The sequence below is a fragment of the Amblyomma mixtum genome, chromosome 9, assembly GCF_055824585.1.
Source record: "Amblyomma mixtum isolate Tamu chromosome 9, ASM5582458v1, whole genome shotgun sequence".
Classification (NCBI taxonomy): Eukaryota; Metazoa; Arthropoda; class Arachnida; order Ixodida; family Ixodidae; genus Amblyomma; species Amblyomma mixtum.
Window position 1 is genome coordinate 18,370,541 of NC_143020.1, and position 144,179 is coordinate 18,514,719.

Sequence of the window (144,179 nt, forward strand, 5' to 3'; positions counted from 1 at the left end):
TGTGGCTGTGTATGGCTGAAGTCTACAAACAAACCAGTTTAGGATATAATAAACCACAGGAGGGAAGTGCTACAGGTAACACACAAACTTAAGCACAAAAAATTCCGAGCCGTCATAGACACCATACCATGCGCCAAATGTGCAGCTCTGCTTATAGGTCAGTGAGGCGACATCAAAATAACATTTTGAGAACACCACAATGATGCGAGGAATCGACAAGTGACTTTGAACGCGCTTGCCCAACATTTGGTATGTGTCAGCCTCAATATCGACAGGGCAGAGGCACGTGTGCTTGGTAAAGAGAACAGAGCATCACAGCTCTTTGCCGAGTCTTTCATTATTTAACTGACGGCGCTTGCGCTCCATTGCAGCGATGCAAACCTGTCACTAGTGTGCCTATGATTTGTAGGTTTTCACATGAGCCGTATTCACGTTGATGGAAAAACACCAGCCAAAAACAGACGAACACAGAAAATGTAATGCACCAATGTTATGCAATGTTATCAATGTTATGCACCAACTAGCCCAACAACGTGTTTTACGAGCTGTATTTAAAGCGAGAATACTATTTTTGGACTTCATTTCGAAAAAGGCGCCGGTGTAAGAGCGGAAACATCGTGTAATCATCAACGCCGCTTATTTTCTTTTCAAAAGTAATTAGCCTTTAAAACCGTATTAATTCCGAGTAAAAGTGAGATAATTAACTAAAGTCGGTGCAATAAATAATTGCTAGAAAAGCAGTGCCAATGTGCACAAAGTGCACTAAACATTCTCAGCAGCATACCCCTTATGGCAGAAATTGTCCTTAATGAACCCTCTTACAACGAAGAGCCAAGTCTTATATGCATGAAGTAGCAACCTCAAAATGAGTAAACACATCGAGACAGGCTGACCCAACGGACAAGAGCAATACGCACTGGGGCAAGGCACGAAGTTGCGTTCTACTCTGTACCCTAGTGAGACTGAAAAGCTGTTGCTCTGGGTTCGCGTGAGTGCCTGTGTGGATTGCTTTCGACGGCTTTTGAAGGGAAAAGCTTCACTACGCGGGTCAGAGCCGATCTTCACGGGAGCCGAACTGGGGAGTTATGCGCGTGCGCGAAACCGAGTCACGTCACGCGCCGCGCAGGTTGTCGCAACCGGCTCCGTAACCTGACCTTTCGGCGCAGCCGTGCGCTACTGCGCATGTGCGTCGCCTCCTCGCTGTCGCTACAACTGCGCGCTTCGAATCCTCGCCCACCGTTTGACCTTTCGTTGCAGCCGCGTGTTGCCCGCTTCGCAGCCCGCAAACCTCCTCTCCGCATTCCTACGGGCAGTTTTAACCACGCCTATTTCTGTCTCCTCCTCCGTCTCCTCCTCCGCCTCCGTAGAGGCAGTGTGTGGACGGCCGAACGCCTCCAGCGTTTTCGTGGTGCTCCTAGTGCATTGTGCGCGAACTGCGAAAGCAATGACGTCAAACCAAGCATAACTGAAGCTCTTCGCCTGTACATCCAGGCTTAACGAGAGCTGAGCCACTGCCTAATTTTCTTTTACTCTACGCACTGACACCACCTGCGCAGGAAACTCCTCAGAGATTTTTTAGATTTTTTCAGACGGCGGCTACAGTTTGCAGTGAAAGAAAAAAAAGGTTATTCCCGTCAAAGAATTCGCAGGAAGCAGGTGTACGTGGCTTCATACTCTACCGCAACAACATTTTAGCGCCAAGGGCAGGCATTGCTCCATTCAAGTGCAATAAGCTACGATTTCGTCTATTCGTCTATTTGTTTCGTCTATTATTTCACCTTCTCCCATATGCACAGTTTATCTTTACAAACTTCAGAACATAGGCGCACACGTGAACGCATCATTATGCTGCACAAGATCGTTCACACGTCATCTGGCATTCGGCACTCTTCACATTTCTGTCCTCAAGCGCACATGCAACCCGACGAAACCACTCATTAAACATTGTTCCTTTCAAACCACATATAGATAGCTTTAAATTTTTTTTCAATCTAACTGTTGAAATTTGGAATGGATTATACGGCTGACTTCGCTTATTGCCAATTCAAGTGTTCGTTGTTCAGTTGCCTAACAATCTGACCTGTTGATCTGTTTTTAATACTTCTATGTTATATATTTCTATGCTACCCATGTTATTTGTTTTTACTAATCTGTGTACCCACTCCTGCTATGTCTCTCCTCCGAGACAGCAGTATTTCTAAATAAATTCTAAATAAAGTAAACTTGCTGAGCGCTGGAAGTAACGAAAATCCAAAGGTGGGATTAATGCTACGATAACACAGTGGATATGAAACTGCAATGCCTGCATGTGGCACATAAAGCTACACAAGATGTATACCTTAAAAGTAACCTATATTTTACCGAAAAATATTGTAAAACATTATTTGTAAACGATTCTAAAACTATTTTTATCGTTCTAAACGAAAGCGAAAAGGAAGAGGAATACAAGAACTTCCAAAAATTAAGCTTTATTCTATCATTGCGGTTTGATTGTGTGTGCTATAAAACCTGATCACATAATATAACTCCGGACTTCCATCAAAATTTAGAACCCAACAGGTCAATCGCTTTGACAGCCTGAAGGTTTTGTGCGTACCATCGTGGCAGCGTGAATTTTAGATGCTGTTTATTTAAACTTCATTTCCGCAACGGTAGTGACAGCAATTAACTATAGCTGACGCTTAAAGATATATGGGTGCCGACACCGAACGCCGTGCAATAGGAAATTAAATCACAACCACCTGGATCAGACGCGCTTGAGGCGACATGAAAACGTCATCTATTTCTCTACCCACCATGAAGTAACTCCTAACTCAGCGCCCCATTTTGGCGCGTTATATGAACCTTTTACACGGTTCAGAACCGGCGCCTTAATGACGAAAGAGTAATTCCGTCGTGGTGTTGTATTGTATTGGCGTCCAGTGCTTTTAGCGTGTTGTGTACTCCCCTACATCTTACAGCGGGCTACGGCAACCTGCGTTGAAGTCCTTATTGATGGCAAGACTAACAAATAACCTATCGAGAGGAGCTCTGGCTACCCCCGTTTTTTCCACATTAAAAGTATTGAAGAAAGGTGTATAGCGCACAGGGGTGTCACTTCCTCTTACTTTTGAAGTGAAAAGCTTCACTAGGCTATTCAACACCGCACTTCGCGTGAGCCACACTACAGATTGGACACTTCTGCGCACGTGCGAAACCGAGTGCCGTCACGCACAGCGCAGACACTCGCCATGCAAAGAAGTCCCGTCCTGTCCTCATCTTTCTGTATCCTGTTTCAAAGCTACGTTTGTTCGTTCAGATTATAGAAGACGATACAACGGTCGGACGGCACAGAGACAGGCAGAAGTGCCAGTGCGACCAAAGACTTCACGGCAGACTTTGTGAACACTCCGTTCGGCTACGTGTTTGACGTTTGTGAAAGAATAAGGCATTTGCAGGATTTTAAGCCGGTAAGTGATGCCATGCTGTAGGCATTCAGCTTAGCATCTGTTCAGTTGAGTGAAACCGTGGGTACAGCGTGTGCCTCATGTAGGGCATTTTTATTCAAAGATAAAGACCCTCTGTTCGGCGTTTTACCTTTCGCCGCAGCCGTGCGCAGTGTGCATTTGAACGGAGAGGTATAAAAGGGGCGCTTGCCCATATAACATGCGCAGACGCTCACCATGGAAGGAAAAGAAGAAGCAACAGTCGGACGGCGCAGAAACACTCATCGAGAAGTGGTAGCTTGGGTGTTGGCTGAAAAGCAGCGAGAGCTTTTCGCTTCGAGATATCCAGGCTTAACCTTAGCTAAGCCAAAGCCAAATTTTGTTTTCTATTTCGGCTGGTGGGGAAACTCCTAAAGCCAGCCTGCCGCCTTCAAGGCTCTTCTCTGGCAGTGCTTCGCGAGCCGCTGTTGCCGAGTCTGAGCGTAGCCGTCGCTCGCACGCGCGCGCACACAGACATATGCCACGCACATCGCTCAGCACTGCCTCGTCTGGTCACGAGCTTCTGCTGACTCAGTACAGCATCCATAGAGTCCCTCGAAATTACCCCAGAGGGGAAAAGAGGCAAGATTTTTTCGCACCCACAGAGCTTTTTCACACCACAGGAATCCGTTTAAAGAATAAGCTTCGGCGCTTTATGGAAGCCATGGATACGTTAGTTCGGCGACGCCGAGTGGAATTAGGCAAGACTTCTTACCAGCTATACACGAACTTTCAATGCTTTAAAGTGTAGTCCTGCGTTTGTGGAGGCCAAAGCGGCTATCTTATTCAGTCTTCAGGTGCGCAGTCGAACAGAAAGCGCTGTAGATTGACGGTTGGCAGGGCTCACTAATCATCCCAAATTGCATTTTTACTTTTGCCGCTTTGCGTAGGTTACCAGACAGTGACCCAGCTAGAGACCTGGGCTATCAGCTATCTTTAACCCCATGCAGCTTTCATTTCTCTACTATTTTCGTGTTTCGAGCATTGCTGAACAGTGCATCTGAATTGCGGCAAATATTTTAGTTTCGGCCTAATGAGTGCCCGCTGGCAGGAACGCGATCCTGCATGCCCAGCCTGAGATGCGAATCTCTTTGCAATCTGCAACAAGAGTGGACTCTCCTGCGGGCATAGTGCGCATGCATGAGCCCGTAAGACTGAACAACAGTCTACACTTGTCGAAGGTCGTGTGTATTTTTGCTACGTAGGCTCGGAATCTGGGAATCTGGGAGGCTGGGAATCTGGGCTGGGGCTAGGAATGCATCGGAAGCCAGTCGCAAGCGCGATCGGCGTTTGCGCTGTCCAATAGTTGACCGCAATATGATATGAGCACCTGATCACACTGCCGTGCTTTTTGAACAACTGAAAACTAAATATTTTGACAGGATTAAATTCTTGGTTGGAAATAACTTCAAATGTGAGGCATAATTAGCACCCATGCTTGGCTCCGCTGTGTTTCACCCTACCTCCCAGACTTCAAAGCGAGGAAGGCGTACTGCATCTGCACAGCACTGGCTGGAATCCAGATTGGAACACAGAGCAGAAGCATGTAGAGCGAAGTTTGCATGAGGCATAGAGGATAAGGTGGTTCGGGCGTCATGCTGAGCAAGGTTCCTTCCGAATCGATGACTACATGTTTACATGGACTCCATGTTAGCGAATCACGACCACCTCATGTGTATCGACACGCGAGTCGCGCAGCGCTTTGCGAGCATGCACAGCTAGTTTCGTGGGACGCGGCGCGCCACCGCGGTCTCGGAGTCGTGTAGGCGCAAGCGACACTCAGGTTCCCGTTATTTCTCTTGTAAGGGATCGGTAGTGGACGCGGGGTCATCGGAACGCGGCTGGGTGCGCTCAAAGCGAAGCGTCTCCTTTCTTGGAACGCCGTCGCTCGCGAACGCGCCGGGAAGTACGGGCGTCCCCCGCCCCGCGGTACCGATTCGCGCACGTGCTGGCACGAATGTGTATTTGTGTTTGTTTTTACTTTTAGTTTGCAATGGAAACGGCGTTTTGCCCTACGGAAGCTGGAGGGCTGGCCATGCTCTCGGTAAACCAATCATGTGAGCAGTATAACGTGATTGGAAGCTACCAAATGTGGGCCGGGCCTTTAGGGTTTTAAAACCGGGCCCCGGAGCCGGAAGCGAGGTTCTGCGCTAAGGTCAGGTGCTGTGCATCTTCGGCTATGCCGAGTAGGGGCCTCCTTTAGTATTAGCCAGTTCCACCTTTTGGAGTTGTGCATCTCTTTGCCGTCTCGAGTGCCTAAACTTGTATATGCAATGTAAATAGCTGTATATAAATCGTCAAGTATTCGCCTTACCCCTGCATCTCAACTCATCACAAGACCGTCTCTGACGGGGCACCCCTGGTGCGAAAAACAGCTGCAGTCTTCAAGTTAATCAAACCGTCTCTGGCGGGGCACCTCTGGTGTGAGGAAGGTAGAGAACCTGAACGAACCTGAAATTTTCTGGCGCAGTCGACAGGATCTTCCGGCCATCGGTAGACGGCGCAGGAAGAAGATTGAAGGCAGGGAGAAAGGCGACGGTCAGGCAACAGCAGCGTTCGAGAAAGGACCTGCGGAGAGACGGCGGCAAGGACGCAAGGACCACGGCAGTAGTCCAGCGACGCGGGACTGCGTCCGGTCAAGGAAGGCAGCGCGTCGAGAACTCGACAGTCACCGGCGGGTCGCAGCAAGTGACGACAACGGGCACAGCACCAGCGGCGTGCGACACCTCATCGCAGCGTCCGGTGAAAGTAACGGTGGACTGCGACGCCAAGGAGCTGGCAATGCGGATCGACGCATCGAAACTGTGAGTTTCCTTCGTTGCATTGTTCACGTCCCTGTTCATGTGTTCGAGCCGGTAGGACAGTTGAGGGGTACAGACGGCGGTATGGAAGGTTATCCATAAAGGCCCTCACTTGATGTGAAGTACCGAGTAGAATTGGCGAGGGCGCGCTTAGCTTATTATCAGGCAGAGCTTGCAAAAGTGAATGGAGGAATGGCGCCGCTATGCGAGGAAAAACCTCCGGATTTGCAGGCGTTAGAAGCAAGGCGCCAGCAGCTAGAGCTCGAGCTGGCTAAGCTCAAAGAGTCTAGGAGAGCTAGTCAACTAGCCAGGGAGAACTGCTCCGAGTCCCGAGTGGAGAGGACGCCAGTGCTGGGAGGCAAAGGCATATGCCTGTCAAGCATAGGTCAAGAAAACAGCCAGGCAGAAGTAAAAAGTGAGCCAGATTTCTGCGAAGCTGGAGTACCAGTTGAAGAAAGTATCGTGATGGAGCGCAGCATCGCGGTATTAGAGGCGGTGAACGCGCACTCCGACGATCCAGTTACACAGGTTAGCTCTACCCCAAATGACACTAGGGACGCGGACGCGAGTTCAGGATTGTTGGAAGTCACTCTGACAACTCCAGAAACGCGGTCTCAAGCAACCTGCGAAAAAGAGCATTTCGTTGAGCAGGAAACGGTCAGTGAAGACAGACGCCAGATCGGCGAGCGAGTGAAAGAAGGAAGTCTAGCGTTGCCGCAGCGGCACACTGTGTCGGCCATAGGGCATGAAGTGCCCCGTAGCGTTACTGGTGGCAAGAGCCCTTCATCCGAGGCAGAGAGCGGAGGTGGGCCTGCTGGGCCGACCGGGCAGAGCGCCGCGCAGTTGTCGAACGCACCCGGTGTGTGTCCGGCCAGGTCATTTGAGGACCCGGAAATGAGTGGCGACTTGCCGCAAGGCAAGCTCGGGTCAAGTGACTGCGAGGGAGCTCATGGAGCCTCAGAGTTAGACGATGCCACGAAGCCGGCAAATGTCTATCAAGCAGGGAACGGCAACGCCAATGTTTGCCCGAGCAGGAACGGGGCAAATGGCTCTAAGCGAGGCAAAGTGCCAGGAGGCAGGTGCGCGGTTTTCATGTTGAAAGTCAGTGCGTGGAACATTACGTTCCCTACTGCAGGTCGCCAAAAGAAGCGTAGCGAGACCGGCCGCATTGGTATGGTTAGACGGGCCAGAGCCTATGCTCCTTACGCAGCACGCGTCTCGTTTTGGCGCGCCGAAGAGAGCGTGCCCTCAAGGGCGTCGCGTGGTCAGGGATTTAGACCCATCGAGTACCACAACGTTTTCGATCCTGGAGGGCCGCAACTTTTTAGTTATCGCCCTGTTTTGGCACCAGCCTAATGAGTGAGTGACCGTCAGCAGTTAATCGGTTTGATTAACACGTAGTGGCTCGAACGCACACAGGGACGCGCGGTGCGACTAAGGAGGCTCACGTGGCCGTTTACGGACCTTATATGAGTGCCAATGAACGCTCCGGTTGCAAGTGTCTGTGTGCATGTGTGCCCATTCGCGAGGACGAGTGTGTACTTGGAGGTGGTGAATTGGGTGCAACCCACCAACTTGGACGCCGTGTTACGCGCATGGCGCACATGCCACTGTGTGTATTTTAGTGTGCAATTTACTTATGTTTTCTTGGTGCCCGTAAGCATTTTGCGTAATGTTGTGTTGGTGCCCGTGTGCATTATTTTGCTTTTGGTTTTGTAGGTGCCAGTGCCAGTGTAGCTGCGGTATATCACCCACAGGGTGGTTTTGTGACCCGTACCGATCCCTTTGTTATAATTCTAAACGTGGCATTTGAGCCCTTTGTAGAATCTTGGGAAGGGCGTGTAAGGGATCGGTAGTGGACGCGGGGTCATCGGAACGCGGCTGGGTGCGCTCAAAGCGAAGCGTCTCCTTTCTTGGAACGCAGTCGCTCGCGAACGCGCCAGGAAGTACGGGTGTCCCCCGCCCCGCGGTACCGATTCGCGCACGTGCTGGCACGAATGTGTATTTGTGTTTGTTTTTACTTTTAGTTTTCACTGCAAACGGCGTTTTGCCCTACGGAAGCTGGAGGGCTGGCCATGCTCTCGGTAAACCAATCATGTGAGCAGTATAACATGATTGGAAGCTACCAAATGTGGGCCGGGCCTTTAGGGTTTTAAAACCGGGCCCCGGAGCCGGAAGCGAGGTTCTGCGCTAAGGTGAGGTGCTATGCATCTTCGGCTATGCCGAGTAGGGGCCTCCTGTAGTCTTAGCCAGTTCCACCTTTTTGTTGTTGTGTATCTCTTTGCCGTCTCGAGTGCCTAAACTTGTATATGCAATGTAAATAGCTGTATATAAATCGTCAAGTATTCGCCTTATCCCTGCATCTCAACTCATCACAAGACCGTCTCTGACGGGGCACCCCTGGTGCGAAAAACAGCTTCAGTCTTCAAGTTAATCAAACCGTCTCTGGCGGGGCACCTCTGGTGTGAGGAAGGTAGAGAACCAGAACGAACCTGAAATTTACTTCTCTCATTCAATTTACCAAGCTTTTTAAATCGACAGTTTTATGAGCACCTCGCCTATCGCGTCGGTCTCAGTCAACCTACCCCCCGCAGTCGGGCTGACCCAAGCCGGCTCGATGGGCGCTTAGCCCTACCCCTAAGGTATAAATGAGTCCAACAGGCGTTTTTAAGCCCGACTCCACTCAACTTTATCGGGCTCATCAAAAAGTCAAATGCTAAAGGCGCACGGCATTTTTCCGAATATATATGCCGAAATGGTGACTTCTAGAGTTGTTCAAAGGGTTGACTACAGGAACTGACTGCTGCTGATAAAAGCCTGGCATATTCGAAACTCTCCGAACAATCCAGACCGTGCCCGGGGCAATCTCCCCCCATGTATGAGAAAGGACCCATCTACGCAGTTGGCGGAATCGAAGATCACCATCATGCTGTAGCCATTCCCGCGCGCCCCTCAGAAACTTGCACAGACACGCTGCCGTTGAACACAAGTCTACACCATCTCCCTACTGCTCACAACACCACTTTCCGTCCCCTACCATCCTCCTACTCCCCAATGGGCTACTAAACGTTAAACTACAAGCAAAACTAACCTTTGCCAGCCCTGAATTAGGAGATCAGGCGGTTCCGAAATTTTTAAATTTTGATGAGCAGCATGCACGACCTTTAGAGCATATACTCGCAACCGCCTGCAAAGCGACTCAACGGTCGGCTCTGAGTGAAGATAAAACATCACTTTGGTTCTTATTCTAAGTGAAAAGAGTCGGTTCTTATTAAGGTAGTTCACTTCAGCTATCACTAGGAAAAAAACTTGAAGTAGCTTGGCAAAGCGTTGCCAAAACGCTAAATCCGCAATGGTTGACCAGAACGATAACTTAAGTTAAAAAACCAAAAAGAAAATTACAATCCCAAATTGGAGCTGAAGGTGGCCCTTCAGCGCATACGCCAGCATGAGAAGCATACCAGTAAATTATTTTCTCACTCCGTCCCTCTGTAGCAGCATATCTGTGGCGTTAGCGATCGATACAGCTGATTTTTTACACCTCGAAAGGCTTAGCTGTTTGGGCGGATGATGTCAAGGAGCACAGCGCCACACATCTAAACAAGACAGCAGAGGGAAGAGTCGAAACAGACGCAACACCGCGCGTAACTAACAACTGGCATTTATTTGGCGTGGTCGGAGTGACCGTTGTTTTTTCGGCTCCGGAGAAGAGAGCGGGATTGTGTGCGCTCAGGAACAATTAATCCAGGGCAAGTAATCCCTTAGTGCACGGAAAGAAATGGACAGGAGTTTGTGAAGTGTGAAAAAATTATATGTATTCGCTTTTTCGCCCAGGTAACAGTTTTTTGTTTTGGCCAGAAGGGCAGTCTCTTAGTGTCATGCTAAGACAGCATCGCAACAATGTTGATAGTGCAGCTTCTCTAAACCTTAGTATAGTCGTGACTGCAAGAGCAACCTGCAGCTCATAAGGTGCCCAGTTGTGAAAGAAAGATCAGCTGTGTATAGAAAAAATTGATGCCACAGATAAAGAACCAGGATGATTGCGTTACAAGTGCTCCGTCGTACCTCTATCGGCAAATGAAATGACTTAGCAGTTGATGTCTTGCGGAGTTCCCGATGAATGCGTGTGCTCCTTGCGGAGGTTGTCATTCATTTTTGTAGTTGTCTCAAGTGTGTTTATATGCGCATCACGCCAAATAAATGACAGTGTCTGGTTCAGCGTTGTGCTGTGTCCGTTTCTACTTTCGCCTCTGCTCTCTTCTCTGGCCGTGTGCCCTTGTGTTGCTTCACGTCCATCATGAAAAACCAACTCGCCCAGAGCTTGTGCTTTCGAAGTTCTTTTGTGACGATGCTTGTGATTTTGCAGATAAGCTATGGCATGCTACACCTGCATTCAGAACAAACTACCGCTCTGGTGCGCAGCTTTCAACTCGTTCGCTCAGCAGGTTGGCTTCTCTCGACGGTGCAATGATCACGCAGCTTGAAACAGACAGATTCACGCTGGCTCGCTAAGCGAACATGAGCAGTTGTCCTCCATTCGGATGCACCCGACTGAAAAATATTCCACTTGCATTAGTCGAGATCAACGTATGCGAACACCTGAACTGGGCGCTCGGCTCTAATTGATTAGACTCGTGGGGCCTGGTTGTACATCCGGCCGTAATAATAATAATAAAAAAAGAACGATGGCAACAAAGTTCAGCTGGAGCATGACCTGCTGCTCGCAGCCCACGCGCCGCTTCAACAGTTCTGGTGCTGACTATCGGTTTGAACTTGGGGGCTAGGATGCTCCACCGCTTCCGAACCACAAATGTCGCTGTTGCTTCTGCCTCAACGCGTCCAGAGGATTTGTGACGTGCAAAAGAGGCGTTCGCTGTGCAACAAATGCTCGGAGACCATACTGAGACGAACCGAGCACAAAACAGCCATGCTGGATGGCGGGTCTTGGGATCCGATTGAGACCGCTCGAAGCAGCCATGGTTGGAATCTTATATAAGTGTACACTTTCTGTCTTGCTTCAGTCTAGATTCTATCGTGCAAGCGAGGTATTTTCTAGGGGAGGCTTACACCCCAATAAAATTCAGAATTCAAACCATCTCCTGTTGGTCCTGTTCTCAGTAAACCTCACTGACATGAAATGTTTGGCATGTGGTTCCTCATAGTTTCAAAGATGCATTTGCACAATATTACAGTTCTATGGGTTAAACGTTTCTTTTAGAATAAAGCGTTTCTAAAGTTACTTGCCTCACTATCTAACGTGTCTCGGTGGACGCCCGAGCTGCGTGGTAAGGAAGGAGTAAAGGAGAAAGTGAAAGAAGGAAGAAAGAAAAAAGAGCCGGAGTAGAGGTCTCCGGAATAATTTCGACCACTGGGGATCTTTAACGTGCACGGCCATCACAGAGCAAACGTGCGCCTATTTGCGTTTCGCCTCCGTTGAAACGCGGACGCCGCAGTCGTCTTCGAACGCGCGTACTCCCGTTCAATAGCTGCGCGCCCTATCAACTGTAGCGGGTTAACATACAAAAGGCACATTTGTATTTACATGGGTAACGGCTTGTGTACTACCATCCGTGGATTTATTTCGCCTCTCTTTGCTTCGTGCATTCGGCAGCTGTCTGCGCCGCCAACAATTACAACCAGACTGAATCGTGCACAGTGTACAAATTACATTCTCAAGTTAAAGAATGAACAAAAAAGACGGGGCTAGAATCTTTCATTCAGCAACAGCGCTGGAGAATATCATGGCTTGTAACGATATCCGCTGCATTGAGCGGATAACTACCAAATATTTTATATGCATACAGAAGAAAACGTGCATGTTTCTGTCGCCTGCCTCGTGAATTTTAGCAAACTCACCAAAAACACCCTATAGATCCATTTTTAAACAATGTCACATGGACTGAAGTAATTGAGCGACGCCATGGCCACCATGGTCAGTGTGACACCACCGAGTAGCGTTAACTGCAAAAACGGCCGTAGCAATTAATCAGGACACAGGTACGTAAAGTTACAATGCACAGGACAGTCACTGTCCTCGAAACAATCTTACTTCATTATTCGTGTGGAAAGGAACAGTAATTTGCACCGCGAAAAAAACACCCTGTTCCATCCAAGTTTCACATGCAACCATGCGTCGGAAGCGAGTACAGGGATTGACTATAGTGAAACGCTTTACAACCCCTCCTGCAGAGCTTTTTTGTAACTAAAGCTCGCTTTTCTTTGCCCGAGTACCCATCGCTAACATTTCCCCAGTAGGACATCTGAACGAAGTGAAAATACTCTGCGCGACTTTGCTTGCAATATTTCTGACATATGCCCTCTCCTAACACAATATGCAGTCCACATACGTTTCCAGAACCCATAATGCGAGCTGCGACGGGTTTCGTAACTCTGGCCTTGAGCGGTATTACGTACGTCATTCGAGTTTCCGGCAGTATAATCAAGGGAAACGCAGCTGGCCAAGTGTCGTCTGTGGTTATGCTTCAGTGAGAGCAGGTGCACACGCGTGTGCGCTGGAAATTTTCCAGGGCCCCTGCATTGGCTTGCCCCAGGCCAACGTTTCAAACACGGATTTACAAGCACAACAGCAGCATGAATAAATGGGTGAATATATCGCTCACGACCTTCGACAAGGTGAATTTCATCCAATTAAAAGCAAGACAAAGGCCATAATGAGCACTGATTGAACAAATACTTATATCTGCGCATTTCGATGGCGATTTCAAACAAAGTGGCTACAAGAAACACATCACTGTGTTCATTTTAACGTTTAAACATAGTTACAATCTTTAAGCGAAGATGAAAGCGCGAGAGGCAAGGTATGGTTAGCACTGATGGCGCTGACCTCAAGGCAAGAAAGAAGCTGCATTGGGTCACGGATAAGAGGACCGAGCAGCGCCACTTCTTTGGTTTCACCTTTAGCATTCTAGTCTCGAGATTCTAAACAGCTTTCAGGATGTCTACAGAATGCACATACAAAATGGCGCGCCAACTCGACAGAACCATTACAGCATCGGTTGGCAGCCGCCGATGCTCTCATGTGTTTGGCAGCCGCGAGAGCTCTGAGAGCCATGGGCCAAATCTTTGATATTTAAAGGATCGTCTTGGATTTGGAATGTACGGTCTTACAGGTATCCTAAGGTACCCTACTGCTATAGATTGGGGGAGATTGCTGGAGGCAAAGGTCAGCACTATCCGTGTTGTCAGCAATTCTATGTCGTCCTTTCCGATTTTTATTCGATGGAAATTGGTGACTTTCTGATCGTTAGACCCTCTAGCACCTCTTCTTCAGAAAGATTCAGGAAATCATGTTGAGATTTTGCGTCTTTCAGTGTGTTTATTGATCGATATGCAGTTACTCATACCGGTATGTCTCCAAAGGGAACTATGGTTGGCGGTATCTAGAATTGCACTTTGTCTCGGATTTGAAGAAGTAGGTCGCCACTGGCTAGCCTCGTCACCTTGTAGCCAAGGCACAGGGTGTCAGTAAGAGTGTTGGGAACTGTGAAAGGAGACATTTTCCGGGCTGGTTGTTCGCCATCTTCACTATGTATGACATGGTACTTACGGAAAAGTTCATTTGTTCTTTGCAGCAACTGCGCAGTGATATCGGTCAGACCTCGTTTCTGACGGCGTTCATTTGTTTCAGAAAAGAAATTAAAAAAAAATGTTATTCCCCTGCGTTGGCCGCCGCCCAGCATGGTGCCGAACAGAGGGACGGGTGAGAAAGTTGCAAGCCACTCTTGCCCACGCCATCTGTACACTACAACTATAACCAAATATGGTCTAACACAGGTTGCTTTGCCGCACGAGGTTAACCCTAGCCGCCTAAGTGAAAAAGCCGGGAAAATAGGAGGAGACTGGAGATTTGAAAGAAAGAGATAGGAAAGGAAAAGATGAGGAAGAATAGGAACAGGCGACGGCCGATTTGCCCCAGTCGGGACTAACCGTAGTTGCCGTCTACGGGAAACTGGGCATAAAGTAGTGCGTTGCCTCCATCGAGGTGCATTAAAGGTCGAGACACTCATCATTGGCTCAACTACCAGGATCCCTTTTTCCCCGGACACAGCGATGCCACGCATGCTTGAGCGCGGCTGCTCGGGTGCGTGGTGGCGTACTGCTCCGCCGTCATCCCCAGTGGGGTGTCCCTGCGGATGCTCAGAAACCCGTGGTGCCGCAACCCACCAATACCTGCATAAAAGATATGCCGCTGCGAGGGCATGAAAAGGAAGCCAGCTGACTACGATAACGATTTATGCTGGGATTTCAGCCAAAATAGTACGCCTGGAATTTTATTCTATAAGACCAGCAGTGCCACAAGGGAACACCTGATTTGAACTCGAACCTACGTCAGGGCATCCTTGACAAATATCATGTGCAGTGCACCGCATCCTGTCAGCCCAAAGCGTCGCCTTTACTTTCTCTATGATTTTTCATTTTGAACACTTTCCAAAAATGCATAATTTTAGTTCTCTATGTACTAAAGGAAATCATACCAGGTATTCTCGTACAGGAACAGAAGAAATCTCCTGTTCTTACTGTTTTAATTAGCCACTTGGAGAAATCCTCTGCCCTTATCGTCGATAGACCACTTCCTGTAAAATTTGAGTTCTTGAATCCCTTGTCGCTGCACAAGTCAGCAGCAAGCGGCGAACATCCAGCTCTGCAGCTGGTGTGGAACACCTCGGGAGGTGGTAGGTCCTGCGTCTTCTTGAGAGCCCCATCGGCACGTGACCGACGGGTTTGGACCGCCCCAGCCCTGCTCCTTCTAAGAGATACCGCTTCCGTTCTCGTAACCTTATGAAGAAGGGGAAAAGTGCACGGGAGAACGAGGGCACGTGCACTATTCCATAAGGAGGATCCTCTTCATATGGCCACACAATGACCTACTCTTTTCGGACTATGTTGTGCAGTGGGGCCGGGTAAGTAAGAATATTGTCAATATGCGTGTGTCCCCACGCTCCGGGAAGCGCCAGCACAGAAAGGCCAAGAGACGCAGCTGAAAGCGCGTCGCTCGATTCGGCGCCGCGCACCTGCTTCACGGTGAAACCTACTTTTCCCCGCATAAGGGACATTGCACACCAACGTCACATACAAGAATGAATCAGTATGCGGCTCCGCTGCTCTAATCCTGGCTGGACGAAACTATGATGAAAAGCAGGGTGTCTGTGAAACAATGACACGAGTTAATGTGTTTTATCCAGTATAAAAAAACTCGAATAATTTGCACATACTTCTCGCGAGTAAATTGTGGTGTCATCCCATCTTTACATGCACAGCGCGATGACTGGCGGTGTTGTGGATGCATTAGTTGACGACAATTCAGAAAACTTGAAGAATCTAGAACTGTTTTGTGATGGGAGCTTTTCCTGGACATACTACAGTCGAACCCGGCAATAACGAAACCGCCGGGGAAGGAAAACCTTTCCGTTGTCGTGAGAATTTCGCTGTCGCGAAAATGGGCAAATAAGCACACCCATTACCTTCCAGAACCAAAATTCAATGAAAAAAGTCGCTTATTTTGCTCTGTTTGACATTGCTGTGCAGGAGCTTGACGACTCTGGCTTCGCAGCTTGATAAGCTATGCATAGCTTCGTCATCGTCGTGGTCGATGAGAAAATCATGATCAGTCATGATTTTGATGATTTTGATCATGATCATGATGAAATCATGATCAGAAAATCAGTCGTGGTCGATGAGAAAAAACCTTACTATTTCGATGAGAAAAGTCCAGATAACATCGAAAGCAACAAGCACATCACGCTAGCTTACTTGCGTAACTTTCCTGCATCCAGGACGATGCTGCTTCAGCGTCGACGCGCGCACACTCCCCTGACAACACTTTGGTGACGATGCACTACCGCGCTTTAAATCGACTTAGCCATCCGGCAGTCGCCTTAAAGTTGTCGCGCCCCAGAATGCACGCGAAGTCAATCGCCTTTTGCTGCAGAAGGCTTCCAGACAAAGGCACCTTATTCGCTCTCTTGTTCAGGAACCACTGAAATACGGCTTTGTCCACGTCTTCGTAGACCGGCGTTGCCAAAGTCTTGTTCAGAGCGCGCGCGCCGCTCTGGAGTGCCGCCATGATGCCATTCTTCGATTTCAGAATCGTAGAAAGTGAGCTGCGCGGGATACTGAACTCCTCCGCAATGTCCGTCTTCTTTCTGCCTTTTTCAACTTCGGCGATGATTGCAGCCTTTTCCTGCAGCGTCAAAAACTTGTGCTTCTTTACAGGAGGCAGCATGTTTCCGACAGTCGAAAAACAACAAAAAACACTGTACACAAGCAAGTCGCGGGAGAAGTCGGCTTGCACAAGGCGGACGGCGAGATCGGCGAGATAGCGTGGTCGGCGCACTAGAGAAAAGAAAAAAAAAGGGTTCTTGCTCTTCCCCGGTTGGCCGGCGGTGTAGTCACGTGAAACGTCACGTGCATGCGTCGTCGCCAACAGACGGGCTAGCAAAAGGCCGCTTTCAGCGGGCAAAAAAAGAAATTGCTTTGCTATCATCATCATTACCGAAACAACCGAAAGTAAACAAAAATGGCTGCGCCGGTGCTTGTTGGCAGGTGAAATGAATGGGCCCGACTTCTCGGATGGGTGTGCTGCTGCAGTTTTGCTCATTCTATGTTCCCGACTGGCTGATGTGCCGAAAAAATGTTGCAGATCACTACCTCAAACTTTCGTTAATGCGGGACTGCTTTTTAAAAACCCTTCGCTGTTGAGAGGGGACAAATGCAATGAACCCGATGGGAGTTCGCGGGGGGCGCCAGAATTTTTCGTTGCCGCGAGAATTTCGTTCTTGAGGGCTTTCGTTATTGAGGGGTTCAACTGTATATCGAATACCTCGTCCAACGATTAAGAACTGGTTCTGCACATGTTCGCAGTTAAAGATCAATCTGCCGTATAGCATTACAGAGAATCATGTTCAAAGCATTTGGTGATGCAGCATCCACATACGGTGCAGGAGTCATTGGATGGGCTGCGCAACGCCAGTTGAATGTCGTAAACAGCGCTGTATTACATAAAATACCAGGACGTAGTGCTCATAAGAAATATAAGAATAACCATAACATTGAAGAACTTATGAAAGAGTATTGAATACTTGCAGTTCAGAAACTAATGTTAAATATTGTACTTAATAAGAACTTCTTTTACAGTAAATCTAAAACAAAAAGCGCAAAACTCGCGGCTTCTGTACTATAGAAACGCTTCTTGTACCTAGAGTCTCCACAAACTGTGGGAGGGAGACTAGATCATTTTCTATTTTATCTTACTTCTGTCTGTTTGCGGTAGATCCGAGACTAAAATTCGTTGCAAAAGTCAAATATATAGTGTATGAATGGTTTAGGACGAATATACAACAAAAAGTGTAGTGTTAGTTTTTAGTTCCTTGCTATATCCTGAAAGCTTTGTGTGTGTTGTCAATTTGCTGACTTTAATTGGACGTACCAATGCGCTGATTGTTATCGCTTTTAGCTTTGGAACTCGACTGTGTGCAGTGTGGATGTCTTGTTTTGTACTCTTTTGTGAAGTGAATTCAGTGTTATTTTCGATAATGTGTTGTGCCGAAGCATGCACTTTAAAGGCAGCGCTTTCATAATTTCGTTGTTTAAATATTAGCTCGACCAAATAAGAGTCTCGATATCTTTAGTCGCAAAGGGAGGTGGATGTCCCATTTTAAGGCGCTAGAACTTATAATGGCAATTCCCCTAATCGGGGCGTTCTGTGTTTAAAGTTTGTCTCAAGGCAGTTTTGTGCTAGGCTGCTCACCCACCCACTGGTTATCAGGCGGCAGCCCATTTATTCCTGAGAGGCTGCTCAGGAAGAGTAACCTGGGTTGCCCTTCGTTCCACTTACATTTCTAGTAAACCACACGCCCTGACAATATATTTAGTTGCCGTTACGTCATATTCCTAATGTGCCGACTCTACTAGGCAGTACTAACGCGCGTCCTTCTCAGCGCGAACACTGAATAAGTACAGTCACCTTAGTAGTGCTCGGCTCACCCGACCGGCGAAAACACGAGATGCTAAGGACGCTGTAAAAGGGATGGAACCGATGGACTGGAACGCTTTCACCTCAGCATTTTGTGCTAACACATAACCACGTTGTAACGAATTTCAAATCGCATTGCATGAAGTCAAAGGGCCTATTTAGCGACTAAAAGTGCTAAAAGTCACTATATCGCTGAAACGAGTGCAGTTAGTGCAGCTCCATCCACCGTCGGTGCTACGTCCTTGTCAGTCATTTATTTGAAGTTCTAACAGCACGCAGAAAAACAAAATCGCGATAAGACGTTCATTGTAACCCACATGATGACAGCTAACTGGTCTTCGGTGTGTTTCATCGGCGAGTTCTACTTATAGAGGCTGTACTTAAATATTTTTACGCCTTTCAAGGGTGGCTTGGAGAACCCAGGCTCGCACATCGGGGTGCGCACGTGCTTCACGTCTCGCCTCGGCGCATTGCTCCTGCCGCAAATGCTTCTGTCAGAGTGACGGCCATCACTCTACTTGAGATTCCTGGCAGCTCATTTATGCGCCGCGTCCTTCACCCAAGGTTCTGCATCCCATTGTTCCTCAATGCGAATGACTCACGCGTGCAACTATGCAAATGGCAAGAAAACGTCAGCTCACACCCGTTGCTTCTGGATGCGTGCGAATGAATCACAGCCGTTGTACGCGAGGCAACCTCTGCACCGTTCCTCCTCTCTCTAGCTCCTGCACACTCCGTCTGGCGGATGAGCGGACGTGGCGCGGCTCCAAGTCGAGGGCGCAGGTTTCATTTTTCATGTCATTTCTGTCCATTTAAAAAGAAATCGAAGTGGCCAAGGTAAAAGCTGCTTGCTGGCAGCTTTAGTGGTCCTTGGCCCCCTTTACGTAGGGGCAGATGGGTGGGAAAGAATACTTTTACAAAAGAACAAAAAAACAAGGTCTGTGACGCCTTTGCGGAGAAGAATGGTTTTTGTTATGTTGTGCTCGGCGGAAAGGTCTTCGGTGTGTGAGGTTAGGGCATGTTTCCAATAGCTCGTAAAATTTTTTATTGCATCAGTAGTACGAGGGGGTACCCAAAAGAAACCGGACTTATTTTTGTTTGAACTTATTTGTTCACATTTTAAGCACAGACCTTCAATCTCCTTCAAAGTATTCCCCACTTGCAATGATACGCTTGTCGAATCTTTCATTCCATTTTTAAAACATTGTTTAAATTCATCTTTTGTGATGCTTGACAGTGCCTCCGTCGTTTTTTTCTTCACCTCTGCAACATCAGCGAAACGCTTTCCATTCCCCTATTTTTTTCATTCTAGGAAACAAAGAAAGTAGCACGGGGCAAGGTCGGGGGAGTATGAGGGTTGAGGAATAGGGGTCATGCCATTTTTGGCCCAAAATTGTCGTAGAGACAGGGTTGTGTGAGCAGGGGCATTGCCATGATGAAAAAACCAGTCACCCGACTGCCCCAAATCTGGCCGTTCCCACCGCACACTGTTGACCAATCTTTTCAAAGCATCCAAGTAGAAAGCCTGGCTAACTGTCCGACTCTGCGGAACAAATTCTCAATGGACGACTCCTCTCACGTCGAAAAAACAAATCAGCATTGTTTTGAGGTTTGGTTTCACCTGACGAGCTTTCTTGAGGCGAGGTGAATTTGAAGTTTTTCAATGGCATGATTGTTGCTTTTATTCAGGATTCGATTCAGGAACACTTGAGTTGTCCCCATAGCATCGTCCTTGTACGTCTTTCTTAATATTTCAAGAGTTTCCATTCAACTTTTTCCGAACAAAAATCAGAATTTCACCGGCCCACGCTGTTCACGAAAATCAGCCATTGCAAAAACGACATTCACACAAAACAGTCGTCACTCTAAAACTCTGCCTAAACTAGTCTGACCTCCTTCAACGACGGCACTCGGCTTACTGACTCTGGAATGTTCGTTCTATACGTTCCTAGTGACAAAACGCGGTACCACAGAAGCATTGCCGACCAAAAAATTTATTCCGGTTTCTTTTGGGTACCCCCTCGTATTTTAGTGGGATTAGAAGCTGATGCTGTACCCAATACAAGGTGGCAATATTTTACATGTGGGGCAACAAGTGCATTGTAAATGAGCAAATTTTATGACATGGGTAGGAGGTAACGAGTTTGATATAGGATATCTGTTATGCGGCTTAATTTCTGCAATATAAAGTGCACGTGAGCGTCCTATTTCAATGCTTAGGTGAAATATACGCCAAGTACTTTTACTAAACTAACGCCCTCTATATTCTCTGCGTTGTATGATACCGTGTTCCTTTGTGGCAGACACGTATGTACTATTCCTCTTAAAGATGTCTGCTTCTGTTTTCTTGGGGTTTACTTTTATAATGTTGTCCTGGCCTCTCTTAGACGAATGGGTTAGGAAATTTTTCGCTGCCTTAATCAGGCCTGTATATGCGTTTGGTGATGAAAAAACACCAGTGCCGTCTGCGTAGTTGATAAAAGTTTACTTCCTTGTGGATGTATGTAAATGTTCAGTAGAAATGAACTAAGGATACCTCCTTGAGCGACACCTACTTGTTTTTGTCGTGAAGATGATGTGGGAGTGTTTATGGTCACATATTGGTGTCGGTTTCTAAGGTATAATGTCAGAACCTGGGGCCTCTGATACCATATCTTTCCAACTTGTTTATTAGGAGGTCACGATTAATACAACCGAACGCTTTTGTAAAGTCTGTGAATAGAACAATAACAAGTAACTTATTTTCCGGCTTTGCAGTATCTATTGTTTCTCTGATACAAGGGCTAGGTTTGTTGACTTACCTTCTTGAAAGACACATTCGACTTATGTGATTAGTTCGTATTTCCTGCTGAAAGATGTTAATTGGTTAGGAATGATATTTTCGAGCCCTTTAGAAAACTGCGGATGAATAGATATCGGTCGACAATTTTTTTAAGTGAGCTTTCCCCCTTTCTTATAAAAGACAGTTACTTTTGCAATTTTCATTTGTTTTCTGGAAAAGTACCACATGTTCTGCATAAGTTGTAGATATGCACTAACACTGGTGCAGTGTCACATATAACATATTTGATAGGCCTTATTTGGAGGCCATGAGCGTTGCAGCTACATAAATCTTTCAGGTTAAGAAAAACTAAAGAAAGTTCAGCAGGTGTTTTTGCTTGAAAAAATATAGTGTCTTTATTTGCAGGGAACTCAAATTACATATAGTAGGATTGGTGATGAACGCGAATCAGTGTCCATAAAGTGTATACTGAATGCATTCACTAAATGGTATCCGCTTAAAAGGCGTCCGTTTACAGAAACTTTCTTGATATGTTCAGTGTTCTGATTTCGTCTCATTAAGTGATTTATCTAGTTGCAGAGCTTCTCCGAATGTCCCTCGCATGAAGAGAATATGCGCATATAATGGCGATTTCTTGCGATTCTTAGCCTTGTGTTTAGTGTATTTCTAAAGGTTTGAAAGCCTTTAAAATCCTCACGGTTTAGAGATTTTTTAAATCTGGAGTAAAGTTTGCCTCGTTTATTAATGTTTTTTTGGAAGCTCTTTAGTGATCCAAGGCTTCTGAAAAGAATTATGCTTTCTTTTCATATGTATAAAATGGTGCACATAAACAGCAGATAATTGTTTTAAGAAATTGTCGTAGGTTACCTGAGCTTCAATTTGCTGAAAAACCTCCTTTCAAGATACTTGTCTCTGGGCATCTTGAAAGGCCGCAAAGTCATGCTCGTTCATTATTTGTAGTTTTTTCCTAGTGTTTTCTTTCTCCGTTTAGGTTGCTCTTTCTTGGATAAACATAACTATTGTCAACTGATCCCTTAGAGTACAGGTTAATTCGATTAGTTACCAATGGTGGAATATAGTTCGCTATAAAATGATCAAGAGTGGTTTTTGTAGTGTGTGTTATTATCGTGAAAGTTTCCACTGTGTTTATACACCCCCTAGACGTAAAAAGCCTTTGAAATTCTGGTTTCCTAGCGCCATCGGAGCTCATGTCAATGTTATAGTCTCCTCTTAAGACCACTTCATATTTGTTTCGTAACGCAAAAACTAGCATGCGCTACAAAAAACCAAAAAACGTTCGAATAAACAATCTGGCGGTCGGTACCGCACAGCAAAGATTGCACCCGGTATTTGAACAAACAGCATTTCACAGCTTTCTGTTACGCAAGAGTACTCTGCTCACAGTTCACATGATACATGATCGTCTTTCAAAACGGTAGCACCGCCACCCCGACGTGTAGTTAAGTTTTTATAAAATACTTTTTTTCGAGGCAGGCGAAATACATCATCAGAGCAATACCGTGTTTCTCTTGGCATGATTACATTGCACATACTGTGTATATAAAAAAAAACTTCTAATTCAGGTAGCTTGCCAGAGACAGATTGGACATTCATCTGCATGAAAGACACTCCTTTGCTTTGAAGGAAGGCAACTAATGCTGCTTCCTAAGATACCCAAATGATTCATTTCGCTGAGGAGTTAAGTAATACTATTAAAAAGTAGGCGTTCATTCTGAGAGAGAACGAAGGTCATTTTGATTCTTAACGACACGTGCCGGTTCATCGTTTGCCCTGCGCAGGAGAACTTTTCAATTTGAGTGCCACACGTACTTGTTGCCAGCCTCTTTTGCCCTCTTTTTGGTAGTGGCAAGGAGCGTCGTCTAGCGAGAGGTAATGTTTTCATTTACGAAGATGTTGTCCTGGCTGTCTTTTAAAGGGACACTGAGGAGAAAGTGAAGTTGGCTTGTATCGACAGAATACCAGCTCTTGATTACAAAAACTATACTCATACTGACAACAAAGCTCTTGTAACGTCGAAAAGAGCAAGAACCAAAATACAGGTATCGCCGCCACAGGCCAAACTCGCAAGTACAAGCGTGATGACGTTATAGGAGAAAACAGTGTTGCAATGGTTCTAGCAACACTAGGACACGAGACACACGAATCACTGAGGCGCAGCAATGCATGCGCAAATCTTCTTGACGTCACCAGATGGCGCCACGTACCCGGCAGCTAAGCGCGCGCCTGCAGCGTGGGGACCAATCAGCGCCTGATCACCGACCGGCGGTAGGCGGGCTCCCGGTATTCCGCTAACGGTAACCAGGTACACGGTACGCTAAAGGTGTCTATTTGCGAGAACTTCGTTGACGACTTCGAGAACGGGATCCTTCGCAACGCTGGCAAAACGCCGGTGCAAACGTAAACGAAGCGACGGTAGCGACGGCCGCAATAGCCGATAGATGCCTTCAACGTGTGGCCGGCGGTAGCTACCTTTTCGGCTGCTGCTACGCCGCACTGCTGACCGCCAGAAAGCACGGAGTCTGCGTTTCGCCATGTGCACGTCATGTTTCACGTCACTTAGTTCTATGTCGTCATAAGAGAATCCCAAGTTTGAATCAGAGCGGCGGGAAAAACTTTTTCAACTTCGAATACAAATTTCTTAGAAATAAATGCATCTTTCGCTGCCGGCCAAGTGGCAACAAAGCCATGAAATGCCAAACTATCGGATTTGCTTTTAATAAAATATTAATTGAGCTCTCCTCACTGTCCCTTTAAGTCCCGCGTTTTGGCAATCCGCGCAAGGCGGACGATTATTCCACGCCTGTTTTCTTGCTTTCCCGAAGGCCTATGAACGGCCAGAACACCATCCTCAAGTATGGGTTCATGTTCAAGCTTCTGTGCGATTTCATGCACCTTTTCATGCAGGTTTTCACCGTCAACCTCAGGTAATCCGTGAATTTTCATGTTCAGACGGCTGCTTTGCCACTCAAGTGCGTCTCTGTCGGCGTGAGCCTCACTGAAATCCTTTGGTGAAGCGTATTTTTTCTATTTTTCCCACGTTGCATTTGGCATTGTTTATATCCTTTTCGTGGTTCTCGAGCCTTTCAATTTCATCAAAATGATCGGACAGTGTTTACATGGACTGCATGATAGCGACTACCTTGTTTGGTAAGCTAACTAGCAAGTTCAGTTTTGATCCACTTCAGCAAGTTTTCAAATATTTCATTTTTCTTCTTGGAAGCTTGAGCAGAGGTTTAACCCAGGATACGGCAACCACGTCTGAATAGATGCTAAACGCAGAGAGGCCAGTGTGCTGTACGGTCTCAAGGCAAGTTGAAAGGATACAGACGCGAGGTTTTCCCTTCTCCGTTTGTTTTAGTGTGTTGCCATTGCCACTTAGCCGTTGTCCGTGAGGTCCCTTCGTGTGCCCACCGGTTTGTGGGCCACCTGCCTTAGGTGGCCTCCATAGGTGGCAGGTTGGCCACCTAGTTCACGTGACCTTGTGAGGACAATACAGCCTGTCCACCGGATTGTTAGCAAACTGCCCGTTGTGGCAGGTGTCAGTTCAATAACTGATTGGTCGCGAAAGGTTGGCTGGGTCTCACAAGCCTCATCTGTGGCAGCACATGTCATCGCAGGACAGTGACGCGTCGCTTAACTGCTGCGCCACTGCACTTGGTATGAGGACTCCTAGCGATCTATGAATGTGAAGTAGAGAATGGCTAATTCAGCATGCACCCTTGCCCTCCCTACCATAAGCCACTTGAGGCGAAGCTGAAGTGCGATTTCGACCATCTTTGTCTGAAGCCTGCTTGACGTTTAAAACCGAGCCTTGAACCTAAACCGACGAGCCTGCACACCTTATTCTCAGTTTGACTAGCTAGGCTAAGTCGTCCCTTATCTGTGCTTTTAAAGAGGGCTGCGGGCGAAGTAATTTTTATAAACGACCCTTAAACAGCTATTCGGAGATTGAAGAGTTACAAATGATTTGATTCCAGCAGTTTCGGTCTAGGTCGGCACCAGCGCTGAAGTGTACTAACGTCCATGTCAACCGGCCAGCTTGGACTCTTATAACGTGGATGGCGTCGGTGGCAAGCACTGGTAGTTCATGTGGGCAGTCATATTATGGGAAGGTGCACCATCACATCAATCGATGCGGGTGTAAATGCCGAACCGCTCCCTTGAAAAGATTCCAAATCGTATCAAATAAGGTTCCACACAACACCGTCGACTGACATTTTCTAGACGTCATCTTCCTGCGCCCCTGAATCATATCTTATGAATAGTTTAGGTTCCAAATTTTGCCTCTGTATCTCTTTCAATAACACCAGGTAGTCAAAATTAAGGCAAGATTAAGGCATCTCGGCGCCTCAATCTGACCTCCTTCTTTCGCTCTTTCCTTTAACCCTTCCTCCACCCCGCGTTTCGGATATCAACCGAAAAGTGAGACAACGCCTCATGCATTATTTTTCATTAACTACTTATGTCGTGCGAAGGATTATTGTTGACAGTCTCGACTACTACACGCAGGCCGGGCACCATTGACTTAATAGCTACGTCTCCAAAAAGAATGCACGCATGTGCACATGCTGCTTGCTCGAGTGCCGCGACTGGTGCCGAGCTGGCTTATGCAGAAGTGCTGGTTAAGAAAAAGTGCGGAATGAGAGCTCCACATAGAACTTCAATTTTCCTGATTCCAGACGACATTCCCTTTAATCTTTTGTATTAACAAGAGAAAAGGCTCCACAACAAAACACTGCAAAGTAAAATAACGCTTGCTTGCACATTTAGAAGACATTGCACGACGAATTCGACATAATGAGATACCTAACGTGTAACTGTAAAAGCGTAACCTGTTAGGAACCTGTTGCTGGTAATGCTTGCCGATATTTTTGGTGACAGCGCAGAGTGGTCTTGCGTGACGTGTTTGATATTTCCATCGTTAGGGGAAAGCATTTCCTTCCTTAGTGCTCGCTCTGGAGTCTCCTTTTCCGGCCACGGGTGTCTCGAAAACCCACGATGGATGCCAGCCTTAAAATTCTGGTGAATACAAATAAACCACCATTTCGGTTACCTTACTGCATTGAAATTACGCCGTTAGAAATGTGAACTAAATGAGGAGTATTGCCACAGTAAGTTTTTTTTAAAAACGGAAGGCATTAGCGGCCACCGCACACTACCGGGTGTTTCACCTTATACTCCGTTTCATACATCAGGTGCGACGCTGCCAAAGCTAGCGCTCTTTTTTGCGCAGCCTGCATCCGTGACAGAAAATTGTGCGTTGCTTGTGGTTAGCGAAAAATAACAAATGCTTTGCCGGCAGGCTTCGTGGATAATACAATTGTCATTAGCGTGACAAAAAAACGCTGTTGTTGCGAGTGAATCGATCCAGATCTGTGATTTTGTATTTTGCGTTTGTAGTTTTTTCCATTTCACGTTGTCGCTGCCCCGTTGGTCGCCGTGTTTGCTCTTTCCGTCCGGCTCCCTTTTTCTTTTGACAAAATGGCGTCCAGCTCAGCGGCCACGGTCAGCTGTCCTGTACGCATTTTTCTGAAGGTTCGTGCATTCATGCACTCAAGACAAGCCAAGCAAGAAATTTCAAATGTATTCTGCCGTAACAGGATCCGTTTTCCGGTGAAGTCTGTTCGGGAAGTACTGAGTGCTGTGAGCGAGGACACCGGCATATCTCCCCGTACCGTTGCCAAAATCAAGGCGGAGCGTCTGTGCGGGCCTGTGGCGTCTCCGAAGAAAAGACCTCGCGACGTGAACATTTCAAGCTAGCGAGCAGTCAAGAATGACAGCTTCACAGTCCACGCCATCCGTCTGAAAGTGCACAGCATGTACGCGAAGAGGGACGTCCCAACACTGCGCAGTGTGCTAGAGGCTGTCAATGAGGACGACGACCTCCCGAACTTCAAGAAAACCACATTGTGGAGGTTGATGAAGGACATCGTATTCACATTTGAAAAAAAGTAAACGGAACCTTGCGCTGATCGAGTGAAGTGACATCACTGCCTGGCGTCCCAGGTACATACCTGCGGGCCATCAAGGAATTCCGAGGACAGGGCAGGTACGGGTCGTTCCATGCTTATTTTCTTACGCAGCACGTTTAGACTGGCTTCACATAGAGCTTGATCTTAGCGTTGCAACCTCGTAGTCGTAACAGTGAGTGTTGCTTCAGAATAACACATTTAGAAGAAATCGTCTTAGCCACATTGCTGTTGCCGACCTTTTGCGTAGAGGTGACGTTTCACGACCAGTTTTGCGCTACGTTTGGGTGGGGTACGTGTCTGTATGGGCCAGATTTAATCGCTAAATCCCAATTGGTGCGGCAAGCAAAAAAAGCAAAACAGCCAAAAATGTAGCACTCTAATGGGTAGTGCCATATCGTCGTCACCGTAGGAACGAATGGACACTCACTGTACACTGCCCGTTGCTCCGGTGGTGCTAGTTACTGGCGCTACTGCTGCGAACGTTGGCAATTTTTGTTCGCAGTCGCCGCGAGTGAAGATAAATCCAAGAGAGGAATAAGCCGGGCTAGTTGGTACATCATTTGAGTAGAAGCAGCGCATTAGACGGGACCAAGAAGAAAGAACACTGTGTGTTCAAGCGAGTGAAGAAATTTCAAACGTTGCCGAATTAGTCAAGTGCCCCATGCAAACATACAGTGAATATAAAGTGGCTACCAAATGCCGCCTGGGTGTGAAATATAAGCCTGAACAAGGGAGCAATTAAGCCGAGATAATTCTTTTTCTCGAGTGCCTTTGAGCGGCTATTTGTCAGACAGTGGTCAGTAGTGTGTTTGTTGCAGTGCATTGCCTACTTATATGCTGCAGTGTGTTTGTTTACTTACAAGCATTAATTCGTGCAGTTTTGCATTTACAGGTGCATCATGTACCTAGATGAGACCCTGGTCAACACAGGGCACACAAAAGAATACGTATGGCAGGACAAGACTGCGAAGTCATCTCAGGATGCCTTCCTGAAAGGTTTAACAACGGGATTGGCTGCGCCTTCGGGCAGAGGGGCCCGTTTGATCCTTGTACGTGCTGGGAGCAGTGCAGCAGGATTCGTGGAAAACGCTGCTGATTTCATCCGAGCAAGAATAGGAAACCACGCTGACTACCACTCTGAGATGGATGGCAACTACTTGGAGAAGTGGTTCCCTGACAAGTTTTTGCCACACATCCCGGCCACTAGCATTGTCCTCATGGGCAATGCCCCATATCATAGCGTGGCTCTTGAAAAAGCATCTACCAAGTCTACGCGCAAAGCTGACATTCAGCTTTGGCTCACAAAGAAAGGTGTTCCTTCCTTGGTCACAGGACTTGGTGAGGGCAGAACTGCTGGAGCTTTCTCAAAAGGTAAACACACCCAGTGTTGTGTACCGCATCGGCACCCTGGCGGCTACCCATGGCCACAAGGTTCTTCGTTTACCACCATACCACTGCGAGTTCAATCCCATAGAACTTGTTTGGAGCCAGGTGAAGGGATATATCGCAAGTCACAACAAATGTTTCACTTTGGCAGAAGTGGAAAAGCTCCTACCGGAAGCACTGGCGTCTGTAAGCCATGAAAACTTTCAAAACTGTTGTGTTCATGTGGAGCAAGTTGAGGCTGGCGCATGGCAACGCGATATGATTGCTGACGCTTTAATTGAACTGGTTGTCTTCAGCATTTCTGACTCGTGCAACTCCTCCTCTGATGACTCGAGCACTGGTTTCAGTGATGAAGATTTAAGGGGCATCGAGGAACTTGGCTGACTTCGAATTGATGTGTAATACACATGCTACCGAGGAAAGAGAGAGGACTCATTGACATGCTGTGATCACCTTTGTGCGTGTGTGGGTGGAAATGTGAAATATGTTAGTGTGTGTGTTGATCAGTCTTCCGAGGAAATTGTAACATTTCCACCAAACATTGTAACATTTCGATCAAATCATTGCATCATTGCAATTCATTGCATCAAATTGTATCGGGCAGTAACTTGTAGTGTAGGTGGTGAGGTGGTCGTGTTAATAGCGTCTGCATAGAAGTAGAATTTATAAGGGAGTGGAAATAGTACTTTTTCCAATTAGAATATGAATACTGGTACACGTCGTCAATGTGTGCAGTTTTTGGAAGATTCATTGCAGAAAAATACGGTGGAGCTTAATCAAGCGTTGTGTCAATTATTCAAAAAGTATCTGAAAATTTGAGAGCAAATTAGATTCATCTAAAATAATTTTGAACATGTACTCTTTGATTCGTTCCGCTAACTGAACAGAAATTTATTGAATGTGCTGTCCAAAAAGTTCGAACATTCACAAACCCCTATTAATAGGCCTCATTTTGTGTGTGAGGGTTTGGAATGGTATGTATGGGTGTCTGATCTTCATGTCCTGAAAAGGGATTCCTGGTCAGGTGTTGTCTTGCATTACTGTCAATCTCTGGTCGTTTTGACATGTTATGCAGTGCCAGTGTTGAGGTAGCCAGTTCCTATGTTTTGTCCTTAATTTTTGGGAGGTGTGAATGGTTTCAAGCTGGCTCTTGCTCAGTTGATTGAAAATTTGTTTGTTTCGAGTCATGTCTTTGTTAGTACATTGGTCAGGTTTTTGTTTTATCAAATAGTGTTGTTCGATGGCTGCACATTTTTTTTTTTCCAATTTTGGAGCACTTGACTGAGTGTGTGTTGGTGTACATCCACTGCACGTGTCCTTTAATTTGTATGCACTGTGATCCATGCCACTGGCTGTTTCCAGAATAAACCATTTCTCGCAAAGACTGTTGGGTCCGCATTCTTTATTGTCCTGTCTCATTTATTGTTTGCTCTATCGAAATATTTTTTCCTAGCGTTGTGGAACTTTTTCTGCATTCTTACTTGACGCTCCCACAGCTTGGAACTCTTTTTACCTGGCTGCATGAAAATCCTGCCTGATCAGCTTCTTCTCTTCTAGGAGAGCAGGGAAATCGAGACAAGCTGACTTGCCTCTGTATTGCCTTCATATACATTTGTGCACGACAACAAATCTGTAACTCTTGAGGCAGTACTATTTTCTGTCTCTGTGTGAATCAACACTATGTTCTAAATTTAACACTTAACACGGGAAAACAGGCCATATCGAGGTGGTGTGTGTAAGAATAATTTGACCCATCAGTTTAAATATGCTGTTCTTTTGCCGCATATAACAGCCAAGTTACAGAGCTCTCTTCAATAACAAAGGAAAACGCACAAAAACAAAAGAATTGCAGATATGCACAAGAATGTGACACATATACAGTCAGAAAATAGGCGATTAAGAAGTCTACAATACGTTTTCTGCGCTCCTGCATGATAAACCAGCATTCTACATTAACAGACATCTTGCTTCTGAACTTCGCAATCAGTAAAAAATAATTCCTCTCGCTAAGTCCTTGAGCTACTCAGCAGCACAGTGACAAAGTCGGTCCCAGGCTCTTTTGGCGAAGACTGGATCAGCCGCTAATCGGTTGCACAGAACAATTCTTACCATGCCAGGTACCTTAAGAGAGGCCTACAAAAAAGGGCTCCTCCGCAACGGCGAAATCGAAAGTTGCAGACGGCCACTTGGTACTAATCGGGCCACTGCGAACCACTCACCACTGTGCTAAATAATTAAACCCGACGAATGAACGTAATCTTTCGCACAAGTCTCTCGCTTGCATCTAAAAGGTATAGTCACAATGGTGCAGAATCGGGAAAGAAACCGCCACTGGTGACCAAAAGCTGGTGCGAGCTCACTGACAACGAATTTCGGACAGCTCACATTAATTCTTTCATAATTAAAACTGCGCGAACAAAACAAGGACATGAGCAAGAAACCATGCAACACACACAAGCGCAGACTTCCAACTTTTATTCGAAAAGATTGCCGCAGTCTTTTATACCCTCTGTGGATACAATCAACACACCCTCAAACCCATCCGTGACATTTAAAACACGTGCACTTATCTCCTATGATTGTTCGAAACAATCCACGTTAATGACCAGGCGCCTAGCGGCACAAAAGTGACTCATAACCACGCGCAAACTTTACCCCCAAAAAGACAAAGTCATGAGCCACATGCCTTGTCAACGACATGTCTAACACGCCAAGAATCACAGAAAAGCAACGAAAAGAAGACAATCTCATCCTACATGAACAAAAGCCATCTGAAACATGAAACAATTGAAAATTGACAACAAACCCATAGAAGCTAAAAGGGTGACATGAAACAAGTGTAAAGTGAGAACCTAACTAAAGAAAGCTAAAAGGGTGACGCATGAACCCTACAGTACTAAGAGGAAGGTGAACAACTAACCATGACGGTATGCATTCCTCCCTTCTAGAAACTCGATTTCTTTATCAGACAGGTGAATTGACGGCGTGCTCACACATCGATCTGCGCTCTTGGCAATAAGAAAGGCCTCAATAATTTCCCTTTCTGTCTTTCCTCTCGCTTTCGCGAGGAATTCAGCATCTTCTAAAAACGCTCCGCTGTCGCGTTTTTCACACTTCGCGCAGTGAATGGCCATATTGCTTCCTGATTTCCTTGACAAATTGCGCTCATGCTCACTCGCCCTTTCATTAAAGCAACGCCCTGTTTGGCCGATGTACGTCTGGCTACACGATAAGGGAACCTGATAAACGACTCCAGAGGCGCATTGAGTGTACATGGTGCTGTGGCTTACTCTGCACTCTTGTCGCCTACCATCACTATTCATCATGGCGCACACCCTAGACAACTTAACCGGTGCCGAAAACACAAGCCGGACACCATACCTGCCTGCAATTTTCTTTAGATTATGCGCCACGCGATGAATGTATGGTATGACGCATACTGGTTTATGTTCCTCTTCTCTGCGTCTATGGGCCCTTGTTTAATCCTTTGTAGCAGGTCTTCGCAAACACTAGAAACTAATCGCCGCGGATAACCTGCGGCATACAGTCTGTCTATCTGCAAATTAAGTATATTAAGTTGTGTAGTATATTCCTTTCTTGCTTTGACCGACGCATGGAACATCGCCTTGGTGACTTTCATTTTGTGCGCGTGTTTAGATATGTCGATGATTTCCTAGTAGTCCATAACCTCCCTTCCACGCCTGGCCTCTCTGAAACTGTTAGCAACGTCCTCAATGTTTTTAAAGTAGAAGGAACAGGACTTAACTTCACTTGTGAATTGCCTAAGGACAGTCGGATTCAGTTTCTAGATGTTAGCTTGCACTTCACAAGCTCACATATCTGTGGGTCCTACAATCCGCGAATGAAAAAGCAGTTCCTTCCCTATGACAGTGATCATTCAAAGTTAGTGAAGAGGGCAATTGTTCATCTAGCCTGCCGTTCTGCGCTTTAAAAGTCATGCTTGCATAATCAGGAATCGAGCCTTAATATGCAGATAGACAGACTGTATGCCGCAGGTTATCCGCGGCGATTAGTTTCTAGTGTTTGCGAAGACCTGCTACAAAGGATTAAACAAGGGAACCATAGACGCAGAGAAGAGGAACATAAACCAGTATGCGTTATACCATACATTAATCGCGTGGCGCATAATCTAAAGAAAATTGCAGGCAGGTATGGTGTCCGGCTTGTGTTTTCGGCACCGGTTAAGTTATCTAGGGTGTGCGCCATGATGAATAGTGATGGTAGGCGACAAGAGTGCAGAGTAAGCCACAGCACCATGTACACTCAATGCGCCTCTGGAGTCGTTTATCAGGTTCCCTTATCGTGTGGCCAGACGTACTATGAGCAACGAATGAAACGCGAACAAGAAAACTGAGGTGGCAACACAAAAACACCAAGGTATTAGCTCCTGTATTGGAAATACAAGCGCGGTTAAATAACACTTATAAAGAGGAGTCTTCGTGCCTTCAAAATGGATATAGCAGGAGCTAGTATTCAGCTTCTCCTGGCTAAGAGCTGCTTATTTTGCAGAGCGTGGTTCAGTTGTCTTGTTCGCGTTTCATTTCTTGCTGATAGTACATCGGCCAAACAGGGCGTTGCTTTAATGAAAGGGCGAGTGAGCATGAGCGCAATTTGTCAAGGAAATCAGGAAGCAATATGGCCAATCACTGCGCGAAGTGTGAAAAACGCGACTGCGGAGCGTTTTTAGAAGATGCTGAATTCCTCGCGAAAGCGGGATGGAAGACAGAAAGGGAAATTATTGAGGCCTTTCTTATTGCCAAGAGCGCAGATCGATGTGTGAGCACACCGTCAATTCACCTGTCTGATAAAGAAATCGAGTTTCTAGAAGGGAGGAAGGCATACCGTCATGGTTAGTTGTTCGCCTTCCTCTTAGTACTGCAAGGTTCATGCGTCACCCTTTTAGCTTTCTTTAGTTAGGTTCTCACTTTACACTTGTTTCATGTCACCCTTTTAGCTTCTATGTGTTTGTTGTCAATTTTCACTTCTTTCATGTTTCAGATGGCTTTTGTTCATGTAGGATGAGATTGTCTTCTTTTAATTGCTTTTCTGTGATTCTTGGCGTGTTAGACATGTCGTTGACAACGCATGTGGCTCATGACCTTGTCTTTTTGGAGGTAAAGTTTGCGCGTGGTTATGAGTCACTTGTGTGCCGCTAGGCGCCTGGTCATTAAAGGGCAACTCCGGCGATTTTTCAGCCATTTTAAGTTAATGGCTGTTTTGTGTTCCTAAGAACCTCCTGTAATGTGTACGATACAAGGTTTTCAACAGCAACCGTAAAATAATTTTTAAACAGCAAAAAACGCAAAACTCGAAACCGAAACCGCAAAACCGAAACCGGGGTGGTGCCTTCGTGCGGTATTGACTGTGACGTCACGAGCGGGTTCGCCGCGCTGCGAAGTCCCCGAAGATATCACAACTACCCTGAGCCGCGCTGCCAACATGACTGAAAGCGCGGAGGACAGCTTTTCCGAGAGCAGCGAGTCTTTAGAAGACGACTCATTCGACGATTTTGGACTGGACGAGTCGCCTTTCAGGTATGATCCACAGCCGCGCGAGCCAGCCGAGTCGCACAACAGGCCGCGTCACCTGCAGCACGGAGACGGTCTGAACTCGGAGAAGTGATTACTTGAGTCATTTCTCGTGCATGCATTTGTGACAGAGTCGTCAGAACAAAAGTTAATGATATGCTCCCGCCGATAGCTTTTCGTGTGGCCAGTGCCGGCCGACCCAGCCTGATGAAAGAATCTGCTGCCGGAACGTTGCGGCGGTGCACAACGTCCTTACAGGGACATGCATCACCAACAGTCCTCTCTGCGAAGCTTTATCTCGACGGCGAGCTTTTGGAAGTGAATTCACGCCAGCTACATTTCTACAATCCAACATACCGCTTCTTCTTGACGGCCGCGCTTCGTTCAGCTGGCCGCTGCGATAGACGGTTGTACTCGAATAACGTTGGCACAGAATATGCCTTCAAGCGCCAGTTGAACAAAGCCTTAGCGAGTCCAAAGCTCTCTTTGAAGTACACGCTGTCTTCATAGCAATCTGGCGCGAAATGTTCCGAGCACAAGCGGGAATGCTTCCTCGGAGACAAGTTTACACGGCGGACTGCTCCCACCAACTTGTCGCGAAGGTTCTTATCGCTAGGAAACCTACACTAGATCACGCCCGTTGTCACAGATCAAGAATTTGTGCACCCCACAGCACAACAGAAGTTGCCGTGACCTATCACTCTGGCGTACACATCACATGAGGCACGTTGAGATGGCGCGAAATTGCACATGCGGTCGAAATAATTCCCGAGAGCTCCACTACGGACCTCTTTCTTCTTTCACTCCACCCTTACGTCGCGGTTCGGGTGTCCATTACTGCGTCATTTACTTTCCTCAAAACCAATTTTCAGTTTTCACCTGCACTGCCAGCGCCAGCGCGCGCCCAACCAGCTTGACACGCCGCCCCGCCAGTGACATCACAGAACAGGGTGGCCTGTAGAAGTTGCTCGATCAGTGGGTGCCGCTCGCGTCGAGGAGCGCTTGTCTTTAAAATTCGCTTGCGGAAAAACGACGCCGGTTTCAGGTGCGAAATTTTACATGAGGCATCAGACTATCATAAAGAATACAGACTTAAAATTTCATTTCAATCCATGCACATCGAAAAATCGCCGGAGTTGCCCTTTAACGTGGATTGTTTCGAACAATCATAGGAGATAAGCGCACGTGTTTTAAATGTCACGGATGGGTTTGAGGCTGTGTTGATTGTATCCACAGAGGGTATAAAAGAGCGCGGCAATCTTTTCGAATAAAAGTTGCAAGTCTGCGCTTGTGTGTGTTGTCTGGTTTCTTGCTCGTGTCCTTGTTTTGTTCGCGCAGTTTTAATTATGAATGATTCTTACCAACTAGCCCGCCAGAAGATTCTTTTGAACTATATTTCTCACATTAACACGGTATGCATCAAATGAACAGATGCGTGCAGTTCATTTCAGAACCCGGCATAATATTCACGCGACTCTGAACAAAACGAGTTTTCTCATTCAAGTCACGCGAAATTCAAGTTGCGATTTTAAAAAAAAATGTGCGAAAAAAAAAGATTCACCATGCGGGATTTGAACCCACGCACTCCCATTGCCTCTCGACTCTCCGGAGCGACGCGTTAGACCACACGGCAACAGAACAGCGCGGAGCGATACACCTCTCTTTATTTTTTTCTTGCGGACTACTTCCGTAGCCTTCACAGCATTGCACATGATGTATGAAACGGAGTATAGAGGTTCTGCAATTTTTGAAAACAGCCTTTTCGAGTTAGAAGACGGCTTTTTTGGGAATAGGCTTGTCAGCGATGTAGCGCATTCGATTAGAGTTAAAACGTGCTAGCTATCAGCACGGTTAAATACTGCTGAACTTATAAGTTTTAGTCATTACTTTTCTTTCTCCTTATTAGAGGCGTGACGCCCACCGTAAGTTATGTTCACATATTTCCTGGAGTTTCGAAGACGCAGTTACCCTTGGCTAGGTAGCCAAACAGAAATTCTAGAGACCCGTGTACTGTGCGATGTCAGTGCACGTTAAAGAACCCCAGGTGGTCGAAATTTCCGGAGCCCTCCACTATGGCGTCTCTCATAGCCTTAGTCGCTTTGGGACGTTAAACCCCATAAACCAAACCAAACCAAATTTTGGTCACCTGGCGCCAAGACACATAGGCTTCCGAGAAGCTTGCAGGCAAAGCAAACCCTCCAGTACCTGAAAATCTGTAAAAACCAAGATTTGGTTACGCGACAGCACTCATGGTAACCACGTTTTCGAAAATTTAAAAACCGATACAGGCATTACTTACAATGGCCTACATGCATCACATAGGTAAGAATAATGAGAGTAATAGTTCAAATCTAATTACTACGCATTTAAACAGCCGATTAGCAAGACCTTGGTTTATTCCGACACGCTACACCATTGACACTACTGTGCCAAAAAAAAAGCGCACTTCTTACTGAAAAGGCCTATTTTTAAAATTGCCGAACTTCTTAGGCGTAACACTATGCATATTCAGCTGCCTCACTAGATACGACTTGTTTCTTCTTTTTACCTTTCTTTGCATTTTCAAAAAAAGTTGTCCCGAAACGCACTTCAAGAAAGTATAGGGAACCGGATTCCTTTTTTGTTCCTTTGCCTAAAACTGCAGTCGTATTAGACACGTTTCTATGCCTTGTTGCGAAATAAAGTAGCCCGCAACCTATCACACGGGAGTTATTGCTTCATCCAGGCAAACTGCGGTATTATGCAGTCTCATAAGTTAGTGAGCACGCTCGTAACAAAACGTATAAGGGATAACCGATCCTTTCATAATCCAATTACCTTCTTTAGACAGCTCTCTAACTGAACACGATCCTTTATGACCGACATCCACGCTAGAAAACAGGTTTATCTAGCTGTTTATATTTTTCTTCCTGGCAGTGACCCCTTTGTTCTGTGAAACAGACGTTTTGACATCACCTGCGCTCGCCGAGCACAGTTGAACACGAGAGCGCTCGCCACCAACGTTTTTTATTCATGTTATTACTCATCAGCGGCGAATGAATCAGCTTTAGTAAAGGAGGTGCGGTTTAAAATGAGCCGGTGGCCTGTTTTTAACTTGCTGAACCTAAACCAGGCTGACATGAAAAAAATCGCGCAACAAGCTCAGACGCAAAATATTACCAAAAACAACAAAACTTTCGCTATAAAAGAATCAGCTTATACACCTTCATAAGTGCATGCTCGCTGCAGCCATCCCATATACTGCACAAACATGCGACGGCAGTTTCACGACGTAGGCTTGTCCATGAGAGCCCTTGCTGTTTTGTTGGCTTTACAAATTTACAGCTGGAATGTCCTTGGCGCTGACGTGTACCGACAAGCCAAGCTTACTACCGTGAGTTGTCCTCTTTACAAGCCTGCAACGGGTGTGGTTCTTTAAAGCTACGAGAATTAACATTGGTCGGTGTAACGGTTGAGCTTCTTAGAAAAGGAGCTACGAGAAACATGCTTAGCGGACAGGCAGCACAAAAGGCTAATTGCCATAGTATGGTTTGAGTACGAAGTTCTCATTGCCTTTTCGTTTCGATGTTGTATTTCTACATGTAAGCCACGTAGTATCAGCAAAACATTTTCTTGACCCCTTGCAAAAATCATAGCCCTTGAAGATTAGGTTGTGTCTGCCTAATAAATATAGAGTACGTTTAATGCTTAATGTCGGGAGAAGCATGCGAACACTGTTCAGGAACCACGGCGTACATCAAGCCGAAAATGAAGCCGAACCACAGGACGAAGTGTGCAAACCTTCCCTCCGAATAGTATCCGGGTTGCTGGCTGCGATTATCTATCCAAATAATTGGAAGTTACGACTCTGGGACAATTCTTGCGAAGACTGGAGGGTGAGAACCGGTTTTAGCCGGCAAGGCTAGTTTGCCCTAAGGAGGGCCAAAAGAACGAAGGGACGCAACGCGTGTCTAAAATAAGAGTGCATAGAGGAGATTATTAGCTCCTGCCGTATGTACATCGTTATGTATTTGTGTATTAAGGTGTCCTGATACAGCAGGACACCTGTGTAGGCACTACTCCTGCTCGGTGCGTGGAACGAGTGGTGGAAATAGCTCCCCTTTGGTAGCCAGCCTGTCCGCGTTCAATCCGCTCTGCAATGTGCTACGCCTTCCCTGCGATGCATTTTAAGCTCACATCTACTTTGGATAATGCGATATGTTGCAATAATTTTTCTCGCAACTCTGTTTATCCCCACGTGTGTCTAACTTATAATGTATTGCTTTGCTGCAGAACACTATACTTCTACTGTTATGCGGTTCGTATTGGACGGGGTGTGTACAGGGCTCAAAATTGAAGCCGCTAGAGGACATTTCTGCCAGCACTGCATAGCATTGCATTTAGATTTCGGGGTGCACGTCTAACCGGCGGGGTGGCTGAATCGTTAGCATGCTCCGCCACTGAGAAAAGGATTGAATGAATAACTTATTCAATTGAAGAATTTTTTTATTGTTTGCTTAACTGCTTGATTCTTTGTTTCACTTAATTCTTTGTTCTCTTAATGTCTTCATTTTCAAACGATACTTAAGGATAAAAATGACTCCGAAGCGGATAGGTGAAAATGTTGCTCGGCTTTGGGGACGCTGTGGCTCCATTTAACGTATATAACGAGGGCGACGCTCAGACCACTTTGGAGATTTCGGCTCACGTGTGATCTTTATCATTCGTTCCACTTTCAAATAGCTGTTTTCGCTCTGTGGATCATGGCCACTGCTTTCGAAAGAGTATAGTTCACGTCTTCCGCGAGCGCTCGATCCCACGAAACTTCCCAAACTTGGGATTTCTATCGAGTATGTGCCACTTTCAAGTGCATGCTTTCCTTGAAAAACAATTGCCCTCAGTATCCTAGTGGTGCGAATGAGGCTTCCTTCTATAAGCGTCACTATACAGTATGTGTGCTTCCCTTGCACCGGCAAGAAGTCTAACCGCCCATCGGTTGACTTTCTCTTGCTTAACAACGACCTTCCAGGTCATTTTCTTCCCATTAGTTGCTCTAGAACGTATGAAGCGTAAGTTTTTCTCTATCCCACACCTGAGGTGTCTTCATAAATGGTTTCTCCAGGAATTATTTTACCCCTGGGCATTTTGGTTCCTCCCGCCTTTGACGCTGAAGCTGCAGTCTTTTGTTGCTAGCCATCATCCCGCGCATCACAGGGGGGTGGCTGGTGCTCGTGGAGGGGTGCAAGAATTTCCCTCTAAACAGAACTTCCCTTTTTACACTGGTCCATGCTTTTTTGAAGCTAAAAGCTTCACTAGGCTAGTCACCGCCGTGCTTTGCGTGAACCACACTACAGATTTGACACTTCTGGGCATGCGCGAAACCGAGTGACGTCACGCACGGCGCAGACACTGGCCATGGAAGGAGAAGAAGCAACAGTCGGACGGCGCAGAAACAGGCAGAAGTGATAGTGCGACCAAGGTCTTCACGGGAGAATTTGTGAAGAATCCGTTCGGCTACGTGTGTGACGTTTGTGAAAGACTATGGCATTTGCGGGATCTTTAGCCGGTAAGTGATGGCATGCGGCAGGCATTGAGCTTAGCATCTGTTCAGTTGAGTGAAACCGTGGGTAGGGCGTGTGCCTCATGTAGGACATTTTTAGTCAATGAGAAAGACCCTCTGTTCAGCGTCTGACCTTTCGCCGCAGCCGTGCGCAGTGCGCATTTCAAAGGAGAGGTATAAAAGGCGCCCTTGCCCATATAACAGGCGCAGACACTCACCATGGAAGGAAAAGAAGAAGCAACAGTCCGACGGCGCAGAAATATCGATCCAGAAGTGGTAGCTTAGGAGTTGGCTGAAAAGCAGCGAGAGCTTTTCGCTTATCCAGGCTTAACCTTAGCTAAGCCGCAGCCAATTTTTTTTTACTACTGTTACACCCAAAAATTTTCTATCTATCGGTCACTGCATTGCGGTATAAAAAAATGGGGAAATTCTGAACTTCTTTTCATCAGCGCCCAGCACAAATTACCCCTCCTGTTTGAATCGTGCTTAGGTTCAAAAGCTGTCTCCAAGATGGAGGGCACGGTGCTAAAACAAGGCGGAATTTTTACAGGCCAGGCAGCAGCAACAATGTTATGTTACATAGGTTCCATCTTTTACTGTTCTCGAGTGGATTTGGGCAACTTCATACCCAGAAACTCTGTACAAAGGGATTATTAAGCGTGAAACCCTCTATGAACGCTATTTTTTCTTATTGTCAAGTAGTGGTGACTGCAGTCCAGAGAGAAGGAAGACAGCGAACGTGGATTTTATAGAAGCTTTTGATTTGGCTGACTTGCGCCCGGAAAGTCGTGAATGAGCCGGCTGCGGCGTGGCAAGAAGAGAGCTCGAAGGTCGTCGAGCCGAATGCCGCCGCTCTCGGCTGTTGTGAATAAAATCTGAAAGCGAACTTTAGCGATAAATTTCGCTTGGAGATTGAAAGGCTTTTACCGCAAAAAAAAGGAATGGACAGGTGACTGAAATATAAAACAGCACCATTTTTTCATCCCAGAATTCAAATTCCGGAAGTTGGATTAGACCATCGGTGCATATTGGCAATCACTCATTTTCGTGTGAACCGGCACGGCCCAGAAGCCGCCAGAGTCGCTAATTTCGGAGCATTTAATGAAGCCATTGCAGCCGTGGGGCGACTACTCAATTGCGGGCGAGATTCTAAGTTGCACACACCAAAAAGGTCCTCCTTAAAAGTAGTCGCTTGTTAGGATTAGAGATTGTTGCCTGTGAAGTGCTGCTGGAAGCCTCCATTGTCTCCTCTCCAGGCACTGTGCGATGCATCTGTGCGACAAATGAGCAAATGCGTCGGCCTGCGACACGAACTGCAATGAAGGCACGGGTGTCTGTGTATTGCAATTCGCTCTCAGCTGTGTCCTGATATTTATATTCAGGCACCTGCGACAGCTGTCCAGATAAGAGCGCTCAACTATTTACGTTTCAGGTTTTAATAAGAGCAAATGACCTTGACAATTCAACCACGCGCAGGTGTCGTTCAGAATATTTTGCCTTCCTCTAGACTGCCCTTGCTGCCAGATAACCATACTCAGAAATTCTGGGCAAACACGTTTTTTAACAGAGATAAGTTGATGAACAATTTTTTCGTATATTGGAAAATTTCAGTATAAAAATCAATATATTGTGAAGACGACCGCTCTGCTTAGCGATGGCATCGCCATCGCTGCGCGTGCTGTGTTCTCGCCTTCGCCGACCACGGACTGTTGCCGCCCTGCTCCTGAGGTCCCAGTGCCTTTAACAAACCCCCATCCTAAATTTTGTGGAGGTGCTGGGTAACGATATCGGCTCTGGAGCTCCGTAGCCGCACTCTTCCGACACCTGTGATGCCTGTGGACATCCAACACCAAGCCGTGCAAGCAGGCCCACCGACTCTCATATTGTGCCGGCTCCCTTCGCCAAAGCGACCCGGCTATCTTCAGCGGCATAGATGACCATGATGTGGAAGACTGGCTCGCATCCTACGAGCGGGTGAGCCTGTATAACAAATGGGATGACGAGACAAAGCTCAATAATGTAATTTTTTATCTTACCGGCGTCGCAAACTTCTGGTATTGCAACCATGAAGGTGACGTTGCGACTTGGTCGGCCTTCAAGACGAAGTTCTCCGAAGTGTTTGGTCGCCCAGCTGTCAGACACCTTCGCGCCGAACAACACTTGCGTGAACGGTCCCAGCAGGTCGGCGAAAGCTTCACTAGCTATATAGAAGATGTAATCGCCCTCTGCAACCGAGTGAACGTCAGCATGCCGGAAGCTGACAAGATAAGCAGTTCTTGAAAGGCATTGATGATGACGCCTTTCAAATCCTGCTCGCTCGGGACTTGCGCACCGTTTCGGAAGTCATCACGCTGTGCCAGAGCTTCGAGGAGCTGCGTAAGCAGAGGGTCCTGACTCGTCAGCACTCGGCTCAGCCAGAGTCACTTTCTCGACTGCCACCCGCAGCTGACAGCTACACTCTGCTGTACCAAATCAAGGACTTTGTACGTGAGGAGGTGGCCCGTCAGCTTTCGCTTTTGCCTAGCCCTCAAGGGTCGCCACAATGTTTCGCCCCGGCTCTCCAACATGCAATTCGAGAGCAGGTTGCTGAGGTGCTTCCGTCAGCGCATTCACTATCACCTGTCGCAGCTCCGCTGGCGTACGCTGACACCGCCCCAAGACCAGTCGCCACCCCTCTGAATTATGCCAACGTCGCTCCACAACCTGTCGCCAGTCCAATGACTTACACTGAAGTCGTCGCACAACCTCGGCCGCCTACGTACCCTATGTCAGTGCCCGTACAAGCGCCGGCACCTTATCTGCAACGATCTCCACGAGACCGAGATCCTTGGCGCACGACGGATAACCGGCCTATTTGCTACACTTGCGGATTGCCTGGCCACGTAGCCCGCCATTGCCGTCGCGGACTCCCAGTTTCGGCAGCGCCGGTCGGGTACTGGCCTCCAGCGCGTCACTACTCCGCGTCTACTGAGCCCCGTGCGTCCACTCGTCCTTTCTCCCTCGACCGTTCAGCGTTTACCGACCGCCCTTCCCCTTCCCCGCGACGACGCTCCATTTCACCGCTGCGTCGCCGCGCAAGTAATTCTCAAGAGGAAACTAGATGTCGGAGTTCCTGAGGCAAGAACTGCGTCCTCGTCGAACTACAAAAGACCTCAGCTGTCACCTGCGAACCTTATTGACGCTTCGGTCGAGGGAATTTCTGTCATGGCCCTTGTAGACACTGGCGCCGCAATTTCAGTAATAGACGCAAACCTTTGTCGCCGCTTGAAGAAAGTTAAGACGCCAATTGCCGGTATCTGGCTGCGCACGGCCAGCGCTCAGCACATCAAGCCGTCGGCAGCTTGCACCGCTCGAGTTTTAATTCAGGATGTCCTCTATATGATCGAGTTCGTCGTACTGCCGTTTTGTTCTCACTCTGTTATTTTGGGTTGGGAATCCCTGTCTCGTCATGACGCTGTCATCAATTGCGCTCGCGCTGAAGTCGGGTTCTCTGCTCTGCCCCAATCCCTGTCGGACGCTGTTCCTTCACCACCATGTATTAAAGCCCTCGTCACCGAAGACATCGACCTGCTTCCATGCTCTTCCGTCCTTGTGCGCCTCTCTTGTGCCCCTTCCCGTGATGACACTGTTCTTTTCACGCCTGCCCATACTTTTCTCCGGCGCAAGTGCCTCCCTCTGCCTTACGCCGTATTGACTATTTCTGCTGGCCTTTCCGTACTGTGGGTCTGTAACCCCTTTCCCTACTCTAGTGCTTTGCACCGTGGCGAATGTGTCGGCAGTGCCCAACCTGTCGCGTCTATTCTAACCCATGAGGAGACTGCCGGTTCTTCGCACATCAGTCTCGCTGCGCTCAGCCCACCATCTTCTACACCCACTTCTTCATCTACCGAACTATTTCTCCGCTCCATCGACGCAGATCTTCCACCGCCGCAGCGCAAGCAGCTTCTCGACTTGCTCCACATGTTCCGCGCCTCCTTCGACTGTCATCACAGCTCACTGGGCCAAACGTCGACTGTCACACATCGCATAGACACTGGTGCCCACGCTCTACGGCAGAGCCCCTATCGTGTGTCGGCACCCAAGCGCCAAGTTATTGAAGATCAAGTCGACCAAATGCTCAAGAGCGGCGTGATTAAATCCTCAAGCAGTCCATGGGCTTCGCCAGTTGTGCTTGTCAAAAAGAAAGACGGCTCCATCCGTTTCTGTGTAGCCTACCGCCGCCTTAACAAGATTACGCGCAAGGACGTATATCCCCTGCCACGCAACGATGACGCGCTAGACTACTTGCAAGGTGCCGAAATATTTTCCTCGTTAGATTTATGTTCTGGGCACTGGCAGGTACCCATGGAAGAGGCCGATCGCCCCAAGACAGCTTTTGTAACACCTTACGGCCTATATGAATTTACTGTAATGCCTTTCGGTCTTTGTAATGCTCCCGCCACGTTTGAGCAGATGATGGATACCATTCTGCGTGGTCTCAAGTGGAAGACCTGCCTCTGTTACCTCGACGACATCGTCGTGTTCTCGCCTCACTTTGACACTCACCTTTACCGCCTGAAGCATGTTTTGACCTGCCTCTCTGACGCCGGCCTCCAGCTCAACTTAAAGAAGTGCCATTTTGCCGCTCGCCAACTCACCATTTTAGGCCACGTTGTTTCCAAGGAGGGTGTCCGTCCGGACCCGGCTAAACTTCGTGCTGTGGCTGCGTTACCTCGACCTACTTCTATCAAAGAACTGCGTAGCTTCCTAGGTTTGCGCTACTACTTCCGTAGTTTTATACACAACTTTGCCTCAATCGCTGCTCCTTTGACACAACTTCTGTCCGGCAGTTGCGATCTTTCGCAATGGTCCCAAGTATGTGACGACACCTTCGATTCCTTGCGCCGTATCCTCACTGCCCCACCGATACTGCGCCATTTCGACCCGACCGCACCCACCGAGGTCCATACTGTTGCCAGTGGGGTAGGCCTCGGCACCGTACTTGCACAACGCAAACCTGGCTTCGCCGAATACGTCGTTGCCTATGCCAGCCGCACGATCACACAGGCTGAATCTAATTACTCGGTCACTGAAAAAGAGTGTCCGGCGATAGTTTGGGCCCTTACCAAGTTCCACCCTTACCTCTACGGCCGCCCGTTTGAAGTCGTGACCGACCACCACGCCCTCTGCTGGCTTTCCTCTCTGAAAGAGCCATCCGGTCGCCTCGCGAGGTGGGCCCTTCGCCTCCAGGAATACGACATCCGCGTCGTGTATCGTACTGGCCGCAAACATCAAGACGCCGATGCTCTCTCGCGGTGCCCACTTCCAGCCAATACTTCGAGCCTTTCAACCTTAGACGCCTCCTCCCCTATGCTTCACATCAGCGCCATGCCTTCGGCGCAGCGTGCCGACCCATGGATCTCTTCTCTTCTTGACTTCCTCACCAACCCTGCGGCTGCTTCTCCTTCGCGTGCTCTTCGTCGCCATGCTTCCCATTTCTCAATTCGTGATAACCTCCTTTATCGCCGCAACTACAGTTCAGATGGCAGCAAGTGGTTGCTAGTTATTCCTCGTCACCGTCGCTCGGACGTTTGCGCCCATTTTCACGCTGACCCGGAGTGTGGTCATGTCGGAGTGTTCAAGACCTACGCTCGCATCCGGCTACGATATTATTGGCGTGGCATGTACACCTTCATCCTCAAATACGTGCGCTCATGCCTTACCCGTCAACGTCGCAAGCCACCTCCTCAACGTTCTGCTGGAGAACTGCAGCCGCTATCCTGCCCGTCACGCCCATTTGACCGCGTCGGCATTGATTTATACGGCCCCCTTCCGTACACTTCGGCCGGCAACCGTTGGGCTATCGTCGGGGTGGACCATTTGACAAGGTATGCCAAAACCGCCACCCTTCCAGCTGCCACAGCCTCCGAAGTTGCCTCGTTTATTTTAAACCGATTCATCCTTCGTCATTGCGCCCCTAGCGAATTGCTGAGCGACAGAGGCCGCGCCTTCTTATCCGATGTTGTGAAGGCACTGCTCACCAAGTGCAATATAATTCATCGCACCACCTCCGTATATCATCCGCAAACCAACGGTCTCACCCAGCGCTTTAACCGTACCCTCGGTGACATGTTATCTAAGTACGTCTCTTCAAACCAGTCTAACTGGGATCTTGTGCTTCTGTATGTAACCTATGCGTACAATACCGCAACGCAGTCCACTACTGGCTTCTCTTCTTTCTTTCTCCTTTACGGCCGTCACCCTTCTGCTATCATCGACACCATTCTGCGGTACCAACCCGACGCTTCCAAGTATACGCCTCTATCTGAAGCCGGCCAGCACGCCAAAGACTGTCGCCGCATCGACCGTGCTCTCACAACTGGCAACCAGTGCAGAGAGAAATCCCGCCACGACCTCAATCAAACAACGCCACACTTCCCCAATGGCTCCCTTGTGTGGCTCTGGGTTCCGACAAATACTCCGGGCCTGTCGTCAAAATTTCTCACCAAATACCATGGCTCATACTGTGTCCTGGAGCATACATCTCCAGTTAATTACACAGTCGAACCTCTCGTGCCATCTTCTGATCGCCGCTGCCGTGGACGCGAGACTGTTCACGTCCAGCGCCTCAAGCCGTTCTACGACCCAGCCATCCTGCCTGCGCCCTAAGTCGCCAGGCTGGCTCCTCTTCTCCCCGGGGGCAATTGTGAAGACGAAGACGACCGTTCTGCTTAGCGGTGGCATGGCCATCGCTGCGCGTGCTGTGTTCTCGCCTTCGCCGATCACGGACTGTTGCCACCCTGCTCCTGAGGTCCCAGTGCCTTTAACAAACCCCCATCCTACAATATCTACAAATCTACTACCAGCAGGATTTTGTTTTTTTTTGCTGTTAAGCGTTCCCCATTGGTTGGCTATGGCAGTCGAAACTGCTATATGCGATCGAGGCAAAACTTTAAAGAATGATTTTGCTATACATCGGAAGAATGGAACATTACCTTCAGTAGCTATATCTGCATAACAGTACCTGACAACTTTACAATATTCAATATTTTTTGCCCAAGAAAGCTGTAAATATTCTAAGCATATGACGACCTCTAATGAGCGCGCGCCACTCCCGTTCAAAATGAAGGCCATCTGATCGCGGCAAAAAGCTCCATGAGGCCTCGGGATCACTCTTTTGTATCGCTCTATTCCACAAGCTATATCGATATCCCACTCTACGTGATCACCTCATCTCCAAGCCAATTTATGTGTACTGCCGCATTGATCAGAATCACAAAACCGAAATTGTGTCATGTAACACGAAATGCTTCTCGCAGTCATTCCTGCCTCGAACATCACGTAAATGGAACCACCTTCCCGCAGAAGTTGCTGGCTTTGTAAATTATGAGCAGTTCCGCGTAGCACTAGCTAGCATTGTATATTAAATGCTATTTAGCATTCTTGTAACCAACTGTATTTTTCTGGTTTTGTTATATTTACCTCTCCCCTTCTTGAATTACACTGGCGCTGAGGGCTAATGTAAATAAATAAATAGATAAAGATAAGAGGTGAACACGTGCTCCACTCGGAAGGCAGAAAACTAGCACGACGCACATGCAGGGGCCGATCGCGTGATGCTACACCACCATCGGCGATCAACCGGCAAACGAGTCACTAAGAGCTTCGCTTTAAAAAATAACTGTTTCTAAGGAAAGGAAAGGTGCTATGTTGATATCAGTCTAGGTGGAGATGTCGACCATGTCGTCAAAAAAAAAAACGAATGGAGGACGAAGTAGAGGAAGGAAGAGAGAAAGAAGCGAGGGTGAGAGTTGGTGAGCTGAGAATCTCCATGATTACATAATTGCAACTGGTAGGTTGATTTGCTAACTCCTTTAAAAGTCTCGGAGTTTTTTTTTCTTTTTTTTATAAAATTATTATTCTCGCCAAAATGTTCTTTGTTTTTTTTTACTTCAAATTTCCTTCTGTCGTTTTTCATGAATACATTTTTCAAAATTCACGTTTGGCTCCGATATTTTCTCGTAATCCTATGAAAATTTCCTTATGTATACCACTATACCTTGGCCAATCCCCCCTCGTGGGTATGTGCCATTATAAAGAGGTGAAGAAGAAGAAGAAGAAGTTGGTGAGCCGCTGAGTAGGTGAGTCCCTGCTAGTTTCAGTGTGATACAGCTCTCAACAGTGACAGCGTTCGGGCCCGACGCGATATCTCAGAGGTTAGGGCGCTTTCCTTCTTTTTTTGATAACCGTTTTTTCTTTCAGCCCGCACCCCTATCAGTGTTATGGTTAGTGCCGCCTTGTGAATAGCAACGTGAGTGTAGGTTCGCGCACGTAGCAGTGAGTGGATGTTAGTGCGAGAGACGAAAGGGGTGTTTTGATGCGAAAAGCTTTCCTACGAGGGCAGGAGCCGAGCTTTGCGTATGCCGTATGCCGCGACCGAGTGACGTCTCACGCAGCGCAGGTGACCGCAGCCCATGACATTGGTGGAATGGTGAGGTGCCTGATAAATAAAATAAAATACCCAATAAATAAGGCCGAGTAAGAAATTGGTCGAGATGGGGAATCGAACCAGTGCCTCCGGTGTGCGAGACGAGCACGCTAACCACTCCGCCTTGCTAGCTTTTTTTCTTTATTGCGTGGCTTTCACACATAACATTCAACAAAACAATCAACAAAGCACACTAAGCGCTATATACATACACACGGCACTGTCGTGGTCAGCCAGCATGAATCTGGCTTCGTCAGATTATAATTCACGCAAATTGCACAACGGCTCTAGTCTCGAGAGCCACCCCGGAGGCTCCGCAGCGGCTCTCTGGATGGCCAGAAAGCAGTCCATGCTTTCCCGGAAGTAAGTTCGGGCAGGTCTTGCGTCTTCGTCACAGTGGTAGCCTGACATTCTGGAACGCCATATACAGTGGAGGGCTGTCAGCATTATGAAGTCAAGTGATACCCCATCCTCATTTTCTACAGATAAGTACCGGATGCCACACGTGTCAAGTGGTAATTCTTTCTTTAGGGCTCACTCCAATACATCCTAAAAATAAACCCCTTACCAACAATGTAAAAACACGTGGTGTATTGTTTCCGGCTTTCAGCAAATTAAACAATGAGGTCCCCAGGGTAAAAAAAAATTCCTGTCCTTCTAAAAATTTTTTAACCGGTAAGGTGCCAGTCAGCAGCTTAAAAAAGGTTTTTGTTCCTGGTGGCAACTGCATTTTTTTAACCCTCTTTAAAATATCTTTGCCACGGCCTTCACTGTACAAGGCCCTGTACAAGGGCACTGGGAAAACTATATCGCACAAAGCACGGTACAGTTTCTTCCGTTTCACCGTCGACAGAAAACCATTTCAAAACCGGCCAGAAAGGAATCTAACACTCGCTACAATTTCCCTGTAAAAGCCGCTGATCCTAAAGTAAACCTCAGTAGTAGACACTACATACTCCGGCAGCATGCGCCGCAGCCCAACTTGGGATACGGTGCGCAAAAACGGGTCTCTTGTGTCCCGAAGAAACAAAAAACGATTGACCAGCTGCCGCAAAAACAAATGGCCCAGTCCCAGCCCTCCGTCCGGTACCTGTCTGAATAGGCCGGTCCGGCTGCAGCGCTCCCATTCAGACGACCAGACGAAGACGGTGAAAATTCCAAGCCATCGAGCTAGCATGGCGGAGCGGGATTTAAAAGCTCCGCCATGGTAGCATGATGGCTTGGAATGAACAAAGGCGCGTCTAGTGAAAACGGTGTCTTCGTTCACTCCCGTCTTCCTCCCTTCCCGTTACGGCGAGGTTCAGGTGTCCACCGAGATATGCGAGGGAGATATATTTCCTGTCCTGAAAAACCATTTTACCGAGGAGCAAGGCGTACAGCCGAACGGGCGATGGCGTTTTATGGACTCCCTGGCAGCGCTGCAAGACGCTGTCGCGTTCCGCTCTTACAGGCGAAGCTTAACATCTTCCAGAACGCCGGCACGCGTCAGTCAGCTTGCTCTCTCCACCACAGCCAGGCGGAGCCGGTCGTGCCGCCCTCTTCGAGGAGTCTCGCCATGGAAGAACGTTCGAGAAAACGACGAGAATCAGATGCAGCTAAGCAAGCTAAGCTTTCGCAACCAATCAGGTTTAACCTGAGCTAAACCACAACAATTTTTTGCTTGAGTGCTGACAACTCATCTGTCATGAGGCTGGTTAACGCTCTTTCTTACCAAAATTTCCTTAAAATCTGGACCGAATCTGACATCGCTTTAAGGCCAAAGAATAGCACCGGCCCAGAAACAGAGTTCTCTGTTGTTTGCAAACTCGTCATTGGGGGCTTCACACAGCGGAGTGACTCATATTTCAAATCAGTGCTCCTGCATCATCGTTCTAGCTGCATTAAAGCTAGCACAGGTTCTTACTTTGTCCCCAAATGATGATTGTTGTTGTTGTTGTGACTGAGAGAAGGAAGAAAAGGAAATTGCACGGGCCTGCTACTGGCTCGAGCCAAGCCACCACCGCTGCCACGTGCAGATAGAGGAGAGTTAAAAGATCAGAGGAAGGAGACAGAGGAAATGAAAGACGCGCGTCGCAGCAACAACTGCGTCCGCCGGAGCGGACGCTGCTCAAAAATATCTCCGAAGCGAGAACAGATACTCAAGACCCCAAATGATGAATAGATATGGTTACTTTTAATACAAGATATGAATTTCTGCTGTAAAAAATATGCATTCTTCAAAACATCAACACAATAAAGCGATGACGCTTAGGCTCCCACTGTCCAGAAAATCAGGCGCCGTCCTCGATGTTTTGAGGGAAAAACAGCCGTAGAAGGAACGGGGTCGGTGACCTAGGTGAAGTGACCTTCTGGCGTCATCACAGCACTCCGAACTGATTTGAGCAAATTGCCACCATGGCAGGTCGCAGTTAAAAAAATGACTGGCTGCGGAAAGTTGCTCGGGAACAAAAGCTCGGGAACAGAACAAGCCGCACCGGTCGCTATAGCTGCCAGCGCTGGGGAGCAGCACGTCGCTTAACTTTTGCACCACTGCGCCAGGAGTGCTATGAGAACACCCAAAGGATCTATTAATGTGAAGTCGAAAATTAGCAATTCGGCTTGTGTGGGTAGTCATACTATAACGCAATATATTTAGGGCAGAGCTGAGTGTCACCTCCAATTTTTTTTTCTGCAGACTCAGGCAGAAACTTTATCTTATTGGTACTGAAGAAAGGTTGATGCTAGACAAAAGCCTATGATTTGTTACATATGGCTCCAATCTTCATTTTTCCCGCAATTGCAAAAGTGACATTGTCTACCTCTTAAGGTGCGCTGTTTTTTCTCCAGAGCAATGCAGGCTTTCTTGAAAATTAAGGTCAATTGCCCTGGGCCGTAAAATTTGCTGATATTGTATACAGCCTTCATTCAAAACGAAAAATAGTTCTTGGATCTCGATGGCTCTCGTTCTTTAGGCAACCACCGCAGTTGTTCGGTGGTTAATGCGTTCGGCTGCTGACCGAGAAACGCGTGTTAGATCCCGGGCGCGGCGATCACCATTCCGTGGAAAAGAATTTCTTTCGTCCAGTGTGCAGCGCGATCTACGAACACTTTGAAGAAGGAGATGTCGTTGAAATTATCAGCAGCCCTTCACTACGGCTCCTTTCACGGCCTTTGTCGCTTTAGAACGTTTAACACTATTAAATCAGACCTTCTACGAACACACCACGAAAAACTTTTATATATCCAGTTCTCACATACGTGGCAGAGACCTGACACCTTGAAATGTACGCCCGAAAGTAAACTCAGGACAGCGCGACGACTTATGCAAACCAAACTTTTAGCTCTAACGTTAAGAAACACGAAAAGAGGAGAGTGGATAAGAAAACAAAGGTGAGTTAACTATACCTAGCTCAGACCAAGTGGATTAAATGGATATGAACGGGGCACATTTATAACCGATTGGTAAAGCAATCCAAGGTTTCCTAGGAAAGGCAAGGGTACACGTGGGCCGAAGTTGTTTCAAAGCCTTGTGAAAGACAATGGCCACAGGTAGGCCAGACCGGGAACTGCAGATGAATGTGGGGGGAGGAGGTGTATCAGGAATTTCGAACCGCTGCGCTAGTACAGGATGTGTAGCTCCGTTAATAGCACTTCATCATTATAGCGGTAGCTTAAAAGTGAACTTTCCTGGAACAGTAAATGTCGTCACTGCCAAAGTGTTATCCATGTGTGGCATCAGGAACCTCAGCGTTCTAAACCCTCTGGATTTTGAACATCACCTACACTCAAAGGCCTCTCACCTGCCTGCGCATGGAAAAAATGCGCCACCCCAATGACCACAGTCGCCAGCCTGCCCGGTTAGTTTTCCGCAGGGTCCGCTAAGGAGACCTCTGGAGCTCCCCCAATTAGCACCGACCCCTATGCTTCCACTGCTATAAGCCCGGCCACATTATACGGCAATACGGCTACAGAAGAAAAGGATACGTTTTTTTTTTTCCACGGTCGCACCGCAACAACCTGGCCAGACGCCCCGGTGTATAGACGAATAATTGCGCGACGCCGACTACACGCACAGCCGGTAGTCGACATCCCCTTCGCCGTCTTCTGTGTTATTTCTATCACAACGTGCCAGCTACGCAACGCCTGCTCGAGGACGGTCTCCCAGGCGCCGCAGGATACACTAAAGACAGCAACCTCTGGAGGTGAGGTTGCTCACGAGCGAAACACCGAAGACCCTCCGCTAGCCTAGTCGCATGAAGGCACCGTACCCACTACGCCAATGTCACATTCAAAGACAAGCTCGGTAATTACGTCACCCAACAAGACCGACGTTGTTGCCCAGTGAAAACACGATTGCAGCAGCGCACCACGATTCCATCCATCCAAGCCACTATTACAGCGCCCGAGGAAACCGAGACCGGACTGCAAATCGAAGTGGCTCTTGACGGCCGCGCGGTAACTGTGGACACAGGAGTGGACTATTCTGAAATCAGTGGAACGTTCGCCGCTAAGCTCAATAAAGTGACGACCACTTGGGACGGCCCACAGACCAGAACTGATGGCAACCACTTATTTTCAACATCAGTGCAACGCAATGCACGACCCGCGGTCAGAAGGCATATCTACCCTATGACCTTCATAGACCTTCATACACATTGGATGCTAGTTCGAAAGGAGATCCATGGTGCAACCCTGCGTGCTATTACGCAACAGTCGAAGCTCCTGGTAGCAAAACACGCGCGTGTGTTACTTTGCTGTGATATTTTTCTATATGCCTCTCCTCTGTTTGATGCCGACATTCTCAAGGCACAATAGACGTGCATGCATTAAAGCATACACACTTATTAAACTCCACCGCACCACTCCTGTGGCGATATAAAAGGTCAAGTAGCACGTGCGCTCCCAAGATACGAGTGGTATAGGCGTCCCTGTGTGCGCTCAAAGCAGCGTGGGTTTCGGATGATGCGCAAAATAAACATTTTATATTGCACCACAGTAGCGAAATTTTCAAGCTTCAGATAGCTGTTGCGGACCCGCAGCTGCAAATTTCTTGCCGGAGCAAGGATTTGAACTATAGTAGTTATCAGGTTAATTATTCCAATTTTGCTACTCACTTAAGAGCTAACACGATACATATTTGTTTCTCGCTTCCTGCACTTCTGTTATTACTCTGCCTCAAAAGGCATTTCTATATATCGAACTCTAATTTTAACAGTTACTGGTTATATAACCTGTTGTGCACAGTACGCGAAATTCGAAAGAGCGGTGCGTTTCAAGTCTCATGCCCGCTTTCACTCTCGCAGTGTGAGTTGGTACGTGACTTCGGCTACTCCTGCGAGACACTCACGGTCACTACGGACGACGGCTACATCCTAGAAGTGGACAGGGTGGGCACGAACACCCAGGACAACGGAAACACAACGACACAAGGTGCCACACGTGGGAGGCCCATTCTTCTGGTGCCAGGAATACTTGCCGAGTCTGGGACATGGTTCGTAAATTTCCCGTCCCAGGCCCCAGGTGAGAAATTGGTGAAATATACCGGAAGTGTATCCCATGCAAATATGAAGTTTTCTCGAAGCCCATGAAAAAAAAAACCTAATGGTTCACTAGCATGCATGGCGCTCATTAATTCACGATTCACATGCAAAGTCTGTGGAGTGCATCTTTGTGGAGCTTGCCACCTGCGTTTTCAGAACTGAAAGGAGCCTGCTTCAGGCGTGCCCATGTCTGTTGCTCGAATGCCGGCAGCCAGTGGTTGTAGCATTAACACTTCTTGACTGATTTGTCATAAAAAGTAGGTTTTGCATTTTTTCTCATTTATAGGGCTACACTAGCATCATTTATTTATTCAGTGACACTGCAAGCCACATTTGGCCCAAGCGGGAGAGGCACTGAACATAATACAGATATAAAAAGGACAAAACGAGAAAAATCAATAAAGCATTCAAAACAGACATCTGTTTCAGTCTACAAGTGGTTAAAATGACGTTGAAACGTTTCTACTAAAAATCGTCCGACTAAAAATCTCAAAGGGTAAAGAATTTCAGTCTTAAACTGCGCGCAGGAAGAAACTCTATTTGTGAGAGTATTACAAAAATACTTTTCTCTGAAACGATTGTGTTTCATTGGTAAGTGGGACACATATTGTAACGTGGCGGCCAGCCGAAGAATGAGGCGTGATGAACCATGAACAAGAGATGATTTACCGTGGCGGCCAGCACTTCACCACCTTGCCACTTTCTCGCCTGGAAGCTCATCACCACCGTTGATGATGATGATGATGATGTCCTCGGGCTGAATGGCACATACCCACGGCGGGGGATTGGCCAGGGTGCATAGCCGTTTCGCCCATCCCTTCATCGACGTCTTCTTTTGTTTACGATCGGGACGATCGCTCGGTGGCCCCGGGTAATGTTACGAAGAAGACGACGCTGGCAGTGGCGCGGGACGGAGCGCTCGCGCTAGGCCAGCGGCCATTAAATCATCTCTTGTTCATGGTTCATCACGCCTCATTCTTCGGCTGGCCGCCACGTTACAATATGACCCAGTTTTTCACATGCATTCACAAGGCAACGGGGTGCATATGTCCCACTTTTCTCACGCAAGCCCTCAAGACTAGAGAGCTGATATTTCGCATGCCGCCTATTAGAGGTGTCATGACCATGCCACCTCTAATAGGCGGCGTGCATCACTCACAACCTTTTGTCCACAAATTAATATATTTGCAGTACTGCACTTCTCCATCATAAAGGTCTCGAAACTAGATAAATGTACAGTATGTAGCTTAATTTTGTTTTTATATAGTAAGTTTCTGCCGCCTTGTCACCAAAAGCACTACGACACGAACAGGCTAGTCAAAGTCAATAGTTGGCTTGTATAGCTCGGCCTTACACTTCTAACACATGTGTCGACTAAAAAACGCCGTCATTCGTGGGAATATGCCGAAGAGAAAAAAATTTAAGAAATGAACACCGCGGTAAAAATTGGTAAGCTCAGAGAGAAAAACAGAAACTTAAAAACACTAAATATAGTGCCGACAAACAAAATTTCTCAACGTTAACTGTATTTCCGCTATTCATGCTTCAAACGGTGTTTTACGTTGACTTTAACCCATTAGGGACCCAGAAAAATCTAATTAAAGGATTTTCTTAATTTTTAGCACATAATGGTCCTTTATAAAGGAAAACAGATCACTGAAACTTCGGCACGATTGCTTCACTTGTTCCGACGTTACACGGTGCACTTTTTATAGTGCGCTGGGTCCCTCCCACAGGCCATGTGGCTACTTCGCTCCGCTCCTACTTGGTGTCGTGAATTTTGTTAATATATCCGTTATTTTTATGCAGGGTAGTATTACACTTCTTGCTGGCACTCATGAATCTTTTCTCGCTATACTGGCCCCACATCATTCAAATTTGCGCGGGAACCTTTTTCTTTTTCAAAGAAGCACCAGCACGATTGAGCTAGAGTGTCTGCGAACCGCTGGTTGCTGCACATCAAGGCCTAGGTAACGACGAGTAAAGTTCTTACGAAAGGAAAGATAGTCCGCAGGCTGGTCTCCCGCAGTTTGTGGTTTGGTTTATTGGGGTTTAGCGTCCCAAAGCGACTCAGGCTATGAGGGACGCCGTAGTGAAGGGCACCGGAAATTTCGACCACCTGGGGTTCTTTAAGGTGCACTGAGATCGCACAGAACACGGGCCTCCCGAATTTAGGCTCCATTGAAATTCAGCCGCCGTGGCCGGGATCGAACCCGCGTCTTTCGGGCCAGCAGCCGAGGGCCGTAACCACTGAGCCACCGCGGCGGTGCTCTCGCAGTTTGGTAGATTGTTCAGGTATTCACAGTTGGAAAGTTGAGCATTCATGTCAACAACCATCCAACCCTCATTTGGCCCTGATGCCGATGTAGAGCAGTTGACGGCTTGATCCGAAAGGTGGACACCTGCCATACCACTGTTGTAAAAAGAAAGGAGTTTTCGCTAAAAAATGTGCCGTTTTTTTGTATACTCTAGGCAACCACTGCTTTACAAAACACGTAGGCTTAATGCTGTTATAGTTGCAGGGTATACTGACTACACTGTTGTTCTTAGACTTGAATAAAACCAGGTAACCTGCACCATCGAAGCAAGAAGCAATTTTCCCATGCTGCTTTTATTTCATTGCTTTCTTTTGGCGGAGTAGACACTTCATAAACCAGTTTTGGCGAATGATTCCTGTAGCCCGAAATTCCTCGCGGCCGAGCGTTGCAAGAATTTCTCAACTTGTAAAAAAATTGCCAAAAAGGGCGAAATGATCACTAAGCATTGAATACCCTAAGGCAACGACGGGACAGCATGCGTTTCCAAAAGTTTCTTTTCCGGACTCAAGGACATTAAACAGTGGGTGTGAAATGCATAACAGTAGCCATCGGCACTGCAGAACATCCAGTTCTTATATTTAAAACTTTCTTGCAACCAATTAAAATCACGTCATCGTGATTTTCAGGATAGCTAGCTACAATTACAGCATTCCCTGAGGCCTCGCTGAGCAGACAAAGTGATTGTTTTCCGAAAACTTGGAAGGACTTATAAGATCTATAACCTCGAATAGATAGCCGCCGTTGTGCACACAGGAAAGCCCAGCGTACTATAGAAAGTACACCAGCATATAATTCATCATAGCGCAAAAAACGCCAAATGTGAAGGATGTTCAAAGCATTTATTCTTTATTCATCTTTCTTGCTGCTCTATACTTCAAACTAGCATAATATGCACATAAACGCGGTCGCGAGAACATTATAAGCCAGCGACTACAGTTGCAGTTGATGGGAAACAAACACCCTGAAGTTTCACCAAGAAAGATGACATACTGAGGATGGGAAATACGCTTTCTTAGTTAAGGGGCGTCGGTTGATCCCCTGGTGACGAAAGCATGACCTACTAGAAAAGAAAAAATTCCGTCTTTAGTTTTGAAACAATAAAAAATTAACTGTAGTTTTGAAAGTACTTAAGCAGAACCGATAACTGGGCGCATAAAGTACACTGGGTGCTGGTGGGCTAAAAGTCTTAATAAAATCTCTTCTCGTAACCTGCTGAAAAAAATCCGGAACATAAGCAGGGCGTCTAAACGCTTCATACTGTGGCTGAAAGATGAACAACATGACGATGGAGTTTTCTAAGTTCCCGCGTGGATATAGTTCCGTGTTTAAGTGCGGCCTTCCAAAAATGTTTAACAACAGTTCCTGTCACCAGAGATTTGAAATCCGGATGTCCTAGCTCGCGGAAGATATTTGAAGCTGGTAGTATTGGAGAATTGTAGTCAACATTTTTAGAAGACTATTCGGAAACACGTAATTACATTACTAGTTGAGAGCACGATTGCATTACCGCTTTTTATGTAGCTTACAGAATCCTTCAGACAGAATCCTAACAGAATCCTACAGACAGAATCCTAACAGAATCCTAAGACATTAATACGGTATCTCAACACACTTAAGCCAAAACGTGCACAATCATATTCTTTACAGCCATTTGCACAACATATTTGATAGTGAACAACACCCGTGCTACTGACTTCAGTTTTGAGCAAACATAAAGTAAGCAGTGTTGCCAAGAGAAGTTACTGCCGAGAGAAGCTCTTGGATATTTAACTAATTCCGCATATTCAGAGGGTGTACCTGTATAAGAAATAGAGTCGAACTTCAGTAAGTAGAGAGGCACGTTAATTACAATAGCCTTTAGCTGACAGCGCAAATATGAAGTTTTTTCTGGCATTAGCAGCATTTTCATAATAGTGAACCAAAGCACTGCATTGTACGAACGTGTCCTTTTCCAGCATACCAGTGGTCTTTTTGAGAATAAAGAGATAGCAAGCTAGTAACCCAGTGTCATCGGAATAGTAGAACTCCGAACGTGCAGAAATTGCCATAGACAAGTCACTAGTGCAACCGTTAAGCAGCATTGGCGATAAAATGAGCTCCTGATGTACATCAGCCTTCAGTGGCATCTTACAATTGAAAACCCCCTTATTATCTAAGCGACCATTGGATGTTCATTTTTCATGTAGTTCTAGAGAACTAAAAAGAAAATAATATGCATGCAATAGTGTGTAGTTCATGGTCAGGAGCGATGAAGCAGTGGTACCGCATGCACCTCACGTGCAAAGGGACTGAGGATCGAATTACTGTGCCGCAGAAGTTTTATTAAGAAAAGCGAAGGCATGAAGGCATCTAACCCGACACATAGAATATAGCAGGAAGAGCTGTCAAAGGTAATTATGGAGAGAATGGAGCATGCTCTAAAAAAAGTAGATATCCTAAAAGCCGTGAACAGGAAACTATGCCTCGGTAAAAATAAGATGTATTAGTCACGAGACGAAGAACGCGATGTCATTAGAAATATGAAAAAATATTTAATGTATCCGAACAACTTTACGCAAATCTATAAAGTAGTCAGTGTAAACAGGACATTAAAGGAAGGCAGTAGAGCACAACAATGCGACACCGCGACAGTAACAAAAGAGCAAGTAAAGAAATCTTTAGGAGAAATAAAAAGGGGAAAAACAGCTGCTGAGGATCAGGTAAGAGCAGATATGTTGAAGACGGAAGGGAGATTTAGCTAGAGAAGCGCTAGCCAACCTACATACATAATGACTTATGGCCTGGAGCGTACTAGAAGCTTGTATGAATGCTAACAACAACGCAATCCATAACGAATGAGATGTCAAGGGCTTGAAAAATTACAGACCCGTCAGCTTACTGTCTGTTGTCTTCAAATTATTTCCGAAGGTAACCACTTATAGCGTCAGGATAACCTTAGACTTCAGTCAACCAAATGATCAGCCAGGCTTTCGTAAATGGTACTCACAATAGGCCGCATTCACGCCATCAATCAGGTGACAGAGAAATGCGTAGAATATAAACAACCCCAATACATAGCTTTCATTGATTACGGGAAAGCTTCTGGCTCTGTGGAAGCCGCAGCAGTCATGCAGACAATGCGGAATCTGGGTGCAGAAGACATGTGACATTACTGAAAGATATTTGCAACGACTGCACAGCTACTTTAGTCCTCCATAAAGTCAGCAATGAGACTTATGTGAAAACACTGGAAGATATGTATAAAGACTGCGTAGCTACTATAGTCCTCCATAAAGTCCATTAGAGAAGGGCGTCAGGCAGGGAGGCACAATGTCACCAATGCATTTCACCACCTGTTAACAGCAGGTGTTCAGAGGCCTGAATTGGGAACAGTTGGGAATAAGAGTTAGTGGAAAAAAGCTTTGTAATCCCTGATTCGCTGAGAAGATTGCCTTGCTTGGTCACTCAGGAGATTAACTCTAAATTATCATCAGTGAGTTAGGCAGGCAGAGCAGAACAGTGGCTCTAAAAGTTAACATGCAGAAAACCTAAGTAATATTCAATTGTCTCGGAAGGAAACAGCAGTTTACAATTAGTGGTGAGGTGCTGGAAGTGGTCAGAAAATACTTTTACTTAAGTCAGGGAATGACCGCATATCCGGATCACAAGAGTGAAATATCTAGGAGTACATGTCATACTTACAGCGCGGAAGACAAAACAAGAGAAGATGGCAGAACAGAGTACAGCGCTGTGTAACTAATGAAGGTTGTCACCAACTCGCCCAACAGCTTCCTTTATAGAAATATATGAATGGGGTGGATTTGCATTTACCAGGCGCATTTAGCTATATAACAGCTATATGTTACCGGCACTGATCTATGCGGCAGAAGCGTGGGGACTAGCAAAAAGAGTTAAACTTAAGCTAAGCACAACACAGCGAGCTGTGGAAAGAAAAATGATATGTGTAAAGTTAAGAGACAGGAAGAGGGCAAAGTGAGGAATAAAACACGGGTTAATGACATCCTAGTAAATATCGAAGTGAAGAAATGGGCTTGCGCAAAGCATGCTATGCGAGGTCAAGGTAACCATGGCGCTCAGGGGTAACAGACTGGATTCTTTGGGAAGGCATGCGTCCCATGGGGCTGCAGAAAGTGATCTGGGTAGATGAGATTACGAAGTTTGCAGTGATGGGGTGACCGCTGGTGGCACAGGACAGGCTTCATTGGAAAGATGTGGTAGACGCCTTTGTGTTGCAGTGGGCATAGAAAGGCTGTTGATGACGGTGAATATGGTGTGAAATGCTTGCTCTTGATCCAGGAAGAGGGCTTACGTGAAGAGATTTATTAAAATAGTGAGAGCAATTAATCCGAGAGTTCCTCGTGGAATGAACTGCTACCACGCGCAGTAATAAAGCTAAACTGATGATCGATTGGCATATAAAATATATTGAAGAAAAAAAGAGGATTTTAAAAAGTAGGTTTCGATTCTTTTAGTTTAGTTATGTCTGTATAAATAAAGGCCGTTCCGTATTTATCTGTCCAGGTGTCTCGGATCAAGCACAGAACGCAGGGTAGCTTATGGTTGTGTGCGTTTTTCGATAAGGATATAAGCATTTGAACTTGCCTCAATTGTCCGGAATCAGCGGGAAACCAAGTCGTCTGCGCGGACAATTTTAATCTGGGCGAGCGGAGCAGCAGCAGCTTTGACAGGCTGCGCCATCTGGGGCACTGAGAGACCTACCCCACCTCCTCGCAGTTCGCCTGGTGGCTCAGCCTCTCAAATCCGCTAATCAATTCACTAAGAAGTGCCGCTAATGAAGTGCTCATATTTCCGAGAAACTGCACATTTGCATTAAATAGCCTGAAAGACGATTGAAAATTACCACCAATGAGCCTCACTGCTCCAGCTTCATTATGATCAGCCATATTAGATAACTTACGAAACCAAAGATAGCATGTGATGGCCTGTATAGTCTCTGCTAGAGTGCACGTGATCTAGTTTATTCAGGGATTTAATACTCCAAGCACTATCCCCCTCTGTACGCCGGACGTATATTTTAGGATTTTGGTGCCGTAGAAACTTCAAGTTTTGGTCTTTCGCCCATATCTTTGTTGCCCCAAGCAGCTTCCTTAATCGTTTGGTCCAATTTTCTGGATTAAAATCAGCTTCAGGTTCACGAAGAGCGGATGCTTAATCAGACCACACGTCCTCTGTTTCTTGCCTATAAATAATGCTCGCTATCGTATCGGCTTTCACCATGAGGCGAATGGACATCCTTGCGAAGTGAGTTATATGTATGATCTTTGCTACTTCGCATATATTTTTGTTATGTTTCAGGCCGTTTGTTGAACTTTGTACAATTATTCGTCCTAATAATTTTAGCAGCTTAAATAAAGAAGCAAATTAAATTCGCTGCTAACACGCACTAAAGCGGAAGGCACAAAGTGGACAGGTATGCGTTCCATCCATAGCACAGTTCGAACTTATTCCAGTGCAACTGGCCCCCTCATTCCGACTGTTTAGTGGTTATGGTAACCGGATATGGCGCCTCCTCCTTTCGCTGCCTCACGCACCGCTCGTCGATGTCAGGGCGAGGCAGGCGCGCACGCTGCGGTAACTGGTTACGCCAGCACAGCTGCAGCATGTGCTGCAGAATGCGGGTCTCCCTTAGTCTACATGCGCAATTATCTAGTTTCTAGATGAGCACAAGCTGTTAGCTGCGAACTAGATGAAAACAGTTATACACAGAAAGAGAATAGCGTTTTTCTCTTGAAGTGGTTCTCTCGCTTTATTTCTTCTAAACTCGGCACTCCCAGAGCCATTCCTTACATATATCAGTGAGAAAACGCAATCAGTGTGACGTGTTAGGGTTTATTAGACGCAAAACTGCTGCTGCCGCCTTTGGCATATAGCTGGGAGGGAATTCCACAGGAATGCAGAACGATGTGGTGGCGAGCCGCTGGACTCTAAGTGGTCAGTGCGCTGCACCGGATGGCAGTATTGCTTAATGCCGCGAGTAGACGCCTGTTCGTATGAACGCACGCGCACATACACGTGGAAGCAATGACGCCATATGCGCTCTGAGCGCACGCGCGCTAACTCCGGAGCACGCGACTGCATGACAGTTGTGCATCGGGCTGAAATTATGCGGCTCATCTCAGTGAAAAAAGTTGCATGGTGTAATAACCTCATACGATTTTACATACATACCAATGTGACACAAGTGTCGTACAAATGTCATACAAATGCCGCTCGGTTTTACGCAATTATAATTTGGTCCTTCAAATGTCATACACTATCAATTAAACTGAACGATACTTGTATGACAAAAACTGTAGGAGGTTACTGCTCTATACAGCTGTTTTTTTTTTCTGTTGGACGTGACGTCGACAATATGCTGCAAGCATCTGCACGCCATACTACAAACGTGGCCCACTTGCGCTCTCAGCGTGTGTGTGCCCTCGACGAGTTACACAACCCGAATAGATGTATACCTGCCTATGGAGAGCCGCCAGCTTTACGGACAGCCTCACATACAGTTGGCATAATAACTCCGTCCTACCGTGAACCCTTTAACCATGATAGAACAGTACGTGCTTATGATAGCGCGCAAGCTGCATCCTTCCACCCGTTGTTCGCATTTATGGGCTTCATTAGTTTTGATTTGTAAAAACTGCCATTTCTCGCTACAATGAGCGATTTCAGCCATCTGAGTGTGATCGTTGTGTGTCATGCAAAGAGTTAAAATCCTGGAAAAAAGTTGTTCGGGTCGGATTTGAACATCCGAAACCTTCGTGATAAGTGAGAACGGAACCTCGTAGCCACGACGAGTGCTGTGGTAACTGATTTGCCGAGGTGAACATAGCCTGCGCTGCAAGCCAGCAGTAGTGACAGCGGAACTTTCTATGACGTCATCCTAGGTGGCATGAGCAACCCACTGGCGGGTGACGTATAAAAACTTTGCCTCCGCTGACGTTATGAAAAGCTGCCGAGCGCTCGCCTACGAAATCTATGCGCGTCGCCCATTCATGCCGGCCTCGCGCGAAACTTGGGCCAGGAACAATGGTCAATGCCTGGGCGTGTCTTAAAGAGCACCTTAAACATGCCGCTGTTGCGACTAAATGGAACAAAAGAACAAGAGTGGTGCGGTGTGAACAAGGCAGTGGTGGCAGTGGTTTAGCAGAAGTTAAGTGAATAAAAGAAGGTGTTTGCAATGCCCAACAAAAGGTATTGGTTGTGGTTTGAAAAATAGCCAATTAGTCTTTACCGTGGTCAACTGCTTTCTAGAGCATTTGAACATGGCTCTTGCAGAATATGACAGGTCATTTTTACATTTACGTCTTCATGGTAGAAATTAACAATGCTAAAATGCATCAGAAGCATTTCAAGCTATTTTAGCCTAAAATTATTTGCTGTGTGCACTACTTGGGGAAAAGCAGGCTTCATGCTGAGGCAGTCGCGGATTGTAAACCCGCTTATCGGCCAGAGGGTCGCTTTCGGAGCGAAAGTTGCTTCCCTCAGAGAGAAGGGCGTTAGTATTGGCATTGTAGTCGCATGTCGTAACAAGAAACTCCCGCGTTCAACCATTCTCCCAGATGCAGCGATCACTAGGCGGCCCCGAATTTTAGCGGCGGTGCGTACCTGCAAGCTGCAGCCGTTCAAGACCTCCTCTATGCAATGTTTAATTTTAAGATTCCCATAACATTGCAGGCTTTCCATGCGGTTCATATACGGAAAGCGCAAAGAAAATACGGTAGCGTCGATGCCAGTTATACAGACGATAAATTGGGAAAAGTCTAAATTCGTACGGACTCTATATGACGTCAAGCATAGCATCTAGGAATGGCCTCTAAGATACACAGAAAATATATTGGAACCAAGTTAAAAAATATAGATGTCATATCCCCAAACGTCTATCGGAGCCACTTATGCCTTTAAGTGGGGTCATCAATTCTCACGTGGCTCTGGTGGATTTTACACTGCGGTCTTTCGTGAAGCGAAAATCTGAAATAATTTTTGCCGTTATTGGATAATGGATTAGATAACGGATAACGGACACCGTTATTGGATAACGTTATGGGATAAAGAAATGCTGTAAACTCTGCTAATGGTCAAGTTCATAACATCACAGAAAAACAACTCAATATGGGGAGAGACACACAGAAGTGTGTCTTCAGTACTCCATTTTTCCGTTTCAACACAAAAAAGGGCACACCTTGTGCAAGTCCCCGCAACAGAGTTATTCAGTGGTCTCTTATAAGTTCATTTTTATTCATTTCCGAACGATACATGTTCTACGAGCCCCCCCCCCCCCCCCCCCCCCAAATAGAGTTGGTCGGATCTCTCTTATAAGTTTCTTTTTATTCATTTCAAGCGGATACATATTCTATGATAATCATTCAACGTAAAACTGTTTCGAAAGTACAATTCGTATTCAGTTTCAAAAAAAGGGGGCGCTACTGAGTTTGATTTCATAAGCAATTTTCAAATTAATATGGTTGGGACACGAGGTGCGCAGGTTACCGGAAGGTAAGGCACTCAGGGCAGGCCGCAGTACCTATAGTGTGCTGCGAAAAGAATACAGGGACAAGACTGCTACCATAGCAGCCGCTAGCTTCCCATTTTAACGAATATAGTTGGGGCTCACAACTCGTGAAGTTAGGCGTCGTGCCCGTGTTACTGATATGCTGCCTACTGCAGTAGCGATTAAACATCGTAAGAAACGCTAATGCCAACAGAAATAGGACAAAAAGAGTCATTCGATGATGACAACCGGCGCTTAGATATTTTAACTAACGTATTTTCTCGCATAATACACCCATTTTCCACAAACGAATCCTTTAAAGTTCAGGAGGGACGGGGGCGTCATTGCGTAAGGGGAAACTTGAAGCGGCAAGAACGAGACCAAGAATAGCCTGGAGGGAATAAATAATTCATCCAGCCCCATCAACCTTGAGACTAAAACATACACAATATTCAGCATGGTTTCATTGCGCTTGAACAGATGGGGAACTTATCTGTTAGAGGCCTGTAAACCCACCCACCGACCAGTTATGTTGTCTAAAGAGCGGACTAGATTTCACTCGTGCCAACTCATTGCATTCAGTCCACAGATCAAAGAAACCTCTTCATCCAGGCTTTGTATCTATTCGTTCTCAGATTCAACGTGGAACATTCGTATTTGCTGGTCTTCCCGCCGAACGATATTATACTTTTTGTATTCCGTATGTTGTTCTTTCTAGCATTCCGCAGTTCCATCGCGTTTCAAAAAAAAATGATCCTTCAAAATAATCAGGAGATGAGAAAGCCCGAACGAATGGGGTGCGTCTATTACGAGAAGAGAAAAATGCTCTTTTTAATAGGCAAATTCGCGGGTGCGTTCATAATGAGAGCCAATTACTCGAGTAAATTGGGCATGCAGAGCCGATTCGCCACCAACAAGCTCCGCTATGTACTGGGGAAACCAGGCCGCCAATTTATGTTGCCTGCAACACTCAGTTTCTGATTTTAACGCTACCAGCCAGCGATCATTGCCACTGCTTCCCCTTGGATGAGAAATATAGAGTTCTCTTCTAACTCGTGTTGAAACGAGGTTAAATTCACCAAGTAATTGAAAAACGCTGCGGTGTTCCTATCCTCTTGTCACAGGCTTCCTTCTAGCCGACGCTGGATACGACGTGTGGGCGATGAACACGAGGGATGTTGATTTCCGTTCCAGTCATCTCAAGCTGAAGCAGAATGACGACCGCTACTGGCAATGGAGGCAAGTGGTGTTACGTACAACGCTCACGCTCACTACTGCGGCGCGAATCGCTGTCCAGATAATTTTACTGAGAATGCGGGCAGCACCCTGTTCTTGTTAAAATAAGTGTGTAGACCTGCATCCTCCTAACGATCCAATAATTAATGCAGTTTAATATGCTGATAAGCTTAACCAGAAGTATAGCATGTCCTTCATGGTAAACAAGGATCAATGTTAATTTCGCTTAATTAGAATACAATCCAACTTCTTGATAACCTCAGTTCCTTTCGTGCGCGGCAGTCTGTAAATATTTTCACGTTTTCGACACTAATTTCCAGTAATGTATTATTTTCATATTCTTGTGGTATTTTATGGATCAACTGCTTATGATTATTTTTCATTGTTATACTTTTTGGCCTTCTAGCACGCAGGCTATAAGAACAGTAGGGCAGCGAAGGACTGCAGTGTTTCACATTTATGAACAACTTCACGAAAATAATCAGTCGTAGAAAGCTGTAGAGGTGACTGCGCGCATAAATTCGTTTTATAACAGATGCATAACGAGCACAAGCATAAGAACAATAAGGACTGCCGGAACTCCACCCCTCAGCTCCTCTCTCCAACAACACCACGTTACATTAAATAATCTTGCACGCTAGCGCGATTTAATTTCTCGCCTCTTTAGAAGGGCAAGCTATTGGTGTGTTGTCCGTGCAACGTACGGTAGTGTAAGGAAAGTAGCAGATCACGTGGCATCAGACGCCATCATTAGCTGTCGGGTTATAATCCAACGACCACTATAACCAAGCCATAATTCCAACTGGATTCGACAGACGCCGTGCAGCTTATAGTTGCTGGGAGGAACGCGAGCTGAGGTGAGAGCAGCGTTGTGAGTGATATTAAGGAACTATGTGAGTAAGTGTCATCTCTCTAGAACGAACTAACAAGTGGAACAGCCACAGTGGTACTCTTTATCGTGTGCTTAAATAGCAGCTATTAATACTTTTTTCTTGATCGGCCCTCAAGGTAGCAGCGGTATAAAAAAAGTTCGCAGTGGCTTAGCTCGGCTGTGCCAGGATATACGCAGCGTGAGATATTGGTGTATCTTGGTTAAGCTTGTTATTAGCTTGGTTTCTCCCCTGGTAAACCTTGAAATTCGGGTATGTGTAAGAGTGGTTAAATTAAAGAGAAGACAATGTGCAGTATCAATTGTGAAGCGATTATTCATGTCGTATGGTTTCTCTGCTTGTACTCCTCGTTGGTGAAGCCATAGGCCGTTGGAATCGCTGAAGCCATAGCCCTTCGGCGTTCCATGTGTTCATTGGCGTTGGCGTTGACAACGTTTTACACTCCGATAATTTTAAGGAAAGGAAGTGCGCATAGTAGCTCACTGAGCCAGTGGACGCCTAAATCGTGCTTATAGGCACGTGAGGTGATGAGAGAGATGTGGGCTGCAGGCATTGAGAATGTTGTGCCAGAAATGAGGCTCTGCAGCCATAGGCCATCGGCGTTCATTATTTTACTGCAGTATTCCAGCTGGCGTTTTTCCCAGCCACACACACACACACACACACACACACACACACACACACACACACACACACACACACACACACACACACACACACACACACACACACACACACACACGCGCGCGCGCTGCGCAATCTCCTCGCGCATGCGCAGTGCCCGCAGCGGCGAGCGCACACGGCGAGGAATGCGAGCTGTGCGTAGTGAAATCTAGAAGAGTGCGGTGAGGGGCTAGTTGGTACGACATTATGAGAACAAAAAGTAACTGCGCAAAAGGACGGGACAAGAGAAAGAGAACCACACGGGACAAACGCGTTTGTCCCGTGTGGTTCTCTTTCTCTTGTCCCGTCCTTTTGCGCAGTTACTTTTTGTTCTCATAATGTGCGTAGTGACGTCACTTGCTCCTCGCGCATGCGCATAAAGGTCGAGCAAGAGAGCACGCGAAACGGCGAGACTGTGACCAGTGTAGCTCACTCTACAAGAAGCTCCCACTATTTTTTGCGTTATTGGTTTGTGGGGGAAAATAGTACCATTCACTCCCGGAAACCGCTACTCTTAATTGGGCGTAGGATTGTCATGGATATAAAGTCCGCATCTATATCTCAAGTTTGCCCCACATGATGCGAAGATTTATTTTCTGTGTAGGCCTTATTATCAGTAGGAAGAATGCCACTAAGGTGTAAAATGCCCTCAATCACTTGAAGCCACTTTGATAAAAGTATTGACTGAAAGACGCCGTGTAGTTGCGGTCCGACGTTCGCTGCACTTTTATTAGTGTAACAGATTCTGTTGGGCAACTCTCTCAAGCACTTGTTGCATTACAAGTAAAATCACTGCAGCAGGTTGGCACCGCGGAGAGCAGCAGTGGTGTAAATATTTATTATGGTGTTGAGATTAAAATTACCTGCGGTTCAGATGCTTCTGAACCTGGTTAGAGAGCGAAAGCTCTAGCGTATCGGGCAACTATAAGTGGCTTGGCGTCTGTAACGGTCAGTGCGTTCTGGACACTGGATAAGCAGCGTATCCAGTAGCGAATGGTTGATCGCGAGAGTTTGCTCACCCAATGAACTCTGCGGCCTATTGCACCAAGTGGTAGTGGTGGTTGTAGTGAAAACATTTATTTGGAAGGGACAGGAGGTATGTTTGCATCAGCCCGTAAGGGACCGATCCTTACAAACACTAGGTGGATGACCCCAGTTTGGGACTCCATTGGTGGTGGCCGCCACCCGGGCGCGCCCGAGTAAGGCTGGTTGGGCCTGTAAGTCGTGGCAGCCGAGCAGGGTCGGCTCCCAGTCCTCCCGGATTGGATTGGGGATGGGGGAATGATCGGGTTGGAGGGGCAGGCCCACACCATGTGATAGGTGTCCGTAGAGACCGCACTGCAGTGCGGGCAGCTGCCGGTAAAGCAGGGCTCAAAATGTTTCAGTGCTGCCGGACACAGCAATGTATTTGTGAGAAGGCGGAGAAGTAGCCGCTCATCCGCCTTCTTGGGGCCTTTACATGGGTAGAGGCGATGGCTATCTTGATAGTAGGCTGTAATATCTTTGAACGCATATACCGGATCAAAATCGGGTTCCTGATCGGATGGGGAGGAGAAAACAGCCCAGTGAGGGAGCGCGCGGGCGGCTGCGTCTGCTGTCTCGTTTCCTGCCAACCCCTGATGAGCAGGGGCCAATATAAGGTAACGGTGTGTGGTGTCCGTATCCCGTATGGAATTTTGGTAGGAAGAGAGTGCAGCATTGCTCGACGTTCTGACAGGCCCCTTGCGAGTCGGTGACTATCTATTATGAATCAGAAAGTGAGGCCGCGAGAGCAATCGCCACCTCTTCTTGTTGTGTTGCACTGCGGGCTCGAAAGTTGAGGCCGTTAACTGCGTTGATGTTGTGAACTACTGCGGCCGTGTACCATCCCCCGTGGTGAGGGCCGGAGGCGTCCAAGTAGTATACACCTGTTTTTTTGCCATAATGTCGGGCTAGGGCTTGCGCTCGTGCCAGGCGCCGACCATAATGGTCTTCGTGTGATATGTTGGCTGGAAGAGGCCGCACATGGAGGGCGCATCTCCACACTTTTGGGATGTGAAACACACTCTTCCATAGGAGTGGTCTGTTGGGTATGGAGTCGAGCAAGAAGGTGGTGACCCGACACCTTCTGCGATAAGCGCGTGCACTGGTTTGTAAGGTGCGCCTCCCGGAGCTCCCGGAAAGTATTCACCACCCCAAGGGCCATAAGCCGGCTGTTTGAAGTAGTGATGGGGAGGTCAAGGGCACGTTTAACCATTTTGCGAAGGATGACCTCAAGGGCATCCTCCTCTTGTTTCCGTAGGTAGAGATAAGAAGTCGAATAGAGAATTCGACTCGTTACGAAGGCGTTTGCCAGCCGCAAGGCATCCTTACTTTGTAACCCCCGCATTTGTTGGAAACCCGGCGGACCATGCGGCCGACCTGGTCCCCCACCTTATGGAGTTTCGCCAATGTAGTATCTGGCCGTCTGTGTTTGTGGATGTAGAGTCCGAGTAGCCGTATCTCATCAGTTTCGCGTATGGGACACTCTCAAGAGAAAGAGATATTTTAGTTGTGCACTTTTATTAGGGGCTCAGGTGCTCAAATTCTGATTCTTTAGGGGAACATTGAAGACCGCAGCGGAGGGCGTAGCGGTCTACTATCGTCGCCGCTGTTTGCAGGCTGGTTTCGATGTCCCTTTTTGAATGTCCCCATCGGAGTGTAAAACGCTGTCAACGCCAACGCCAATGAACACAATGAACTACAACGGCTCATGGCTTCAGTGCCGTGTTTATGGCACAGCGCTGTCAATGCCAACGCATGCAGCGCAAAGCTGTCACTACCGCCACTTAGCTTAAAACAAGACTGAGGTGTCCACTGTTCCAAGAGGGCAGCTGTGCGCCTTTCCTTTGCTTTCCCAGCTCCCGCTCCATTGGTTTCGTAGCGCAAACCGCGACTAGGGTGTGCACTGTCCCAGGGCGCCAGATAGGCGCCCTTCTTTTGCTTTCGAAGCTCAAGGTCATTTGAAGGTGGAAACTAGGCAGACGACGATCGAAGCACGAGGTCCCGTAATGAAGCTTTCGCTCCAATAAATCTTATTCCTACTAAATCACGCTCAGACTGGAGGTGATTGGCCTATACAGCATCGGCATGTAATGTTGAGTTTTGGGTTCACTCATATTAGACACAAACGGTTGGGTGTTTCGACAGTCTTTGTGAGCTTACCGATTCTTTATAAACGTCTCATCCTGTTGCCATTTGCGAAGACGCGGGTACTGCCTCGGAAAGTGAGACGGCCGAAGACGCTTTCACTCACATTTCATAATGTACACCCTTTCTGATGAGCCAATAATTTAAATGCCCTAATAACGCCTTCAACGATCGTTCCACTTCTATCGATCTCCTGGGGCAGTTTTGACGAGATCGGCCGCTTCGATATAGCTGCGTTCATTGACCTCGTCCTCAACGCCACCGGTGTGGCCAAGCTGCCTCTGCTGGTCTACTCGCAGGGATTCACAGCCAGCGTTATCCTCCTCTCCACGAGGCCCGAGTACAACAACAAGGTACGTGCTTGAAAGGAAGAATGTGGGGCTTCTTAAGAAAACAGTGACGTTATTTTCCTTATTCGTATTCAGCTAGAACTGCCTATTTAACGCTTTGTTCGAGTTGTTCGGACAAGAGAAAAAAAAAGCCGGTGCGTCCATTCAGTTTCACAGTGACGATGGGAGTGTTAGTTCAAGCTACATATTTTACTCTTCAGTCATTCCAAATTTCCTGATAGCCTTTCGCCCCGCCGCGGTGGCTCAGTGGTTACGGCGAAAGACGCGGCCCGAAAGACGCGGGTTCGATCCCGGCTACGGCGGCTGAATTTCTTGAAGGCGAAATTCTAGAGGCCCGAGTGCTGTGCGATGTCAGTGCACGTTAAAGAACCCCAGGTGGTCGAAATTTTCGGAGCCCTTCCATATGGCGTCTCTCATAGCCTCAGTTGCTTTGGGACGTTAAACCTCAATACCATGCTACATAGCCTTTCTTTTACCCCAATGACATCTAGCATCTAGCGTCTGGCGTGCCACAGCTGGACGATAGGCGATAATCCACACACAGCTGGATTATCCACAGCTGAACGATAATCCACGTCGTAGAGCATGGCCGCGGATTTCTTTTTCAGCTAATCAAGGTTCGTTGCAAGGTGAAAATATCTGTTTTTCTTTTTAACGTTCATCGCAGGGGCTCCTCGATACCAAAAATGTTTGGTGAAAAATTTCAGAACCGGTTGCCGATTTAACTCCACGTAAATGAATTTCTAAGTTTTCTATTTCATTGCCACAACACCACGAGTTCTTCGGCAGCCTTATGATTTTGACGTCACCAATAAACAGTGCGATGTTAGTCCGTCTGTTTTTCCTGAATGAGAAAACTTCGATTCCCTGATTGGTTCAAACAATGTATCAATGTATCAATGTATATATATCAATGTATAGTATTGAATATCCAGACAAGCTATGTTTTACTATTGCTATTTTAGCCGTATAGCACGCTCACTGGAGCTTTGTTGATATTGTCACGTAGTGGTGACTGCAGTCCGGCGAACAGAAACACAGCGAGAATGTCTTAGAAACGAAACTTTTTATTCGGGCTGACTTGCGCCCGCAAAGAACTGAATCACTCGGCGGCGGCGTTGCAACAGGCGTGCTCGGTGGTCGTCGAACGGAATGCCCGCCGCTGTCGGCCGTGCTCTTTTTAAAGCTGATAGCGAACCTTCGAGATAAAGCTTGGGAAGTTATTAGAACATTCTGGAACAAAGTAGAATCGGCTCCGTCTGGATGTGATCAATGGAGATAAATCTAGGCGCGTCTTGCGTCACAAACGAAGCGATAAAGTGGCGCGTCGGTAGCCTTGAAGCATGAACAAACAAACACTACAAATGAACGCTACAAAGATTCGTGGCATTACTCCCCTCTCAAAGAAGCATCCACTCGATGCTTTAGAACACAATGCGGCTATAAACAATGAAAAACGGATTGTGCAAAAATAAGCACCAAATGTGGAAATACGGCGTTCTTTACCGTGCATGATAGGGCTTTAAGGCCCATCTCCATGGACACATCCGAGGCGCACCAGCGCAGCGCCTACGCGTACCAGCGTACGCCTGAGCCGGACTGCGCATGCGCGACTCGCCGATGCGAGCCGGCGCTGGCGCTTGGCAAATATCTGTCCATGTCAGATATTCGCGCCTCGCTCGCGCCGGCGCCGGAAGTGACTCGCTGGTTTGCGGTCGGTGTAACCAATCAGAGAACGTAGTTCTCTCGGCATCCAGTACGGCCCTTCGCGCCGTTTGCTTCGCCGAGCCGAGCTGAACGCGGTAGCCGCGACAGGCCATCGAGTTGCATGTGTTTTTCGACGCTTGTCGCGGTGCGGCGCTGGGCGCGTAAGCGCTGCGCTGGTGCGCCTCCGATGTGTCCATGGAGATGGGCCTTTAGGCGTACGACATGGACTACTTCTGGTCGTACGCGGCGTTGCTGGGATGCAGTCATTTGGTCAGGAACGACTTCATAGTCTAATTCACCTAGCCGACGAAGAACCTTGTACGGGCCGAAATAGCGGCACAAAAGCTTTTCACTCAATCCTCGGCGGCGAATGGGCGTCCAAACCCAAACTCGGGTCTCCTGGCTTGTATTCCGCGTTGCGTCTTCGTAGGTTGTAGCGTCTGGTGTCGGTCCGCTGCTGGTCTTTGATCCTTAATCGGGCAAGTCTTCGGGCTTCTTCTGCGCATTGAAGGTAGGCGGCGACGTCGACGTTATCTTCCTTGGTAACGTTCGGCAGCATGGCGTCCAGCGTGGTCGTGGCCTCTCTGCCATGGACGTGCCTAAAAGGCATCATCTGGGTGGTCTCCTGCACTGCGGTGTTGTAGGCAAAGACAACGTACGGCAAGATGACGTCCCAGGTTTTGTGTTCGGCATCGACATACATGGCAAGCATATCGGCGATAGTTTTGTTTAGGCGCTCGGTCAGTCCATTGGTCTGCGGGTGGTATGCATTTGTTCTCCGGTGGCTGGTTTAGCTGTAATGGAGGATGGCTTGCGTCAGTTCCGCCCTGAATGCTGTTCCTCTGTCGGTGATGAGCACATCAGGGGCGCAGTGTCGCAGAAGAATGTTCTCCACGAAAAATTTGACGGGTTCTGCTGCTGTTCCGTTCGGTAGGGCTTTTGCCTCGGCGTAGCGGAGCAGGTAGTCGGTCGCCACAATGATCCACTTAATTCCAGATGTTGATTTCGGAAAAGGGCCAAGCAAGTCCATGCCGATCTGCTGAAAAGGCCTTGAAGGGGGTTCAATGGGGTTCAGAAATCCTGCTGGTCAGGTTGGAGGGGTCTTTCGTCGCTGACAATCTCGGCAGGTTTTCACATAATGTGCGACATCGGCAGACAGTCGGGGCCAGTAATACTTGTCTTGAATGCGGCGGAGGGTGCGAGAAAACCCGACATGTCCAGCTGTCGGCTGGTCGTGTGAGGCCTGAAGAACTTCTCCGCGCAGACTTACAGGTACAACAAGGAGGTAGGCTGTCTTGTTCGCTGCAAAGTTTTCCTTCACGAGGACATCGTTCTGTAAACAGAACGAAGACAATTCTCGCTTGAAAGAGGGGGGGGGGTGAAGAAACCTTGTCATCCATGTATTCGATGAGGCATTTTATGTCGCGGTCCGAGCGTTGCTGTTGTGCAAAAGAGCTGGAGCTGATGGGTCCGAGGAAGGCGTCCTCACCGTCGTCCGGCGGCGGTGCATCTACAGGGGCTCGTGACAGGCAGTCGGCGTCAGAGTGCTTGGGTCCGGATTTGTAAACGACGGTTACATCAAACTCCTGGAGCCGCAGGCTCCATCGAGCGAGCCGGCTGGAGGGTTCCTTCAAACTGGCGAGCCAGCATAGTGCGTGGTGATCGCTGACCACCTTGAACGGTTGTCTGTACAGGTAGGGGCGGAATTTCGACGTAGCCCAGATGATGGCAAGGCACTCCTTCTCAGTTGTCGAATAATTAGCTTCGGCTTTGAACAGGGAACGGCTAGCGTACGCGATGAATTTCTCCACTCCGTCAATTTTCAGAACGAGGACAGCGCCTAGGCCCACACTACTTGCGTCGGTGTGAATTTCAGTCTCGGCGTTTTCATCGAAGTGCGCGAGGATCGGTGGGGACTGTAAACGACGCTCAAGTTCCTTGAAGGTTTCCACTTGCGGCGCTTCCCATTTAAATGACACGTCTGCCTTTCTCAAGTGTGTCAATGGCTCGGCGATGCGCGAAAAGTTCTTCACAAATCGTCTGTAGTACGTGCACAGTACGAGGAATCTGCGCACAGCTTTCTTATCGGCCGGTGGTGGAAACAATGCGATAGCAGCGGTTTTCTGCGGGTCTGGCCGTACTCCCTCCTTGCTAACGATGTGGCCTAGAAACAGCAGCTCTTCATAGGCAAAGTGGCACTTCTCTGCTTTCATAGATAGGCCACACAATTTTATTGCGTTTAGTACTGTTCGAAGCCTTTTTAGGTGTTCCTCAAAGTTCGAGGCGAAGACAACGACGTCATCTAAATATACCAGACAAATCTGCCACTTCAGGCCTGCCAGCACTGTATCCATTACTCGCTGAAATGTGGCTGGTGCGGAACAGAGACAAAAGGCATCACCTTGAACTCGAAGAGGCCATCTGGAGTGATGAATGCGGTCTTCTCGCGATCTCTTTCATCGACCTCAATTTGCCAGTAGCCGCTCTTGAGGTCCATCGATGAGAAATACCTGGCGCTGCAGAGCCGGCCCAGTGTGTCGTCGATGCGAAGGAAGGGGTAGACGTCCTTCTTTGTGATGTTGTTCAAGCGCCGCTAATCAACGCAGAATCGAAGTGCACCGTCTTTCTTTCCCACTAGAACAACAGGTGCCGCCCAGGGGCTTTTTGAAGGCTGAATAACGTCGTCGCGCAGCATGTCTTCCACTTGGTCCCAGATGGCTTGTCGTTCTCGTGGCGACACTCGGTAGGGGCTCCGGCGGAGAGGTCGGGCGTGCTGGTCGGTTATAATGCGATGCTTTGCAATCGGCGTTTGTCGGACCTTCGGAGATGACGAGAAGCAATCGCTGTAGCTTCGAAGGAGATTGCTTACCTGGTCTTGTCTGTTCCGGGGCGGGGCTGGGTTTATGTCGAAAGTGGGCGAGTTCTCTTGGTCATGCGAATGTTCTACGGATGGGGCGAACAGCGCGAAGAAGTCTCGTACTTCGGATATTTCGTCGAGGAATGCAATAGTCGTTCCTTTGTTAACGTGCCGGTATTCTTGGCTAAAGTTAGTCAGCAGTACTTCGACTTGTCTTTTGCGGGAATGTGCGATGCCTCTTGCGATGCCGATTCCTCGGTCGAGAAGCAACTGCATGTTCCCCTCGATAATGGCTTCAGTGTTATTCGCTTCCGTAGCGCCTACGGTGGTGATGACGCTTGAGCGGGGTGGGACACTCACTTATTCCTCCAGGACACTAAGCGCAACGTGATGTTCCGCAGTTCTCATCGACGAGATGGCCTCGTCCGTGGAAAGTGTGATCATCTTGGATCGCAGGTCAATGATCGCTTGATGCTCATTAAGGAAATCAATGCCCAAGATCACTTCGCGGGAGCATCGGCGTAGCACTACGAAGGTCGCGGGATAGGTATGTCCCTTGAGAGTCACTCGTGCTGTGCATCGTCCTGGTGGCGTAATGAGGTGGCCCCCTGCGGTGCGAATTTGTGGGCCGTCCCAAGCGGTCGTTACTTTCCTCAGCTGCGTGGCGAATGGTCCGCTCATCACCAAATAATCAGCTCCTGTGTCGACTAGAGCGGTGACTTTCCGCCCGTCGATAACCACTTCTAAGTCAGATGTCCTGGCTCTGGAGTTGCACGTCGTCCTCGGTGTCGCGTTACGGCTTCGTCGGGTATGTTAATCGGGGATGGGGCGTTTGGTCGAAGCTTTTTTTGATGGCGGCGTCGTTTTGAAAGCGGTTCGCGTCGTGGTCGAGGTTGTCGTTGTATGCGGTGTCGGCGTAGTGGGTGCGGCGTCTTCATACGGCGTGGTCGCTGGAGGATCTTCGTCGTTTCCTCGGCAAGCAACCTGACCTCCACAGGTTGCTTTATTTCGTTTCCCCTACGAGGGCTAGGGGACCTTGCTCGGACAGCCGCGGCGTAGCTTAGGCCCGGTGATGCAAATCGTGCGGTGGACGGCGACGGGGAGCGGGAAAAACGGCTTGAAGACACGTACTCGCCTCTACGCAGGTAGTCCTCAATTTCCCCTGGTCGCTGGCCAGGGAGCGGTCGAGGGGCGTCGATGGCGAAACCTCGCAGCCCGATGCGTCTGTACGGGCAGTGGCGAAGTATGTGCCAGGCGTGGCCACAATGGAAGCATAATGGGCGGTTGTCGGGAGTTCTCCACTGGTCGCATTTCCTGGCTCCGTTGCTTCGCTCATAAGTTGGGCGGGTGGAAGTTAGGGGACATCGTTCTTGTAGAGCTGGTGCCCGTCGAAGTGGGCTCGGGGGTTCTCGCCGAGGCGGAGTACTGCGTAGTGCTGCGGCGTAGGTCATAGCTGTAGCTTCCGTTGGTGTCGTTTGTGACGGGGAGCCAAGTGCATGATGCAGTTTTTCACGGATAATGTCCGTGAGCGACGCCACCTGAGGCTGCTGTGTCTGCTGCGTTGGGGATGACAGCAACCGACGAAGTTCTTCGCGAGCAACTTCGCGTATCAAATCTCGCAGATTATCCCCGCTTGCAAGGGTATCTCTTGGGGGGCTTGTGGGCAGCATTTCAAGTGGTCGATTGTAGTGACGAGTCCTGGTGTCAAGGGTCTTTTCAATGGTGGAAGCTTCAACTAAAAACTCAGCGACAGTTTTTGGAGGATCTCGAATCAAACCTGTGAACAGTTCCTCCTTTATGCCACGCATCAGAAAGTTGAGCTTCTTTTCCTCAGTCATGTCAGGGTTGGAGCGCGTGAAAAGGCGTTTCATTTCTTCTACATACACAGTCACGGTCTCGTTTGGGAGCTGAGTTCGTGACTGCAGCAGGAGCTCTGCTCTTTCCTTCCGTACGACGCTAGTGAACGTACCCACTAACTGCTTCTTGAAGGTCGCCCAGGTCGTGAGGGAAGATTCATGGTTTCCAAACCACGTTCTCGCAGTGCCATCAAATGCAAAATAAACGTTTCGTAGCTTGCCGCTGTAGTCCCAGGCGTTCAGCGCTGCCACACAGTCATACGTGTGCAGCCAGTCTTCTACATCCTCTTGTGGTTCTCCACGGAAAGACGGAGGCTCATGGGGCTGGCGAAGCACCACGGGCGTTGGCTGTGCACCAGATTTCATTGTGAGGGGCATAGCTGGATAGCAGGTGAGCACCTCTACCAGATGTCACGTAGTGGTGACTAAAGTCCGGCGAACAGAAACACAGCGAGAATGTCTTCGAAACGAAACTCTTTATTCGGGCTGACTTGCGCCCGCAAAAAACTGAATCACTCGGCGGCGGCGTAGCAACAAGCGTGCTCGGCGGTCGTCGAACAGAATGCCCGCCGCTGTCGGCCGAGCTCTTTTTAAAGCTGATAGCGAACCTTCGAGATAAAGCTTGAGAAGTTACTAGAACATTCTGGCACAAAGTAGAATCGGCTCCGTCTGGATGCGTTCAATCGAAATAAATCTAGGCGCGTCTTGCGTCCCAAACGAAGCGATAAAGTAGCGCGTCGGTAGCCTTGAAGCATGAACAAACAAACACTACAAACGAACGCTACAAAGATTCGCGGCAATACCCTTGGTAACAGTGACGGAACAAGTGGCTGCTCGTGACTCCACATTTTGTTCGCAACCACTTTCAGTTTCTGCAGCTATGATATTTTTGGTTAGTACTTTTGAAGCACATTTAGCACAACTTAGTTTGACGGAAGAAGGACATATCCTCCGCAGTTGCCTTTTAGCGGCTGTCGTAACCTAAGCATAGGACCCCTTTTGCATTTCCCCGGCACAGAATGCTCTTCGAGTGGTCGGGACGCTATTGACAACCTCCCACTCAGCGCCAAAGTGCCACAGGGTTTTACCCACCACGGATGAATTTAGTGTCTTTAGAGAAATATCTACAATGGTCGTGACTAGTAGCTCCATACGCGAGATCTGTTGCTTATTAAGAACATGACTGCAAATTTAGCATGGGTAGAATTACTATTACAATGAAGCTTTCCGGAAACGTAGGAAGCATAGTGTTGAGAAGAAGTTTCATTTTTAGCTGCATGTCTTCGTTTTCATTTTTTATTTAGTTCAGAGATGCTAATTTTGTTAAGTTCACTTCTAGGCCCGTGTTATTTAATTATACCTGTACTCATTAAAACCATCATTTTCTATCTGGGCTCTACTTAAGAACGAAAAAAATTCTTTCAAAGGTGAATTGTATATATTTCTTTCCTCCCAGAAGGCTTCAAAACTGACCGCTGTGTACTGATGGGAAAATTATAGCCGCAATCCTCAAATTAGGTGCCATAAAAAACCTTTCGTGGAAAACACTAATGGCAAACTGTTCTTCCAGTCTATCTTCATATCACATTTGAGTGGTACATCTAACTAGAACAAATAAAGTGGTCGCTTCTTCGTGAGGAATGTTGTGGCATGTGTAATGAGTCATCTTTTCGGAGTTAAAAATTGTGACATGATTGGTAGCTTCTAAAAGTACTTTGTGTACTAAAAATTCTGACCTGACGTGAGTGCTTCTAAAAGCACTTTGACTACATTATGGAGTCAAAGCAAATATGAAACAACGAATCTCTTCTGTGATCCACTCTTTCATACGGCTGTAATTTCTTGGTAATTTTGTTAAGAATTTTGTTAAGTTCACTTCTAGGCCCGTATTATTTATTATACCTGTACTCATTAAAACCATCATTTTCTATCTGGGCTCTACTTAAGAACGAAAAAAATTCTTACTTTACATTGTTTCTTATCTCTCTTATACACCTAATGTAAAGGGACGTCGGCAGAATGAAGGGCATAGAAGCCTTTTCTCTGAAGTAAAATTAAGCGGAATGCTCTTTCTTTTGCAGGTCGATATCTTGCTCGGCTACGGTCCAGTAGCGAACCTCACCCATGCGAAGTTTCCTTTTCCACAACTGATCGGTATCTCCGATCCATTATTTGTGAGTAGCGTTTACTGAACGCCTCCGCTGCCGTGACTGTAGCTATGGCATACGCCGGCATCAATAATATTCTGAGAATGCAGCAGGAAAGCTCTGGACGTGCACTTGAAAGATGCTATGATATGATCGACCAACTTATTGCAGTTCTGTGTTCCAGTAAATAATGCTGGAGATTATTACTTTTGTTTCTAAGTTTGAGTTCCCCAGACACCTTTTTCATTCCGATGCCTGAATGTAGACAGTGATATCACCCGACCCACCGAAAGCGGCCACCGATTTAAAACGTTTCTTTTGACGGCATGCGCCGCTGCATGCTGTGATGTCTTCCACGCCGGGCCGGATAAGCTGCCGACACAAAGCACAATGAACTCTCGTAACATCGAATGCAAATGGCGCCTTCAGTGGGACTCATCACGAGTCCCGATGACTACTCGCCACGTTTGTCACAACAGTATCGAGGATGTCGAAAAGCAAAGGTTTCGTTCTTTCGGCACGTCGACCTTTGATTCGACAGCCGGACTCCTCAGCGACGACGACAAGAGCATGGCTCAAACACAGTCCAGGTCACGTCCACGGTGACACATTCGAAATGTTTTGTGGATGCGTTTCCCTGTCGGAAATGGTGTATGTGAAAGTCTCTTTATTAAAGAACTAAAACTCATTTATGAGAGGCGTTCAAGATTTGCCAGTGCGATTAGCTTTGAGAGCAATGCGAAGCTTGCTGTGCGGGACAGCTGAATTTGCTCTGGTGTGAGTTGCTTAGTGCAACTCTGTTAATACGCGTACAATTCAACTAAAGCTTATATCGCGGGCGACCCTTATCATCTTGTTTATTTTCCAACAGGCTTCCGAAGCGGGCTGTATTTGCGAGTTCGCTTACTGTATTTCATTAATGCAACGGTATTGACAACTGCGTGCAGTACTTGTTCTCAGTAAAACTCTATACCAAGGGTATTTCTGTCTAGTTTGATGTTTTTTTCGGGAGCAGAAAAGAAGCAATTTTGTTGCTGCGAAAATTAATTTTAAAAGTTATCTTGCCATTATATTTGAAGTCGTGATGCCTGCACCAAAGAGGGCTCGCCGATCGCCGCTTGCAATTTAATGGTGGTGTAGCCTATAGGCTCCGGGATATGCGCTAAAATTTCGGTGTAGGCACAACGCTGCTTACTTGCGAAATATGGCGGCAATGGCTGCACTAATATTTCGTATTTCGCTTGTTGCTAGCTTATGACAGTTCAGTTTTCACAGAAATTAACATCTTTGGCGTGACACCTTCGAATGTATCGATAAAGACCACGTCAATTTGCCCCCATTGCCCCTCTGCAGTCGGCTATGTTTTAACATCGGATGGGCGAGCGTGGCATGCCAGCTGAACTCCTGGTGTTTAGCAAAACTCGAAGCTACCGGTACAGCTCACGTCTTGCAATTTTTTGCAGGAACTATCGCGCCACTGGCAGCAATTGAGACAGCTTATTCCTTTACTGGACATAATATTATTCAACTACACTCGCTGACCTGACAATGTGGCAACTGCAGAAAGCAGAAAGCCCGAGGCATAGCCATTCTAACAGGTTAGATAATGCCTTCCTTAAAAAAGCGGAAGAGAAGCAATTGAAGAAGAGCCACTATAACCTACATGAGCTTGAATGTGAGGTTCTTGGCTTGCACCTAAAGGGTGTCTCCGCTGGACAGTGCCGTCTTCAACAGTTTGGCGCGGAACGCTTGAGATCTGCCCGCATTGGGTCTCGCACTCTGTGTGTATCCTAAGTGTCTTTGTCCCCTTCTTTTGTGCTGCTCTAAGGTAAAATCTGAAACTACTCGGCAGGCAATCACCAGAGTGCTTCCTTGCGATTGCAAGGCGAATGCCAGAGCTTCGTTGTCGCGATGGCATGAAATTACGTCACAAACGAGAAGTGACGAAATTGGGGCGGGACTGTGCTTCCCGGACCAGGACGATTTTTTCTTAACTTGCGAAGTTTATGCGCAAGTTGTATGGGTTTCTTTTGTAGCTGTATGGCTGCGCCTGCGTGGATGCTAATGAGTAGCTAGTTCGTTATCGAATACTGTTCTACCACCTTGATTGTTAATGGCTGTCTTTCACAATAGGTGACTAACTTTTGTTGAGTTAAAAAGAGCGGCTCCGTTGTCGCCCCTTTTGTTCATCCTTTCCTTAGAGCCGCTACGTATAGTTATACTGAAGAGGAGTGCCTTCCAAGATTTTTGTTTATTTTGTATTCCGTGTACCGAGCTGAAAGCAGATATTAAGCAGATATTTAAGCAGCTATTAAAATGTTTTTCTGCGCAGACACGCCCAGTTGGGATGAGGTTGTTCGTTTGACTCAGCAGCATGGCTTAGTATATGGCGTTCAGATCAAGTGCTCAAGGTGTTCTGTTCGGTAGTTTGGCTTGGAGGCAAATTCAGTTTACTGTTCAATGCAGTTGTTTGGGATGCCGCGACATAGTGCAGTTGCACGGGTGCGAAAAATACCGCATTCATGTACGAGCTGCGCACGAAGACATTTCCCGTGAAGACATAGCTTCAGAAAACAGGCATTTTTGTGTCATTGGTTAACTGCTCTCTTTCTGTGTTCCACAGACAATTGGGCGTTACTTCACTTTTAAAAAGATGCAGTGTTCTTAGGTGTCGTAGAAGGCACCTCGACGAAGCAAATATTTGTTGCCTCTGTGAAATGTTTGTGAACGCTTAGAGGGTGAGAAAATCACTATTTCAATCAGCTCACTCTTTGGGGCCGAAACGGGGCTAACAAAGAGGGTTCAGGCTAAGTTAAGGACGACGCAGCGAGCTATGGAAAGAGAAATGATCGGTGTAACGTTAACAGATCAAAAATGGGTAGAGTGGACGAGGGAACAAACGCGGGTTAATTACATCCTAGTCGAAATGAAGCGGAAGAAATGAGTTTGGGGTCATGCGAAGGCAAAATATCCGCTGGTCTAGCGCATTAGGGGGCGGGGTTGGGGGGGGGGGGGGGGGGCAGAATGTTGGGTAGACCAATGTGATTAACAATTTTCCTTGGATACGGTGACCGCAACTGGCAAAGGGCAGGGTTAATTGGAAAGACAGGACTGAGGCCTTTGCCTTGCAGTGGGCATAGTCAGGCTGATGATAACCATGATGATTAGACTGCACAACTTTTGGAAAGCTCCTATGATACGCCGGAATTCTGAATCTCACTTCAACGAAATCCCATTACACCCAAAATATACTGTCCATATTAGAAAAGTAAACAACCACAGAGGCGTCGAACCGGCATGGAACTCTCTGTTAATCACATGGTGAACTTTGCCTACCTTCTAGTGTTGTTGTCCAAACGTTGTTTGCTTTACGTGGCTTTTTTAACGCTTCCTAAAGGCATCATAAAGTTTACATGTAACTGAAATATTATTTCACTGTCATAAGCACCACGCACATAAACACTGGACTGGAAGTGTGTGAACACGCCCATTGTTGATCCGGTTGTAATGAGCAACAATCCAGCTTAAGCCAGAAGTTTTTCTTTGAGTTCCCACTTTCCTTCTCAATTCCGTTCCTATCGACTAAGTCTTAGCAATAACCATGTAGAAAATACGTGCTAACCAACTGCTTCCTGGCTTTGCGAAAAGTTTCTATGTACTTCTGTACATAGGTACATCAGCTTGTAGAATGTATATTGTACATTGATGTACATTGCTACATCTACATTCTGCTTGAACCTGCAGCGACTTCAGGGTTAGGCAATAAATATACATATTTTTCACGAGATTACTAGCTTCCTCCATATCTTTAGGTGCAAGAATTTAGGCAACTGAAGCAGCTCGTTAATGAGTATGTGAAGGGAGTTTTCTGGCTACCAAATCATTTTTTACAATCAGTATGACAAGATCGTTACTTCTCGAACAATGAAAATCCTTTAACATCACAGGGTGTTTCTGCCTCATATGACGCCATTAGTTAATTATATATCTGCATGTTAACCCTCTTCCATCTGCGGTGAACTGCTGTCTCATAAACCGCAGAGAACGTTCGCCACTTCAGTATTTTTTTTTATTTGGATTGCTTAAAGTGTGAGTGCAGGTATTTTTTCGACTATGTATTTTTTGCGAGAATCCAAAGTTTCGTGCTCTAGTATTCGAATACCTGGCTGTAGCACTGAGAAGCACGGCGAATGAATTGAAAACGTAACTTCTACAAATGGTATTCTCTCTTTCTTGTGGTAGTCAGTGCCTGCAACTCTTGACATTGAGAACACCATGCATATTGTTAGTATAATGCCTCTATTCAACTCTATAGGCACGACGACTGCAGCGCCTCCTAGATGGCTTGCAGTGGAAGCAGTGAAAGTGATTTTAACAGAGGATGTATATGTTTTATAAAAACCGAACTGAAGAGCACTAAGATTATTTTAAAAATTCTCTCACCGCAAAAACACTAATGATATTTCTCGCAATATCAGCATTCACTTTTGCCGATAGCAGCCCTTCTGATGGCAGTGCACTGTGGCAAACTTGCTTTTTGAAAAAATTAGACTCGCTGACTAGAAACATGTTTAAATCGTGGAGGAAGTTCAGACTAGATTGCAAGCGAAAAAATTAAGGTGCCTTAAATTTTTTCAAGCAAAAACACCAGAAATAACCCGATGCATTGCGCTCAGTCTTATTGATAAAGTGTAACTTATCAACTCCGGGCGACGCTGCCCTACCAGTTAAGAAGCCGCGTGTTTCGGAAAGAGCACGGCTCAACCGTTTGCTGTGGGACGATGATAGAGGTTATTCCTTTTGTAGCCAAAAGATGTTATACTTACGTTTAGCGAGATTGAATTCGGGAACTGCGGTGTCGTCGCTGCTCTTGGCTTCAGTGCCTTCAGCTGCAGCTGCTCAAAAACTCGCCTCTCGTTCTTCGCCTTCTCATGGCGTCACTGCAATCTCAGTGTCGAGCGGCGCGTCGATCGGCGGCTCGTGCTAATTTGCTTCTGCTTGGTCCACCGCGTTGGTGCCGCCTCTACGGACAGTTGGATGTCTGAAAGAAGCAGCGGGCTCGCGCCGCGTAATAGCATGGTTGTGCGCATGTAGGTATCTCGGGCCGCTGCGTATGCACGTGGTGCTCAGTCACGGCGCAGCTAAGAGCGTCCACTTGGTCGTGGACGTGTGCATGCTTACACAAAAAAGCAGCAACGTCACTTGTGAAGTTAGAGGGATATAAGGCTCACTCATTGAGCAATCGTCTCCGCGGCTGCACCAAGTGCATCGCTGGTTGGGTCGGCCAAGTAACTTAGCTGTGCCACAGTTGACTACACTCGCTGTGACAAGTGGCACTGAAGCTAATTTTTGTTACTCCGGTCTCTGCTGTCGGATCTCCCGCTCTGACGAGTTCACGCCTAACGCATAAGATATGATTTATAAATGAGTAGGTCTTTTAAAGAACAAATTTGAGTGCGCAGTGCAAGATTGCACGTCTTCCCATACCTTGAAGTCACTGTCGTCTGCGAAACCTCCTGGGTCCTTCTCGTACATTTGGTTTTGGTAGTTTCCGATAGCGTATCAGATCCTTCAGCCTCTAATTGCTAGTAATTTCTAATCATCAGAGATTTTTTAGTTTGTTACTCTTCCCAATTTTTATCTTTTTTCTATGCAGTGTTTCTCAACCCTCCTATTTTTTCCTTAGACGCATGCTCGTATGTTTCTCCCGGAATAACTGTGCTACTACGGTCTTTTCATCCTTCGCAATTCCTCGGTCCTCAGGCCATAAACCGTCTATGTGTATATGTCCACATCTGCCAGCTAAGAGAATCATTTCTTCACCTGCTGAGCGCTAGTCCCTTCAGGTGTCATTGGCCACAGTTCTATCACCCTTCACCGACCAATTATTTTCCGATAGTTTCTCAAAACTCTGCTTTCTTCTATTCTAAAATGTTTCTTTTTTATTCTGTTTTCCCTTCTGCGATCTCCTGATGGTGTCGTTTTGACTATTGATTTCGTGATTTTTGATACCGGCCGCTGTTATGATTAATTGCTTGCCCTTAACTGGTGGTGCTCTTCTAAATCTTGTTTTATATAATAAAGCTTCCGCTAAGTCATTAGTTTCTAATCCCACACCTGAATTTACTCCCTCGCAGCTTCTTCTCGATCCACTGGGAGACAGCGGGTACCTGAACCTACCCAATGGCCCAAGACAGGTTACAAAGCTTCTCTGCAGGGTCTTGCAAGGACAGCCGTGTTCGTTGCTCCTCGCCATCACGCTGCTGACAAGCGCAGAGCAACTGAACCGGGTAAGGCGCTTTCCATTTCCACAAATTCGCGACAGCCAGCAAACGTACGCGTGAGTAGATGCCTAACAAAGGCAATGCCGTTCTGTAACTTACAAAAGTCTCCAAAATGAGTGTTTGAGGTAACACTCACAGCTAGGTTCTCTACCATGTCATTGAGAACACAAAGCGCACAACAGCACGTGAAGAGAATAAACGAAAACATATTTCCAATAGCTTCACAGAATGGGAATCCTCGTCTAAGAAAGGAAAAATCTTGTTCTGCACCCGTGTGAATGATCGCATATCCTCGGAGGACGCACCAGCGTGTTGGCAGTGGTCGTTGACTACTCCCTTCCAGACGGCACAGGCAAAGACATTGTAAATAAATATAATTACCCTGGAACACAACCCGGAAACTTCTGCTTGAGGAGGCCGCGTCACTAGAATGAAGCATTAGATGTAGCTTAAACTGCGTTGTAGTTACTTCATGATCAGGTTAAATAAAACAACCGAAATCACACACGAATACAAACGGGAGTGCATGAGACGGACATTGCATTATGAAACAGTGACCGTACCGTGATTTCGTGCTGGCGTCCGTAGCTCGAGTTTTGTGTGCGCTGAAAGCCGTTCTCGGATTGCTAAGGAATACATGATCTCATTCCCCTCATAAAGAACGCAATATGTGCATGTGACCTTTTGGCGCTATTGCTTTAAGGCTACCATTCTACAGAAAATCCCACGTCGTCGCCGTTGTCAACAGTGGCGGAACCTTTCTGAGCAAAAAACGGCGGTGGGCTAACATCCACCTGCGTACCCCGTCCCTGGGGTGTCATCACATCGCACACACCGTACTGTGAGGAAACTGACCACCGTGGCATGTGACAGGTAAATTAATGATTGGTCGTGAGAGGTTGATCGGCAAGAGCAGCCTGGGTCTCACCCACAGCTGGCTGTGTTTAAAACAGCCTCCGGCACCTGCGGGAAAGTGACTCATCGCTTAACCTCTTCACCATTGCGCCAGTTGTGGTATGATGATTCCTCGGTATCTTTGAATGTAGAATAGAAAATGACTAATTCCGCATAGATGGGCATATAGGCAGAACCTCTTCGAAGTGACAAGCAAAGAGAACCCCAAGCCGCTCAAGGGACCCATTAAAGACATTGAGCCATACCCTTAAGGTGGAGCTAAAGTGTACCCCTGAGGTTTTTGATCGTCCCCTGTTGTAGCAGTCAGCCGGACACATTACAGGGCTAACACCTCCAGTTGTCATTCCATAGCTCTCCTCTTCCACTTTTTCACACTGAGGTACAAGCGTCGGGTGAAGTGACATGTGTTGCCATGATGGGCCGGTAAAAAAATGTGGTAAAACAAGAAAGCAGTGCCCACCGCCATATCGTACATGTGTTCCTGCTGCAGTAATCGCGGCAAAAATGCAGGAGGTGCGACACTATTCTTTATTCAGTCTAAACTTTTCATCAATGGGCAATGCAGGGTGCCTCCTCTCCGTCTTTTGTGGTATTTTCACTTTCTCTTCACATTTTTTGCTCTTTTCATGCCTTCTTCTGTTATTTTATAATTTCAATTCATTAGTACGTTACACGTAAGCAGAACCCTGCTGAAAAAAGTTGTATGATGCAATAGACTTACAGTTTGTCATAAAAGTTTCATAGACTTATCAAACAAATCACAGAAAATTATTATACAAATGTCATACATTTCTGTAAAATCATACATTCATCATAGAGATGTCATAGAATATCGTAAAAATTGTATGATATATCATAAAAATTGTATGATATTCTAAGATGAAGCGTCTATGAGGTTATTGCATCATAGAAATTTTTTTCAGTAGGGAAGGAAGCCAGGATTTTATAGTTGCTTATGCTAGAAAAGTCCTTCCGAACTTTTAAAAAAGAAAGATACAGCAAACTGTTGTGGTTTCTTCAGTACAACAAACAGCTGGTAAAATGTGATACATAATGCGCGTAAAATAAAGTGCTACACATTGCTCAGTGGCTTCAGCATCCAAATTAAACAAACGTGAACTGAACAATTCAAAATGTCATTTTATGGAAATTACCGCAATGTATTCGTAGTAATGTAACCATAAATATTGAATGCGAACAGTTTAATGCGCTCTAAAATGTGGCCCCACTACCCATCGTGCCAGCGATATCACTTAGACATGCTCTAGCCCAGCTTCTTTCTTTCAGACAAGGACGCCGGTATATCTGAATCACTATCCCATAGGAACCTCTTACCAGAACCTTCGCCACTTCGTCCAGGTGAGGACTGCAATAAAAATGCCATGTGCTAAATTCAAGCAGTTCTATAATCAGAGGAGGTGCGCTCATTGTCATTCCACGCTGCAGGAAATTACTAGGTGTGTATGTGACACGAAGCACCAAATGATGCGTTCATAAACATGAGACGAACAAAAAGCAAGGGTTACATGTTTTATTTTTACGAAAATAAAATATGGTGCTCACTATCGCGCAGGAAGGAAAACTAAATTTGTGATCTCTCCGTAAAGAAAATCAAAGCTCCTAATTTTCTTTCCATAAGGACGGCAGCCTAGTAGAAATAGCTATATAGAGAGTATAATTTCTTGTTAAAAGCTGCCTGCCTGCCTGCCTCTTGCATAGGCAGGACATGTACGTGCTTTCAAGGAGTATAAAAAAATATTTGATTTTAACAACTAAGTCCTGATCTCGTTAAAGACCAGAGTCATATTACTGGGACTCCTGGCGTTTTGCTGTGTTTTGTTTTGTTTTTTGTTATCAGGATCTTTAGGGTAACATAGTTTTCAGCGAAACTAAACTGTAGGTCCCATTTATAGATATTTTGTTATATTATAACGGATCCAAAAGCACAGCGCTCCTATAAGGTTGACATTAAAATCAAGTTTCTTTGGTTTATGGGGTGTTTAAGGGCCCAATCCTGCTCAACCTACCAGGGACGCTCAAGCTGGAACTCTTGTGTTCAACGTAAAACTACTGCAATCACACGCTAGATTGTACTCAGACATTTCTGGCGACGTTAGTGAAAGCCATCTCTAAAATTTCCAAAACGCTTTTACACTCGCCTTTGAGCACGGCGACTTTTGATCTGCGAGGTACGCCAAATCGAAAGTGCACCCACGCTAGCGCACGCAGTGACGCTCAAATGCTCACCCTACTCCGTGGCGCTCATGACCGGGGCCGTGCAGGATAGGCTGCGACAAAGAGCAGCAGTGAGGACCTATTTTATGAGGACAGAGAACGTGATGTGACTCGTGGGCCACGATGTGATGGCGGCTTGCGAGTGTTGCTGAGCCACTAAGCTTTGTGTAGGTTCTATTTACCCACCTGGGCGGCCGAGTCGATTGTGATGCTTCGAAGACCAGAATATTGTTTTGGAAATTTTGTACACTGATGGGACTGGTGATTGGTAATACCAGTCAGGAGCTAGTTTCTTATTACAACCAGACACGTAACGGCCTTAGTTCAATAGGTAACTATTATAATATAGTTATTCGGTGAACAGTTAACACGATTCACTATTTTTCTGACATCTTCCCCAAACGGTATTACTAGGCCTGAAGGGTCAGTGTTCCTAGTGCATCATTTGCGATAGTGAGGAGACTGCGGGACATTGTACTCTTTTGAGCATATTCATGGAAATGATCGAACATTCGTACGCGTAGCAAAATCTGGCTTTTAAAGTTTGCCTTGCAATCGCACCGAGTTGTTAAGACTGCCATTGGAGACCGTTCGGCTGCGTTATCAAAATAATTGAGGCAACTGTTGAGATACCCGTTCATATTATGTTAACACGCAGATTGGAATGGCCTATATCTTCCCATTCGTAGCGAAATCATGCTAAAAAATTGTCCTGCATTCGCATATATTAGTTAAGGCTCTCATAGAAAACAAACAGTGTGTGTTTTTGGCAATAAGTACACAAAACTATAAGCGGCTCCCCTGCCTGCGCATATAATGGCTGTTACGACGAAATCTTACGTTATGCAAAAATATGCGTTAATAAACAACTTCCAGCTAAAAAAAATAATATGCTTCTCCAGAACCGTCAGATCAGGCTTGGATCTTCAGGATACAATAGCCCCGATGGAATGCGCTGCCTGATAATACTGCTTCGTGCACAGATCGAGCAATTTTTCGCAGTAAACTAGCGACCCACTTGTGTGTCAGATGATGTTCTTCGCCCTACCAAATAACCTGATCCTGTGCTACTTTGTCTTCTCATGATTTTTGATTTGTTTTGTTGCTTTGCTTCTTGTTTTTCTCACTATTTAACTGGTGTCAATATGATGTTACGCACTGTTCTTGCCCCCGCCTTATGTAATGACTACGGGCCCATAAAGCTTCAATTAATTAAAGTGAAAATGCGACTGCCAGGCTTCGCTGAGAGGCTGTGTATAAGTTGTAATCCTCTAATCAGCCGTTTGAAACGGTTTACAGAATTACACTACAAAACTGCATGTTTTATGCATTTACCTCTATCAATCAATCATGCGCAGATTGTGTAAACTGTCACTGCACGGGCAAAAATGATTCTGGAAAGTGAAGGTCCATTTCCAGCTTCACCAGGGACGAAACAAATGACATTTTGCGTGACCGGCTACACCCCTCAAGTTTTTCCTATCTCCGTGATGGTGATATTTGCCTGACAGCCAAAAACATTATCTGCGTCTACTCACGTTAAGATAAATCTGAGAGGGCTACCAGTCAATGCATTTCAAGTAAGACACTTTCTTTGCAAAGTCCGGTTGTAAACACATGATCAGAAATTCATGATCGGCCATACCCGCAGATAATACCACTGCCTCGTTACCTCTTTGCCTCAGTTTAAAAAAGGGCGCTTGATGTATAGGATCTCAAGTGTTGGTTTTCGTTTATGGTTTGCGGAATATTAACAGGAAATATTTTCAGGTCTACAGAACCAAGAACTTCGTCATGTATGACTATGGGTACATAGAAAATAAGAAGCGCTACGGTCAGGTGAGAAAAATATTTTTGCCCTAATTTATTACGCTCTCACAAATCCTAAAAACAATTATTCTTTAAATCTTCAGCGGTGGTCGCATCATAAGCATCAGTAAACGTATTCTCTTCTTAGCTACGCACACTATCTCAATGGGTACGCTAATATTGTTGAAATATTACTTCAAATTATGTATCTGGTATAGTACTCGCATTTAGCTGAAACGGAATAATACTTAATATAGTGGTTCTTGTTGAAGGCTATCGATATGAATAACTTGTGTAAGCAAAAAGAGCGCGATGACAACGCATATTGGCAATTCGGTCATCTTGGTTCATGGCTTACAAGGAACAGCGGCTGCGCAGCCAGAAAATATACGAACACCAGCGCTGTCTTGTAGTGCTTGTATTCGTCCAATTTTCTGATGACAACGCACTTGCCATGGCGGACAAAGTCTAATAAGCAGTTCCACACCTGCACGGTAGTAACTATAAGAACGACCGCGGGATATCAAGCTTCTCATGTACCCTGTACCTGCAAATACCGAAAGGAAAAAGGAACAGCCTGAAACCATCATCTATACCCGTATGGCGTGTGTGCTTACCAAGCAATCTCGCGCTTTAAGAGGTAGTTGTACCTGGTCCCTTTATAGTCCGTTGAAATTTCTTAAAGAACATCATGAAATGTAATCTACTTTCTCTTTAGCCGCTGCATTGCGGCCGGGCAAACGTATATTAGTGCTGAAAGCTTTATAGCTGGAGCATGGCCAAGTCCGTATAACGATGCCGACAGATCCTTCTTAAGACTTCAAACAGTACCGTAGGCGTAATCCTCTGTGCTCTTCTGCAACCCATGATCTCGTACAACCTCTTTTGACAATATCTTTGTAACGCGGATTTTCATACCTTGGAGGCTTCAGACTGCACCCCTGCGTGTATGGTCACTTCGCGTTCGTTATAAAATTTTCAGTAAACGAAGGTCTAAGAGAATTTATTCCTGAAACATTCTGCATAAATTTCGGTGCACACCTTAAACAAAACTTCGTAGGCACTGTACAAGACGTGTTTCCACACTTGTTTCCGGAAGTAGAAATAAGTGAAGCGTTTGCAATGTTTCCTGGCACTGTTCCTCTAGATTCTCGATTACTTCTTAATCCTATATCCCCGTGTAATGCCCTTTATCTCTTCCCTACTTCTGTCCCACGCGTAGTGTGGCTACGAGTTGGGGTGCTATGCGTAAAGCGGAGATACTGAATTTCGGCTGCGACGGCCGTATTTCGATGAGGCCAAGCTACGGAAACAAGCGGTCGCTTTGCGATGTAATTGCACGGTAAACAACCCTATTTGGTCGAAATTCAACGCAGCTCTTCATTACGGCGCCTCTCATGCCCCATGTACACCTTCGTCCCGCCAAAGCAAACGTACTTTTTCCTTTCATCGAATAGGCAGTACTAAAATATATGTTCTTGATATCATTAAGGAATCCAACTACCTGGAATGCGCTCGCATTCTGTACCATAACTGTAGTCGTGCAAGCACTGACCTCATGAATTTGGTTGCAGAATTCACTTGCCAAACCCCGATGTATTCATATCCAATGTGTTCGCGAATTATTTCGATATATATACGATTTAATCATTAAAAAAAATTCATATAGGCTTATCCGGAACGTGGAAGCTAGAATACTTTGCACCGACTCCATAGACGCGTTTCTTGCAGCTACGTGCTCTCAGATGACGGTGCTTTGGAGAACTTGCGACTGCCTAGCGTAAAATATCTAATCATCGTAACGGTACACTATCAGTATGCTTGCCCTGTAAATTATCGCCAAATAAAGGTCTGCTACTACAAATAACACTAGAATAATGTAGTTAAAATTTAACTATAGTTGTCTTTTGCGGCACGAAAGCTCGTGAAGCACACCAGGCGAAGGTGGGTGCTATTCTTTAGTTAGTAGGTCCGCTACACCGCATGGCAGTGACGTGGCATGAAAATGAGCGGCACAGATAGCAGGCCATTATTAATCAACACCCCACCTTCAGCTCGTCACACAATTTTACAGCCCTAGCTCTGCCAGTAGATGCCCAAGGCCAGGTACCGACCTTCTCCACGCGCTGAAAATTATCGATGAGCGCCGTCAGGGAAAGCGTCGATAGCAGGAGCCCGGCGCTCCGCTCGAAATATCGATTGTTCCACTGAACATAAGCTCGATAAACGTGAACAATAGTGTTATAATTTCCACGGAGATTTCCAAGAGTATGTTCTCACTTAACGATATACACTATAATTCTATCTATCCGCGATAGAATGTGCTGGCCATTTCTCACGTCCCTGCTGTCCCAGTAGAAAAAAAGCTACCTTGAAGCTTCGTCAATTGCGCAAGCAAGGCTAATTATGATACGGAGGAAACGGCGTGAAAAACAAGGCAAGAAGATAAGAAGCGACATACGGAGCGCGGAACTTACATCTGACAGTATTTCACGCGATATCGCACTAAATAGAAGAGGCATACAACACAATCAAAGACAGCATCAATCCGATGTAGTCACATTTACTGGTCCATGTCTAAGAACCCCATCTCTTTCTACGATAAGCGAAGCGAAGGAACGCTCGCTTTCGATTTCGTTGATTTGCTTACGTGCCAAGCAGTTTTCATTGTTCGCACTGAGGAATGCATTTGAATACTGTGACTTGCATGGCTAGTGTAATTTCTGACGTCGCTTGCGTGCTCTCTTCATCCTTCATTGAAGCAAGGAATAGTCTGGGCGAAATAAGTGGCACCACACGACGGAAATTTCGCGAAGAAAGACATAGGCTTCTTAGATATGTACCAGTAAGTGCGACAGTATTGGATTGGTGATGTTTTGCTTGTGTGGCATGTCTTAAGTATTTAGTTGGTTCGGGAAATCCCTTTTCTCTTCATTGGCGATGACCGCGGTTAATGTTAACAATTTGGGCGTGGTCATTTTTTCAGACCAGGCCTCCTGCTTACCCTCTGGAGCGCATCACCGTTCCAGTGGCTCTGTTTTCGGCCAAAGGAGACACACTCGCTGACCCAGACGACGTAGCTAGCCTCGCAGAGAGGCTGGGCTCAAGGCTGCTATTTAACAACATCTTACCGCAAGAGGACTTCCGGCACGTAGACTTTCCCTTCGGCTACCGAGCGACAAGTTTCCTCCACCAGCCAATGATCGACACTCTGGAAAGTCGCGCTGAAGGAGGATCCTGAAAAGAAACAGCAAAGTTCGCCATGCACTCGGAGATATCGCCGTTTTGAAGTGAGTCGCCTAGAGTTCGCTAAAGTTGGTGCAAGCCGCAGACGATAATAAAACATTGTGCTTACACCTCTCCAACTGCGTCTATTCACAAATCGGCGATGCTCAGTCGCCTCGCCAGCTCCTCACTTTACGGCAAGTCTGCGCGGCGGACTGAAATCAGTGTCAGCGCGCCCACTGGGGCCGTTGTTAGCCATACTGCCCGCCTCAGTCTGTACCGCAACGCCTGCAATCTGCCGCGATATCAGCTCCCATGCAAGGCCGGCGGCTGTAGTGAATGAATGAAGCATACAAGCTCTGTCATTAATTGATTCACTAAAATGATTGCTTTCAGACTGCGACACTTTTTTTCCGTGTTCCACCACCATTTCAAGTAATACAGCTGGAATCAAAGAATAGCGCCACCGCAGGGAACACTTTGTTATATATATTATCTCAGCCGGGGAATTCAGCCCCACTTTGCTATCATCTTGAACATGCACTCATGATGGACGTGAAGCAGTGCAATGGCACACGGAATAAGTGAGCAGAGGGAGGAGTAGAAGCGGATACAACGTAGCGCTGAACTAGCGAATGGAATTTATTTCGCGCGCTGCGCATATAAATAAACGTAAAGCAATCGAATAACTGAATCGTAAGTATCACAACGAGCAAACTCATACGTACCAGTTGGAGTAGCATGCTAGGGTCATAACCAGGCAAATCTCTCTTTTAATAATGAAAGTCTCTCTCTCATATGCACCGCAAAACCCGCAAGGCAGCAAGTCATGCAGTTAAAAAAAATAAATTTTTCCCACAAAATTTTTGACGGGGTGGTGGTGGTGGTGAAAACACTCATTTAGAAGAGACAAGAAGTATGTTTGGATCAGCGCGTAAGGAACCGATCCTTACAAGCACTAGGTGGAGGCCCCGGTTTGGGAGCCCAGTGGCGGAGACCGCCACCCGGGCGCGCCCGACTAAGGCTTGTTGGGCCTGTATGTCGTGGCAGCCGAGCAGGGTCGCCTCTCAGTCTTCCAGGGTTGGGTTGTTGGGGATGGGGGGAATAGCCGGGTTGGGGGGGCAGGCCCAGACCTTGTGAGAGGTGTCAGAGGACACCGCACTGCAGTGCGTGCAGCTGCCACTAAAGGAAGGGCCAAAACGTTTTAGTGCTGCCGGGCACAACAATGTATTGGTGAGAAGGCGGAGAAGGAGCCGCTCTCTTCTTGAGTCCATTACATGGGCGAGGGTAAAGGCGATGGCTATCTTGATAGTAGGATGCAATATCATTGAAGGTATAGACTGGGCGGGCGCATTTTGATGGAAGCAGAACGCAAAATGATCCCGTCTGTTGTGCGATATCAAGATCCCCAGGTGGCCGAAATTATTCCGGAGACCTCCACTACGGCACCCCTTTCGATCTTTCTTTTTTCACTCTCGCCTTCCTCCCTTCTCTTATGGCGAAGATCACGTATCCACTCAGATATGTGACAGATACGGCGCCATTGCCTTTCCTCAAAAACCAATCTGCCAATTTACCAATTTTACTAACACAGCTATCACACTGCTTCTTGATCTCTAGGGCCCCATTATTTCTCGATAAAGCTAATCTTTGTTTCTTGCAACAACACAGCAATTTTTTAACTGCGGGATGAATTTACAATCACGACAATGGGCGCTAAGGTTACAGGCGTGCAGTTTCAACATTGTTGCGGTGCTGCATGAGCCTTGATTTAGGCACTCCCCAGTCTGGACCATATAAAAACTGTTACATGACAGAGGAACTGAATACGGATTATTTTTTGACCCTTCAGATATTTCAGATGTCGTTTCTTCTGGCACTCGCGGAATTTTTCCCCCGGGGTTTCTGATGCGCATACAAAAACTTGCCAGTTTTTCCAGAGCAGAAAAACCATCGCCGCTCCGACATTTTTTTGAATTTTTTTTTTTCAAAATATGTGAAGCTTTATATATGTAATCAATTACTGTCAATCACTCTCTAGCTTGACATTCAGGGCTGGTGTGACAGTTGGGGAACATTTACATGCGAAACAACCACATAACGGCTTCGTACTGGAGGTGAACGAACACGGTGAGCACTCAAAGGCACTGTCTTCTGCAATCCCTCTCAAACACCCCGAAAGTTGCACTTCTGAACAGAATTTCAGGGAAAGCTTCGGTGGCACTGTGGGCTTCATAGCCACACCGTAACTATCTGTCCTTGTCTCAGTGGTCTTCAGAGGCTGGTTTCGCTCCAACACAGGGTGGCCTGCATTAGTTCCGCCGCGAATTGTGATCCTCTCCCCGTGATGAGCGCATCGAGGGTGCCGTGTCGCCGAAGAATGCACTCCACGAAAAATATGGTCACTGCTGCTGCTGTTCCGATCGGTAGCACTTTTGCCTCGCCGTAGCTGGCCAGGTAGTTGGTCGCCTATGGTGATGGACTTATTTCCTGATGTTTATTTGGTGAAAGGGCCAAGCAAGTCCATGCTGATGTCCTTAAAGGGCCTTCAGGGGATTCAATGGGGTTCAGAAATACTGCTGGTCGGGGGGAGGGGGGGGAGGGTTCATTCGCCACTGAGAATCTCGGCAGGTTGCCACTTAATGTACGACGTAGGTACACAGTCGCGACCAGTAATACTTGTGTTGAATGCGGCGGAGGGTAGGAGAAAACACGAGATGTGAAGCTGTCGGCTCGTCATGTGAAGCCTCAAGAAATTCTTCGCGCAAACTTCCAGGTACAACAAAGAGGTAGGTTGTTTTGTTTGCAGCAAAGTTCTCCACGAGGACATCATTCTGTACACAGAACGAACACTATCCTCGCTTGAACGAGGCAGGGTGTCGAGAAACTTTGCCTTATAAGTCTTCGATGAGGCATTTTAGGTCGGGGTCCGAGCGTTGCTGTTGTGCAAAAGAGCTGGAGCTGATAGGTCCCAGGAAGGCATCCGCATCGTCGTCAGGCGGCGGTGCATCAGTAGGGGCGCGTGACAGGTAGTCGGCGTCAGAGTGCTGGCGTCCCGACTTGTAAACGACGGTGACGTCAAACCCTTAGACGCGCAAGCTCCATCAAGCAAGGTGGCCGGAGGAGTCCTTCAAAACTTGCAAGCCAGCACAGTGCGTGCTGATCGCTGACCACGTTGAACGGTCGTTAGTACAGGTTGGGGCAGAATTTCAACGTAGCCCACATTATGGCAAACACTCGTTCCGAGTTGTCGAATAGATAGCCTAGGCCTCGGACAACGAATGGGTAGCATATGCGATTACCTTCTCCAGACCGTAAGTTTCCTGAACGAGAAAGGCGCCTAGGCTCACGCTGCTTGCTTTGCTGTAAACTTCAGTCTCGGCGTTTTCGTCAATGTGATCGAGGATCGGAGGGGACTGTAAACGGCACTGAAGTTCCTTGAAGTCTTCCGCTTGCGGCGCGTCCCATTTAAATTGCACTTCTGCCTTTCTCAGTAGGGTCAGAGGCTCGGCGATCCACATAAAGTCCTTGACAAATAGTCGGTATCACGGCACAGTCCCAAGAATCAGCGCACAGCTTTCTTCTCGGACGTTGGTGGAAACAGTCGCGGCTGTTTCCTACGGGTGAGGGCGTACTCCCTCTGTGCTATCGATATGGCCTAGAAACAGCAGCTGTTAACAGCCAAAGTGGTACTTCTCTGTTTTCAAGTTTACGCAGGCAGACTTGATTGCGTCTAGTACTGTTTGAAGCCTTTTTAGGTTGTCTTCAAAATTCGAAGCAAAGATATCGACGCCATCTAAATATGCCAGACAAATTTTCGATATCAGACCTGCCAGCACTGTAATTCATTACTCGCTGTAACGTCGCTGGTGCGGACTAGAGACCAAATGGTATCACCTTGAGCTCGAAAAGTATATTCAGCTATCGAAGAGGCCATCGCTGTCTCTTTCGTCGATTTCAGTTTGCCAGTCGTCGCTCTTGAGGTCCATCGATGAGACATGCTGGCGTTGCAGAGCCGGTCCGTGTGTCTTCGATGCGGGGAATGGGGGGCGGGGGGGGGGGGGGAGTAGACTTCTTTCTTATGTTGTTCAAGCGGCGATAATTAACGCAGAAACGAAGTGGGCCGTCTTTCTTCCTCACTAGAACAACCGGCGCCTCCCAGGGAATCTTTGAATTCTTGATACCGTCATCAAGAAGTATCTCTTCTACTCGGCGCCAGATCGCTTGTCGTTCTCGTTGCAACACTCGGTAGGGGCTTTTTCAGAAATGTCGGCCGTGGTGGTCGATTATCATGCGATGCTTTGCAATCGGCGCTTCTCGGATGTTCGACGATCACGAGAAGCACTTGCTCTAGTTTCGAATCTTTTACGTTCGCTGAAATGCCACGAGGGCTGTATACCCGCGATAGGTTGCTAAGCAAGCCCTTGCATCGATTGCGTCTCAGGAAAGAGTATAAAGCGTGCTTAACAAATAAAGCATTCTTCATTCAAAGTAAGACAGGGGCATAAAAGATTGACCAATTTTTGACCACAAGGCGCTCCATCGACACAAAAAATGTGCCGTCGAACCTTGTCTACACCACATAAAAGCTATAAGTATGTTTCGGCGACATTCCTGCTGAGAACAGTACAGCTTTTTTGCTTATCTAAGACTAGCTGAGAACAGCGCGCCTTCCTCTTTTGTGTGTGTGTGAGCATTGGGACCCTTTCATATAAATCAAGAGCAACAATGGAGTGACCCCAGTAATGTTAAATACCTAGGGGTGACCCTGTCAAGTAATCTGAGCTGGCAGCAGTACGTATGTAATGTATGTCAAAGGGGTAAGGGTGACTTCTATTTCCATAGAAGATTGCGCAATGCTACTACTGCTCTGAAACATAATGCATATAAAACACTAGCGAGATAGTCCCTAGACTACGCCGATATTATGAAGAACTCACACCAGAAATATTTAACAGGCAGATTAGAACGATCTCAGAATCCAGCAGTACGATTTGTCTACTCAAACTATTCCTGGTTTCCGAGCATACCTAACCTACTAAAGAAAGCACACCTACACAGCCTATCTCAGTGTAGAGTAACATCAAGATTTAAGGTTTTGTACCTATTTTAACCCGGACACTTCCACATAAAAGGAGCAACCTTCAGGAACCACTCAGCGAGTCCTCGAGAAATAACGATGTGAGAGCATTTTACCAACACGTAAGCCACATTAATTTTCACAAATATTCCTTGTTCTTTCGGCTATCTATTACTGAAATAAACTGCCATCTACTGTTGTAAACTGCAACTCAGTCGAATCTTTATTAGAACATATTAACCGCCTTGATCTAACATGAATGCTACCGTGATGCTTTTGTGATGATGAATTCATATTTAGTGCTGATCTCGGCCTATACTCGTTTACCTCATTTGCTTCTATTATTATCATTTTCTCTGCCCTGTATCTACTCCTGCATTGGGGCGAGGAGGGCCTGCAGTATTTGTAAAATAAAAAAATAAATAAACAGCACGAACACCGCAAACCTCTGCTGGGCTAGCTGGTTCATGTCGACAAAGGTAAAGTTCTAGAGTGCATATGAAAGATGTTCTATCGAAGGTCTACAAACAGGACAGGGAGTCTACTACGATGTGTTTTTTTTGTTTCGAGCTTGCAACATAGAAAACGTTCTGTTTACTTTCCAAACGTTTAACAATGGGAATGGCACGTGCCTCGTATTTAAACAGACAGCTAGCAGAATGCTTTCCGAACACCCCCTACCTTATCGCAGGGAGTTAATGCCTATCGCCACAAAAATAGGTAATGTTGAGCGAGAGATGCAAGCAAAGCCCCACCTTTTTATGAGATACATTGCTGCAGCTGAGCATCGTTGCTGCAGCTGAGCATTTTTATGCGGTGCCATTAAAAGCCTCATTGGGCAAAAAGAGTCACATTTTGCCTTCACCTTGTTCCAATTGGCGGAGATGGGTGTGAAGGTACGCATCACGTGCTCAGCGGAGACTCGCGAAGGCAGGCGGCAGCTGTGGTCGGCAGTGTCCGTACATGCCAAATTCTGTGTTGGCACACAGATAGAATCTGGGCCGTTACGCTCAGGGGGCGTCCATAAGCGTACATTGCCTCTAGGTATCGTGAGGTACATAGGCGCCTAAGTAACAGTAGCAGCGGCACGGAGACGTTAAGCTATCTCAGTGCCGCATGTAGTGATAATTATTTGTCCCGCAAGGGGGCGTCCATAAGCGTACATTGCCTCTAGGTATCGTGTGGTACCTTGGCGCCAAAGTAACTGTTGCAGCAGCACGGAGACGCTAAGCTATCTCAGTGCCGCATGTAGTGATAAGTGTTCCGAAAGTCTTTATTTGCGTCAATCTTGGCTCACACTTTGATTAGAAGTTGCCAAATCATGGGCTGATCGACGCCTATTCTAATTACAATCGAGAGAACATCTGTGCTCTCTCAGCCTATCATTCACACATCTATCAGTCTAAACGGTGTTAACGTGACCACATAAAAAAGCGATTTCATGTGGGACTTCAGCGGCACAACTAACTTCTGGTTCTAGTGCCTCTCGGGGACTCTTTAGGGGGCGGGGGGCGGGGGGGTACTAGATATCATCAGGACTCCACGATTGTTGGCCATTTCCTTAAGGTTATGTGCCACCTTACGGATTTATAGCAGAATAGTGGGTCTGGCATCCCCCCTCCCCCGCCCCCCAGGACATTTTTTTAGGTTTGCGGGTGTGTCTATTAATATTTTGCAGCCTCAACTCTGTCAGAACCACCTCCCTTTGGTCAGGGCAGCCTATTGATGCTTGCTTTTAAATCCCAACTGCATCATTTAAAAAAGGATGTTGCAAGGCACAATTAAAGCCTCCCACGCTATATTTCTGTGGTTAATCTCTTAATCGGTCAAATGATTTGAAGCAAGACCTTTCAAACTCTGCGCCCATGACACCAGTACCGGCCTGAATTCCTCAACTTCACAATGAAATCTAATCACTTTTGTCACAATATTTGCACCTCTGATATTGACATTGTGATTAAGTTTCATTAAAACAACTAAAGAGTCATGAACAAACTTCCTGGCATTGTATGATTGAAACAGCGCAAGGCCGAAGGCCAAAGAAGAGCGCAGAGGAAAGAAGGAAACGGACAACACAGCGCTGAACTGAACTAACAACTGACATTTATTTGGCACGTTGCACTTATAAATACATTTAGGCACCAAAATAGAAAACATCGCAAAGAGCTCATTCATGCATCCGGATCCCTGCACGTCAACACAAGCTAAGATGTGCTATTCAGGAAGCGAAGTTCCTTTTGTGATAAAGATACTGATGGAGCACTTACACAGATATTACCATACTTTTTGACATTCGAAGCCTCGATTATTTCACGACAAAGCTGGTCTTTGTTCCCAGCCACAACTCGGCAAAAATCAAACTGTGGGGTGCAGTCGCACTCACGGCAATGCATGCTGAGGTTACGGGACTCTTTGTTATCAAAATTGCTGCGGAGCTGCCTGAGCGTGTCATTCAAGCACTGTCCTGTCTGGCCAAGATAAAGCCTGTTACAAGTAGAGGAATAGAATACACGACATTGTTTCGACACTTCACGAATTAGCACTCATAATTTTTCCGGCAATCGGGGATAGTTTTCCCTGGGCTGTTGACACGCATGCACAAGCTGTCTGCATCAAATCCTGTCAATCCTGTCTACATCAAACCGAACGCAGCTTTAGTAACCGAGTAGAGAGGCTTACTGCCTGTGGCTATCCGCTTCACTTGCTTTCTACTCTGGCCGAAGTTTTGTTGAGGAAACTAAAATGCTCCCTAAGTCCTGCATGTCAAACAAGTAAGCCAGTAGCAGCCATTCTCTATGTCCACATGATATCAAATATTTTGAAAAGTGTCGTAAAAAGAGCGGGAGTGGAGGTTGTTTTTTCGGCCCCCGTTAAGTTATCAAGCTTGTGCATGCGTTTCAACAACCCAGTTAAAACTATCCCCGGTTGCCCGAAAAATGATGAGTGCAACTTCGTGAAGTGTCGAAAAAATGTGTATTCCATTCCTCTCACTTGTAATAGGTTTTATATTGGCAAGACAGGACAGTGCTTAAATGATAGGCTCAGGCAGCTCCGCAACAATTTTGATAACTAAGAGTCCCGTAACCTCAGCATGCATTGCCGTGAGTCCGATTGCACCCCACAGTTTGATTTTTGCCGAGTTGTGGCTGGGAACAAAGACCAGCTGTGCCGTGAAATAATCGAGGCTTCGAATGTCAAGAAGTATGGTTATACCTGTGCAAGTGCTCCATCAGTATCTTTATCACAAAAAAACTTCGCTTCCTGAATAGCACATCTTAGCTTGTGTGGGCGCGCAGGGATCCGGGTGCCTGAATGAGCTCTTTGCGATGTTTTCTCTTTTGGTGCCTAAATGTATTTATAAGTGCAGCGTGCGAAATAAATGTCAGTTGTTAGTTCAGTTCAGCGCTGTGTTGTCCGTTTCCTTCTTTCCTCTGCTCTTTTCTTTGGCCTTCGACCTTGCGCTGTTTCAGTCATACAATGCATAACCAACTGGCCCATCAGTTCGTGCTTCCTGGCATTGGGATCGTTGCCAGTGTGTAAACCAAAATATAACCAACTGTCAATAGCGGAAAAAATATTGCATCGAAATGGGGCAGCATCGGATGTTATACCTATGCTCTGACGCTGTGGATGTGCACTAGATATTTCAAAATTATAAAGTACGAGATTTCATTAAAGAAAGCGATGCAGCTTCGGCCCCGGGTGCGTCAAGCTGCCAAATGGGCATTTAAGCATTCAGTAGCCTGGGTTTTCTTCCGGCAAGTTGAAGAACCATGTGCGAGACTTGGAAAGTACACCTGGCCCCAGTATTGCGCTGTTGCTACGTATGCAGTGGTCTCTTAACCTGGTTGCATTCTCCTGGTTGCGCACGCGCGCCGAGTCGAAATTTTGGACCTATCCTGCTGCTGTGGTGGATAGATCACATCACATGTGTAGCTGAAGACACGGACGACCTCGCGCTGAATACGTACGAATGGAATTCTATATTGCAGTGCTACGCTTTGTTACATGCGCGGCGTGCGTGAAAGCTGTACCGTGCAACTTGTGGGTGAAAGCTGTGCTGTGCAGTTGTGTGCAAAGCGGTGTTTGTCGCACGAACAGATCACAGGCACTTTGTAGTGTTCCCGACTTTGATGGACGCTGAAAATTTTTGAAGGATGTTCCCGACCGGAACGAAAGTTTACTAGTTTAGCAATAAAAATCATGTTGGCTAATTTCATTGTATTTATTTGCTGCTCTGACGTTACGTTTTGCACAAAATGAATAACATAAGAAGTGTATTCGCCACGTCTTTGACAGGCAGAGAAAAACCACGACGGGCCAGAGAGACAAAGAACCGACAAAGTAGAAATTCCAGTGCCTGATACATTTCTTGCCTTTAGATCACGCTTCTTTTGCTGTTTTAAAACTCCAGTAGGATCCAGCAAGTGGCCCAGCTACTCTCACCAGGGGTTTAGCGTTCGCAGGTAGGCACTTCATTCTAAACGGAGCTTTACAGTTGCCAACAACGAGCACACGGGTCTCTAATTTTAAAGGTGCTGTTTTGTTTATTGTATCTTCGAGAAGAATTCTGGATCCGTGGGCTCTCAGCATACGCTGAGCCGTGCATAGCCATGCAGAGGCACTTTTCATGAACAATTCGCAAAGGGAAGGATTTCTATGGCCCATATTCACCCATGAAATTATTCTCTTATTGCAGTATTGAATTTTCTTGTGATTGTTTATGTCTGTCTGTTTCGTCCTGCAAGATAATTCAGCATGGAAAAAATCGCAGGATGGTTGCGACTGTGTAACTCGAATTACGGAACTTCATTTATGGTGTGAGAGCAAAAAATATTTCAGACATTTTTTTTTGTTTGAAACTAAAACAGCCGGAGGTGAATACGAACTTTCTTAGGACAGCAGTGGTAACCTAAAGTGAACTTTGTTCGATAGATCGCTTGCAGCAGTGAAAGTTAACTGGTAAATCTATTTAGACACGTCTGTTAGCGCGTATGAACATGAACTTGAAACCCGCCCGTGCGAAACATTAACACGAAGCGCATTTGCAGTCTAAGGTGTTCCAAAACGGCTTTGGCCCCGAAAAGGTGCCGTGCGGTTAGCGGAGCCTAAACACAGCACACATCCCTAATAAATCCGGCAAACTGGTCGAGAGACGCTTGTATACCGTTTTCGGGAAGTATATTTCGAATCACCTACTTCTGGCATCTGAAGTGGATGCTCAATCAACTAGGTTACCCGTGGCGCCCCAGTCCTTAGGGGACTAAGTGGTTATGATGCTCTCGCTGCTGAGCCGAAGGACGCGGGTTTGATCCCTGCCGCGGCGGTCGCACTTCAATGGAGGCGAGATGCTAGAGGCCTGTGTACTGGGCGAAGTCGGGGCGCGTTAAAATGCCTCATGCGGTGTAAAATGCCTTTGTGTATGTGCAGAGGTTGGATTCACCTCTCCTCTTTGACACCTACGATCCTCGACCTCCCACCCTCCCTTTGTCTTCGTTCACCCTACTCCTGTCCTCCGAATCTAGAGTGGTCGATGCCTCTCTCTTCACTTTCGTCACCTGCCAATAGATGCAGGTGATATTGTCGATGCCAATGACGACGACGGCCCCAAACTTGGGAACAAGCTAAACTAGTAGGAGGACTCGTAGGAGGAATATGAGTGCGTGATGCGGATTTTTGAGCGTCAGCTTTGGTGTGAGAGCAAATAATTGTTTCACAGGCAAATTTCTATTTTTTTTAACGCAAAGTCAGCCAGAGGTGAGTCCGGAATTGTTCAGGAGAGCAGTGATACTACACATTGCGTTTCGATCAGTTTCAGACGAGCCAGCTTGCAGCTAAGGAGGACACCGAAACCACTAGGCCTCCCGTTACCTCCGACCCTCTCTCTATGTTTCCTCACCTACTTTCCGTCTCCCTTTTGTTTTTACTGCAGAGAGATAATTTGCTTCTGTGCACTTTGGCAACAGCGAACGAAGGCAGGTGACACTGTGGATGCCCACGACGCAGGTGCGAAACTGTGGAACGAGTTCAAATAGCTAACGCTGTAATACAAATTTGCCCAACAGCTTGCATTACTAAACATCAACATTTTGCTTAGACCTGACGTGTGGGTATCACTGTAAATGCGTGAGTTCGAAACGCAAGACGAGACCTCCGGAAGAGTTCAGAGGGAACATGTTGCGGAGCGCTTCTCCACAAGAGCACTGACCACATTGGCTTCTCTCAAAGCTGTTATTCACGCCAGGCGCGCTAGCACATTAAAAAACTTTGGTAGGATTTTTGAAGTAAATCTCTATGAGAGTGTGTAGCAATAATTCCGCTGTCTAGTGGTTTAAGACTTCTCGAAGGGGAGACGGATAGAGGGTGGAAGTGCGAGGAGGTAGGTGGTAGATAGAGGGTTTTGTGGGTGTGTGGAGGCTGCGGTGCTGCGCCGTGTCTCTACCACAAATTTGGTTGGTTATTTTATGGGGTTTAACGTCCCAAAGCAACTAAAGCTATGAGAGACGCCGTAGTGGAGGGCCCCGAAAATTTCGACCACCTGGGGTTCTTTAACGTGCGCTGACATCGCACAGTACACGGGTCTATAGAATTTTGCCTCCATCGAAATTCGGCCGCCGCGGCCGGGATTGAACCCGCGTCTTTCGGGTCAGCAGCCGAGCACCATAACCACTGAGCCACCGCGGCGGCTCCGACCACAAAGTGGGTAGAGGCTTCGAACAACGGACGCCCCGTGACTATCAGAAACTGTCGTAGTACTGCTGATGTAATAACAGATTAGGTTCTTTGCGTTTACCGCAATTCTTCAGAACCTTAAAGCCACTGCTTAGCAAATGAATTTCGGAAGTTTCACAATACATGAGCACCATAATTTAATTATACATTTTTTATTCCAATTTCCGAAGCACAGATGAAGATACAATGCACATCTGTAACTTTAACCGTGTTGAGGCACAGTGAAGTAATTCTGAACAGCCCTCTGCCAGTCTAGGCCGTTCCTCTGTGAATGCAAATATGCATATTGTGCGGCAAGGGTCGGAAGACATTCAAGCCGCAAGCAACGGCAGAAAACAACAATGAATTTTCCCCCTTGAACGGGAGCATCAAGAGGTGAAAATTGGCCACGAAAGCCGCTCAGCGAAAGTGCGGGAACTGCTGCGTCGAGAAAAACTGCCTGTGCACAAAATGAGCGCCAAAAAAAAAAGGAGAGATAAAACCTCCCGTCCTCCCGTTACTCAACGCCTATTACGTGTTCATGAAAAACCAACCTGCCCAAATTAATCCGCTCGCCACAAAATTCTTGGATGCTGCGCTGTCTTATGCCTTGACTACGCTATAGACACGGGACCCCGGCTCGCAAGGACCAGGCTTGGAAAAATGCATTCCATGGGCATATAATTACCGTTACCCTGAGAACTCTACTCGAATCAGAGGTATAGTCAAAATAGCGAGAAAGGGAAAACAATTAATTGGAATAAATTCACTTGCGGGAGCCGGGTAGTCGGTGGTGTTACTTCAGGGCTCCACTGGCGGCAGCTGACTTGAGGACTACCTGGATAATCCAGGCCTGCTAGTCCAGGCTGTCGCTGGTCAGGGCCTCCATCCACTGCTCGTTTGTCGGCTATGGCACTATTCACGTTTCGTCCAGCTTGTCCTGGCGTTCATAAGATGTGTGGTAGAGCGTGGGGCTTGCTCTGCACCAAGCACAGTAACTTAGGTACTGTGTGTCATGTGTAAAAAATGAAGACTTGAATATGTGTTTGTACTCTCCGCCAGCCAATGGCATCCCAGGAGGACATTTGTTTCTATGGCGGTGAGAAATGTCTTCTGTCTCACCTGATGTGTTTAAGCCTGTCACCAGACGGTTCTAGAAGTGGGTGGGTGACAATAACATTGAAGCTTCGCTGGTGACAATGAACGCTCATTGGCGCACGTCATTCTGAAGTGAGGCGAAAAGTCAGTGAAGACACAAGAGACTTGCTTTTAGAGACGGGCGGACAGGCTGTGTGGGCCTGCCGACTGCCTTTGTGAGGGCTCCTGAGGTTTTTAAGTGATGAAAATTTATTGCGCCTGCCTTGGGGACGAGTTTCCCGCGAAACTGTAACTACTGGGTTTGCTTTTATTAGTCTGTAAGTAAGGAAAGCAAGAACCTTTGCTTAAATAGCAGAGATTGAATTCACTTGCACAACACTGGATGCGGAAGACATGCCTTCTTTCTCATATCTTCGATCTGCTGTTTCGTTCTTTCTCCAAGCTTTGATTTGACGAACGTTTCGGAATTTACCCAATTGGCAATGTTTTGCCTACTGAGGGCGGGGACACGAGGGTTAAAATAGCCTCTTTTGGGGGAACCGGCGGATGGCTTCGTCAGGTGTATCTGCGAAGAAATCTTGCTATACAGCGTTCTCCTTGTTGCTCTTCCGTCCTGTTTTATTCTTTTTTGGTGTGTGCGTTAACAAACAGTTTATTCTCCGGAAGTTGGCTTCGATTACCGAGAGTGAGGAATTTGGAGCCTGGAAGTAGTTCTGAGTGCATCCTGTTAGCATCAGCAACATTTTTTTCTCCCTCTACAAGATAAAAAGAGACAGAGGACTTGAGAACGCATATCATGAACGAAAAAGAACTTAGAAAACACTATGAAAGATAGACATGACGAAGTGAACATATCAATGGAACATATCTTCAGTCACAATTTACTTCGCCGCAGTACAATAACGCCCACCCTGCTGCTCGTCTCAAAGCGCTCTTGCTGCACTGCCTGGGTGTGGAAGGTCTAGGGAATTTTCTACGCATTGCCGAAAGAACAGTCATCAGGTTCAGCAGGACAGCAGCAAGACAAGGAAGCGGCCGATAAGACAACAACCAAACAGGAGGAATTTGCCATCGCCATGGCAAAGCTTGAAGATTACTTCGTTGAGCGACAACGGTTTCGCCAGAGTGCTCAGCTGCCAGGCTAATCTGTGGATTCATTCGTCACAGCTCTTCGAGAGCTTCCTGTAGATGTGTCTTTGGTACGCAAGTGGAACAATTCATGTCGAAATTCATGTCGAAGCTTGTCGAAAAGACAGGCCTCCACCAGCTACGGAAGCGACTGCTGATAGAAGGTTCTGCTGTGACATTGCAACGTTTGCTCGACATTGCCAGAACAATGACAACGACATAACAATATTCACTGCAACTCACTCCACGTACAGATGTTCACGTAATAGGGCGCGATGCATCACCAGCCGCGCGACAAGAGCGTTCTGTAGTCTCTAAATCAGCGCTAGGCCAGCTTGCAACTAGTTCAAGAGTTTGTTTCCGCTGCGGCTCCCCGCTGCACATAGCAAGCTCGTCAACGTTCAGAGCCAGAACAACTACGTGCAACAAATGTGGTAAGTTGGGTCAATTCGAACGTGTGTACAGAAGTGTGGAAGAGCCCAGGAAACCTTTGGCCATTCAAGATGTCCCTGCCGAAGATGACATTGGAGTTACGACAGTTCTTTGCATTGGGCGAATGCATACAACTGGAATACAGGCGGACGTTCAAGTGCACGCTGTCACTATTTCACTGTCCGTGGACACCGGCTCTGCGGTCTCAATTTTGTTTGAAACTACATACTAGAGGCTAAAGCTCTCGACTTCGTTCGAACCATCTACAGCCACCCTCTCCGATTTTTCACGCAATCGCGTTGTTGTGCGGGAATGTTTCGTTTCTCCCGTTGTATCCTGCGACCGGCAAGCAAACTTGCTCTTCTATGTCGTGCCTGTAGGAACGGATATCCTGGGGTTGGAAACCATCGTCGCCCTGTATCTACAAATCGATGGTTGGTGTGTAAACTGCATGACACCTTCGTATGCACCTCAGGGCATTATGCACCTCAGGGCAGTGAATTGCACGCCGACTTTGCGCACTTGTTCTATGGGAAGCTAGGCCCGGCAAAGCACTTCATTCTCAAGGCGCGAATTCGTGGAGGCGCAACTCCAGCTGTTGCGAAATTGCGGCAGTTGCCGTTAGCAGTAAGAGGCCAGGTGTCCGAGGAACTAAAGCGTCTTGAACGTGAGGGTATCAACGAAAAAAAACTAGGCAGTGGTGTAGTTGTGTTTAAGCGTGGGTATAAAAGCAAAAAGTTTCAGTTATGCTTGGTTTGACGGCCGTCCACACACTGCCTGTACGGAGGCTATATATATAACGCCATCTTTTTGTCACATTTAAACTCCTGTTTTTTGGTGTGGGGGACTACAACAGAAACAAATATGCATAAAATTTACATGCTGCAAAAGAAAGCTGTCCGTTACATTGCCAATGTTGACTACCATGCCCCTACTGATCACTTATTTTCACACTACCAGAATATACCAGTCCATAGCTTGTACCGATATTACTTAGCAACCAGATACAAGAAATCTCTACAATATAATAATCGAGCCTTTCTAGACTTGACCTGCCTCACTCAAACTTTAGCGGCTTATACCCTGCGCAATACAGAAAAATGGTTTATTCCTTTTTGTCGCACCAACTACAGCAATCAGATGCTACGTTACAATATGCCACACTTATTAAACCAATTACAGTCCATGAATATCGATATTTCCAAAAGCAGCTTGCGCGAAATTAAAGCTGCCTTTAAATAAGCTACAAAAACGTTGTTAAGTATATTCTTTTTTTTATGATGTATAAAATGTATTGTATGTATAACTGTGTCTGTGTAAATAGTTTTTGTCTCTAGCGTTTGACCGTCTTCCAATGTTTGTTGCTGTATGCCTTGTAAAGGCGGGTCCGGGGGTCCCTCAAGTGATCTGCGATCACTTTTTACCTGGACCTACCCACATCTATGATGTAAAATAAACAAACTTCAAAAGACGGAAATCGGCGCGGTTAAACCTGCCCGCAGGAATGCGGAGAGGAGGGTTGCCGGCTGCGACGCGGGCAACACGCGGCTACAACGAAAGGTTAAACGGCACACGAGGAGGCGAAGAGAGCAGTTGTAGCGACAGCGAGGATGCGACGCACATGCGCCGTAGCGCGCGGCTGCGCTGAAAGGTCAGGCGACGGAGTCGGCGGCGGCGGCGGCTGCGGCAGCGGCGAGGAGCCACCACCTGCGCGACGCGTGACGTCACTCGGTTTCGCGCATGCGCATAACTCACCAGTTCGGCTCACGCGAAGCTCGGCTGTGACCCGCGTAGTGAAGCTTTTCGCTTGAAAACAGACAACTCGGAATGGGTATCGCCGTTTGTCGTTGTGCCGAAAAAAGGACGGGTCAATACGCTTATGCGGTGGTTAAGAACTTCTTGTTGGGCGAGTTGTTGGCCCATTCGTACCTACAACACCTTATGCGGTGATTTACGTGAGCCCAACAAGGCAAATGTCGTCGACAAGTTACGGCTGCCACACACTGAAGAGCTCCTGAATATGCTGCGTGGTGAAAAATTCCTTTAGAGATTGGATTTAGCTGCAGCGTTCCACCAATCTCTGTTAAGCCCGTACAGCCGAGATCTATCAGTGTTTATTACGGACCAACGATCGTACCGATTCCGACGTGTATGTTTCGGCCTTGCTTTAGCACCGCCTTCTTTTCGAAAAATGATAACTGCGATTTTGCAACCGTGCAGAAATACCTTGTGCTACATAGACGACATCATCGTTTTTGGCAGGTCACTGAACGAACATAACGCGATCCTTAGGCAAGTTTTGCACCGCATCAGTGATAACGGGCTGAAGTTAAATCAAAAGTGTATTTTCAGTTTGAGCGAACTTCCATTCCTTGGTCATCTCGTGAGTGATAAGGGCGTGCGAACACTGCAGAGCAACATTGATGCCATTCAGAACGCGCCTGCGCCGACGGACAAGGCAACGTTGCATTCCCTTCTTGGAATGACGGGCTATTACGCCAAGTTCACTACGCGATATGCCGAGATTGTCTAACCCCTTCGTGAGCTGCTGCGAAAATATTGCTCGTTCCAGTGGGATTCGAAGTGCTAAACTTGCTTTGATGAAGTGCGTCATATTTTGTCTGACAGATGCTTGTAGCTGCTCTTGAGACCATCGTTACAACTGATGCGTCCGGAATTGGCCTAGGAGCAGTACTGCAGCAGCGGCGTTGTCATGAAGTGGTTTCTGTTGCCTTCATTTCGATCTTCGTTGCACTCCGGCAGAACTTGTCTTCGGCTCGCCCCTCCGTCTGCCTGGTGAATTTTTCGAATCCACCGATTCGTCCGCAAGTCTCGACCCTACCTATTACGTGGCGGAGTTCCGCCATTTTTGCCGTCATCTCGGAGCACCACATCTCTGACGCCACTCTCGGCCACATTCAGGCGTTCCATCAGAACTAGCGACAGGTACACACGTCTTTGTTCGCCAAGACTCTGTCCGCAAGCCCATTCTGCGCTGCTACGACGGCCCTTTCCGTGTACTAGAAAGAACACCGCTGTTCTTTATCGTGGACATTCATGGGCGCACTGACACCATTTCAAACGACCACTTGAAGCCAGCTTTTACAGAAAACGTCTCACCCACAGGGCCTACATGTGGGGTTTCTCTTCCCCGAACGGCCGGCTGCCCTCCTTTGGCATCTTTCCCTGGTCGTCCTCAGCAACGGAAAGTATCGTTCCCGCTCCCTGCTTCACCAGCGTCCTTCACTAGCGGGCGGCGGGGGGCTGCTACTGTAGCAGCAGCAGCGGCCTTACGCAGCTTCGAATTGAGCTCCCTTCTCGGGCCGGCGTCACGCGCCGTTCGGCTGCGCGCCATCTTACATTCTAGCACTCCGGCCAGAAAATAAATCATTTCCTTCACCGTGCCGGCCTCATAATTTCTGAGTGTGACACTTTACCATCTGCACAAACCGTTCAGCTAGTGCATGGCTGCTCGGGTGTTATGCAGAAGTGAAAAGCTGCCGAACGGCGTGCTCTTTCATCAACAATCGGACGATGTGAACTGTACGCCCTTATCAGTTGCAACTGTCTCCGTGCCCCGCATCCTGCGAACAAATCGCGTAATAGTGCTGTGGTTGCTTGCGCGGACGCAGATATCATGACATACACCTTTAGCCATTTTGAATGCGCGTCTACAGCCACTAGCAGCATACGATTACGGAATGGGCCCGAAAAGTCAATATGCACACGTGACCATGGAGGCGTAGGCCGCTACTATGGGTGAAATGGCGCCTTTTCTGGCATGTTGCTCTGCTGCAAGCATGTTATGCATGGTCTCACTTGATTTTCGAGAACTTTGTCCACGAATGGCCACCATACGTGGCTTCGCGTGAGTTCTTGCTTCGTGCGTTACCTGAATGTCCCTGGTGTGGCTCCTCCAAAACTGGACGTTGCAGCTTTGGTGGCACGACCACTCGCATTCCATGCATCACGCATCCTTCGTGGATAGTCAGTTCACTGAATCGATCAAAGTAGGGCTTCAGCAATTTATCAAAATGCGAAGACCACCCTTTCTTGGTGAAGTTCAAGACTACGCTGAGAACAAGATCGCGAGCTGTGTGGGGTGCGATCTCTTTTTTTGCCACAGGACGAGGTGCCAACCGAAGCGCATAAAATGTCTCACACGTGTTCTCCTCACCGTTTCTAACTGAAGTCGCGAAAAACACTACCCACCAACGTTGCCGGCGGAATTTTGGTAGACAAGGGTATGCTTGTAAGCTGAATGCGTTTTTGCCCACCGTAGTAGTGTCGCGGAAGCTATCACTGGGGTGCCGCTCTTCAGGCCAAGAAATGTTTGTAGCGGCTTATGGACCCCATACTATACATACAGAAATGTAATTTCTTGATGCCAAAAATTAGGCCAAGCGCCTCCTTTTCAATGTGGCTATAGTTCTCTTCTGAACTTGATAGTGTCCTTGATAGCAATTGGTCTTACCGTGTTGTCTTTCATAACGTGCGATAACACGGCGCCGAGACCGCACGCACACGCATCGCATGACAGCTGCAGCGGTAGTGCCTGGTCGTAGTGCGCAAGCACCTCGGCTGATGACAACCCTGATTTTATGGCTTGAAATGAGTCCTCGTATGTTTGGTCCCAGGACCAGAAGACGTCCGTTGTAACAACCTGCGGAAGGGTTTTGCAAGAGTTGTCTGTTGCGGTGTAAACTGGCCATAGTTGTTAATGAGACGAAGTAGGGAGCGCAGCTGAGCGACTTTAGTAGCCGCCGGGGCTTTCAGAAGAGCTTCAACTTTTTCGTTTCTTGGTTTGACGCCAGTCTTACTAATAACATGCCCAATATACTGAAGGCTTTCCTTGAAAAACTCGCATTTTTGGCTCTTGACTCGGACACCATTTGGCGCTAGTGTTCGAAACACAGCTTCAAGATTTTTAGGTACTCTTTGGCAGTAGCTCCTGCCAGAAGAATGTCGTCTAGACAACATATTACTCCTGGCGATCCCTTCCATATGTTATCCATAATACGTGGAAACAACGCAGGTGCTGAGGTGGCTTCGAAAGGCTCTGTTTCAATACAGCTCCGAAAACTGCCGCCCTCATGGAGCTATTATCTCATCAAGCCTAGGGAGAGGCTACTGCTCTCTGTCTAGAACATGGTTCAGAGTAGTATCGTAATCTCCGCACACCCGCCCTTTTTAACAACTGACACGATAGGTGTGGCAAACTCTCTAGTAGAACCTTGCGCAATGGCGCCCATTTCCTCTATCGTTCGCAGCTCTTTCTCCACTGCTGGACGTAGTCCGAGAGGCACGTTTCTAGCTTTGAGAAACTCTGAACGTTTTTCCTTAAGAAATAACGTAGCTTGCCCCCCTTATATTTTGTCAATAGTGTCAAAAATGGTTCTATATTTATAGAGGAGTCCTTTCAATCGCGTGCCGTAGATCTCTTGGTTTGCGTCCAGGTGCGAATTGTTGCGCACCTTGTACAATCCGCACATTTTGTCCCAGTCCAAGCGAAGAGTTTCGTGCCACTCGCGTCCTAGACGAGGTGGTCCGCCGCAGTCTACGACATACAACGGAAGGTCATCGACTGGATCCTTGTACCTCACGGCTGCTTTTAATACGCCGCAGGGCTGGACAACTTCTCCTGTATATGTTTTCAGTCCCAGTTCCGTCGGGTCGAGTTTTTAAAAATGGTCTAGGCCTCCTGAACTGTTGCCTTGATATTACAGACACCGTAGCGCCTGTGTCTAACTCTATATGCAAACGTACACCTTGAATTTTGACGTCGACGATGATGGGACGCCGAGTTTATCGAGACAGCATCTGGACGTCTCCCGTGTCGTCACTTTCAAGGGTGCGTATCCACTTCCTTCAACAAGTTGGCTTCGGTTTGGGACCACGGCAGGCGCGCTCAACGTGGCCTTTCTTGCCGCTGTTCGTGCACTTGTCAGAGCCGCAGCCATAACACTCGAAAGAATGCTTTCTTTTGACTGCGACTTCAGCGCTGATTTTGCGGCAGACGTCGACAGCTGTTTCAGCGTGCGCTTCCTGAAAATTTTTGTCAGCTTCTTCCAAAGCAAGTCCGCGCTCAATGGCTTTTTGAAATGCCATCGTTTTATCTTCTGCATATATGTATCGCTGAATGTCGGTGGGGAATTAACTACACAAAAATCTGTCACGAAGCGATTCGTTCGAAAAGGTACTGAATTCACAGGTCTGAGCATGTTTTCCGAGCTCCGCTAGATACTGTGCGATACTTTCATGTTGCAGCTGACACCTTACGTGAAATTTCGCTCGCTGTCCGTCCACAGACACTCTCGGGATGAAGTCATTGTGAAGCAATTAAGTTAGATCCTTGAACGTCTTTTCCGCCGGCTCATCTGATGCGGTCAGACGTTATTCGAAAGATTGCCAGCCACTCACAGTTTCGTCAAAAGGCTTCTACTTGACCAGTCTGACTAGAGTCTGCCATCTCGGACCTCTTATCGCCGTTTTTCGCAGGTGCGGTTGAATCCAGCCTTGCTCTTCAAACTGTTGCCTCGGTACTTCATTTGCCCAGCTTAAGTGCTTCTTTCCTGCGTCTTTCCTTGATTCCGCCATCCTCGTTGCCAGTTGTGATCGCGGGTCCCGGCAAGAAAGAAACGATAAGAAGGCTGCGGAGTACTTTATTTGGGACAGCTCGGATGCTTTCTGGCTGCACTAATGGAGATGCTCGCTTTTTGTAGAGCCACTGCTGACGCCACTTGGCACGCCACTTATCACGCCGGTAACCCTGCGGCAGCACGCATCACATACCCTCCTCTCTTGCCTACGCTGCATCTGTCGTTACTCCTTTTGGCAGCACTCCCTCTCCATCTCCCAGATCTTGAGCTAGAAATCTTTGGCACGCCCTACCCGCCACGTTGGCTGACTATTGTGGGGCTCACCCTCTCTATAGCTCAGGGTTTCCAGGTGCGAACCCATCCAAAGCGACCGTGTTTCGATGGAGGCGAAACGCAAAAGGCGCGCGTGAGCTGTGGTGGTCGAAACTTGATTTGGTGAAGCCCAAACAGAAAACAAATTTATAATGGCTCCGCTTCATGGGTGACGGCGACTTCCGATGCCCACGTCGTAGACCCTAGTTGAACATACGGCTCCGAGCTGGCCAAAGCAGCCACCCAAAGCTGCGGGCGGCGCTGTGAGCGCGCGGAGCAAGAGGACGTGCAGCGCATCGGCTCCGGCAACGTTTGGCTGGAGCTACGGAATTTCAACCAGAATCCCCAAAAAATGGCTCAGTCTTCACTTGGTTAACCCTGGTCAGATGCGAAGCATATTGATGGCTAAGCTTGGTAATACATGGCTTTCCTTGGTTATTGGCGCGTGACAGTGATCTGTCGTGACGTCATCTGTCACGTGGTATGTCACATGGTGTGTCGTCACTGTACCACGTGGTCTGCACGGCGTGCAACCACAGCGACGGCGCGGGGTGGACCCTCATCTTCCTCTGTCGTGACGTCATGTGCCACGTGGTATGTCACGTGGTGTGACGTCACTGTACCACGTGGTGTGCACGGCGCATAACCACGGCGAAGGGCTGTAGTGTACCTCCGTCTTCCTCTGTCGTGGCGTCATGTGTCACGTGGTAGGTCACGTGGTGTGACGTCAGTGTATCACGTGGTGTTCACGGCGCATGACCACGGCGAAGGGCTGTAGTGTACCTCCATCTTCCTCTGTCGTGACGTCATGTGTCACGTGGTATGTCACGTGGTGTGACGTCACTGTATGACGTGGTGTGCACGGCGCGTAACCACGGCGAATGGCTGTAGTGTACCTCTAGTAATATGCTTCGCATAAAACGCAGCCACTTCTGTCTTCGTGAAGTTTTCAGCTACCTGTGGATAGGACTCGCACCGAAGTGAGACTACATTTATGCATTTTAGAGCTGATCTCCACTTGGATATCGTGGTTGTGGCGCTAGGCCTAACGCCCACGCAGGCGCCCCGCCGTAAGTGGGTCGCCCACCCGCGGCAAGATCGCTTCCGAAAACGTTCAACGTTGCTACGACCAGGACACCAAGGACTGGTCCCAGGTTCATGCAATTCCAGCTCCTGATAGCCAGGATTCTGCGACCATTGAGAACATGAGGCTTTTCAAGCTAGTGGAACGCCGCTCCCGCAAGTGGAACGCCACCTGCAAGAAAGCGGACGCCACGTCGGCAGCCCGCTCAACGCGGCACAACGCTGCTGCGCATGCTTCAGCGCTTTACCGCGGGCCCCAATGTAAAACCTGGCCCTCGTGGAAACCAATGCTGCTTCCGCGGCTTCATCCCGAAGACATCGTCCTGAAGCCCCGGGTCACCGTCGCTCTCAAGGGTGTCTACCAACATGGCGAGCTGGGAGCAGAGTTCGCGGTCGACCTGGGCGCCAAGGCCGCAGGATCGCTCAACCTGCTCTTCACATGGGGCCCAAACCTCATCGTCGCAGGCACCGGAGACCCGCATGTCGCGGACAAGCTTTTGCGTGACATTGAACACCATAAAAGGGCCGGCTGTCCGTGTACGGCCAGTTGACGCTCACTGGCCACGTGTGCCGCGGCGTCATCACCGTGGCCAAGCACGAAACCACTGAATAGCTCCTAAACAAGATCCAGCGGAGTGCTGGAGACCTTGCCAATATCCGCAAGCTTGGCAAATCAGATGTCACGGCGCTCACCTCCGTGGGCAAAGTGGTGCCGCGATACGTGAATTATAACTCAGAAGTGACCCTTATGCGTACAACCAGCCGCGGCGGCTCAATGGTTATGGCGCTCGACTGCTGGCCCTAAAGACGAGGCTTCGATCCCGGCCGCGACGGCTGAATTTCGATGGAGGAGAAATTCTAGAAGCCCTGTGCGATGTCAGTGCACGTTAAAGAACGCAAGGTGTTTGAAATTTCCCGAGTTCTTAACTACGGCGTCCCTAATAGCCTGAATCGCCTTGGGACGGCAAACCCCCATAAGCCATAAACAAGATGAGGATGCACCTCATGTTATCCTTCGCAAAGTTGTTAAACGTGCCCTTGACCTCCCACTTCAAAGAGCCGGCTTATGGCCCTTGGGGTGGTGAACAGTTTCCAGGAGCTCCGCGAGGCGCACCTTACAAACCGGTACACGCACTTGTCGCAAGCGGAATAAGGTCGGCACCTTCTTGCTCGACTCTATATCTAACATATACCACTCCCATGGAAGACAGGTTCCACATCCCAGAACTGTGGAGACGCGCCCTCCATGTGCGACCTCTTTCAGCCAACTTGTCTTCCGCTCGTGTGTGTGTACGTATTTCTCCGTTCCGTCTTGTGCTATTCTGCGCAAAGTTTTCTTGAATATGTCACAAGAAGACCATGTTGGTCGGCGCCTGGCAAGAGCGGAAGCCCTTGCCCGACATTATGTAAAAAAAAACAGGCCTATACTACGTGAACGCCTCCGGCCCTCACAGCGGGGGATGGTACATGATCGCGGTAGTTCGCAACAGCAAGAAAGTTAACTTCCTCACCTTCAGAGCCCACAGTGCAACACAAGCAGAAGAGGTCGCGACTGCATTCCTATTCAGACTGCTTAAGCACCAACTCGCAAGGGGCCTGTCGAAACGTCTAACAACGTTGCACTCCCTTCCTAGCCTATAGAATCTACCAAAATTGCATACGGGTACGGACCCGCACACCGTTGCCTTATATGGGCCCCTGCTCATAAGGGGTTGGCAGGAAACGAGGCAGCAGACGCAGCCGCCCGCGTGTTCTCTCACCTGGCTGTTTTCTCCTCTCGACCGATCAGAAACCGGATTTTTATCTTGTCTATAAATTCAAAGATATTACAACCTACTTTCAAGACAGGCATCGCCTTTACCGTAGTCTATGTAAAGGCCTCAAGAAGGCGTATGAGCGGGTCCTTCTCCACCTTCTCACCAAGAAATTGCTGTCACTGGCATCAATAAAGCTTTCTGACCCCATCTTTATCGGCAGCTGCCCACACTGTAGGCCGTGTCTTTGGACACATATCACATGATATGGTCCTGGCCCTTCAACGCGGCTATTTCCCTTATGCCCAACCCAAACCGGGAGGACTGGGAGGCCACCCTGCTCGGCTGCCACGACTGACAGGCCCAGCAAGCCTTGTTCGGCAGCGGCCGCCGCGACTTTTCTGTCAAACTAGGGACCTCCACCTAATGCTTATAAAGATCGGTCCCTTACGGCCTTATCCAAACATACCTCCTAGCCCTTCCAAATAAATGCATTCACCACCACCACCTCCCACAGCTGCAGACTGTCCACGTGCTAGGAGGCGGGGGAGAAAGCGCCGGACATGCAAAAAGATTATGAGCATAGTCCGCTCGGGGATGCCTCCAGAGCGTGCATTCCTGTAAGGCACCGGGGTGAATAAGGGCAGGCGGGCAGGAGAGAGGAAGTGTTGGCCTTTAAATGGTGCCACGTGCTCTCTTGGTGCTTAGACGAAGACTTGTGAGGGGGAGGGAGGGATAGGTAGGAGTGGCGGTGATGAATGGTAATGTCATGAAGGTGAGGAGGGAGTCATGCGTGTCCATCCAGGAGAGAGGGGGGAGGTAGGACAGGTCGTTCTGTCACCTCGCGAGCTGTGCAATTTGCTTCCTCGTTTCCAGGGTGCCACGCGTGAGCCGGGATCATTTGTAGATAAGGGGTAGCGTTAAGCGTCCATCTGGTCGGGTTGAGTTAGCCCGTCTTGGGGAGGGGGGGGGGGGCAGGCTTACTGAGACCGACTCGGTAGGCGAGGTGCTTGTAATGGGTTATTGGGAGCACAGAAATAATGGGCGCCTGCGTGTCGCTGACGCCGTCACGCCTCCGAGACCGCTGCGCCGTGCCGCGAGCCACGTAACAGGCACCGCATGCTCGCAGAGCACTGCGCGACGCTGGGTGTCGACGCACTTGAGGCGGTTCTGATTCGCTAACAAGGAGTCCATGTAAACACGCTGTCGTCGATTCGGAAGGAACCTTGCTCAGCCCGACACCTGGCTCCACCTTATCCTCTATGCGTCATGTAAACTGCGCTCTACATGATTCTGCTCTGTGTTCCAATCGGGATTACAGAAGTGAGCGCTGCTCTGCCAGGGCAATGGTTTGCAGATGCAATACGCTCTCCCCGCGTTGAAGTCTGAGAGAGAGAGTAAAACGCAGCTGAGCAAAGCATCGGCGCCAACGTCTCACACTTCAAGAAGCTATTTCCAACCAAGCACTTGATCGTGTCAAAGTGTGTAGTTTTCAGCTGTTCAGAAAGCACTAATGTGTGATGAGATGCTCATATGAAATTGCGGTGAGCTATTGAACAGCGCGAACGCCGATCACGCCTGCGAACTTCCGGTGCATTCCCAGTTCCATTTCCAGAAAGCGGCGAGACTGGCCGCCTGCATACCAAAAATGCATACGACCTTCGATAAAGTGTAGACTGCAGTACAATCTTGCTGGTTCGTGTCTGCAAGAATGCAGACGAGCCTGCCTGGCAAAAGCCAAATTAAAGGCGAAACGGTTGTGCAAACAGCTACATTTAGAGACGCTTTTATCCTCTATTGACAAGTGCAAAAAATGCAGCCTCGACATGTTTTTTTAGCGCGAAAACGCACCAAATAGACGTGCCTTTACGAGCGATAGTTTCTGAGAAGGGCACGTGGCAGAAGAGCCTGGGGAAGTTTTTACAAAGTAACCTAGCTCACCTAACTATTGACGATTCCTTATCAGGTAAAGAAGTCGGTCAAAGTAATTGAATTTCTAAAAACTGACCAGGCCAAGCCACTACGCGCATTTTCCATTGATGTAAAAGGCCTATATTATTCCATTCCTCATGACAAGCTGTTAAAGTGCATTAGTGAAGCAATTGACGACTACGGAGTGGTAGCATTTCAGAACGCTAGTGGCATATCCGCAGAAAGCTTTTTAGACCTGCTGCAAGTGTACCTTCAGTCAACCTATGCAGAATGGGAAGGTACTGTTTTTATTCAAAAGTATGGGATCTGCATAGGATCTTGCATCGCTCAATTGCTAATTGACATGTTTCTTGCTAAGCTTGACAGGGCACTCGCACAATCACTCATGAGCTCAACAGTTGCAAGAGTGTTCCGATATGTAGATGGTTACCTTATTTTACTAGATTGTGACCCGGCTAGCTTCGCTGGGGAAGTGAATCACCTGTGCGCGATATTCTGTGAAGTGCTTTCGCCGCTGGAAATTACGCATGAAGTGGCTGTGAATGATCGCATTAAGTTCCTTGATCTGATCTTATATTTTACTGATTTCCATGTATGCTGGGCATTTGATTATAGGGGTAAAAAGCCCTTACTTCCGTACAGCTCAGCCCATTCGAAGCTTGTGAAAAGATGTATTGTGGCGTCATGCTTTCAAAATGCCATGCAAAAATCCTGCCCACACAAGTTTGAATTTAGTTTATCCAATCAGGTTAATAAGCTTACAGACGCAAAATACCCCCTTCATATTCTGGCATCAGTAGCAGAAGGGATTTTGAAAAAGCTGAAGAAGGGCAAAGCTGTCCCCTATTCCAAGCAAAGAAATCTGGCAGTAATACCTTATGTCTATGTTGTGTCCCACAATTTGAAGACAATAGACAAAAAGGCTGGAGTAGATGTTGTTTTTTCGGCTCCTGTCAGACTGAGTGGCTTGTGTGCGAGAGTTAATCGCCCGGATAAAAGATCGGAATTATTTATTTACTTTATTTATGAATACTGTCAACCCTCATTTGAGGGTCATTACAGGGAGGGAAAGTGAAGAGACAAAAAAAATGCATATATAACCATGAATGAACAAGCTTCTTTGAGCATAAAACACAAGAGAGCATTGAAACGCAACACAGTTCACACCGCTGTAGAACCACCTGCTATACAAAAAGCAATATTGGACAATCAGTTACGCGCCCATCTACAAGAATCCCATGCCTAGACGGAATCCCATAATCCCGGAACCCCGGAATCTGGTCATAATTGCAAGAAAAACCACAGGATGAAGTATGTGCCATGCCAAGACAACGTGGTGTACTCAGTCCCGTTGAAGTGTGGTGGTTCATACATCGGCCAAACTGGCCGGTGTCTAAATGAAAGACTTAAAGAGCATGCAAACAATGTTAAGAACGCGGCCCGCCACATAGGTATTCACTGTCGTGACTTTTCATGTTACCCAGAATTCAAAAACAGCCAAGTAGTTACCAAATACAAGGATAAGCTTACGCGAGAGATTATTGAGGCATCTGAGATCATGAAGCTGGGTGCCAATTGTATCAGCACTCCTTCCGTTGCCATTTCGCTGAAAGAGCACAACTTCCTGATTTCAAATGATCGATGTACACGCGATAAAGCTGCATGCGCATAGTGACTGGGATTGATACTTTCTGCTGCTCTATGTTTCTTTGTTTTTTTCTGAGGTGCAAAAGAGTATATATATGCTGTTAGCATCCGGAATAAACATTTGTTGTCAGTTCAGCGCTGTGTTCGTCCCTTTCAACCCTTTGGCCCTGTGCCGTAGCGCTGATTCACTAGATTTTTGCTAAGGCCGCCTTAAGGTCGTGCAACTCAAAACGGGCATCAAGTGTTTCATTAGGCCTGCCAGAGTACATGTGCTCAGGCCCAGGCGGGTCCTCCGTACGACAGAGATATCTGTCGCACAGAGTGTCCGCAAGTTGCGCCGTCGCACCTTGATACCCTTGCGGAGACCGCCGGAGCTGCTTTTACGGCTACCCTCTCGTTTGGGAGGGGTCGATTAGACTGCGAAAGAGACGCCACGTCCCGTTCGAGCTCATCTGATGAGCGGCGGCGTCGCAGCGTGCTATTCAATTTGAATCTGAGAGTTCGACAGCATACGCTGCAGCCTGCTCTCGGAGTTTGGCTATGCGGTCGCGTAATTTGCGATTACTTTTCTGCTTTTTCTACCGTTTAGTTAAGCTCCGGAGCGCCTCCCACAAATGCAGGAGGTGGGTGTCCACTGCGGGGATCTCTTCTGCGGTTTGTAGTGTTGTGACGTGTTGTTTCTGAATGTTGTATATGTGGTTAGCCCACTCCGCGTAGCCGTCGGAAAATAGTACGGGAGGGATAGTGTGATTTCGGAATTTGTGTCATTCGGTCAGCTTGGCCTGACCCCATTTTTTTGCGCGCTGCCTTTGCCACGAGTGTAATCCGGAGAAGGAGGTGATCGCTGCCTAGAGAATCTCCCAAGTTCTCCCAGGCAGCCACTCTAGCATTTTTAACGAGAGAAAGGTCTGGACACGTGTCGCGGGCTACCAAATTCCCCACTCGGGTGGGATACGCCTGGTCCGCGAGCAACGTGAAGATGAGGGTGGAGATGAGTTCCGCCACCTTACGTCCTCTTGCCTGTTCGAAGTGGTAGCCCCAATGAAGGCTGGGAGCATTGAAGTCTCCAACGATCACTAGAGGCTCTTTGGCTGCCATTTTTATCGCGCGAAGGAAGATTTCATTGAAAGTTAGGCGCGGCTTATGCGGAGGGCAGTATATGTTGAGGATATGTATTGACGGGTCGCGGCGTCTGAGAGGCAGTACCCGGACCATTGTATATTCTTGCTCGGTACTCAAGTCTAAGTCGACCTGAACACCGGTGTAAGCCTTATACACCAGGATGCACGTAGAGGGCCCCCCTGAAAGGTGCTGTAGCCTGATAATTCAGCGTCTATGCCGGGCTCCTGCAGGGCAATGAGCGCCGGCGTGTCACCTTGGGACTGCAGGTAGAGCTGGAGGTGTGAGCGCTTTTTCCAAGCTCTGAAACCCCTGAAGTTCCATTGCATGATCTGGAATTTTCCAAGGTTTTTGTCATTCCTATTAGATCTGCTAGCCATCTTATTGTATTTATTTACGGGCGAGCGGACTACCTCTGGCCGGGAGCTTGCGCAACCCCAGTGAGGGGCCGCACCGACCCACCAGCTGTCGAGCCTGAACCATGTTCCTCCGCTGCCTGGCGTGAGGCTGTCTTACGTTTGAGGTGAGGGGATTCGCAGCTAGTGGCTTTCTTAATTTGGGTGCTGACCCAGGGCTGCACGGCTTTAAGGACGGAGTCAGTGCCCTGGGCCATAAAGTCGGCAAGTGCTTGCGTTAAAGCTGCCTTGAACATGTCCTGGAAGGACTCACGGACTGCTGACATGATTAGATTCGCTGACACCTGCTCTTCCAGTTGCTCGGTTTGGCGCTGCAGTGCCTCTAGGCCGGCGACGCGACCAGCAGAGGAAACTGATCCAACTACCGTGTCCCCGCTCTGCCGCGAGACGCTAGTGAGGCAAGATGTTACGGATAATCCGTCATCCTCGTCATCTGGCTCAGGTTCTGGCATTCTTTCGGATGACCCGACCTGTTTGGCCTCTAATTCTAGAATTTTGCTTGCTAGAATTTGGTTCTGGTGCCTGAGCTCCTCTGCCTGCTGCTGTAGGGCGGTTTAGGTAGGGGAGGGACGGGTAGGGGGCCCGGAGACTGGCTTACTCCAACTGCTCACCTGTGGTTGGACGGGTGCCAAGGGCGGTAAGTCCCTGGCGTTGAGGACCGGGGCACCGCCTAGGTCCCGGACTTGACAGGTTTCGATGGCCCGGTTTGGGCCTTGGGTTGCTGAGCGGCTGGCGCTTTCTTGGCCTTCGGCGGAGGAGCCTGCTTGGGCCCCGTCTTTGTGTTCGGCTTCCATCCGGATGGGGAGCTCGGTTTGATGGCTTTTCGGAACCGCCCGGCACAGCCAGGAGCTCCGGTAGGATGGCCGCCTCCGCAGATGACGCAGCTCGGAACACAGTCATATTCCGCCGGGCCGTCAGGAGTGGCGTCAGAACCTGGACTCCGCAGCGTTTGCAGCGCCCCGGCTGCGGTCGCGGGCACGCATCGGCCCGATGGCCCACTGTGCCGCAGCGGTGGCATGCAGGCACTGCTTTCTTGTACAGGAGAACAGGGAGCCGTTCGTAGCTGTACAACACCGTCCGTGGCACCTTGGTCCTCGCGAAGGTGATCACCGCAACCGGGGTTCCCCCTAGCTTGCGCACAGACACCACATTTTGTTCCGCACTGTTTTTTCGTTTAACGCTTTCAGACGTTTCGTCTGGCGAAACAGTCACGACGCCTCGACTGAACGCACCGGAGAGTTTAGGGTGTCCCCGGAACGGTAGCTCGCGTTCCCCTACCGGCAGCACAATATCCCGGAGTAGCTTCTCCGCGGCGTCGACTGATTTCAGTGCACATACAAGGACGTTTTGGTCCCAAACGGGCCACACCGCAAGTCCCGCATTTGCGTCGTCCCCGAGGATGCTGCGGACTGCAGCGCCGGCTTGTCCAGGACCAAAAGTTGCCTTGAGGTCGACTGTGTTTCTTGGTTTCAGCACCACGACGATGTCGTCTTTATCAATGCGCGGCGTATTCTGCGGCCGCCACCGGAGTTGCTTGGAGCTCTTCGAGGCTGCGTTCAGCGCACTCCCGCCCTGCGTATGCGCAGAGCTAGCCGTCGCCTTTTGCTGGGTGGCGCCAGCACCAGCGTTCTTCGATGCCGCCGCCGCGTTCTTCTTTCCGCGCCAGACACGGAAACTCCAAAAGCTGGCAAAGTTCTTCTGGGCTCAGGCTCGTCCTGGTGGCTAGGTCAGAGCCCGCTTCGAGTGCTTGCTTCGCTGCGGAAACGGCAAAGGGCACAGGAACGCTGGTAGAGCGAGACCACTTTGAATGAAACCATGCACTCGTCCGCTTTCAGTTGAACGTGGGACAGAAGTTCGACGAAGTGGCTGGAGTTTCGCACGTGCGTTGATGTCTTGCCTGTTAGGGGCGATAGGACTCGGCGGAGGTAGGCTGAGAGTGCCTTAAGTGGTGAGGTGGTGAAGTCGACAATGGGGCGCAGCGGAACGCCAGGTTTATGGATTTGTGGCAGTCCATAAAAGGCCTGTGCGGAGCCGTTCCAGCCGATCAAGCGTCAGCAGAGATGTTTTGATCCCGGGTGGTGCTTGAAGGTGGAGGCTAGAAGTTCGTTCATTCTGGTCTGAAGTTGCGAAGTTGGATCCTTTCTTAATTTTTCGTAAGCTGCGCCGTTGAGGAGCGTTTTGACCTTTTCCTCGTAATCCGGTCGGTCGAGAGCCACCGTTGCACTCTCTTTGTCTGCCGGGAGGATGACGATGTTTTGGTCGCTGCGAAGGTCTCGGAGAGCTGACATTTTTCCCCGCGAGAGGTTCTGTGGCTGGCGGCTGGGAATCTTGGACAGAACCCCGATAGCGTTTAGCCGAACCTCTTCGCGGGCTTAAGATTCAACATGCCTGATGCCGTCCTCCACAGCTGCCACTAGTTGTGCGAGGGGTGGCCTCGTTGACGTGGTGTTAAATTCATGGCCTTTCCCAAGGCAGAAGTCTTGTTGGCAGACAGCGACCTCGATGATAGGTTGGTGACAAAGTTGGAGACGTCACCAGGTGGTCTACTCGCCTTGTCTTTCTCCTTTCGCAACTTGCAGAGTTTTGCTGCGTGCAGGAATAGAAGAGGTGAATTCATCACGTCATCTGTAGCCCGCCTGATCCAGGACGTCGTGGTTTAATTTCCAATGTCGCGGCATACAATGTCACCACATATATACCGTTAAACGTCAGCTATATATAACTGAGGGCGTCGTTACCGCTGCAAAAATAAAGCTTAAATAAGCAACAGATCAATTTCAATCTGCTGCCATGGCACGCATAAAAGCTTCAAGCTGTGAAAGCTATTTACCTGCAGTGTTGTAACTTAGCATAGAGATAGTCAAGGCACACATGCGAGCAGAGAGCAACAGCTTTTTAATTTCACCCCGGGGGCAGAGTAGAACGCAACTCGGCGGTTTGCCCAGTGTGTAACGTTCTTGTTCGTTTGTTCAGCCTCGTTCGAAGTGTTAACTCATTTTAAGGTTGTTACTTCATACATTTAAGAGTGGGCTCTTCGTGGTAGGAGGGCTAAGGGATATTGCTGCTCTTAGGAGTCTGCTGCTGAGGACACTTTAGTTCACTTCGTGCTCATTGGCAATGCAATGCTAGCAAATACTGCACAGACTTTAGTTAATTACCTCAGTTCAAGTGAGAACTATTAAAGTTTAAACGATTAATTACTTTTGATGAAAAAATAAGCGGCGTTGATGATTACATGAGCTCTCTGGCTCTCACACCGGAGCCTTGCTCAAAATGGTGAAACAGTATTGTCACTGTAAATGTGGCTCTTGAAAAAACTCACAAATCATGTGCATACTAGTGACATATTTGCATCGTTGCAATTCAGCGCACGCGCAGTCAATTAATTAATGAAAGACTAGGCAAAGAGCTGTGAGGCTCCGTTCTCTTTTCCAAGCACACACGTCTGTGCCCGGTCGGTATTGAGGCTGACACATACCAAATGTTTGGCAAGCGCGTTCAAAGTCACTTGTCGATTCCTCGCGTCATTGTGGTGCTCTGAAAATCTTATTTCGATATCGCTTGACTGACCTATATGCACAGCTGAGCAGTTGGCGCATGGTATGGCGTATACGACGACTGAGATTTTTTTCTTTTAGATTGTCTCTTTTAGAAGCCACACGCAAAGTACTTCATACATTAATTTTAAACTTAGCATGTTTTCGTGGTTCATTTTTATGCACCCCTCCCCCTTTCCTTCCCCTTTGCAGGGTCGCAAACTAGTTCCTTCTCGCGGAGAATATCCCGTTCTTTTCTTGTCTTTCTCTTTGTCTTTAATCCGCTCTCTCTCTCTCTCACAATATAAAAGCAACACAGTATATAAACGACAGCGCAGTGGACAGTTCCACATTAAATTATACAATTTTTTCAATCTTTTACGTGTTTTGAAATGCCACAGTGGCTGTACACCCGCGATAAGCTGCTAAGCAAACCGGTGCATCGATTACGCCTCGGGAAAGGGTATCAAGCGTGCTTGTCAAATAAAACGCTCTTTCAGCCAAAGTAAGGCAGGGGCATAAAAGGTCAACCAATTTTTGACCACAAGGTACTTCATCGACAGAAAAAAATATGCCGTCGAACCTTGTCGGAACCACATAAAAGCCAGAAGTAGGTTTCGGTGAAATGTCTTTAGCTAAGCCTAGTTAAAGAAGAACGCATCTTTGTTTTTTTTTACGTGTGTGAGCGTTGGGAGCCTTGCAGATAAATATAAAACTACAATGGAGTGACAGCCAATTATGTTAAATACAAAGGTTTGACCCTATTAAGTAATCTTAGCTTCTGTTTCCTTAAAATATTACGCAGTGCTCCTCATGCTGTAAACATTAATGCATATAAAACACTGCGGGGATAGTCTGTAGAGTATGCTGATATTATGAGGAACCCTCACCAGGTAAGCAATGGAGTGCGCAAGTATGCGCAGCTCTCTTGAATTGATCTTGCAGAAAATTATAGAAGAGCCGCATTTGCAACAGCTATACGCGCAACAGCAGTTGCTTAAAAATTGCAAAACACGCATCCTGTATGTTTCGCTGGAAGTAATTTAAGCTATAGATGAAGTGGCATATACAAAGGCAGCGTGGAAATCAGAGACGTCGATGAGGTCACATAGACCTTCCTCGTTATATGTTTATTTCTTTCATTCAAACTACTCAGTTTCTTAACGACAACAAGTTGTCGCTGTTCAAGTTTAGCAATTTTTTTTAGTTACCGTTATTTCTAATTGTTTGTGGTAATCCTCAGAGTTCATGATTCATTTGATGAAAGCCGGCTGTTTTGTAAAATTCATAGAGATATGTTTAGCATGAAGTGAAGCCTAGCATTTTAGCTTTCCACTTTTTAGGTAGCCATGTTGCTCTTAAAGCAGCGGAATAGTTTCTGCAGTTAAGGCAAGAAAGTGTTATCAGAGAGGACTAATTCTAATGCAGAACACATCGCAGAGGCGTTCGTGCTTACTGGAACAAGGAAGAAATTAAGTTATTTCATTTTATTGCATACTCCATATGATTGGCTTCGCCTTAGTCGCAAATAATGAAAATAATTGCACGATATAATCAATTTGAAAGCCTATTGGGGTCATGAATTGTCTATGCGAAAAGATAACCTGTTTGGGAAAAAAAAAACGGTGTAAGTGCAAGACCAGCACTACAGGCATTGCGAGCCATGCATACGCACCGAACGTTTCCGGTAAAACATTTATGCACTCCCGTCTTCGCGTTTGTGTCCCGGGCCGTCGTGTGTCTCGTGCCAGGACGACGTCCTAGGTACACCCTCTGCAAACCTCGTCCGGCGGCTCAGGTACCGCCCTGTCCCAGTATACAAAAATGTCATGAAACCTGCGCAGCGCAACGACCCGCTCTAGACGATACTCTTCTCACCTCGGCTCTTGCAGACTCATTGCGAATGCGATGCGCCGTTCGCCTTGCGCGACAAAAGCTCTCACCAGGGATTCCTTGCGCCGCGCGAAATTGCTCTCCTTCCTCTAATATTCGCATATTTGCAGCACCCTAGCGAAGGCTGTTAAACATGAAAGATATGAGAAAGCTGACGTTGTCGGCTTCTTGGGCACAAACCTTGACATTTAGAGGGGCTCTGTGCTGCGCACTAAGCTTTTTATTTATTTCTGGGTTGCGAAAACTTTCCCACTGCGCGTCAAACCGCCAAAAGAGAGGAACGCTGAAAGTGGAGCCCATCTGGAAGAATTGCTGCTGGCGGCGGCGCTCCCCAACACGCAAAATCAAGCAGGCAGACCAATATCACTACAGAGCGCTATAGAACAGGCATAGACAAAAGCGATATGGCGCCACAAATTTTCAAAAGCTGAGCTCATTTTTGGCTTCCTTTGAATGGCATAGCTATTGAAATGCTATTGCAATAAATTAAACAGAAGTCATGAGAGACAACAAGAGGACCGAGGTAAAGAGAAATACACGAGGCACAAAGGAGCTCTTGCCTGGAAAATGCAGGTGTTTAACTACCACTACATAATCTCCAGCTGTCCTAGATTGTGTTTTGCCATGTTTGCAATCCCTGCGCTTACGACTACTCTCGGCGTTGAGATATACTGAAAATGTTAGTAATGAGTATTGTCTATTATTTAGGCTGTTATATGGGCTTTTATTAAAAAAGTTACAATTTTTTGTTTGCACATGCCTCCCTCTCACTAGTCGTTTGACCGCAGTTTCGTAGTAAAGTTTCATTAGCAAATTAAATAGAAAAGGAAGCGAATCATCACATATAACTGGCACCAGTTCTTGTCCTTTAATCACGAATGTTGATGCCTTCTTCTACTTTCACAACAGCAGGTATTTGGGGTGGTTTCCGCCTTGGTTCTTTGACTGTACTTGTTGGGGATCGTGTAAAAAGTGTTCCAAAAAAAGCAAAAATAAAAAGGTGTGTGGCACGCCCGACCCTGAGTGAAGTTGGTCCGCGGATCTGACGGCTCTCTTTCTCTACTGGCTCACCGTATGCTGAGAGGCCACGGATCCAGGATTATTCTCGAAGAACAAATGCTGGGGCAACACGGATCAAGAATCCTTCTTGAAGAATTAATGCTGAGATCATGCGGATCGAGAATTCTTCTGGAAGAAACAATGAACAATATAGCATCTTTAAAATTTACTCATGTCCTTGTTGCTGAAAACCATGAAGCTCCACCTAGAATGAAGTGCCTAGCTGCGAACCTAGAGCACTCGCGAGAATGGCTGGGCCACTAGCTGGATCCTACTTGAGATTTAAAAGAGCACAGAAAATGCGAACTAAATACAAAAAAATTTATAAGGCATTAGAAATTCAACTTTCTTGTTTCTTTTCCTTAGTGGCCTGTCGTCTTTATTCTCTGCGCTGTCCCAGATGTAGCGAATTCAAATTTTTATGTTATTAAACTTGTGCAAAATTTTACGCCACGGCAGCAAATAAATACAATGCAGTTTAGTTTGGTTTATTGGGGTTTAACGTCCCAAAGCAACTGAGGCTATGAGAGACGCCGTAGTGAAGGGCTCCGGAAATTTCGACCACCTGGGGTTCATTAACGTGCACTGACATCGCACAGCACACGGGCCTCTAGAATTTCGCCTTCAAGAAATTCAGCCGCCGCGGCCGGGATCGAACCCGCGTCTTTCGGGTCAGCAGCCGAGCGCCGTAACCGCTGAGCCACCGCGGCGACACAATGCAGTTTAGTCAACAAACAAGTAAACTGTTGTCCCGGTCCGGAAAATCTTTCAAAGACGGCGAAATACTTCTGGTTGCTGTAGTAGGAGAAAAACTTGGCTTAGTTGGGTTACGTTCATTTTAAGAAAAAATACAGCACGAACAGAGAAGACGGATGAAGACGACGGGCACAACACAAGCGCTTGTGTTGTGCGCATCTTCTTCGCGCGTCGTCTCTGTTCGCGCTGTATTTTTATTTTAAAACACTTCTGGTTACCTAATAAATAAATAAACAAATCTATGTCAAGCTACACAGCACAGCTTTCAAGCATGCCGCATATGCCAACAAGCGCAGATCTACAAATCGTGCATTTCATTCGTAATTACTCAGTGCAAGTTGGTCCGACACATCGGCTACGCCTGCGAAGCGATGTAGCCGCTACTCATGGAGGATAGGTCCTACATTTGGACTCGGTGCGCATGCGTAACAGGGGAATGCAGCCATGTTAAGAGAGGGCTCCATACGTACAAGCGAACAGTGATGGTGCCAGATTTACTTTCCCAATCTATGACATGGTTCATCACGTTGCAGCAGGAGAGCCCAGGTTACTGAATACCTGAATGCCCACTTGACAAATTCGCAGAGAGCTAGACACCGCTAAGGCCGAAGCTGTATCGCTTTCTTTCGGAAGATCCACCAAATCCCGTACTTTCCAATTTCCAAATGTCGAGTGCATATGCACAGCGTCAGGAAATGCAGCATCCGGTCCTGCCCCTCTTTCATGCCATATTTTTTGCGCTGCTATTGACAGTTGATTTTATTTACATTGTCACTCTGGAAACGTCCTCAAATCCAGGAGGTTTGTCCAAGACTATTTAATTATTTTCACGAAACCCAACGACCGCGCCAATGTCAGAGCTGCAAATCACATCACAAAAGTTATTAGATTTGATTGCGAAGTTGAGGGATTCAGGCCTGTACTGGTGACATAGGCGCAGCGTTTGTAAGAACTTGCTTCCGCATTATTTGATCGATTCCGGGATATTGAACATTAATATAGCGTGGGGGGCTTTCGATTGTGGCTTGAAACATACCTTTTTCACATGATGCGGCTGGGCTTCAAGAGCCAGGGTCAGCAGGCTACCCTGTTCGCATCGGGTGGTTATAACAGAGTTAATGCTGGAAAATATCAAAAGACGGCCCCGCTAACCTAAAGAAGTCCGAGGAAGGGGATACGAGTCCCACTGTTCTGCCTTAAATTCATAAGGTGAAGCAAAATGTTAAGATAGTGGCCACCGATCATGAAGTCATGCTGAATTCTAGTGCCGCCTTAATATTGCTTACCTCTAAAGGATCCGTGAGAGGGACTAAAACCACAAGTCAGTTGTGACTGAAGACAAATATGAAATCGCTTTTTCATACGGGCTTGTTTACACCGGCCACACTTACAGATGTGTGAATGATTAGAGCTCTGGGCAAAAGGCGAGATTCAATTGCACGTGAAGTGATGGAAGCGTATTTCATAAAGAAAAGAGGAGAAGCATGCATCAGTGATCCTTCGGTTGCACTGTACAATAGTGAGATAGCCTTTCTTGACAAGACGATGTACGTTCAGGCCTTGGTATGCTACTGATTGCCACATGATGTATAATTTCGATGCGCATGATCAAAGTGCATTTTATTTTCTTCCTTTAAATATGTGCTTTGCTTTTTGAATACAACACTCTGTGGAGGATCAATATAGGCATCGGTAAGCCCACTGCTCATCTTGCGGCTTGAGGCCAAAGTGTGAGCGAAGTTTGACGCAAATAAGCACTTGGGGGACATTTATCATTAGATGCGGCAGTGCGACAGCTTAGCGCCTCCATGCGGCTGCTGCTGTTACTGTGCTGCCAATATACCACAAGAAACCTAATGGTAATGTACACCTATGGGCGTCCTCTCAGTGCAACGGCCCTGCTTCTATCTCCATGCTAACAGATAATTTGGCACGCACGCACATGGCCGAGCACAGCTGCCGCCTGCTTTCGCGATTCTTCGCTGATAACGTGATGCCTGCCTTCACGCCCCTCTCAGCCAATTGGAATTAGGTAAGTAAGTAAGCTTCTTTATTTAGGAGAAGATTTACAAAACATTTTCTCCTGGGTGAGTAAGCTAAAGGCAGTTTCCCGCCTGACGAGACAATCCCACCCTTGACAGCAGAGGCAACTATTTACAGTAGTTTGAAAACACTTGTAAACAGTACATACAAACAGATCATAAGACTGAAATTATAGACAATGCATTTAAACCACATACGTACAACATATTTGCAAGAGACACAAAGATACAATAAGCTGAAATGCAAATAAAAGAAAAATGAGAGCTTATGCACTTGATAAATAAAACAAATCAGATAGAAATAAGAAATAGCGTAATTGCATTTATACATTCAAAATAATATTTGCATTTGTATAACAAAAACAGGATACGTATGATGCATGGAAATTCCACCTATACCTCCATGAGGTACATAGGTTTCATTGTATTCTTGATTTTTTGTTTTGACAGAGATGGCAGGATATTGATTCAGAAGTCTTGGAATTTCTGTGCACAACGTGTTGTCTCCATAGTTCGTACGTGATCTGGGTATTTGCACTGTATCTTGTCTAAGTTTATATGGGGTATATTTGTTACAGTATTTAGCCTCGAATGTTGACCTGTACAACTTGTACTGGCGCATTATTTCGAGGGATATATTATATTTCATTAGCTTACTAATATCCAGCATAGCGTAAGTCTTCAAATGTGGGGAGAAATTTTCTATTTCGGAAGGATTCCAACTGCGCGTATTGAATGGTTTTGGAGAGACTGTAGATAAGTAACGTTTCTTTGCGTTGTACTCGATAATACAAGAAAGGTGTACTTTAAGCGCTAATGCAAGATGGCGCAGCAAATTTGTTTCTTTTACTGATGTAGGTAACAATTATCATAACCTATTTAATATTCCAACAACGCGAGAGATTTCAATTTTGACTCCATCTATATGCTTGTCCCAGAGTAGGTTTTCGTAGAATGTTACACCCAGAAAGCGAGTTGTCGCGGCTTAGTTTTTAACCTTATTTCGGAATTTAAATTGAAGTCCATTGCTCTTTTGCTACATTTAGGTTTCAAAATCAGGTATTTTGTTTTATTTATGTTTTGGTCTAACATAAATGGCGAAGCCATTCATTTGCTGTTTTAAAAACAGAGCTTTTTGCCATAACCTGAAAAAAAATACGTGTGTGTCATCTGCATATAATACGATTTCAGAGCAGCCTGGGATGCTTACAATGCTTACAAAGGTGAAGGCAAATGGTCAATTTTTTTCCCGGCCCGGCTTCTAATGGTATTGCATAAAAAACAGCTGCAGCAACGAAGCTCTGGCATGTGAATTTAATAAAGGCATTTTTATAAATGGGGGGTGGGGTGCACTGCTTGCATCTGCGACACCTCATTATCTATTCTCTGCGCCGAAAGGCGTCAAGTACCTGCGCTAAGTTTAGGGGGTGTCCCAAAGCAAAGATGTGTGATAGCCATGTGCTTAAATACGAGTCAGGTGTCATTCCTATTGGTAAACGTTGGGAATATAAGCAGGAAGTTTACTATGATGCTGGCTAACAAAAAAACCTCATTGCACTAAAGTTCCTATCCTGTTTGTCTTCCTTCTGTATGACCGTCTTTCGTTTGCGCTGTAGAACTCTACCTTGGTAGAGTTGAAAAAGCTAGCCCACATGGCTTTGTTGTTGATATTTACAATGATATGTGATAGCCATGTGCTCAAATACGAATTAGGTGCCATTCCTATTGGTAAACGTTGGGAATGTGAGCAGCACGTTTCCTATGTTGCTGGTTAACAAAAAAAATATTTGCACTACAGCGCCTGTCCTGTTTGTCGTCCTTCTGTAGGACCGTCTTTCGTATGCGCTGTAGACCTTTAACTTTGTAGACGTGAAAAAGCTAGCCCAGCACAGGTTTTGTTCTTTATTACCAAAGATATGTGCTAGCCATTTTTTAATACGAGAAAGGTGCTGTTCTCAATTTTGAACGTTTGGAACGTAAGCAGAACGTTTTCTGGGTTGCTTGTTCTAAACAAAATGTCGTCATCGTAGTGCACAGCCTGTCCTCTTCGTCGTTCTTCTGAACGACCGTCTTTCATTTGCGCTGTAGAACTTTAGTGTTGTAGACGTGAACCAGCTGGCCCAGCCCTCGTTGTGTTCTTCATATTGTTACGGTGCACTGTCGTCGAATGAAGACGATGCTGAGGTGCGCACTTGTGTGGTGCGCGACTGGCAAAAGCCGTCGATCCTTTGCGTAGCAGACTACCTGTGCTACTTATAGCCTACACGTAACATTTGGTGTAGGCTACCGAATTCGAACCCCGAACCCAAGCTGGCTTTGCGCCATAGCGGCCGTCTCGCCACCATGTCTACCAAATCCGCTCCGTCTCCCTCCCCGCCAGCAACGCCAGCCGTCGCCGTGGGCCACCACCGCGAACCAGGCACGTTCTGCAGGATAGACGACGTTGATGTGGACGACTGGCTCGCCCTTCTTGAACGGGTCAGCACGCACAACAGGTGGGATGCGACGCTTATTGTCGCAAATGTTATATTTTACCTCACCGGCCCCGAGAGAGTGTGGTTCGAAACCCACGAAGATGACTTGACCTCATGGGACATCTGTAAGCAGAAGCTCCGAGACCTTTTCGAGAAACCCATCGGCCGCCAACTCGCCGCCAAGAAGGCTCTCGTGTCGCGCGCCCAAACTTCTTCCGAGCCATACATAGCCTACATACAGGACGTCCTCCCCTTGTCCCGTAAAGATGATAAAGACATGTCCGAGGCAGATAGTGTCGGCCACATATTGAAAAGCATTGCTGAAGATGCCTTTAACTTGCTTCTCTACAGAGACTGTTCTATGGTCGCTTCTGTTCTTGAGGTGTGCCGGAACCGGCTGTTAGCTCCTCATATGAAGATCTACCAATATTGCTGCAGCCTTCCAACCCGTCTAACAATCCGGCATTGTGGCCGAGAGCTGGAGGCGATGACGCCCACTGTTTCTAACTTTCAACTGCCGGATAAAACCTTGGTACTCATCCAGGCTGTCGTTCGCCAGGAGGTTGCGAACATGGCCGTCCCTTCTGCTCACCTCGTAGACAAAGTTCATGCCAGCCCGGACCCTCCAGTGATCGCGGCTGCCACTTCCAGTCGCAGCTTCTTCCCTCGGTACCGGTACCGCAATCCGGCCGAATGGCGTAACTTCTGATGATCGGCCAATTTGTTTTACCTGCTCACGCGTCGCACACATGTCTCGTCACTGCCGCAGCCGTTGGTCCTCTCCGCCTCATCCCTTCTCCTTCGTCGACCGAAGCAGCCACTACGGCCCGCGGCGCTACTCACCACGTCCCGAACCACTCCGTGACGAGCCCGCTCCGCAAGCTCATGGGTCCAGCCGCTCACCAAATACCGCCCAGAAACTCGAATGAAAATAATGTGGACCCCCGCACACTTAGGCTTCCCAGGAAACGAAAAGGTCAACAACATAGCCCGAGAACTAACTACCCGGGCAGGACCAGACGCGTTCACAAACAACGGGGCGAGCTCAGCGAGGGGCCATCTACTCACCTTTAGCGCAATCACGACTTTCCATCAAAGGGGCAGATTGGAATATCCACCGCCCAACCCCACGCTCACGCAAGAGCAAGCAACCACTCTCAGGGAGTTCCAAACGAACACATTCCCATGCCCGGCTAAACTAGCCAAAATTCTTCCACATATATACTCTGCGGAATGCAAAAGGTGCGGAGAGTATGTTAACCATAACCACATCATGTGGGCCTGCAGTAAAAACCCTTTAAGCGGAATAACCACAGAGGAGCAGTGGGAGACCGCGCTGTGCAGCTCGGACCTGTGGCAGCAAAAGTTGCTCACAGACAGAGCTGACCAGGTCGCCAAGATCCATAAGATCCAGGCCACTAAGCGACAGTAGCCCGCCTGCTCCAGAATAGAGCCTTCCTCTTCAAAGACTCTATGAATAAAGTTTATTCTCTCTTATGCTCTCTTCCCCACTAGGCCGCCGCTCCCGTTCTCCTACACTGCAAACTCAAATAAGCCCAAATAGGAGTATAAATAGCTTGTGTCCGCTTTTAAACTCCTTATTGAAAATTGCGCAATCGACTTTAAGTAGTAAAAATGAGGAAATCCTCCTTTTTTACCGCTGTCACGAAATGGAGGAGTAAAATAAAGTATTCACATGATTTTACTACTTTTCCAAGCAGGAGTATATCGGCTTCAATACTCCTTCAGACCCTTTATGCACTCCTTAGTGTCTGCCCGCCGCCTAGTGGCAGCTGCCGGTTCGCTGCACTTGCAGGTGACGACGCTTGCTCGCTCGTCGCTGCCTGCTCGCTTCTGCTTTTTTTGCTTCAAGCCCGTTTGTCATGTTACAAGACACCGGATCGTCGCAGCCTTGCGCAGCAGTGTGCTCTGCACAGACAGTTCCTGTGACGTCTCCACTGTGTTCGGACAACGCTTGGTGTTGCATCGCCTACGACGGCAGTCCGCGAGAGGCTTAGCCAGCCTAGCTTAGTCGAACCAACATGGCGGTGTGTGACGCGTCGACCTGCCCGCAGCCGCCAGCTTGCCGCCCGCTCCTTTTCGCGCGCTTGTCGGGACATAAGAGACTGGACATCATCGACCTTAGCAGCAACATGCTGCAATGAACGTCTCACTCAAGCCAGCAATATGTGCAGAAGCAGCGGCTGGTCGTTCATTGTCTACGCAGCATACAAGTGTTGGCTGCTGCCGTTTCGCCGCGCCGACATGGCGGTGTGTGTGTGACGCATCAGTTTTCTCGACACCGACGGCCCCTCGTTCTTTCGCTGTATTACAGCAAGAATACAAAAGACCGGATTATCTTCGTCGTGTATAGCGGTAAGCAGTATTAAACTCTCCTTTGATGCCACATACGCGCATGCACTTAATGCCGCTCCCTTTTCAGTGTGCGAAGGCTTGCTGTGAACCCCGGGTGCACGGAGACGAAAGACTTCATCGTCGTCCGGAGGAGCCAGCTCACACAGAGATCATTAAGTAAGCATCTAGAAATTTGTTGTTGCATGCGGCTGAAAAAGAGTGTGGCACTGCAGTCGTGGCTGTTTACCTTAATATGTACGACTGGAAGTAGGGTCAATTCTTCTAGGGACCAAATTTTCTCCATGCGTTCACGCCCCATGAATATGGAAAAGCTGTACAGGCAATGAGCAGGTGAAAATGTACAGCCTTGGGGTCCGGAAATTTTTGTCACGTTATTACGAACAGTGCTGAGAACAAAACATCGCCTGCCCTAATGTGTTGCTTCCTTTTCTGTGTTTTAAGAGGGCCTTGTTATGCAAAGAATGCAAGCGATTTTTTTCTTTTCAGTCATAGCACAGGACATGGCGAAGCCTTAGCGCTCAAGCAGATTGCCTAAATTGTTACATTTTCCGAGTTGGTGGCGTCTTACCGTAGCAGCGATTGTCGGCAGCGGACATGAGGTGGCAACCATACTGAGCGTTGCCTTTCTGGATCGTTAGGCGTCTAGTTCCAAAATGTGGTATCTTGTAAGCTCTTCGCATTTAAAAAATGTGAAAAGAAGTTTCCTCTTCGCGTGCAGTTTCCGAACACATTCCATTATGTAAAACTCGTGGAGGCAAGCGTTCCGGTTCGGACTGCTGATCCCGGGAAGGTAGCGAAAGAAAAAAATAAAGCATACGCTAGAATACAAGATCCCCTGCTCGAGCTGGACATAGTACATTGGCGAAACCAAGCACTTCCCCGAAAAATTGAAGCAGCACAAAGCGGATGTCAAACAAATGAATAAGGAACGAAGCGCGGGTTGACAAGACTGACTTCAAGGGAACTCTTGTGCTGGACACTGAGCCGCACCCGCGCAGGACGCTCTTACTTGAGTCACGGCGCATTCAGCAGACGCAAGGAAATGTTATACTCTCCCTAAAAACCCTATCCCCCTCTTGCATCAACTGTCTACGAGCAGTGCCCCGGCGGATGACTAATCGAAGGCTTAAAAAACGCGTTGTGACTCGCTCGCAGTCACACCTGGTAAGAACCAAGAAGGTTCCGTCGTGTTTTTTTTTTCGCTTTTTTTGGTTGGCGTTCTTTCCTACTTAAATTCCTTTCCCAGCCAGATAGACCTGTGTAGAATGTTTTCTTTTGAATCCGGGCAACGAATGTGAGGGCAAAGCATAACAGAAGACAGGTGGCGGCGGAAGGGTGGGTCTGGTGGTAGCTTTCTATTCCTAACAGTGCCTGCTACGTTAGTCACCCTTGCCCTGCCTTTGACCTGTACCACGCTTTGCGCTTTGTATCAAGCGGCCGTGCCTGTACACAGAATGACGACGCCCTCAAAATGCACGGCTGCGGGTTCTCCCATCAAGGAAATAGCGTTTTGCATACACGCAGTGGAAGCTTACATGCAGTCTTTTGTTTGCATGTTCTGATTTCAATAATTGGTCCTGATATGGTGCCTGGAACGTGTGGGGAACCTTCTGACAAGTGAAAAAGAAGATTATATCGCAATGCTTCTTGCAGTGCCGGAACGCAGACAAAGGCAGCGCGAATGCGCAAGTGCCTCAGTAAGACCATTTTATTTTTTTAGTTTTATTCTTTACGAGAAAAATGTTCCCCATCGACGCTGCTTCCCATTCGCCGTATTGCCTTAACGTTTACAAAAGCGGCTCTCTGGAATTTTTGATTCCCTGAAAAACGCGTTTAGCCGCTGTCATGCGACAGGGTACAGATATGTATTATAGCTAGTTGATTACCTACTATGTTCTACTAGCTAATCTTTTGTCACGAGAAACGTTTAAACTTCAACAACACCTACTTTATTGAAAAGTGCACTCTGAACTGCTTTGGGAACTTGACTTCTACACTTGAAGCACATCATACTTCAAGCTTAGAGGTGTAATTCCTCTGATGCACTTTTTTTTCTAATCTTTCATTCAGAAGGAGCCTCCTTTGACGTCGTGCCTTTTAACCAGCGATAGCATGACATGCCCGTATGTTGACAGCAAAGCATTTCAAGGTTCCCTCCTTGCTTTCAAGTGTGGCATCTCTATTTTTATTCCTTGGGATATTTCAACTCTGCACCCAAAGACAGCGCGGGTTAAGGCACTCTTCTTCTTTTCTACAGGGGCCAAGACATTGGTTCTCTGTAACCATCGAAAGCAAGCTGCCGAACACTTGGTTCAAATGTTTTGTACACAATAAAATATTGTTTGAAATAAATCACTGCAATTTCATCAACGCATTTATCCTGGGAAGGCTTTAAAATGAGCCTTCCATAGAAATACTTCATTTCAAATGTGCTTCCTCATCAAGTGAAATAATAAACTCGTCGGGGCATCATGAATGTTACCTTATAGTAAGGGAAATTGCTAAAAAAATTTCCTGTCAAAACTACTTAACAGGAACAGGCACGTACTCCTGAAATGTACTATAAAAGTAGCTGCAAAAGAGTATATAATACTTCTGTTAATTGCCATGCTAACTCCTTTGTGATCGCAAATTTACTCCTAAATAAACTCCCGTCTAGAGAGCGGTAACACTTCACTCCTTCCAGCACTCCGAAAGTACCCCTTCAAACAGAGGATTAGACGATATACTCCTATTCTGAGGAGTATCAAAACCCCTTTTCGGGAGTGCGCTACGCGATGAGCCATTTACTCCTTTTTGGGAGTTTTTCTGTTTGCAGTGTACCGCTCGCCGCAACCGTTCTCCTTCCGACTCCCGCCACTTCTCAGAAAACTAGCCGATGCAACCCCGCAGGTGACGCTGCGTTGATGACCCGGCCCGAAAATCCTCTCCTGACCCTCGCTCCTCGCCGTAACATTCTCGGTATCTGCGTGGATGGTGCACCAGTTACCGTTCTGATTGACACTGGCGCCCAAATTTCTTTCTTGAGCTCCTCCTTTCGCCGTCGTCTACACCTGTCTACACCGCTCGTGCTACACCAATCTTATTCACTGTCCTCGACCATTGCTCCCACGATATGATCCTCGGCATCGACTTTTTAAAGACGCACGCAGCGCTAATTCATTCCTCCACTGTCCTTCTTTGTTTAGACACACCGCTTTGCTCTGAAAGCGCCGATACCAAGCCGCCTCGCTTACGTGCCGTCGAATTTACTCGCCTGGTGCGCGACGCTGGAGTCATGTCCCAATGTCCCCGCGCGGCGGAGGTGGGGGGGGGGGGGGGGTAGTGTTACGGTGCACAGTCGTGGATTGAAGACGACGATGCAGTGCGCGCTTGTGTGCTGTGCGACTGGCCCAAGCCGTCGATCCTTTGCCTAGCAGATTATCTCTGCTGCTTATAGCCTTCACGTAACAATATTTACCAGGGATATGTGCTAGCCATGCGTTTAAACACGAGTTAGGTGCCATTTTCAATGTTAAACGTTTGGAACATAAGCAGAACGTTTTCTATGTTGCTGGCTCGTAACAAAAAACCTCAATGTAGTACACAAACTGTCCTGTTTGTACCCCTTATGAACGACCGCTCTTCACTTGCGCAGTAGAACTTTACCGTTGTAGAGAACTAGCTAGCCCAGCACTGGTTTTGTTGTTGATATTTACACTCCGTGCCTCATAGACGCTTGTCTCATGGGAGAGTGGTAACAGTTAACTTTTTGCTTACACTATGCGGTATATTCCGATGAATCGGACACATCAGCAATATCAGGCTAACCCCGGCCGCTCCTCAATGAAACCACCATTACACCTGCAGTGTATCTTCGCAGGTGCATAGTAGAAGTTAGTTTGTGCACCAGAAGAGGCGATTCACAATTGCGGCTGCTGTGGAAGAAGAATTCAAAGCCTCAGGCTTCGAGCGTCTGTCTGAGGAAATGTGGCAGGGTACACAAAGAAGAAGCATGAAGCAGTGCTAAAATTCAAATAAATATAGAAAGTACTTTGCGCGCGGCTTTTGTGAATGATATTACAATTATCAAGCAACAAACACCCATCATTGTTTTTTTTTAGTGAGCCGCTAAGGTATGGTTACGGTGTTCTAACGAATCTTAGGTGATTTCTTCCTTGCTTTTTCTCTGGCGGAGTTGGCATTGAACCCTTTATTTTTTATTTATTTCATTTCATTCCTTAAGTTTGTTTTTCTTTCTTTAAGGGAACAGAACGCATGTCCATTACAGTTTTTGCGTACCAATATTTTCTACGCAAGGACCACAGGAGAAAGCAATAAAAGGACAGTGGTGTTACAGGTTGGCCCGATGTGGTCGGAAAGAATACTTTAGGGTAAAGAAGACTCATCATATTATAGCGAGCGCAAACTGACATTGTTTCCTAAAATACGGCAAGGAGAGCTTAGAAATTAAAAGAACAGACTTAGTCGGAAGCTTGTCATGTTCTCAGCCCTTAAAATCAGTGGATTTTGCTGTCTTCTCATCTGGACCAGCTGGCTTAACAGCGCTGTCTTCTTGATTCCTGGCAAGGATAACATCGGCCTCATTTCAAGCGTTTTTTTTTATAACGCAGGAACATACGTAAGATGTAACATCAAAAGCATACCCCCTTGCGGCACACAAGAAAGGCTTTTGCGAACAGAATTCACGATGATGGTGATAATTTTTAATGGCGCAAGAGCAGCATTGATCAAAGAGCACATAGCTCAAATGTCACAATAAATGAACCCAGGAACTTACTTACGGAAGAAACCAATAGCAATCATACACATTATTAGGTCCACCACCGTGGATGTATATGGCTGATATATTAGGAAAGGCAGCCTACAAACATACTAGTCTATGATATAATATAACCACAGGAGGGAAGTGGTACAGGTAAGAGACAAATTAAAACAAAAAATTCGCATACGCAATGCCTTGCGCCAAATGTGCAGCTGTGCGTATAAGTCAGTCAGGCGACATCGAAATAAGATATTGAAAACACCACAATGACGCGAGGAATCGGCAAGCAACTTTGAACGCACTTGCCAAACATTTGGTGTCGGACAGCCTCAATATCGACAGGGCATAGGCACGTGTGCTTGGTAAAGAGAACAGAGCATCACAGCTCTTTTCCGACTCTTTCATTATTTATGTGCCACACGTGCTCTGAATTCCAACAAGGCAAATCTGTCACTAGTATGCAGGTGTTTTGTGGGTTTTTTCATGAGCTGTAATTAAAGCGGCAACACAGTTGCGTCTTTATTTTGAGCAAGGCTCCGGTGTGGGAGCCGACTCATCATGTAATCATCAATGCCGCTTATTTTTTCTTGAAGAGCAATTAATAGACGAAACATTAACATTTCTCATTTGAACTGAGGTAATGAACTGAAGTCTTTGCAATAAATATTTGAAAGAATTGCAGTACCAATGTGCACAAAGTGCACTAAAACATCCTCAGCAGCACACTCCTTACAGAATCAATAGTCCTTAATAAACCCTTCTAGCACGAACAGACCGGTCCTGAATGTATGAAGAAACAACTTTAAAATGAGTAAACCCTTCAAGCAGGGCTGAAAAAAACGAACAAGAATATTGCACACAGTGCAATCCACGAAGTTGCGAAACCAAAATGCTCTTGCTCTCTGCACATGCTCGACACCTGCGCAGAATTCTCAGTGATTTTTTTTATCGTTTTAGATGGCGCCTATAGTTTGCAGTGAAACAAAAAAAAAGGATTATTTCAGTCAAAGAGTTCGCAGGAAGTAGGGGAACGAGGTTTCACCCGCGCCTGCAGCAACTTTTTGGTGCCAAGGGCAGGCAAAGCTGGGCTTTACGCAATGATAACTCGGCGGTTATGAAACTGCAGTGCTCCAACGTGGCAGATAAAGCTACACAAAATATCTACCTTAAATGTAACCCGTATTTTATCGAAATCATATTCTAAATGTTTAATAGTAAATGATTGTAAAAGGTTTTTTTATCGTTCGAAGCGAACGTTGAAAGGAAGCGGAGTACAAGTACTTCCAAAAATTAAACTTTATACTGCAATCGCGGTTTGATTTTGTGTGCTATAAAACCTGATAACGTAATATAACTCCGGAGCTCTTATATGCTATTTTACCAAACTACCGGTCGATCGCTTTCACAGCTTCAAACAGTTTTGCGTACCATGATAGCAGCGAGAATTTTAGCCGTTTTTATTTAAGCTTCATTTTCGCATTGCTAATGACACCAGTTAACTATAGCTGACGCTTAAAGATATATAGGTGGAGACACCGAATGCCGCGGAGTGATGTGGCCGGGTCAGACGCGCTACTGGCGCCGTGCAATAAATCACCTGTTTCTCTACTCGCCAAGAAGTAACTGTTAACTCAGCGCCCAATTTTGGCGCGTTATTTCAACGTTTTAGACAGTTAAAAACTGGCGCCTTGATGGCAGAAGAGTAATTCTCTCGTGTAGTTGTTTTGTATTGGCGTCCAGTGCTTTTATCGTGTTGGGTACCCACGTATACATCCTAAAAATCGCGTATTTTTCTTGTGGCCGCTTTTCGTTTGTTACCAGGCCTACACGTCGCCAGAGACCTGGGCTGTCGGCTGTCGTTAACGCCATCCAGCTTTCATTTCTCCACTTTCTTCGGGCTTCGAGCAGCGCTGAAGAGTGCATCGCAGTGATGGGGAATATTCTCGTTCATGCCAAATGAGGGCCCAATCGCACGAACGCGATCTGCGTGCGCATCCTGAGACACGAATGAGATTGCAATCTGCAACAAGACAGGACTTTCCTGCGGTGTAGTGCGCATGTTTGAGGCAGTAAGACTGAACTACAGTATACACTTATCGAAGGCCGTATGCATTTTTGTACGTAGGCGCGAAAACTCGCGGCTGGCTGGCAATGGAACGGGGAATGCTCCGGAAGTAAGTGGCAGGTGCGATCGGCGTTTGCGCTGTCGAATAGCTGACCACAATTTGATATGATCATCTGATCACACTCCCGTGCTTTTTGCAAGGCAGTCCGGCAGCAGTCCGGCAGCAGTCCGGCAGCAGTTTGACAGT

At 47.3% G+C, this 144,179-nt stretch overlaps 1 protein-coding gene across 1 annotated transcript; it reads left to right on the top strand.

Annotated features, from left to right (window-relative positions):
• Nucleotides 1–37,227: 37,227 nt before the first annotated feature.
• On the top strand, nucleotides 37,228–93,671 carry LOC149328422 (lipase lipl-1-like). The gene is made up of 9 exons (XM_089560256.1): nucleotides 37,228–37,340; nucleotides 53,256–53,472; nucleotides 65,438–65,552; nucleotides 70,473–70,623; nucleotides 79,122–79,214; nucleotides 85,325–85,477; nucleotides 87,674–87,745; nucleotides 90,392–90,460; nucleotides 93,417–93,671. Exons 1-9 carry the CDS (start codon nucleotides 37,251–37,253, stop codon nucleotides 93,669–93,671), a joined length of 1,215 nt encoding a protein of 404 aa, XP_089416382.1. The 5' UTR covers nucleotides 37,228–37,250.
• The last annotated feature ends 50,508 nt before the right edge of the window (nucleotides 93,672–144,179 follow it).

What these genes read in the sequence shown, in the direction of transcription:
- LOC149328422 (XM_089560256.1), top strand. Translation starts at nt 37,251, where the DNA reads ATGAGAGCCCTTGCTGTTTTGTTGGCTTTACAAATTTACAGCTGGAAT. An exon ending in GCGCAGAGCAACTGAACCGG is followed by an intron (nt 85,478 to 87,673) that starts GTAAGGCGCTTT and finishes TCTTTCTTTCAG; the next exon opens with ACAAGGACGCCGGTATATCT. An exon ending in ACCTTCGCCACTTCGTCCAG is followed by an intron (nt 87,746 to 90,391) that starts GTGAGGACTGCA and finishes AAATATTTTCAG; the next exon opens with GTCTACAGAACCAAGAACTT.